Consider the following 139995-nt stretch of genomic DNA (forward strand, 5'->3'; position numbering starts at 1 on the left):
TTGACGCCATGCCTTTGGAGGGCTTGAAGGACTTTCCTCAATCCTTCCACATGTTCCTCAAAGGTTCGGGCATAGCAGAGGACATCGTCCAAGTATGGCACACAACATTCATCCCTCAGGGAGTCCAGCATTTCCTCCATACTTCGTTGAAATGCGGCTGGGGCGTTGGTCAGGCCGAAGGGTATCCTCACCCACTCGTAGAGCCCCCAAGGTGTGATAAATGCTGTCACGTGACGTGAGCCTTCCGCCATGAAGCCTTGATGGTATGCCTTCCCCTGATCGAGAATTGAGAACCAGCCATAGCCACCAAGTTTGTCCATGAGGTCCTGAATTCTAGGCAGGGGATGCCTGTCAGAGACAGTCTTCTGATTGAGAAGTCTATAGTCTATACACAGCCTCAGTGTGCCATCCTTCTTTCGGACGCACACCACTGGAGCTGAGTACGGGGATTTGGATTTAACAATCCAGCCTTTTGCCAGGAGATCTTGGATGTATTCCTTGACCTCCTGATACAGAGGTTTTGGCACTGAGGTGTACGACTTCTGAACTGGTATGTCATCCTTGAGCGTTATAGACATCTGTAGGCTCGGGATGGATCCCATGTCGTTGTCACTGCGAGCAAAAGCCAATGATTCCTCAAACAGCATCTTCCTCACAATGCTCTGCTGCACCTCCTCAAGGTGAGCTAGAACAACTGGGGGATCCCACTTTTCAACTGTCTCACTCTGGCTGGTTCTTGGGTGAATCTGGGTGTTAATGTTGTTAACCTCTGTGTGATTTGTCACTTCAGATTGGTCTGTCTTCATTATTTTCTTAACAGATTGAATATTCCCCAGCACAGTCTTCCGACGCAGGACCACATCCAACCATCCGTCATAAGGTACAGGTGTTCCAGTCACAGCCAAGACATTGAGAGGCTTGGTTCCCAGGAGCTCATCCAGAGGTCGGACTTGGTGTCCAGGTAAGTATGTTTTCCTCCAATTGTGGTCAACAATACTCACTTGTGAGCCTGTGTCAAAGAGTGCAGTGGTAGCATGTCCATTCAGGTAGCACTTCAGCAAGCATTTCTTCCCCACCATTTCAGCTACGCGGGCCTGTGCAGGTTGAGTCACTTGATTTGGGGTGGCACAGGTCGCATTCACGTTACTGACCTCGGTTTGTTTTGTCTTGGTCTCGTCTTTGGATTGCATGTGCGTGTTAGCACTTGGTGATCTCAATGCCGAGGACCGGGGACCGTCTCCTTGCGTTCGTCCCCTCAGACAACCCACGGCCCTGTGTCCAGCTTCTCCGCATTTAAAACAATGTGGGCAGTCGGTGTGCTGTACTGTGTGCTGCACTAGCAGGTTGGTATGTGTGGGTGTGCTGTGTGGGTGTCATGTAACGCGGCTCTGTGGAGGACGGTTGATTATGTGTGGTAGAAGCGGGTGAAGTCTGACATGCTGCTAACTTCCTACCCAACTCTTCATAACCCGACCGTAACTTTTGATACTCGGTTAGTGTTTCAGCCCGTAACTCTGTACTAGTTGTGTCACTGTGTGTTACACCTGGGTGAGTACCGCTTAAAACAGAATGCATTGACCTGTTAGTTTCAACCTGGGACTCTACAGGCAAGTTCTCAGCATCAGCAATCACAGGTGAATATTCAACATCATCATTCACAGACAACTTCTTTTTAGCAATTTCTTTAACAGCTCTGAGATCAAAAACCACATCTCTCAACTCTAGCAACTGAACGAATCCCTCGTCTTCTTCGCCCAACAAGGTTTCACTTTGCATATATGAACAGATGTAGTTAAAACAACTTTCTTCATCACTTTCATTTACTGTAGATGAGTCAAGACCTGGTAACTCCATATGCCGTGTCAGTTCAAACAGTTTGCGTGCTGTTAAAGCGTGTAGCTCCTTCTTTATTTCCCATACAAGCTTCTTCCTCTCGACCGACATGTTGAGTGTTTCACCGTACCTTCACTTGTTGTTCCACTTGAAGAACCCTCAAAAACATACGGGGACTGCAGAGATCCCGCCGTCGTACCAATGAAGCATTCGCTGCAGCTGTAGGCTACTGGAACGGTTGCTGAGGCTGTAGAAACAACCCCTCGTAGCACACTCGTCTCCTCCCTGCTCCTCACAGTTCACACGATTCCTCCTGGTTCCCACGGCTCCTCCGGTCTCACGCTGCTCCTCGTGGATCCTCACTGCTGGAACGTCTCCTCAGGGTTCCACGCCCACCGGCTGGCTGGTGGCGTCAATCCTGGGCTGGTGATTTTTCTTTTGGGATTGGCATCACTTGACTCTGAAGACACCAATCCCAGCGGGGCCTCCAAAATCTGTTACGGGTCCCGTGAACCGGGCCGCGTAGCAGGGTGTAAATGGTGCTCTTTCAGTGTTGTACCGTCCTGAAATACATATAACAAACAGAGACACGGGCACATCACTTCCTTCCTCTCCGATAGCACGTGGAAAGAGTAGATTTATTGTGCAGTTCACACTTGAACACAATTTGAGATCTACTCAATCTTCATTAATCCACTATACATATTCTCATATATGCACTCTTCACATAACACAATATTATTTAGTATTTTCTTAGGTTTAAACCTTGCCACAAAACAGTTTACTAACTGTGTTTCCTCATCCCTGCAAACCCGGAGCAAACAGACACACAAATCACAACTCTCAACAATGATAAAAACATGAACTTTAACCAAATGTACAGGAAGCCACACATTCGCACTGACGCAACAAACACACACGCATTCGTACCGACGCTACCAACACACACTCGCATTCAGACACGGACGAGGACATGAGCACGCGCCGCTACCGCGCCGCTGCCGGGCCACTGCCGTTAGCAGCCAACGTCGGCACACACACAGGTCCCGACACGCACACACAAACTCTCTCAACACCAACACACACTCGAGGACACCACCACACCAACACATCAACACACGAAACTCAAAAGCACCGATACCGACCTGAAATACATATAACAAACAGAGACACGGGCACATCATTTCCTTCCTCTCCGATAGCACGTGGAAAGAGGACGACCGCAACGCAACCCACTCCGTCGCAAACTTTCGGTCGGCCACCGGCGCCCCGCCTCATACTGCCCCCTACTGCTCGTAACGCTAAATTACTACTGTGCTCGCAACACCATGAACCGGTTTTCCAACCTCAATTCATTCAAATATATTTGAAATCAATGTGATCTCTCATGGGCATCACACAGACATGGATATTAAAGTCACCAAGTATGAGCAGACGATCGTACAATGACACAAAATGGGACAGAAAGTCAGAGAATTCTGTTATAAAGTCTTTGTCAGGCTTAGGGGGTCTATAGATCAGAACACAAGCCAGTGGGGACGTGGCAGATTCTACAATTATGCATTGCAGTTCGAAAGTGGAAAAACTGCCTACAGAGAGTGTCCGTACTTTAAAATCATTCTTGAAAACGAGAGCTACTCCGCCTCCTCTTCCAACGCACCTTGGCGTGCTAATAAACGAGCAGTTGGTGGGGCAAAGTTCGCTGAAAACAGAAGACTGACCAACTCCAGCGCCTATCCAAGTCTCGGTTAAAAATAGGAAGTCCAGATTGTGACGAGAGAAAAAGTCATTTAAAACGAAAGTTTTGTTCGACACAGACCTGCTGTTGACCAGGGCGGCACCCCACCGCTACGGATCCGCAATCTCGGACGAGCAGAGCTGACAGGTGTTTGGGGTCGGTGCGGGGTGATGGATAGGCCTACATGGCAGGGAAACCTCGGATCCCACGAACAACGAGCCAGGGAGAGATCATTCCGGCCTGTGAAGTGTTGATGGAGGACTTCCTTGCGGGTTGCAGAGTTGCCTACAGGAGAGGATCGTCCAGGAGAGCCGCGCCGAGACTGGATAGTCGGTATGGCATCCTCCGTTGCTCGATTGTAGACCTTGAAGGAGCGACGAGACCCTCTGTGTATGTAGCGCTTCCTCCGACGGATCCCCGTAACCTGGCAAAGCTGGAGTACATCTTCATCGATGGAACTGATGGCATAGGAGGCAAGCTGTTGGAGCTGCTCCGCGGTGTAGATATATCCCATGTTTAGTAGGCTACAGCAGCTCAGGCAAAGCACAGCGCAAAGCCTCAATCTCTCTGGGAGGGCTAGTTATTAGTCAACCGACTAACCTAGCTGCTGGTCAGCGTCAAATCCGCCGACAGGATGAAGGAGAGGGAGAGAGACATCGAGTAGCCCAAAAACAGCAGCGGTGGAGCACAGGCAACCAGCTTCAGATCGACCGAGGCGTTGGATATCCAAAATCAAGCTCAGGATGGGGTAAAGTGCAAGAAAAAATTGTGACAAAAGAAGGCCAAAACGAAGTTAAAACGTATGACAAACTTTGTCATAAAAATAAAATAGATTAAATTGCGAAAACTTGAAAAAACTTAAATAAAAACAAGGCAGACGGAGCGGCGTCAGTGTCGCCAGCGTCCCCGTAACCTAGCAACCTCAATAATTTAGATTCATTTCTGGCAACGGCTTGGTACCAATGCGTTTCAATAGAGCATTTGATGATGCTATGTGAGCCTTTCATGTAGGGCTGGAGCCCCCCAGATGATAATCATATGGGTCCTATGAGGCCCTCTTTGATATAAAAGAGATCCCAGGTCTATAGCTTACTTGTTAATGTCCTCGACTCAGTCACCTATTGCATCACTTCCTTTAGGGCTTCGGCCTCCTAATTGATCATTGTAGTATATATGACACCACCGCCACTGGGACGTGGCGGTGGTGTCATATATATACATTCTCCATATCCATATGGTGAGGGGAGGGGGTGCTTGTGGACACTAGGGGTACACTAGACATAAATAGGAAGCACACTCAGGAGGAGGAATGACCTCTCACACATGATAATTGGGTAACCCTTCCTTTAACATTCCCCTAATTACTAGGTATTTACCTGGTAAATATATACAGCACGGTATATATTTACGATACGGTACAGGCACTTCGGTGCGGTTACAGAGGTGTACCGCGGTTCGTAAATGTGGCGTTCATAGTGTTAATATGGCGAATGTAAAGATATTGGATGCGCACGTAAGCTACAGAGAGGGCCTCCGACAGGCCCTCCGGCTATGGAGAGGGCTCTCCATGTCTACGTACAGCACTTTAGCTGTGCAAACCCAGCCCACAACACTATTTCAACAACCCCTGTCTGGGAATTCAGAAATGCAAATGCCATAGTTTATTGGTGTTTTCGTTCATTCATCTATGGGTTGAGAAACTAGCAGTTTTTTTTAATTTTCCCCTTAACTATTAACAGTACCGTACTGTACCGTGACTTCAAAACCGAGGTACATACCAAACCGTGACTTTTGTGTACCGTTACACCCCTAGTAATTACCACTGGTAATAAGAAGGTAAATACTGAGGAATTACCCGGTAAATATATGGTAAATCATAGTGTATTTCTGGGTACTTACCACTGGTAATAAGAAGGTAAATACAGAGGAATTACAGCTGAAGTACTAAGTAAAACCTCCACTATTACCCATCAACTCAACTAAGTACTGTGTAGTTGTAACTGTATTAGAGTGGTAATAACTGTACTTCCTAGGAAATTAGGCAAACAATTCTTAGAAACACCTATTAATTCAAGTTACAATTGAAGTTATCAGCAGTTTTCCTCTAATGTCATGGTACATCTTCTTAAATACTGGGTACGAAGCTGTTTGTTTCCATGGTGTTACCACGTTATTACCATATTTGTAATAGATACATTCCATTGTCCATGACGTAAACTGGAACTTGTACCATGTACGCTCTGCAACGTCTTAGCTCAGGAGTTAGAGCAGTTGCCTTGTAACCGGAAGGTTGCTAGTTCGATCCCAAGCTCCTCCTAGCTGATTGTTGATGTGTCCCTGAACATGGTAGACTCTGCTGGCGATGTGTCAATGTGTGTATTAACCGATGTAAGTCGCTTTGGATAAAAGCGTCTGCTAAATCCCCCAATTGTAAGTAAAACATGACAATTTATAATTGGTAATAGATTATTCCCCTTTCCATGCAATCACAAACTTGTACCATGTGTGTTGTCCTCACTGCAGTGTAGCAACTGCAGCTATACAACTAGTTAAACTCTTCCTTAGAAATGAAGATAAATATAATTTGTACAAGGTTAGAGTGTAAACTGTAGCAAGACAAATACGAAAATTCCCATTTAGCTCTGTAACAGGTGCTTTCCACATGTAAATAAAACGTTTTTAGCCACAAATATATCGCATGCATTTTTCATGTAAATAGTACTTTCTAACATTATCACTTGTCTTGTTTAGGGTGTTGGTCTGTCTGTCTTGTTTAGGGTGTTGGTCTGTCTTCCTTGTTTAGGGTGTTGGTCTGTCTGTCTGTCTGTCTGTCTGTCTTGTTGAGGGTGTTGGTCTGTCTGTCTGTCTTGTTGAGGGTGTTGGTCTGTCCGTCTGTCTTGTTGAGGGTGTTGGTCTGTCTGTCTGTCTTGTTGAGGGTGTGGGTCAGTCTGTCCGTCTGTCTTGTTGAGGGTGTTGGTCTGTCTGTCTGTCTTGTTGAGGGTGTTGGTCTGTCTTGTTTAGGTGCTCAGCTGCTGTAGCCTGACTGCTGTGTCACCCTGAAGGTTTCACTCTGTCGAGAAAACACAGAGGGAGAGAGATAGAGAGAGAGAGAGAGAGAGAGAGAGAGAGAGAGAGAGAGAGAGAGAGAGAGAGAGAGAGAGAGAGAGCGAGAGAGAGAGAGCAAGAGCGAGGAAGAACAAGTAAAGGATTGGAAGAAGGAGGGTTGTATGAGGAGGAGGGGAGAGGAAGAAAAATAAAGTTTGAATACAAACCTTCATCCTTGCCTCTCCTCCCCTTCGCCCTCTCTCTCTCCCTCCCTCTCTCTCCCTCCTTCACTCTCTCCCACCCTCACCCCCTCCCTCCTTAGCTCTCTCTCTCCCTCACTATATATACATTGGTGTCTCAGTCTCTCTCTCTTTCCCCGCATCCCGTTCAGCTTTGAGGATGCAGACCAGAGTATTTCCTTGTTGGTGGGGTAGAGAGGTGTAGAGGAACAGGAGGACAGCGTACGTTCTGTTGGAGGAACAGGGGGACAATGTACGTTCTGTTAGAGGAACAGGAGGACAGCATACGTTCTGTTAGAGGAACAGGAGGACAGCATACGTTCTGTTAGAGGAACAGGAGGACAGCGTACGTTCTGTTAGAGGAACAGGGGGACAGCGTACGTTCTGTGACTCTGAAAACACTGTCGGCCATGGAGTGGAGTGAGCTTGACTTGGTGCAGGAGTTCTCCCTGGAAGGACAATGCAGCAAAATTAAGGTCCGCTCCTGCAGGATCACATGGGACAGCCCGCAGGTAATGGAGGGGGAGGGGGGGAGAGGGTGTGTGTGTGTGTGTGGGAGGGTCATAATAGAGGTGCCGATGCTCTATGTAGCATGCCCCTGTCGTTCTGATCGGCGGAAGCCCGTCCCGATCTGGTGGTGCGGAGCTGTCTCTGTAACGGATAGACACAAACACACTAGCAGTGTGTGTATGTGTGTGTCAGTGTGTGTACGCTGCTGTGCACGTTGTGTGCTGTGTTAAGTGTCAGCAGGGTACGGCACTGCAGAGTTCCCGCGCACCGCGGGTCAGCAGCTGACCAGCCTCGGTCTCTGACACCTCATCCTAACCTGCAGAACATCATATCTCCAACGCCAGGGCAGCGTCCTGATGCGCCCAACATCAGGACACTGCCTTCTGTGTCACGCGCTGCCTGACTAGGTGCTGATGTTCAGGACGCTCATAAAGTCATCGTTGTTACCTCATGTGTTCAGTGTGTGCCCAGTGGAGGCCAGCTGGCCCAGGTCCTCATGTTGCACTGATCTCTTTATGTCCACTCTGCTACACATCAGTAGGGGGTCTATTGTGTATCCCTGTGTTCTGATATGGCTTCTGAAATAATATTTATATGAGACTGAGGTCAATGATATTCAGAGTATCAAGGGAATATCATATTGTAGAAAAAAAAGGGTATGTATGATATAAATAACTATATATATATATATATATATATATATATATAGAGAGAGAGAGAGAGAGAGAGAGAGAGAGAGAGAGAGAGAGAGAGAGAGAGAGAGAGAGAGAGAGAGAGTACATCATCCCGACATTACTTTTAGCAATCCAGTCGATGGAATGGCAAGTGTTTAAATAGCTGTGTGTTGTATTCACAGTGCCATTCTTACTATAATTGTATGTTATGCTCCTTGGCTTTGCTCTCTTATGGTGACTCGTCTCAAACGTCTCAAACCACACCTCTGAAAGTAGCCCAGAGGATGATGCTGATCAGGTAATCATATGGTTTATCAGGTAATTGGTGTTTCCTACAGTCTGAAATGAGTGCCAGGTAATCTCAAGTTCCTTAGTTTGTAAGGTTATTGCCTCCCCATAAGGGGCTTAAGGTTTGAGAGTTGTAAAGAGAGAGAGAGATTCCCTCCTTGTGTTGGGGGAATGTCTGCAGTGTCTTACCTACAGCACCTTTAACTCATCTAAAAGCATTCACAATATGAAATATTTGTTGTTGGATTTTACTGAACATATTTAAAAAATTAGAATCAAAAGGTATTTCATAAGCTATGATTGAAAGTATAAGGGGATATGGCTCATTTATCTCACAGCACTCAGCAGTCACCAGCCTCCAGAGCAGCTCTGTTCTGGCATCAGGCCTTCACTCTAACCCTAAACGCCCACTGCATCCTGATGCAACAGTAGCCTTCATTCGTGTTGACACAGCAGATCAGAATCATTGGAACGGCATGGAAGCCGAATGAGCCGCATTGAGTTGAGTTGTGTGAAATGATATGTGCAATTTATATTGTGTGGGAAATCCAAACTTTGTGTGATAATTGTTAATGAGCACCAGCTTAAATACTCTTAAATATAAATAAATCAAATAAAACTGACCACTCAGGATTGGAGAGGAAGGAAGGGTGTGTGTGTGTCTCTTTGTTTGATTAAGGAAATGCATCAAGTAGTCTCTAAAGGACATCCTGCCATTTAGCATGTCTGGTCAGTAACACAAATGTACCCAAACCCGAACCCACACACCCACCTACCCACCCACCCACCCACCCACCCACACACACACACACACACACACACACACACACACACACACACACACACACACACACACACACACACACACACACACACACACATGGATAGGTTGTCTGTTTGTGTAATACGTAGACAGACACAATTATACTAATAATTATCATAATAATGATAATACTAAGAAGAGTAGAGAGCTGCCCTCTTTCTGACGTCTAGTTGAATGAATATGCCTCAGGTACACAGGACCCTTTTCTATTGGTTTTAAGATTTTATGTGAAATGCTCTAATTGTGGCTGGCTAGACTCAAAATACGATTCCACTCAGAGAAAGATCAGGTTTTAGGTCTCAAGTATTATCATAATAATTACAATAATAATGATTAAAAGTGCAAGCAGTATTTTATAGGTGCCAAGCCTAAAGCCGGCCAATAAGAACCAGTCAGACCATTAAGACCCTGACCGGCCATTAAAACCCTGACGCAGACCATGAAGACCCTGTCAGACCATTAAGACCCTGACAGACCATTAAGACCTTGACGCAGACACGTAAGACCGTTTTTGTTTGCATACGGTTGACAACGCTGGAATAGCCTCAGCTTGGATCTGTTGATGGCCGAAAAAAATTCATGACCATACGTCGTAAGGCTGACGAGTAATGATTCTATAAAGTTTTCAATTGATCACTTTAGCGCCCCCTATAGTCCTATTTTGATGAACTTTAGCCTGGTTAACCTTGACCTATGCTTCTTAAATACACCAAGTTTGGTGATTATTGACTCAAGTTAACCCCGCCTTTAGTCACCTATCATTGATTGGGCTAATTTGAACGTCAAGCCGCCATTTTGCTACAAGTTCTGGGTCTCCTTCCAACATTTGCTGAACAAGAGGAAATACAAATGTCTACCGGATTTCATGACTGTAGAAGAAGAAATTCAGAAAATATGTCCGGCCAAAGTCTGCATTTTCAGTTAATTGATACACCCAGATCGCCTGATCTGGGAACAATTTGGAGAGGTTGCATTTTCAGTCAATTGTTTTACCGCTCCCTATAGCCCGATATGGATACGTTTGATGAGGATTGGTTGAAGTTAACCTTGCCTTTTAGCATTAAGTTAATTTTGGACGATTTTGAGCCTCTGGTGGCCATATTGTTTTGTCAATCAACTTCATTTTACTTGAGCAGGAACTTTGGTCCCCAACCGCCACTAAGTTGGTCCCGCTCAAATCAAACATTCCGTCTATGAACTGTGGTGATTTTAGTCACAGACCGCGCCCTTTTCGATGCCACGCCCAAATTGGAAATATGTTGACTCTATCTTGTTTAGAATTAGATTCTGAACAAATTTTGCATTGGACTCAAGATCAGAGGAGTCTCTACGCGTTTTAAACCACACCCTTTTTAGAAGTCAATGGCTCCTGGGTAGAGATGTCCGATATTATCGGCCCACCGATATTATCGGCCCGATATTAGCATAAAAATGTGTCTCTGTCAATATCGGTATCGGATTTTTTTTGCATTAAAACCGATTTTTTTTTATTTATTTTTTTATAGCTCAAATAAATGTTTTCAAAATTGTGCAGTACAGTGCACATTGTAATTGACTCATATTTGTGCATTTATTCAATTAAGGTTATTGAGTTTTAGTTAAAGAATCATACTGCTATGTTGCACATAGTTGTTCAGGTACAATGTTTTATCATTTGTGAAGTCAAGTTTGCCCTATTTGTTGTGGGCATTGTCAAGATTATCTCAAGGAGAGTGTAATCCAAACTGTTGTCTGAGACCATTAAAAAAATAAAAATAAACATGGCACTTTTCCCTTAAATTAAGTTGAAGTATTTTTCTTATTTTGCACAGACAAAGTTAACATTTGGAAAGCCTTGTTGCATTCAAGAATGCATCCAGTGGGGCATCACAATAACATTAAGCATGTTGTGTTAATTCCACAACAGGAGATATGTAATGTTACCTAAATTAGGTTTGAGGAAAAATAACCCAAATATCGACATCGGTATCGGCTGATATCGGAATCGAAAATTTAGAGTTGGACAATATCGCATATTGGATATCGGCAAAAAAGCCAATATCGGACATCCCTACTCCTGGGCGCTTTAGTTTTTAATGTACAGACTTCGCTTTATGTCAGATTGAGGACATTGGTCTAAAGATGATAGATGCTAAAGTATTTTTGTGCAAAAACCTATGGATCCTTAAGGAATCAAGTGTTTGTAACAAAGTTCGACATAGTCGTGAATCTATCCAAATAAAGTCATAGGTTTTTGAAGCATCTTTGTTCACCATGAGGATATGCATGTATTGACGAAGTGTCATGACTCTAAGTGAAAGCGGTTATGAGATATGTTTGTTCAAATTTAGCATTTTTGCAAAATGTTTAGTTAAAGCGCCACCTTTGGGCCAATCAGTGTAATATTTGCTCTCTGTTAAAGGTCCCATGACATGCTATTTTATGTATTCTTTAACATAGGTATCAGTGGGAAAATAACACAGTATTCAAAGACGTTCCCGAAATTCAGCCGTGGTGCAGAGTTACAGCCACTCTGAGCCAGTCGCACATTGAGCTTCCCCCAAATGTGCTGTTTTGGCGTCTGTAGCTATAATGCAAATGAGGGGACTGAGGCGGGTCAAGGAGGAGGGTGGGGGTGTGGCCCTGAGCTGCTTGCAGCCACGGTACCATGCGCTCTGTTTACAGTGGATGTATCGCAATGGCGAGGTGCTCACAGCCTTTAGCCGTGTTCTGTAAATATTCTAGAACACACGGGAGTCCTCGAGCTCTATATCTAAATATTATCATATGGCCTACATAGATATCTATATCATATAATATATATTATCATGGCCAAAAGCTGTGTGAGCCAATATTATGAATCTCAAATGACCGCGTTGGGTTCTCCGACGTTCCTGGTTCTTCCACGTCCACATCAATGTGAAGTAGACTGAACCACGACAAGGAGGAGAAAGGGATTGTTGCCAGGCAGCGCTTAGGCACGCTGAGGGTGGTCCCTCAGCGGGGCTCAAGCGGAAGACATTCGCCGCCAACAATCCCTTTCTCCTCCATGTCGTGGTTCATGTTCTTGAGGGAGTCAAAGCCAAAGTTCCTTCCCCCCAATTCATTCTCAACCTTGGCTGAGATAACCCCCACTACGACTCTCATTGTAGAAATACCAGAGACGAGAGTCCGACGTGTTATGCGCCATAACACCAAAAGCAGAACGGTTATCCAAATAACAAGGAAGTGTACAACACTTGCGTTACAGTCCTAGAGCTCTATATCTAAATAATATCATATAATACATAGATATCTATATCATATAATACATATTATCACGGCCAAAAGCTGTGTTGGCCTCCAGACGATATTATGAATCACAAACAACTTTGTCGGGTTCTGCGACGTCTCTGGTTCTTCCACTTTCACATCAATGTGAAGTAGACTGAACCGCGCGCTGCCTGCTGCCGGCTGCCCGCTTCCGGGCGATGGTGCCTCGCTGCAACCGGCGGCATGTCGCATTTCATGTACTTCAGCGAGTCAAAGCCAAAGTTCCTTTCCCCCAATTCCTTCTCAACCATGGCTCAGATAACCCTCACCACAGTCTCGTTGTGTAAATACAAGAGACGTCAAACAACCGACAAGAAACACTTGCGTTACAGTGTGTGTATTCACACACACACATGTGGCGCTCGCACGGTCGTGTCTCATTGGCGGGCCAACGTCTCTGGGTAAAGGCCTCCACACACCGGCGCGGCAGCGCAGCGTCGCGTATTTTACGCGCGTCAAAAGCACGCCCCTAGCACCAACAGGAGGCGGCGCGACGGCCGCGCTGGAGTATAAAATCAGGAAGTCACCTGTCAATCAACCGCAGCAAAGACACGAAACGCAATGGGTGAGTAGCCTATTGTAGCCTAGTTTATTTATTTTCCATCTTTTTGGCTGAATAATTGGAAAAATGTAGGCTAATCTGCGCAGTGAAAGTATGTTTTCAAGCATCAGATCAACTTAGTTTGTAGGGCACTTTATCGTTTTATTTACTGTCATTTCTTATTTATTTTATATTTTGCAATTATTCATCTACTGCGTCAACAATCTCAATAACTGCAGGACCTTCTATTAAGCCTTTTTAGTATATAGTGCAGTCACCTTTTAAGGCCAATTGTTATTGTGTGTATTTATTGTATTGAGCTCCTGGATGGCTTTATTGATCCCCATTGGGACCAATACAGTATATATCTATCTATCCATCTATATAGCCTTAACATAGCCACACATTTACATGTATGCAGCCAGTAGTTATCCATTTTAATTGAGAAAGCTCTTTTACATTTTATTGAGTTTTTTTTATTTCAACAGAACAAATAACTGTTGCCAGACAGAGGGGGGCTGCCCTTCTTCTCCTGCAAGGAGCAAGGAGAAGACGAAGGGTTTGGGTGCACCCCATCAATGAACGGAAACAAGAACAGGGGGTATGCCACAATCTGGTCCAGGAGCTCCGTGCAGATCCTGAGAGGCACGCCAATATTTCAATTCGCTACTAAGTGTGCAATGGCAGAACCATATGGTGCAGCCTATATGATGACCTATAATCTAGTTATTATCCCTCTCTGGTATACTCTTTTGCATAGATATACTTTTTTTTATCCCTCGGGATAAACACAGTGATGTTATTGCTGTGCTGGATTCAGTAGCCAGTGTATTTTATTTGAGTGCTCGAGACACTTGATGTTATTTTTCCTTAAATCCAGAGAGACAGTAAATACATGATCTGATACCAGAGAGACAGTTAATACATGACAATGCATTTTTGAGCTTTGCCTGTGTTTTCTTTTACTTATCTATTTTATTGTATGAGAATGTTTCTATGTGAAGCACTTTGAGTCTGCTTCATGGTGCTATATGAATGAAGTTGCCTTGCCTTAAATAAAAAAATATATATTACAAGTAATCTGGTTTCTACCTACATGGTGTGATTATATGTGACTTGATTTCGTCTATTTCCCATTATGGTTAATGGTTTGGGTACTTACTCCACCATTGTTGATTTCTCACCTGAAGATCCAATCTCCAGAGCTATGGCTCGCCAGGCAATTACCTTTTTGGAGTTGTCTTTGTAATGACGGGTACTTTGGTCATACAATTCGACGTATTTTTCCACCTCGACGACCAGTCTCTCATCGTCCATTCTCGTAATTGTTTATCGCAAACGAAAGAGGGCGACATCCAGTGGTGAGGGGTAGATATGGAGGTGCCTACGGGACCCGGGATGTACAAACCAGCTTTTACAAAGCGCTTTTTCAGGGGCGGCGACGCTCGGGAATAGAACATTGTCTCGAAGAGTAGTTGGGCGGCGCGGCGCGGAACGCTGCCGCGCGGCTAGTCGGCGCCGTTGTGTGCTGGTACACCCGGAATAATGGGGGCAGACTTTTTGACGCGACGCTGCGGCGCCGGTGTGTGGAGGCCTTAAGGGGAGTAAGGGGAGGAGCTTAGATGCTCTATGACGACATAAATAAAGACATTCCAAATCAGCGCCATTGAGCCTCAGTTTTTTCAAATGCGAGCAGAACAGCTGGTGCTCGTTTTACACCAAACGCAAGTTTTAGCCACTGGGGGACCATAGGCAGGCTAGGGGAACTCATATTTATGTTAGAAAACCTCATAAAGTGAGATTTTCATGTCATGGGACCTTTAATGTTGTGTGCGGTTCAGGGTGTGTAAGTCAAACTTGGTGGAATAATAATAATAATAATAATAATAACAATAATAATAATAATAATAATAATGATAAAACTAACAATTACAATAGGTTACCTTCGCACTTTGTGCTTGGCACCCTAATGATAATACTAAGAGATGAGTGGAAGAGCAGAGAGCTGCTGTCTTGCTGATGTGCAGTCTGCAAAATCTCTAATTTGATTTTAATGTCTCTAGTATGGGGTCAGAACAGTCTCATTAATAATGTATGCACAGAGAAGGATTCACAAATGTATTCTGGGATTTATATATAAATGACACCTCTCACAAATACATTTCAATGCACAAACAAATGGATATCGGTATGTATAAATGTAAAATAAATCCACAAACAAAAATAAGTTTCACAAAGACATTTCTGATCCACACAAAAATATGTCTTGTTTTAAATAAATGTAATATAAACCCATACATATATGAATTAAAAAAAAAATTGCAATTTTCATAAAAAAAGTATTTGGATGTTTATATACAAACTTTTAAACTTGAATCTACAAGACGCTTTCATTTGTGAACTTGTCTGCATTTGTGTGGGCTGGATTCACAAAAGCATTTTTTTCAACAAGGAACTCTCTGTAGGCAATCAGATGCCTCCCTCGTATTTTATATATTTAACATTTATACATACCGATATCCAATTTGTTTGTGCATTGAAATGTATTTGTGAGAAGAGAGTAATTATAAATCACAAAATACATTTATGTATCCTTCTCTGTACATACATTATTAATGACCCCATACTCAATTAACAGAATATAGAGACGAGATCAGAGGAGGACACAATAGGCCTAATTTTGCTAGCGGTAATCTTGGCTCCCTCTTGGCAGCTCGGTGAGTAAAGCTTGGTGAGTAAAGTAGTCCAAAGCCTTGAGAACCCCTGACAACATACAATTGTGTGGCTGTAGATGCTCCTCTCAACGAGCACGTCAGTAGGGTTCAAGGAAAGGTTGTCCTCCCTCCCGGAGTGGAACAGTCAGAACTCACCATTCTAGTTTGCAAGGAGAGATTCTCCTGTCGTCATTGTGAAAAACAGAACTAAATGAAGAGGCTGTGAACTTCATGACAAGGTTCAAACGATGGATCTGTCTGCATGAATGTCCAAGGTGAACATAGCATTATTAGTAGAGGTTAAGTAAAGATACATATCATGTTTAACTGGTAGTTTTAGTTTAAAAGTAAGTGAACGACTTTAGAATTATAATGCATGCGTAATGCGCGTGTGTTTCTGTCTGTGGGTGTGTGTGTCCGTGCGCGCGTGCGTGTGTGTGTGTACGTGCTTGTGTCTGTGTGTGGTTGTGTGTTTTTGCGTGGGGGGGTTGTGGCGTGTAGGTTCCCCGTGTAGAGCTGACCCTTTCTGAGCTCCAGGAAATGGCCGTGAGACAACAGCAACAAATAGAGGCTCAACAACAGAGGTTGGTTGCTAAGGTAACACAAACCAGAACGCCAGGAGTGCGTGTAGAAGCATGCTAAACATCACTGTTGACTAAGTGTGTGTTTGTGTGTGTGTATATGTTTATTTCCTTTTATCTTTTCTCTTACTTAGCCCACACAATGCACATACAAAAACAGTCAAGTAAAGTCTCACTATCACAACACAAAACATGCCAAAATCATTGCACACAGAGAACAGACACGAACTAAATGTAGTCTTAGTCAACGGTGCCTGTCAGTGTTTACACCAGTAACACCATTAAGAGGAAGGAGAATTTACCATTTCAAATTGTGTTTTATTTGTAAAAAAAGTTACTTGTGATTCAACCTAATTTCATAGATTTCATGAAACGTAAGAGACTTCAGAGAGCATGGCTTAGCATGGAGCTGTGCATGGGAAACGTGGTTTAGGTAATAAACACTGAGCCCTGGGACCAAGGCTGTGATACCGCTGCATCTGTTTTATAAACCCCCTTCCTTTGCACACGTATCAGGGTGGAAATGGGTTTGTATGAAAGAATGGGCAGCTGCTACAGTCAGCCGGTTGTCCGATCAGAAAACAGGAAGGGCCTCTGAGTACTGTGAACACAAGGTGTTGTAAGGCAGCTGATAACGCAGAGGGCCTTGTGGTTTGGAATCAGGGAGAGAAATTCTGAGCATCCTGCCTCTCTTTCTATTTCGTTACTTTACTACTCTCTTTGATGTCTTTCAGTGCTTTTTGAACACTTCTCTTTTGTTTTATTTGTTCTTTCTTTCTTTCTTTCTTTCTTTCTTTCTTTCTTTCTTTCTTTCTTTCTTTCTTTCTTTCTTTCTTTCTTTCTTTCTTTCTTTCTTTCTTTCTTTCTTTCTTTCTTCTTTCTTTATCCTCAAAGAAGCACAAATGACCACAGGTGACCCTGATCTTAATTCCCATGCTTCGTTGTACAGACACAGATATAGTTGCAAGCAACCATGACAGGGTCCTACTGAATGACCGTATGACTGAGTATGGAGGTGGCCTGATGAATACATGATGGTCAACTTTATTTGATGTGATGCCATGTTTCACAGAATGATTAGTTGAAGTTAGTCCTGAACCACCAATGGTCATGAATCCGACGTAGTTCCACTACACTATATGGGCATGTTCACTACCAGGGGCAGATCTGATTATATTTTGAGAAATGGAAATCTTCCGCACATGGAGGTATGGTGAGCTTGGTCGGTATGGTAATATGGCATTGGTATGCCTTAAAAACTGGTTTTCCGGAAGTTTACATATCAAAACAATCACCAACCATGTTTCTAAAGCATATTGTGTCAAATTCCATGTTTGCTAAACTACATATGTACCAGATATTTTCAGATATAGACTTGAAATTTGGCATGGATATATTGTTGAATCTCCTCTTAGTAGCCGTATTTGACAAGCGAGCCTAAGTGTTTCTGACGCAATGTTAGAGCTGTTAAAACATCTGAAATATTCATATATTTCTGATGTTTTAAATGTATATCTCTGCCGTCGTTAGCCTTATTGCTATGAATTTCACACCATAGAGTACCACAGTCACCTGGTACATGTGTGATGAGTATACATTTTTTACCACTTTCGGCAAAAAGCAGTTTATATGTGGGTGTTTGGTCGAGTTATGGCCATTGCATTAAGACTAAATTATCAGACCATATGGGTCAGACTCTGAAAGTTGTTCATCATGATGAATGGTGCAAGTATAACAAGTTTGAAGCATATTGCACTTTCCCAGTTGAAATGGCAGACAGTTTAGTATTTTTCACTTAAGTATGCATATTATAGCGCAACCTATAGTTAATTATGGCCTATCCTTGATATCCCTAACTCACTTTACGAATTCTACAAGCCTGCCAAATTATACAACTTTTGAAAATGTTGTTTTGGAGATATGGCCAAATGTACCAGGAAAAAAATAATTAATGTAGCTGCAAGCAACCATGACAGGTCCTACTGTATGACCGTATGACTGACCGTATGACTGTATCACGGACAGTATGACAGTATGACAGTATGACGGACAGTATGACCGTATGACGGACAGTATGACGGACAGTATGACCGTATGACAGTATGACAGTATGACCGTATGACAGTATGACAGTATGACAGTATGAAGGACAGTATGACGGACAGTATGACAGTATCACGACAGTATGACAGTATGACGGACAGTATGACGGACAGTATGACTTTATGACAGTATGACAGTATGATGACGGACAGTATGATGGACAGTATGACTGTATGACAGTATGAAAGTATGACGGACAGTATGACAGTATGACGGACAGTATGACGGACAGTATGACCGTATGACCGTATGACAGTATGACGGACAGTATGACGGACAGTATGACTGTATGACAGTATGACAGTATGATGGACAGCATGACAGTATGACGGACAGTATTACAGTATGACGAACAGTATGACGAACAGTATGATGGACAGTATGACCGTATGACAGTATGACGGACATTATGGTGGACAGCATGATGGACAGTATGACAGTATGACAGACGACGGACAGTATGACAGTATGACAGTATGTTGGACAGTATGACAGACAGTATGACAGTATGACGGACAGTATGACCGTATGACAGTATGACGGACAGTATGACGGACAGTATGACAGTAGGACAGTATGACGGATAGTATGACGGACAGTATGACGGACAGTATGACAGTATGACGGATAGTATGACAGACAGTATGACAGTATGACGGACAGTACGACAGTATAACAGTATGACGGACAGTATGACAGTAGGACAGTACGACAGTATGACAGTATTACAGTATGACAGTATGACGGATAGTATGACAGACAGTATGACAGTATGACGGACAGTACGACAGTATGACAGTATGACAGTATGACGGACAGTATGACAGACAGTATGACAGTATGACGGACAGTATGACGGACAGTATAGTATGAGAGTAAATCACCCTCACTAAATCACAACACACCCCAGCTCCACTCATAATTATCGATGGATTCCCAGTACCCTTCTCCTCCAAAGTCAAGAGCCTCGGCGTCATCCTGGACAACACCCTCTCATTCGCACCCCATATTCACAACATCACCCGGACTGCATTCTTCCACCTCCGCAACATCGCCAGACTCCGCCCATCACTGACCCAATCCAGCGCTGAAATCCTAGTTCACTCATTTGTCACATCACGCATAGACTACTGCAACGCCCTCCTCACCGGACTCCCCACCGAACGTATCAACAGACTGCAGATCATTCAGAACTCAGCCGCCCGGATCATCACCCGCACCAAATCATCTGACCACATTACCCCTGTCCTCATTCAACTTCACTGGCTCCCAGTACACTACCGCATCCAATACAAAACCCTACTCCTCACCTACAAAGCTCTCCACAACCTAGCCCCCAGTTATCTCTGCGACCTCCTCCAAGAATACACTCCCTCCCGCTCCCTCCGCTCAACCTCTGCTGGACTACTATGTATCCCCACATCACGACTCACTTCAATGGGTGCCCGGTCATTCAGCTGTTCAGCACCCAGGCTCTGGAACTCCCTCCCCCCACACATAAAACAGTCAGACACCATTTCAACCTTCAAGTCACAACTCAAAACTCACTTGTTCAAACTCGCACACAACGTCTAACTGATCACTGTTTTGATTGTTTTTTTTTTTATTTATTTCTTATTGCTTATGTTTATTTATTTATTTATTTATTTATTTTTTCCACAATGTCTTGCTTTTTAAAAAATGTATGATGACTATATGCTCTGTAAGGTGACCTTGGGTGTCTTGAAAGGCGCCTCTAAATTAAATGTATTATTATTATTATTATTAGTATGACAGTTTGACAGTATGACTGACATTATGACAGTATGACGGACAGTATGACAGAAGGTATGACAGTATGACGGACAGTATGACGGAGAGTATGACAGTATGACGGACAGTATGACAGACAGTATGACAGTATGACGACAGTATATGACAGTATGACGGACAGTATGACGGACAGTATGACTGTATGACAGTATGAAAGAATGACGGACAGTATGACAGTATGACAGTATGACGGAGAGTATGACAGTATGACGGACAGTATGACGGACAGTATGACTGTATGACAGCATGACAGTATGACGGACAGTATGACGAACAGTATGATGGACAGTATGACCGTATGACAGTATGACGGACAGTATGGCGGACAGCATGACGGACAGTATGACAGTATGACAGTATGACGGACAGTATGATAGACAGTATGACAGTATGACGGACAGTATGACCGTATGACAGTATGACGGACAGTATGACCGTATGACAGTATGACGGACAGTATAGAGGACAGCATGACGGACAGTATGACAGTATGACGGACAGTATGACAGTATGGCAGTATGACGGACAGTATGACAGACAGTATGACGGACAGTATGACGGACAGTACGACAGTAGGACAGTATGACGGATAGTATGACGGACAGTATTACGGATAGTATAACAGTATGACAGTATGACAGTATGACGGACAGTATGACAGTATGACGGATAGTATGACAGACAGTATGACAGTATGACGGACAGTACGACAGTATGACAGTATATACTGTCATACTGTCTGTCATTCTGTCATACTGTCTGTCATACTATCCGTCATACTGTCATACTCTCCGTCATACTCTCATACTGTCTGTCATACTGTCCGTCATACTGTCCGTCATACTGTATGACAGTATGAAGGATAGTATGATAGACAGTATGACAGACAGTATGACAGTATGACAGTATGGCAGACAGTATGACAGTATGACAGACTGACGGACAGTATGACAGACAGTACGACAGTATGACAGTATGACAGTATGACAGTATGACGGATAGTATGACAGACAGTATGACAGTATGACGGACAGTACGACAGTATGACAGTATGACAGTATGACGGACAGTATGACAGACAGTATGACAGTATGACGGACAGTATGACGGACAGTATGACAGTTTGACAGTATGACTGACATTATGACAGTATGACGGACAGTATGACGGAAGGTATGACAGTATGACGGACAGTATGACGGAGAGTATGACAGTATGACGGACAGTATGACAGACAGTATGACAGTATGACGACAGTATATGACAGTATGACGGACAGTATGACGGACAGTATGACTGTATGACAGTATGAAAGTATGACGGACAGTATGACAGTATGACAGTATGACAGTATGACGGAGAGTATGACAGTATGACGGACAGTATGACAGACAGTATGACAGTATGACGACAGTATATGACAGTATGACGGACAGTATGACGGACAGTATGACTGTATGACAGCATGACAGTATGACGGACAGTATGACGAACAGTATGATGGACAGTATGACCGTATGACAGTATGACGGACAGTATGGCGGACAGCATGACGGACAGTATGACAGTATGACAGTATGACGGACAGTATGACAGACAGTATGACAGTATGACGGACAGTGTGACCGTATGACAGTATAACGGACAGTATGACCGTATGACAGTATGACGGACAGTATAGCGGACAGCATGACGGACAGTATGACAGTATGACAGTATGACGGACAGTATGACAGTATGGCAGTATGACGGACAGTATGACAGACAGTATGACGGACAGTATGACGGACAGTACGACAGTAGGACAGTATGACGGATAGTATGACGGACAGTATGACGGACAGTATGACAGTACGACAGTATGACGGACAGTATGACAGTATGACGGATAGTATGACAGACAGTATGACAGTATGACGGACAGTACGACAGTATGACAGTATATACTGTCATACTGTCTGTCATACTGTCATACCCTCCGTCATACTCTCATACTGTCCGTCATACTGTCCGTCATACTGTATGACAGTATGACAGACAGTATGACAGCATGACAGTATGGCAGACAGTATGACAGTATGACAGACAGTATGAAAGTATGACAGTATGACGGACAGTATGACAGTATGACGGACAGTATGTCGGACAGTATGACGGACAGTATGACGGACAGTATGATGGACAGTATGGCGGATAAAATGAACGACACTATGAGCGACACTATGACCGTATGACCCACAGTATGACCGTAGACTGCCGCGGTTCAGAAGGCAACTTCAAACAAATGCATACTTTTTTATTTGAAATCGTTTTGAAAATTGGCATGGGTATACTATGGAATCTACCCTTTGTAACTGACAGCCAAGCCTAGCTGTTTTTTAAATGTATATATATTCCATCTTAAGCCTTATTGATATGAATTTCACACCATATAGTACATCTAATTTTTTTAAATTAGATAATTTTTTTTAAGCTTTTACCACCCTGGCACCAAAGCAGTTAATGTTTGGTCAAGTTGTAGCCAATGCATTACAGTTTTTCGCTTTGGTAGATTTCTCGAATCATCCTCGAAATTTGCAAAACAGTAAGGGCATTTCTCAAAACAGTTCGTACAAATAGCAAAACACCATGCATTTCATGCAAAAGCCAGTCCCTTACTCAAAATCCTTAGTTCGTTTCTCAAAATTAAATATTTGTGTCAATGAACATGTCAGTGTCATCAAAATGGCAAGTCCTTGTTTTATGTGTGCGGATAAGACAGTCAAATTACTTAGTCATGTTGTAAATATAACAGTGTTCTCTGGAGGGATGTTCTTATTTAAACTATGGCTAAAGTTTTGAAGACAATTATTGCAAGTAACACCTTTGTGTACGTGGGAGATTGATTGCAAGAGCCTGTATAAGACTCACATTTAAGCTTTGACTGTTTGCAATGTAATTTATTGACCGACCATGTCATTGTGAAACAGAAAGGAAAAGATAACACTGCAAAATAAAAAAACAATATTAGAAATGTGAACATAGGACAATCTACTCATTGGAAACTGTACATGCAGTGCTGTAGGAATTACAGTGCAGTCTTCCTACACCTCCTGACGTTCCTGTCTGTTGGGACACAAATTCTCATCCACATCAGAACGAATATCTAGTCTTGCGATGCAGCGTGGAAAGAATCTTTTAGAGTTTCTTATCCAGCCCCTGCAGGCATCTTCTGTGATGTCATCACACTCTGCATCCTTAGCAGCCAGAAGGGTCTTCTGTGTATGTGGCTGGCGATCATATACTTTCCATCGCCATGCTGAGAAAAATTCCTCAATGGGGTTAAGGAATGGAGAGTAGGCTGTGAGAAACTCCATCAGCATCCTGTTGTGGGTCAAACCATTGCCTGATGATGTTGGAGCGATGGAAACTGACACTGTCCCAAACTATCACGTACTTTGGCAAGTCATCTCCAATCTGACTCCTCTCTTGTTCAGGGATGAGATCCCTGTAGAGAGTGTCTAAAAAGGTGACAAGACGCTCTGTATTGTATGGCCCGGGAATATGCGTGAGCACACCATTCTCAGAGATAGCAGCACCTATAGTTATGTTCCCACCCGTTGGCCTGGCACATCAACTGTAGCTCTGTAGCCGATGATATTTCGACCACGCCTGCTGTGTTTCGTTAGGTTGAATCCAGCCTCATCTAAGTAGATGAAGTTGTGCGTTGGTTCACTTGCTTCAAGTTCCATTATGCGCTATATCCAGAAGACACAAAATGAATTTTATGAATTACATGCATTTTAGTTTTGGACAAGATACAGTTACATCAAATGTATATAGCACATTTTGCGTCTTTTTTTCTTCAGCCATAGCTGTACTGTATATCACTATACAATGTTGTACTGTTTACTGTGAGGTAAAGTTACTGCATGCTCATACATGCTTTACCTGTTCATACTGGTGGCGCAGCTCCTTCACTCTTTCACCATTTCTTTCAAATGTACAACTGCTTCATATTCATTTGGTGTCTCTTCAGCACCCTGTCAGTGGTTGAGATGCTGACTGTTTGGATGTTTTCAAAGATGTTGTTGTCCTCTATAATGGCACTCTTTAGCTCCCTTAGTCTTATGGCATTGTTTTCTACGACCATGGTGCAAATAGCCTGCTCCTGTTCAGGTGCGAAAAGGGGCCCTCTGCCAGCCCTGTGAGGTTGTCTTGCAATCCTATGTGGAAGAAATACAGTACAGTAAAAGTATACTTACCGTACATTGTAAAATGCAAGTGGAATACTGTAATATTGATTGAAGCATTACAGAAAGTATACAGTACATTGCGTTAGATTACATTCCTGTTCTGTCGACGAAAAGTCTGAATGTTTGAGGACACAGTTGTTCTCCCAACATTTGGCTGCACCCTTCGACCAGCCTCTGCCATTGTAAGCCCCTGATTGAGAACATGGTCTACAAGTGTGGCTCTTATCTCATCAGGAACGTGCATTCTGCCTCTTCCTCTGTTGTGCCTCCCATCTCCTCCGCCACGCAGCCTCAATCCTCTTCCTCTTCTCTCTGGCTGTAGTTAACTCATGATTAATCACGATTAATCGCAAATGTTTTTTCTATGCTAAATATCCCTTGATTTATTTGTCCCATTAATTTTTCTAATTTTAATGCTCTAATCAACATGGAGAAGTGCATCGGATTGCCTTGTGCAAATGCTTTTTTATTGAAAACAACATTGGCATATACTGATCAAAACAGGACAATGCAAAAAAAAAGCCTATAGTGCAATTAAACAATGAATATACAAACATACTGCCTTGAACATAACAGTCAGGCTACTGCTTCTTTGTTTTGGCCAAAGAAAAAAGAAAAAAGAAATCATTTTTTTTTAAAATAAGAATTGCGTTAATCGCGCGATAAAAAAATTAACGCCGTTAAAATTTTTAGTTACACCCTAGTATAGGTGGGAGATTGATTGAAAGAGACTGGACAAGATGCACATTTACCCTTTTACTGTTTGTACTGTAATTTGTCGAAAGACCATGTCATTGCGATATAGAAAAGAAAAGACAGCACAGCACAAAGAAAAAAACAATATAGAAATGTGAACATAGTAAAATGTCCTTTGGGAAAACTGTACATGCAGTGCTGTAGGAATTACAGTGCAGTCTTCCTAAACCTCCAGACGTTCCTGTCTGGTGGGCCACACATTCTCATTCTCATGCAGCCTCACTCCTCTTCCTCTTCTTCTCTCTGGCTTTTGACCCCGGCCAATTCCTTGTCCTTCCATTGTCAAACATTGTAACATTGTGTTGTGCTCCAGCTATATATATACTTGTCAGTGATGGTTCATGAGATGCACCATTGAGCTATTTCAGTAAACTGGTTGATCGTTGGTTGATCTAACACTTCACACATTTCCCTTCATTAGAGAAAGTCAAGATTCATCTGGGAATAATTTACCAATTCAGGACAGATTTAGAAAAAAAAATCTAATGGAAATGTGTAGAAATATGCTTCACATATTATGACAACTTGTTGAACCATTTTGTATGTACAGACCTATGCAATGAACCAATGCCCAAATGTTGTTGGGATGGGACTATTCAATAGACCCAATACAATACATTTGGATCAACATGACATAAGCAATTGATAATGTAGGAAAGAGCAGAGAATTGTACATAATCATATGCATGGCTGTACCAAAGCATTTGCAACTTGTTAAAAGCAATGAGAAACTGCTTTTTTGATGTGCCCAAGTGACAAAAATTGAACTGGTTGTTTTGAGAATTTCGATTCTGATCTAAGAAATGTACCAAAAAAAAAAAAAAAAACTGTATAACAGCTGAGCCTAAAAACAGCTGAGGTTTTTGGATGCAATGTTAGAGCTGTTTTAACCTGTTGTAGAGCTGTTTACGTGTGCATGTATTTCACTTTAAAATGTATATCTATGCCGTCTTTCGCCTTATTGCCATGAATTTTAGTCACCTGGTACATGTTTGCCGAGTTTGCAACTTTTACCATCTCTGGCACCAAATCTTTTGGACTGTGGGTGTTTGGTTCCTACGTTTTTCGTAGGACCTCTAATAATAATAATACTAACAATTACAATAGGGTTCCTACTGTTTCGTAGGACCCCTTATTATTAACTCTTAGGGCCCTATTTTAACGGTCTGAAACGCAAGTGGGAAAGCGCAAAGCGCAAGTAGCTTTGTGGGCGGTTCTACGGCTATCGCTATTTTACAGGCGGATAAATGACGCTTGCGCCGCGGCGCAAGTGTCAAAGGGGTTGGTCTGAAGCAGCCTAATTACCCGTAGGTGTGGTTTGGGCGTAACGTGCAACAAACCAATGAGAGTGCCAGCTCCCATCCCCTTTAAGAGCCATGAGCGCATTTGAATCGGACGAGTTGATATTTTGACAGCGCGTCTGCAGTCTCCGAGAATTTCAAACTGCAAATGGCTTAGTTTATTGCCAAATAATATGGCCTAATTCACACATGGAATATACTGAGTCCTCAAATAAATTTCGGCAAAGAAAACGTATGATAGGCTATAACATATGATATGCGGCAACTGTGGTTCTATTTAATGATATACGCAATACATTATAAACATTGTTTCTTATCAGTATTGTATGCTATCCTATGCATGTGTCCCCGCGGTAATAGACATTGCCATTGATTGTATTATGCGTTACGTGTTTAGTTTGCCCAAGTGAAGGAGTTCAAGTACCTCGGGGTCTTGTTCGCGAGTGAGGGAACTATGGAGCGTGAGATTGGCCGGAGAATCGGAGCAGCGGGGGCGGTATTGCGTTCGCTTTACCGCACCGTTGTTACGAAAAGAGAGCTGAGCCGCAAGGCAAAGCTCTCGATCTACCGGTCGATCTTCGTTCCTATCCTCACCTATGGTCATGAGGGTTGGGTGATGACCGATAGGACGAGATCGCGGGTACAAGCGGCCGAGATGAGTTTTCTCAGAAGGGTGGCTGGCGTCTCCCTTAGGGATAGGGTGAGAAGCTCAGCCATCCGTGAGGAACTCGGATTAGAGCCGCTGCTCCTTTACTTAGAAAGGAGTCAGCTGAGGTGGTTCGGGCATCTGGTAAGGATAACAAATACGATGCAAATTAAATTTAAATGAAGTGAAATTTCGAGGTTGGAAACTGGGCGCCTTACAGAGCACACACGCGCGCCCGCATTCATTCATTCTTTTGAACACTCACTCGCGGTAAAACAATGCTTTTCACGATCAAATAGGCCTACTCATCAATCCTAAAAGTTATGGGCATGTAGGCCTACACGATGTCTCTGTCAAGAAAATATGTGTTTGCTGTACGGTGTTTGCAGATGCATTGACTTAAAAGTAGCCTACAACTTATCACCGCTGCATCAGCTGTTCTTTCCCAAATAATTTACCAAGAATGTGCGGCTAGGTAGATGAGAGAAGCAAAGTGTATGCGCGAGGTGCACAAGCAATCCGTATGCATCGCATGCGCATGTATGCATGCGCCCTTAAAATAGCGTCTGAACAACGCGCCACTGACTTTAAACCAGGTATTTCCTGGTCAGTAGCGCAATGGTTTTCAGAAACGTCAAAATACCGTTTGCGCCAGAACACGCCTCCTCCTTCCGCCGAACCGCCCCTTGGGGCGCAAGATCATTCCCTAATTTACCGGCGAGTGGCGCAGGTGGCAAAAGAGCGCTCTGCGCCAGTTGTAAACTAGCAACGACACATGCGCCAGTGACTAAGTCACTTGCGCCGGATGCAAGATAGGGCCCTTAATGTTATGCTGTTCACCTGTAGGACCTCTAATAATAATACCAACGATTACAATAAGGCTCCTACTTTTTCTTAGGACCCCTAATTATTACCTCATAGTGCTCTGTTCACCTGCATGTCTTCTGTGTGCATGGAGATGTGGGCGTAGTAACTTGTAAAAGCATGTAGTTACCAGTTACTATTAACTGGTAACGTTCATGTAGTACAAGTTAACCCAGAGTCAATTCATCTGTTGCATGTTTTCTCTTGAATATTTCTAACGTCCTCTGCCTCCCAGGAACAGAGACTCAGGTATCTTCAACAGCGAGGCAGATCAAGCCAAGCACAGACTCAGGTGAGCTGAACCAGATATTAATCCAGAAGTCTCACTCAGCTCCCATTCTTCAGCGGTCTGTTGTCTCTGTCTGTTCAGGCCTCCGGCTTAGTGGAGAAACAAACAACGGGTGTAAGAACCACTTGATAATTACCTCACTCTCTTAAACAGATATCTGCGCAGGGAAGAGGTGCCAATTCCAAAAATGCAAACACTGACATTTGATAAAAAGTGTCAGAAACTAGTTTGAATGAACTTGATGTGTCTGAAGATCGAAAGCTCTGAAGGGATCCGTTTAAAATATTTATTATTTTACGATCTTCATGGAAATGAGTCCTTAGCCCAAGTGAAGGAGTTCAAGTACCTCGGGGTCTTGTTCGCGAGTGAGGGTACTATGGAGCGTGAGATTGGCCGGAGAATCGGAGCAGCGGGGGCGGTATTGCGTTCGCTTTACCGCACCGTTGTTAAGAAAAGAGAGCTGAGCCGCAAGGCAAAGCTCTCGATCTACCGGTCGATCTTCGTTCCTATCCTCACCTATGGTCATGAGGGTTGGGTGATGACCGAAAGGACGAGATCGCGGGTACAAGCGGCCGAGATGAGTTTTCTCAGAAGGGTGGCTGGCGTCTCCCTTAGGGATAGGGTGAGAAGCTCAGGCTTCCGTGAGGAACTCGGATTGGAGCCGCTGCTCCTTTACTTAGAAAGGAGTCAGCTGAGGTGGTTCGGGCATCTGGTAACGATGCCCACTGGGCGTCTCCCTTGGGAGGTGTTTCAGGCACGTCCAGTGGGGAGGAGACCTCGGGGAAGACCCAGGACTAGGTGGAGAGATATATCTCAACACTGGCCTGGGAACGCCTCGGGATCCCCCCGTCAGAGCTGGTCAATGTGGCCCGGGAAAGGGAAGTCTGGGGCCCCCTGCTTGAGCTGCTCCCCCCGCGACCCGACCCCGGATAAGCGGATGGCGATGAGGATGAGGATGAGGATCTTCATGGACGACCTTTGCGCTGTCCCTCACTCCACCCACCCCCCCCGACAAAATCACACACACACCCACAAACACACCCACAAAATCACAACCACACAAACACAAACCCTTGTTTCCAGTCAGAGGCAGAGAAGCTGCGATGGCTGAAGGAGCGGGTGGACAGCCAGGAGGCCAAGCTGAAGGCCGTCCGCCTGGTCAGGGGCCAGATGGACTACAGCCGGCTGATCAACGGGAACCTCTGTGAGCACAGACGTGCACAGACACAAACACACACGCAAGCACACACGCAAGCGCGCACGCACACACACACACACACACACACACGTAGGATGCAATCACACAAACACACACATCCACACAAAGACACACACACACCTGCACTTTTACAAATGTACACACGCACGCAAGCACTCACGCATACACTCTCTAACACACACACATACACACACACACACACACACAGCTGCATGTAGCTTTCAAACCTTTAGTTTCCGTCCAACCAGACGTTGCATTTTTGTAAACCATTTGAAGGAAGCGATGGCTGTTGTGATTTTCTGTTATCTCACTGGCGGTATGTGGCTCATGAGGTACAGCGGGTTGACCGTTAACTGGAAGGTTGCTAGTTCAATCCCCGGCTCCTCCTAGCTGTAGAGGTGTCCCTGAGCAAGGCACCTCACCCTAACTGTTCCCGACGAGCTGTTACCTTGCATGGGGGACCCTGCTGTCGGTGCGTGAATGCGTGATGTTAACTGATATTGTATAGTGCTTTGAGTGGCCACTAAATGAGCGCAATATGAATGCAGTCTAATACTAATAACTCTCTATCTGTCTCTCTGTAGTTGCAGAGATAGATCATGTCAGCAGCCTGTTCCAGGAGAAGCAGGCGGAGTTGCAGTCGGCCGTTGTTAGAGTAGACCAGGTAGTCTAAACGTTTAGGATTAATGTCCAATGATCTGGATTGTCAACTCCTACTACTACCACTTGTTAAACCTGCACTATCTACGTTCCCTGTAGCAGCCTCTATTGGCTTAGGATGTAGCTACAATTATAACTATATCATTTTCTACACCACAATTGTTTTTTACACCACAATTTTCAACCGGAGAATTTACAAATTGTGGGTGGGGGATTAAAGTTGACCACAATAAAACAACCGTATATGGAATGAAGCCGTGGATAGGAGTGTTTTATCTTGTAAAACGTTGTGGCTCGGAAATCTTTTAATGGAGTAAATGGCTGCAAATATTTGAATGATAGTTTACCTGGTTTGAAACACAAAATAATTAAGTAAAAATATACATAGGTCTGTGAAATAACGCTTTTATATTTTGTATTTTTATTTTATTGTTTGATTTGTCTCAGTTGACCCAGCAGTTGGAAGACCTCAGAAGAGGGCGTCTTCAACTGCAACCCACCATGCCACAGCAAGGACCGCCCCCCAGCTCACAGGCGCCACCCATTGGCTCAGATAGAATGCCCTCTTCCATGGAGGGCCCGCTCACAGTTGGTCCTGCTGCTCTGGAACTACGAAAACTGTACCAAGAGCTACAGGTGAACAGCGCAGAACCCTCTCTGGGACCTCAACTGTTAATTTAACCACAATAATAATTTTATATCAAATAACTGTATAATTTTCATATATTATTATTATTATATATATATACATATATATTAGGGCTGGGCAAGTTAACGTGCTAATTACGCGCTAACGCAATCTTGTTTTTACGCGATTAATACAACACACATAGAATTTATTATTTTTTTACTTTGATATTGTTTTTTCCCACAGAATGACAACATTCATATCAGAAATCTTTTTTGTTTCTAGTTCCACTTACTTTACATTAAATTACACTGATTACATTTGCAGAAAGTGACAGCCTGTTTACAATTCCCAAATCTGTGGCGCTACTTATTTGAATTTAACTACACTTGTGGTAGCTGTTGGTTTATAATTGTACTAACGATCTGCCTTTTTACAATTCCTAAAGACCACTTGGCCTAGTTTTTGCTTATTAAGTGCATTTGGTATGGATGATAATGTATAATTCGATTTGATAATCTCATGCAATTTCAATTGGAGTGGATTTAAAATAGAAGTTTAAAAGTGTGATTAATCGCAACTTAACTCACCATACTGATTGTGATTAATCGATATTAAAACTTTTAATCGTTGCCCAGCCCTGATATATATATATATATGAATACAAATATATAATCATTAAATCAAAATTATATCAATGCATCTATGACATAGGTCTGCGAAAATATGACTTCTCAGACAAAAGTGTTGTTGTGGCTCCACTAACCCTCCACTTAGCAAAGCCAAAAGTTATTTGCACAGACCTTATTCGTTTTTGAAATATAAACTCATAGCAAAACACAGAAACCACCTGGCTGCATCGATCAAAAGGAGTATGGTCAGAGATTCATTCAGATCAGGAGACACCTTATGATCCACCCTTGGGATGAACACGGCCAAAGGAGGATCAGTATGAAACAACAGGATTTAAAGGGTCGGTTAACCCACTGTTTGGCTCTTTAAAGAGCCGGTTGGCCCACTGTTTGGCTCTTTAAATAGCCGGTTAGTCCACTGTTTGGCTCTTTAAAGAGCTGGTAAACTCACTGTTTGGCTCTTTAAGGAGCCGGTTAGCCCGCTCTTTCAGATGGCTCTTTAAAGAGCTGGTTACACTACAGGTGTCAGGGAAGCTTAATCCTCTCTCGGACACAGACATTAAATTAACCGCTGCTCAGACGGAGCTTCACCATCCATACACACTGTAACGTTACACTATAAGGGTCCGGAAAGCTCAGCTTCCTCTCGGATGCCGCAGTTAGCTGCTGGCCAGACTGAGCTCCACACGTCACCACACGCTACCAGTCAGAGCTCCACGCGTCATCACACGCTACCAGACAGAGCTCCACACAACGTCATCACACGCTACCAGATAGAGCTCCACGCGTCATCACACGCTACCAGACAGAGCTCCAGACGTCATCACACGGTACCAGACAGAGCTCAACACGCTACCAGACAGAGCTCCAGGTGTCATCACAAGCTACCAGACAGAGCTCCACGCGTCATCACACGCTACCAGACAGAGCTCAACACGCTACCAGACAGAGCTCCCCATGTCATTACACGCTACCAGACAGAGCTCCACACGCGTCATCACACGCTACCAGACAGAGCTCAACAAGCTACCAGACAGAGCTCCACACGCATCATCACACGCTACCAGACAGAGCTCCCCATGTCATCACACGCTACCAGACAGAGCTCCACACGCGTCATCACACGCTACCAGACAGAGCTCCACACGCATCATCACACGGTACCAGACAGAGCTCCACGCGTCATCACACGCTACCAGACAGAGCTCCACACGCGTCATCACACAGTACCAGACAGAGCTCCACACGCATCATCACGCGCTACCAGACAGAGCTCCACGCGTCATCACACGCTACCAGACAGAGCTCAACACGCTACCAGACAGAGCTCCACGCGTCATCACACGCTACCAGACAGAGCTCAACACGCTACCAGACAGAGCTCCACGCGTCATCACACGCTACCAGACAGAGCTCAACACGCTACCAGACAGAGCTCCACGCGTCATCACACGCTACCAGACAGAGCTCAACATGCTACCAGACAGAGCTCCACGCGTCATCACACGCTACCAGACAGAGCTCAACACGCTACCAGACAGAGCTCCACGCGTCATCACACGCTACCAGACAGAGCTCGACGCAGTACCGGACAGAGCTACACAAGTCCGCCGTTGCGCCTTGGTTGTAACGTCAGACGACCTCGGAAAGACCCGACGTGACGTAGCCCAGATGTAATAATTGACCCACTGACCCTCCCTGCTGTGTCTTCAGGCCCGCAACCGTCTCAATTTGGAGCAGAGCAGCAGCCTGGAGCACAGCCAGGAGCTGCTGAACCAGAGGAACACCCAGGTCAGCCTCATGGACCGACGCATCGGAGACCTGAGGGAGAGGCTGGGCCAGAAGAGGGCAGAGGCATGATGGACACCTGGACACACACACACACACACACACACACACACACACACACACACACACACACACACACACACACACACACACACACACACACACACACACACACACACACACACACACAAAAATGCATACATTACACATAACTACACCACACACCATACACACCACCACAGACCATACACACCACACACACATACATCCCTAAGGACATAAACATACACACACAAACAGACAAACACACAAATGCATACACCACACACACAAACATACAAATTAAATAGGAGGAGTTAATGGATTTTATTTGTGTTGCTTCCCCTCTAGTTGAGTCTTATGAGTGGCGCCGGTCCCCCTACCCCTCCCCCCCGCCCAAGAGGGGGTACAGACAGTGTGTCAGGGCGTGTGGCTGCGGTCTGCCCCTACATTCAGGTGCCTGCAGGTGGCAGAGCTGAGGCCGACCTCTCCCCGAAACACACGCCCTTCGGACAGGTCCGCTCCCACTCAGGTTGGTACAAACCCACTATTAGTATTAGTATTAGTGGAGGTTCAATGTCAGGAGTGGTGAAGATGGCGGAGGGGAGTGTTATATAGTGTTATATATACCATTTTTTGGCTAATGAGAGATGTGTTGGAAGACAAAAATATCTGGCTAATTTAAGAAAATAAATATTTAGGGCCACAAGGGATTTATTTTGGAGTTCTGAGTTTAAAGTCAGAATTCTGAGATTAAAGCCAGAATGACTTTAAACTCAGAACTCAATTCACCTGGCCCTAATCCCTTCGAAAATGCATAAACCTGCTTTTATCAGATTTCTTTGATCAGCATGGGGTTCCTGTCCTGTATGTCGTAAAGTGACTCTCCCAGAACTTGGTTCCTTACAGGTAGCCTGTAAGGAACTACCCTTATTTAGCCTATGAGATTTAACCAGTGAGATTAAACTAAGAATTCTGACTTTAATCTCAGAATTCTGACTTTAAATTCAGAACTAAAAAAAAAATACTGTGGCAAGAACTGGATCAAAGTTACTTCCTATGACTGCTTCAAATCTCAAAGCCAATTTGCCAATTTCATAGGTATTTGTCAAATATCAAATCCAATGTTTTTTAGGCAACTGCATTCACTATTGTCAGCCTCAAAGCTGCTTTTGTAGTCCTTTTACCTTCTTCTTTTTTGCTTTTCTCTACACAGCTAACGACGCCTCCTGGCTGACCGATAGTAAGAGTATGTCTGACTGGAGGGCCGGGAGTCAGGAGCAGGTACTTGATCATACAACACTCATCTTTAACGGCTTTTTCATTTTATTTTAGGTATATTTCATTCTCCATTTGCAGACCTAAATAGATATTGATGCAAAAAAAATATTGATGAGTTTATTAAAATATTTAAAATGATCTAAAATATAAAATATAACCAGATAACGTTAAACAACCGGAATAACAGGGATGTATCCAGTGTCAAATAGTATGTTTAAATGCATCTCAAAGTTAGCTAATAAACTCAGTTTTGTACATATTCTGCATCTGATGCATAATAAACATCTTGGAACCTCTCTGACTTTGTCTCTCCCACTCTCTCCCCCTCCCTTTCTCTCTACCTCTCTCCATCTCTCCCTTCCTTTCTGTCCCTCCCTTCTTCCCCTCTCCCTCTCTTTCTCTCCCTCTGTCTCTGCCTCCCCCTTCCTCTCTCTGTCTCTCTCTCTCTCTCTCTCTCTGTCTCTCTCTCTCTCTCTCTCTCTCTCTCTCTCTCTCTCTCTCTCTCTCTCTCTCTCTCTCAATTTTCAATAAAATTCAAAAAAGCTTTATTGGCATGAGAAAAATACATTTGCATTGCCAAAGCAGGTGAACAATAAGCATTATAAAATAAAAAGTAAAAAGGTCAGGTATATAGTATAATATATAATATAATAAGTATAAAATGTTAAATACAAAATATCTATGCATATCAAATGTCATACTATAAAAGTACTATAAAAAGTAAAATGTGCAATATTATAAAAATTACAAAAATTAAATCTCTCTCTCTCTCTTTTTCTTTCTCTCTCCCTCTCTCTCCCTCTCGCTCTCCTTCTCTCGCTCTCTCTCTCTGTCTCTCTCTGTCTGTCTGTCTCTCTCTCTCTCTCTCTCTCTCTCTCTCTCTCTCTCTCTCTCTCTCTCTCTCTCTCTCTCTCTCTCTCTCTCTCTCTCTCTCTCTCTCTCTCTCCCTCCCTCTCTCTCTCTCCCTCCTGCTCCAGCACCCCCCTGGGTACGGTACTTACCCCAGTGCGACCCACCAGGCCGCAGGGACCCCCAGCGCCACTAGCTCCTTGCCCCGTTCCGCCCCCGGCACCCTGGGCTGGTGTCGTTCGGAGGCGTCCAAGCCCTCGTCGTCTAGGTCACTGACGTCCTCCTCCTCCTTCTCCTCCTCACACCAAGAAGCACGGCCCACCGCCGCCACCGCGTCCACTCAGAGGAACGGAGGTGATGCAGGAGTCATAGAGTTGCTGTTACCATGCTCCATGCACCATGTGGTGATGGTGTAACTATCCACCTTGGATTTCTTTGTAGCTGTAGGTCGTATCCAGAGTGGGAAAGAGAGCCATAGTCAATCACACACTCAAGCACACAAGATTGACAGGCAATATTGACTCCCTGAACCAATCAGGGAAGAGATACCCTGATGGTTCAGAAAACGATCCGGTAGCTAAAATCCGAGGCGCAGTGAACTACAAGCAGATGTCCTCACAGATGTTTAAACCCTTTCTAAAGAGTTACACTCAAATGTAAGCTGTTAAATGGTACCTACCTTTACCAGTAAGCTGTGTTGTGTTTGTTTACTGTCTGTCTGTCCCGTTGGTCCAAGGCTCCAGCAGTCCAGTGCAGACCTGCCCGCTGCCTCCCCAGTCCGACAGGCCCCCCCCTGCTGTGGCCGTGCGCCCCTACGTCCCGGACCCGCCCTCCAGGCCCCAGTCCCCGAGGAAGGGCCCGGCCACCATGATCAGCAGCTCCATCTACAACATGTATCTGCAGGGACCCCAGACCAAGAACCAGGGCCCCCAGACCAAGAACTACGGCTCCCTCAACAACAGGACTGTCAGATCAGGTACACACAGAAGGCTCAAACAGACTCCCTCTCTGTCCCTATCACACACACACACACACGCACGCACGCACGCACGCACGCACGCACGCACGCACGCACGCACGCACGCACGCACGCACGCACGCACGCACGCACGCACGCACACACACACGCACGCACGCACGCACGCACGCACACACACACACAGGTAGCTAGGCACTCAAGCACCCATGCACACACACACGCACGCACTTACCCACACACACATAAACACACACACTCATGATGAATGCGCCTTCAGTGACCTCTACGTACTGTAATGCAGTTTGTAGTTGCAGGTACACAACTAAAGGTATGTAGCCACTACTACTATACAGTATGTAGTGACTACATATGTATATAGTATATACAGCATATAAAGTAAATAAATATAGTAACCAGCAGGTCTGCAATACTCAAGTGTTTCCGGCTCGTCTTGGACGAGTTGGTATTTGCACTCAGACTGTCTCGTTGCGGCCAATATTTGTCTCACCAATATTCTAGTGGGTCTCGACCGAATCCAGCTGCCTTGGGGAAAAAAAAGTATGCATAATTATTTTTATATTTTTCTAAGTAACTCCTCCTTCAAAACCAAATCATTGATTAAGCGAGCTTGCTCCGAAAATTGGGCATTGGTTTAATTAATTCAAAATAGAATGGGCATTGACGTTGTTGCCTGGTAACCAATCGTAGGCCACAAGACATCTCCACTTTCACGCACTCTGTGCGCGATGCATGATCCATGCTGCTCATCAGTTTCAATTGCTTCAGCTTTATGTGACTTTTAGCTGAAGAAGCTATACTCAAAGTAAACAATATTACCTAATTTGATCCTACAGTGTGGTGCACTGCATATTACAATTAACAGTAAAAAATTATAATTTAAGATAGAGGATATGTCTCAAACGTCACGTAAAAATTATAAACAGGTAAGTAAGTGGTCTCTCTTTTTTTTTCTCGGCCCTGTCTCTCTCATTTGGAATTTACTTGGACTCAAACCTCTTGGACCTGATTTTGAATCGAATCAAACCTCTTTGGACTTGGTCTAACCTCTTTGGACTCGGTCTTGACTGGGACTCTAACCTCTTTGGACTCGGCCTTGACTGGGACTCTAACCTCTTTGGACTCGGTCTTGACTGGGACTCTAACCTCTTTGGACTCTGTCTTGACTGGGACTCTAACCTCTTTGGACTCGGTCTTGTCTTGGACTTGACAAAAGTGGTCTTGACTGCAGCTCTGGTAACCAGTTATCACTACTGGGGTTACTATATTTAATAACAGGAAGGGAGAAGCTTTAAGAAAGCACATTCAGAATTTGAAATAATATTTGGAAGATTACAGACCACATGCATAAGTCCCTCTCTCTCTTGAAGATAAGAGACCATCCATTAATGAGAATGAATGTGGGGACTTGTACGAATCAGGATCAGTCATACAAGTCCCCGTCCCTCTCTTTCTTGCCTTTCTTTTCATTCTTACCGTCGTTCTGTCCATCTCTTCCTCTCTCTGTCTTATAACTCTCTGTCCGTCCCTCTGTCTGTCTTATAACTATCTCCCTGTCTGTTTCTCTACCTCTTTCTCTCTGTATGTGTCTCTGTCTGTCTTTTAACTCTCTGTCTCTCTGTCTGTCGTTCTCTCTCAGTCTGTCTTATAACTCTCTCTCTCTGTCTCTCTGTCTGTCCATTGCCTCCTGGCCTCCCAGTCTACGGTAAACCCCTCCTCCCCCCGTCCTCGGCCCCGCCCTCTCCAGTACCTTTGCAGCAGTCGGGTGGAGGAGGTTGCACGGGTGGGAATGCAGACAGAGAGATGCTGGGAGGTGGTGTAGAGGGACGGCTACACCTGCCCCCGAACGTGGACAGCATCCCCCGACCTCTCAGCCCCTCCAAGCTCACACCAGTAGGTAAGCTGCTCACACCAGTAAGTAAGCTGCTCACACCAGTAGGTAAGCTGCTCACACCAGTAGGTAAGCTGCTCACACCAGTAGGGAAGCTGCTCACATCAGTAGGGAAGCTGCTCACACCAGTAGGTAAGCTGCTCACACCAGTAGGGAAGCTGCTCACACCAGTAGGGAAGCTAATCACACCAGTAGGGAAGCTGCTGACATCAGTAGGTAAGCTGCTCACACCAGTAGGGAAGCTGCTCACACCAGTAGGGAAGCTGCTCACCCCAGTAGGTAAGGTCTGCAAAACTGTTCAGGAGTGGATCCAAGACTCTGATGATGATCACATATACTGGCATGAATCTAAATAAACAATAAAAGTGCCCAGTGAAAAGTTTAGGACAGTAGACAGAATTGAAATAAATAAAGGTATATTATTCCACCGTTAGTTAGTGCAGTAATAAGCATTAATTTGCATTTAATTAACTGAACTAATGTGTCTAGTAATCATTTACTCATGGTGTTTATGTTAACCTACGGTAATGGGGTTGAATGCCATATACTAATGCTCATTAGGCCATTAACCAAGGTTATGATTAATAAACCCTGAATGTAAGGTGCTTCAGAGCAGTGGAGGGACTCACGCTGGTCTTCTCCTCACCAGCCCACGCCCCACTGCGCTACCAGAACGATGTTGACCTGGAGGTGCTGCGCCGTCGCCTTAGCAACGCCCCTCGGCCCCTGAAGAAGCGCAGCTCCATCACAGAGCCCGAGGGCCCCCAGGGGCCACACATCCAGAAGCTGCTGTACCAGAGGTCAGGTGTTCATGTTGACCATTGAACCGAGGATGGTGAAGGCCACCATGTGAATATATATATTAGATTATATATATTATTGATAGTATTATTATGAGGCTCTTAAGCCTTTTCTCATGGCTGACTGGATTGTGAAGATCCTACGTTAGTGTCAATAAAGTTTTGTCGTTTAGGTTCAACACTCTGGCCGGGGGCATCGACGGAGGGCCAGGTGAGGCACAAACAGTAATAATGATTATTATAATTATGTCACTGATTAAACATAATGAGTGTTGGCTTCATGGTCAGGCACTAAGCCCCTTAACTTATTGTTGTTGAAACAGTATTTCATTTTAGTATATATTGGGGAGTTATTAAACTGACTGCACCAATGTGGTGTATGGTATGGTATCATGGTTCATGCTTTGTCTTTTACAGGCAACCCATTCTACCAACCTGGCAGCCCCTTGCCAGAGACAGACAGCATCCCCTCTGAGGATGGACACACTGCTGTGGACGAGACGAGGCTCACCGTCCCTCTGGAGGGCGGGAGCCCTCACCTGTACCCAGGTGAGGGAGTTAGCCATGACCTGAACCCAGGTGAGGGAGTGAGCCATGACTTGAACCCAGTTGAGGGAGTTAGCCATGACCTGAACCCAGGTGAGGGAGTGAGCCATGACCTGAACCCAGGTGAGGGAGTTAGCCATGACCTGAACTCAGACATCCTTTGTACATCCCCTCCTTCCGACGCTGTAGAAACAGCCGGTGAGATAGTGGCCTCGTCTATGCCTCCAGGCGGCGTGGCCACGCCCCCGCAGACCAACCCCTCTCCGTCACCTCAAAGGCTAGAGGACAAGAGCAATAACAAGAGACAGAGAGGTCCATGCTCCAACCACAGCCCTGGAGGCCTAACGCCGTCCACCCCTCCGCCCCCATCGCCCCGGACCACCGCCCCACCCAAGGTATGTGGAGACCCCACCCCATCTCCATCTCTTTGAAAACCACTCCCCAACAAAACCTACGCCTTTCACAAGAGGCAGGAATCAATTTCACCAAACACATTGCTCATAAAACATATCAAACATATCAAACAACATATCAAAGTCCCAGCTCCAGCGTCCTGGTCGTCCGCCCAGCCGATGGTAGCTTTTATACGGATTACCTTCTAAAAATATTCAGAATATATTATCCAATAATTTTCACCACAGTGTTTCCATAATATTTTCCTATCTCTGCCTTATTAGAAGTTGTACTGGCACTATGTTATTTTCTACGGAAGCTTTTTATTCCTTAGAAAATAATCAAACTAGAAAGATTCCCAAGAATAAATCTGATCCACGAGTCAATCCATCCAGGGAATATTTCTCTATCAATGAATTGTCTGGTCCAACTACAGCCACTAGTGTCCGCTAATGAAAACGTACATAGTGCACGTTTAATTGAACTATTAAGTAATTTTCCTGATCTTTGGCTCTACCACCTTCCAATGCACATTCATTCTCTCTCACACACACACACACACACACACACACACACACACACACACACACACACACACACACACACACACACACACACACACACACACACACACACACACACACACACACACACACACATCTTACCAGGTTAAACGCACCAACTTGAAGAAGTCCACGTCGGAGCGTACAGGCCACAGTCTGAGGGTGAAGTTCAACCCCCTGGCGCTTCTATTGGATGCATCATTGGAGGGAGAGTTCGACCTGGTCCAGAGAATCATATATGAGGCAAGTGATGGATCCTCCTGTCAGGAACTGTAACAAAATGTGGTCTTAAGTCACCACGCACATAAGATTTGTTTTAGTCTAGTCGTTTAGTGGGATATTGTGAAAAGGTTCTGTTCCAACATACTCATTTGTCTACTCTTTGTTCTGACCTCTCTTCACTGGCCTCTCAGGTGGAGAACCCAAGCATGCCCAATGACGAGGGGATAACACCGCTTCATAACGCTGTCTGTGCTGGCCACCATCACATTGTCAAGTTCCTCCTGGATTTTGGTGTAAACGTCAATGCCGCTGACTCAGATGGATGGTTAGTTTAACTAGGCTATAGCTAAACTATGCTTCGGCAAATTTTGCTGTGGCTAACTGTATTAATGCCAATTGTGCTACCGACAAATATACTATGGCTAACTGTTCAGTGGCCAGGTCAAATGTTCCTGTTGATGTCTATAATCTCTTTCTCCCTCCTATCCTCTAGGACACCGTTGCACTGCGCAGCCTCTTGTAACAGCGTACAGCTCTGTAAGATGCTGGTGGAATCTGGGGCAGCCATCTTTGCTACCACCATCAGTGATGTCGAAACAGCAGCGGACAAATGTGAAGAGATGGAGGAGGGCTACACCCAGTGCTCCCAGTTCCTCTATGGTGGGTGGAAACCGCAGATGGGTGAAGGAATCGCTAGATGGATGAATAGATGAGCGGGATGGATAGTTGTATGGATGGCTAGGAATGGATTGATGCTTAGGTGGAAGGAAGCATTTTAAGTTGGATGGATCATATTTAACGTTTCTCACATTTGCAAACACTTCATATTTCTAGATGAGGTCAAAAGATAATGGCAATCACACACATGGACACACTGACACATGGACACACACACACACACACACACACACACACACACACACACACACACACACACACACACACACATACACACACACACACACACACACACACACACACACGCACACACACACACACACACACACACACACACACACCCACACCCACACCCACACACACACACACACACACACAAACACACACATTTACATTTTGGGCATTTAGCAGAGATTTACAAGAGGATTTGTCTGAAGATCGTGAAACAATATAAAAGACAAAGCTAGATACGATAAGATGCTACACAACAAAGTACTATGCCAGGACTTACGATACACAATAAGTGTGTACATTAAGTGCCAGGGCATACAACATACAATAAGTGTGTACATTAAGTGCAATGACGTATAACTAAAAATAAGTGGGTACATTAAGTTCCAGGACGTAGAACATGCAATAAGTGCGTACATTAAATGGCACACAACGCGCAGGAGGGAGGGGGTGGCAAGTAAGTCTTTAGTCTTCCCGGAAGCTGGTGAGCGACTCTCTCTTCAGCCAGGATTGAGTTGCAGCAGTGGAGGCGGGATATGACAAGCGCTTGGACCAGGAGCTGAGCTGCTTCCCTCGTGAGGAAGGGCCGGATCCTGCAGATGTTGTTGGGCAAAACTGCATGATCAAGCAACCATAGTGATGTTCGCAACATCAAGGGTCAAGGGGGCAGTTGGTTGCGTGGTTAGACTTTACTAATCTGTTGACATCTTTGGAGGAGAGAGTAATAAAGTGGATAAAAACAGAGGTGAGGAAAGGGTGTTGGAGAATGGTGGCAGGGGTAAATGAGGAGCTGATGTCCTTCACCTTCTGGGTAAAGTATTCGACAAAGTAATCAGTAGTGAGGGAGGAAGGGAGGGGAGGGGGAGGGGTGAGGAGGAAAGAGAACATGGAAAACTGTTTCCTGGGGATCGAGGAGTTGATTTTGGTCTGGGAGAAGGCAGATTTGGCTGTTCACAGGTGAAGTCTGAGAAGAGGTGAAGGTAGTGAGATAGATCATTAGGACAGTCTGATCTCTTCCATTTCCTTTCAGCTGCCCGTAACTCTGCTCTACAAGCCCGAAGAGATTAGGACAGCCAAAGGGGGGGGGGGGGGGGGGGACTGGAAGCAGAGCCGGCGCTGGCCGTTTTAGCGCCCTAGACAACTCGACATCAACTTGTGCCCTGGACAGGTCTCCCGAGCGGGTGGGGGGGGGGGGGGGGGGGGGGGGGGGGGGGGTTGCATTGTCCTGCGTACTACGGTGACGGTTTCGGGCGCCCTGACGATTGCTCCCGTGCCCCCTAATTTCTCTGTTTGTTTCGTATATTTTAATTGACTAATTAAGGGCGCCACCAGAGGGCGCCCCCAACGCATTTTCCGCCCTAGGTCGCTCGGCATAGGCAACTTAGGCGGTCGCCTAGTTTGCCTATGCCTATGCCTGACTGGAAGGGACAGAGGGAGTCCAAAGAGGCGAAGAGGGAGGATAGCAGAGTGTTGGAAGCTTCTTCGGTGGACAGTTGGGAGATTCGTTTGAGAGATGGTGGTGTAAAGGGTTGGTGACAGTGTGAGGAGTACAGAGGAGGGGGGGAGAGGACTTCCAGGGGAGAGAAAAAGCAACAAAGAGATGGTAAGACTCGGGGAGCGGGGTAACAGAAAGAGCAGAGGTGCCGCAGGACCTTGTGAATATCAGGTCAAGTTGGTTCCCGGCCCTGTTTGTGGGAGGAGTAGGGCAGGCCTATTCAACTAGCGGCCCGTGGGCCAAATGCGGCCCCTCTTAATTTTTTTCTGGCCCGCAAGAGGTTGCATGCAAAAAATAAATAAAATAAAGGAGAAACATAGTTGCATGCAAATCAGGTTTCTGTGTGTAGCCGGTGATACTAGCCAGTATCAGTACCCGACAATCAGGAACTGGCATCACTTATTCTGACAATGTTTGGCTCAACCGATACGTGTGAGTCTAGCTTTTCTCATATGAATGCCATCAGAACAAGGGCACGTTGCTCCATGACCTATGAGAAGCTGCATGAGTGTCTCAGGATGAGCCAAAATAGGCAAACAAGGCAGTGCAATCTTTCTCACTGACTCACTGGCTCAAAATGTCTCATATGCACAGAAGTTCTGTTTTGTGATGATTCAAACAACATTGTTTAATTCTAAACATGTGTCCAAAATATGTGAGAACAAAATCTTTTATAATGATACGATTAAAAATGAAGAAGAAGAAGAATGCGTCCGACAAGTTTATTCCATGTAGTAGTACTATATATATTAAGTTAACACTACTTTAAGTACGATTTATTTGTAGCGATTCATTCACGTAGTTTTACTCTGTGTGGCCCATGAACCCCCATTGGTTTTCCTTTTCGGCCCACTTGTTAAGGAGGTTGAATAGCCCTGGAGTAGGGGATAGTGTTAAGTCAAAGGTGGCGAAAAAGTTGGTGGATTCAGGTATGTGCAACTACTCTGGCAGGATGTTGAAGTCGCCAAAGATAACGAGTGGTGTGCCATTTTCAGGAAAGCAGCTGAGAAGGGCATCCATCTCGTCGTAGAAGTCACGAAGGGGACCTGGAGGACGGTACATCAGCACAATGTAGAGCTTGATAGGAAGGGTGACAGTGACAGCGTGGGGTTCAAATGCTGATCTGGCCAAGTGTTCAAGTGGAAGGACCTGGTAGGACAACATCGGCGAGAAGAGGAGTCCAGTCCCTCCTCCTCGCCCGATGGCCTTGGGGTGTGCAGTGGCGGTTTTAGGCACGGGCGAAGCGGGCAGCCGCCAGGGGCGCCATTATTTCATGACTCAAGGGGGGCGGCACAAGCAGTCAAAAAATATTTATCTTCGCCGCAAAGCGGTTTTCTATTATCTATCATATCACTTTGTGGGGAATTGGCACCCCCTCCGGCTGCAGGCGCCCCTGCAGGGACAGTTCATTTCTGAGTCTTCCCAAATCGAACGGACAAGGGAGGGAACGGGGGATCCACTGTTAGCGTGGATTGAAATCCTTTTTGAAGCCTGCAGGGTTAAGCGATAAACATAGGGACGAATGCGATCGCTGAGCTGCCCTGCCCCAACATTGCATGAGACGTTAAACTCAGCTAGAATCGCTGAGGTCAACAGACTAAAAATTGTCGGAGAGCCTATAAGGCGTCCGTACCAATAAAGAGCCATTAACTATAGATAGTTAATGTGACAATAACATTATTAAAAATAGACTCGGGGCAACGTTTTACAAAGAAAAAAATTGTGAGCGTGCTTTTTTTTACTCTATTGGAATTAATGGGCTAAAGTCAGTCACACCTCAAATTTCTTGTAATTGAGAAACATAAGTTTTGTTAGGATATTGTTAGGATAAAAAATGTCAACAAAAAAATTAAGTTTCTTTTCCAGCGGGGGGCGGGGGTGTTGGGGGGGCATAGAGGGTTAGGGCGCTTGGATTGGGTCTCGCCCAGGGTGTGATTCAATGCAGAACCGCCACTGGGGGTTTGAGGATGAGTAAGCGTTGGAGAGGGCAGCAGGAGTGGCTGCCCTCTCCAAATCACTTTTGGATAGAATTTTTTCCACGTCTTTCTCCCAGCTCTATATGAGGCCGTATGGAGTGGGTCATCTGTTCTAAGAGATGTAGGTTATTAACAATATAAACAAAGAGGCCAGCAATCTGGCAGTTTTTTTGAAGCTAGTATTTTGTATGGCCTTTTTGCTTGCTGCCAACAAGATCTTTAGGAGGTAAGGATCTTCTTTACTTATCCCGTCAGTTATATGTCCAAGATATAGGGATATGAATTTGGTACGGATGCCTTGTCACTACATCCTTCAAGAAAGTCTGAATCTGAAAAACATGAGCATGATCAACCATAATTTCCCCACATTCCCTCCAGCAACTTTCTGAGTTCCATTCTATCCAAATCAATTTTGGATAGAATTTTTTCCACGTCTTTCTCCCAGCTCTTTATGAGGCCGTATGGAGTGGGTCATCTGTTCTCAGAGGTTATTAACAATATAAACAAAGAGACCAGCAATCTGGCAGTTTTTCTGAAGCTAGTATTTTGTATGGCCTTTTTGCTTGCTGCCAACAAGATCTTTAGGAGGTAAGGATCTTCTTTACTTATCCCGTCAGTTATATGTCCAAGATATAGGGATGTGAATTTGGTACGGACGCCTTGTCCCTACTTCCTTCAAGAAAGTCTGAATCTGAAAAACATGAGCATGATCAACCATCATTTCCCCACATTCCCTCCAGCAACTTTCTGAGTTCCATTCTATCCAAATCAATTTTGGATAGAATTTTTTCCACGTCTTTCTCCCAGCTCTTTATGAGGCCGTATGGAGTGGGTCATCTGTTCTCAGAGGTTATTAACAATATAAACAAAGAGACCAGCAATCTGGCAGTTTTTCTGAAGCTAGTATTTTGTATGGCCTTTTTGCTTGCTGCCAACAAGATCTTTAGGAGGTAAGGATCTTCTTTACTTATCCCGTCAGTTATATGTCCAAGATATAGGGATGTGAATTTGGTACGGACGCCTTGTCCCTACTTCCTTCAAGAAAGTCTGAATCTGAAAAACATGAGCATGATCAACCATCATTTCCCCACATTCCCTCCAGCAACATAGCTGAGTTCCAATTTGTTTCGATTTCTGCTATAGAGTAATAAAAAAGCGAATCAGGTTTTTGCCTCTCAGGTCAGGGAGTTGGTGGAGGATCACCATGCATTCAGCTGCACATCTTCAGTTATTTCAATGTCCAAATCCCTTTTCCATCGTTCCCTCACATAGTCTGTGGTGTCCGTATTCAGCGATGTGATGCCATACAACTTGCTTATAAGACCTTTTGCACTGATAATTGGTGGCTGTCTTGGATTAGAACCTTTTACCTCTTTACCCAAATGATCACGAAGCTGTAACTATCTGTGAGTCCTGCCAACCCAATCCATATGTCTGGCACGGATCATCGAAACTATTAATCTCCCAGTTTTTAACTATCTTGCGTATGGAAGTGATGCCAGAATAAACCCATTAACTAAACCTAAAATCTTGTACTGCTGGTGTAAAGTCAGGGTCGTATGCCGGCCATCTAAGCAGTTTGATTTCTCTTTGGAGTTGAAAACTTTTAACCACTACTGCCCATACTTTTAGTGAGAAGTGTGCATCAAATTATGTGCATCATATTCCATTCTCTAAATAGTTTTGGAGGGAGTACTGGGAGTGATAGGAAAATGTATCATAACCTTGGGAGGATGTACATTTGAACTGTTCTGATTCTGCTACCAAAATTGAGAGGGAGCAAGACCCACCCATCCAGGTCATCATATATATATTTTTTTATGTGATACATCTTTGGGTAGATTTAATCCTAGATATTTAATATGGGGTGAGTACCATTTGAAATTATACTTTGAAGTGCGTTCTTGCGTGGGGGTGTAGTTGAATAGCATAACCTGAGTTTATACTCCACACCACCTATAGATACACCCTTCAGATCTGACTCCTGTCGTATTGCTTGGGCCATTGGTTTGATGAATAAATTGGGCAGACTGGGACTAGTGGGACAGCCCTGCCTGCATCCATGCTGCAGAGTTATGGAGGTCAAAGAACTACCATTCACCCTTCATTCTTGCAGTGGGAGAGGAGTAAAGTGCCCAGATACAGCATTTCATCTGCAGCTTTGAAAAATGTTTGGCTTCTTTCCTTTTCAATACCCTGTCCTGTGCTTGTTGATTACCGAGTAGTTTGGTGTGAGTATCCTTGACTCCGATGTCTCATTGTTCCATATCGGCCATGCTTTCCTCCATTTCCCCTACTCGCTTCTCTGTCCTTTTTATCCGACCTGCTGCGTCTCTTATTTTCCGGTTTATTTCAAACTTGATTTGATCCATTTGTTTTAAAATATACTCTCGGAAGCACGTGCGGAATTCGAAGAGATCTCTTTTCAGTTTGGCCTGAAGTGCTGCCATCCCCGCCGTCATGACTTCGCTCATCACCTCACGTATCCAAAGTTGCCATCTCTCCGAGGCCTCCATCTTGTTCTGTTGGGATCTCGCTAGCTGCAACCTCTTCCTTGATTTCGCATACATTCTTTTTGCCCAAAAAGGCAGATGATCTAGGGTGGTGTCTGCCTTTTGGGGGGGTCCTGACACTACAGCTGACGCTACAGCTTATGCTAACAATGACAACAGCAGGATAACCTGCAGCAATGTTCCTAAAGACAAATGTAAAATGTAACACAAACACAGACACACACAAACACTCACACACACACACACTCAACCCAGTGGAATAATGACCAGATAACCAGAGAGGTGTTCCTCTGACTGCAGGTGTGCAGGAGAAGCTCGGCGTGATGAACAAGGGCTGTGCCTTCGCCCTCTGGGACGACAACGCCCAGCAGACCGATGAGCTGGCCTTCAGCGAGGGGGAGGCCCTCACCGTCCTCCGGCGCTCTGACGACCTGGAGACCGAGTGGTGGTGGGCGCGGCTCAGCGACCGCCAGGGATACGTGCCAAGGAATCTCCTTGGGGTAATGACACTTTTGTAACGTTACAGATAACACACACATATACACACACACACACACACACCGGACTGAACCCAATAGAGCAATGTCATCTGACTAAATACTTGCCAGTTTAACGCCAGTGCAGGCATGCGCCATAACTACGTAATATAGAATTATTCCAGAAGCACAAACACAAATATATGAATCATTCATACATTGAAGATATTTTTCTCTATACGTTATGTGGGCACTTAAACAGATGGTTGTCTCCAAACAACATGGGAAACAATTTGACTCTCATTTAACCTGAAAGGAAGACTTGTGTCTGCAAGGTGGAATTATTCTCTGCCTCCCTGTATATTTATTCATGCACCTTAAAAACAATTGTATCTAGAATAACATCCACAGTAATTTTTGCGCTATCAATTTCGCTATCAAAAGGCTTCCAAAATGTCCTCAGTTAGATTATTTCTGGGAATATAGGAACTTTGAATATAGGAATTAAGAGAATGATTTAGAAAAAAAAGAATGTATGTCCACGCAATGGCTTATTGTGTGGATATTTTTCTAACAACGCAGAAAAAAGATTTGATTCGAAGAGAGGCGTAAACCTGCGCTGTGTGCATGTTTAATTAGCAGCCTCTAGCGGCAGTTACAGTACGTTCACACCAAAAGCTGTAAGATGCAAAATCGCTGAAGAGCTCAAAACGCAACGCTGTCCAAAATATTTACAGCTCATATCGCTCTTGCGATTTTGCTTTTCCATTTAAAGGAGCAGCGCCTTTTGCCTGCTTTGCTCCTAGTTGAGGCAAGGGCTGCTGCTGATGCCGAGCCACAAAAACACAAGATAGTCATAAGTTTGGTCAATAGAAAAAGAATAATAAGCATAAATGCATGAAACACTGAATAACTAATTAATGGAGTAATTGCTTGCATGCTAGATTATAGCTTAGTTGATTGTGCATGTGTGTGTGTGTGTGTGTGTGTGTGTGTGTGTGTGTGTGTGTGTGTGTGTGTGTGTGTGTGCGCGTGTGTGTGTGTGTGTGTGTGTGTGTGTGTGTGTGTGTGTACTGTTTATTATGGAAATTATCCGCTCAACGGGAGCATTAGTGCCAGGCAGACACACGGCAAACTGACAAATTAGAAATATTATTTTCTGCGGTATCCCCCTGCTTCTGAAATGCACACACATCTCCACCCACCACTCATCCGATGATGAAGGAACAAATGTGTGGTAGGAACTAGGAACTAAAGTCCACCCTGGCGAGAGACATCTACATTCCGATTGGCTGGCGGCCATTTACAGCCGAAACGCTACAAGCTCATTTGCATAGTTTAGCTGTTTTCAATTCTCATTTACAGCTTTACAGCTTTAAAATTATCGCTCAAGCGTTTTATCATTCCGATCGCTTTATCGCTCATGTCTAATAGAAAGTGAATTGGCGTTTATCGCTCAAAACGCTTTACAGCTTTTGGTGTGCCGCACAGTAAGGTAACATTAGCTGCATTTGGGAACCACATGGTTCGGACATAATGTCTGTAGAATCATGCATCTATTTCCTGTGTCTCTCATCCCCTACAACTCTCTTTTCCTATCTCTTGCTCCAGCTCTATCCGAGGATCAAGCCCAGACAGCGGTCCCTGGCGTAGCTCCTGGACCCCCTGCACTTTGAATGAATCTAGCACAGCAGGAGAGGCTTGGACCCTGGCATGTTGGAGAGGGCCTCAAGTAGACAGTGTAGAATGCTAAAACAGAAAGTCAATGCCATGATGAAAAAAATAAGTAAGGACAGAATGAGATGGAGGTAGGACATTGTGAAATTTTATTTTGATAACAGCTCGTGCTGTTTTCTGATTGAGAACACTGACAGTCAGATGCAATGCCTATAATCTTGTCTAGTTGCACAGTTTCTTGCTCGATGGCTCAATCTGTTAATTCAGTAACTTTCAACTTTCATCCAAAGAAGCCCTGCATGGCTTTTCAAGAAAACCACTTCTCCCGGTACTTAAGCTCCATTTTAATACCTAAAAATGGAAGAAAAGTGAAAAAGCCTTTTATTGTGGAGGGCAGTGGACTGGATCATGGTGATATTATATTGTCCACCCACTTCAAGTTCTAATAGTTCAAAAGAATGTGACTTGTCACTGTGATACTGAAGATTGACAGAGAAAAGAGATGAGGGAGAGTGATGAATGTTCATCACTCACATTGATTGTAATTTCGGGTCTTTCCACTAGAGTTGAATAAACCCTTTGGGGAGGAGTCATAGAGCCAGGTAACGGTCATAACATTAACAGCTCCTTTTATGTATCACGTGTAGTAGACCAAACCAGACTAGATCAATCGTCTACCTGTGCCCTGGTACATGTAGGACGGAAGACGCTCTGTGACCTCTGGGTCTCCTCTGACAGGAAGGATTGACTTTGTCTTGGTATTCTTTGGCATCATCGGAATACTGACAGTTTCCGATGCGGTAGAAAGCAGAGAAAGAAGAAAAGGAAAGGAATAAAACGGCCTGAATGCAAACCATTTTATGATATTTTTCCTTGAACATTTTTGTAAATGAAAGCCCTGCAGCTTTTACAGCAACAATGTGTTGCTTGCACAGTTCTAAGCCCAATCTATTTGTATATGCTATGCATGTGTGTGGTGCATCTTATAGAGGTTTTTAGGCTCATGTTCTTCCAGCTAGCGTGAGCGCTTTTTGGACAAACATTGTGGCATGTGCCAACAAATCAATCCTTTTCTCATCTTTACTCAGAAGCAAGAAAGAGCACAGCTGTATTATCTAAGAGACTTTATGGGCCCTCTGGAGATGTTAAACTGAACCCCGCCACAATGACCACCTTCCGTCAGCGGGACAACTAAACAGCCTACCTGCTGGGGTCCACGCAATGAAAAGCCTATGTTGATAATTATATGACTATTTTATATCAAACTTCAAAAAATAATTAGAATACTGTAGTAAGCACAGGGTCTAGACTCTAGAGTAAGGCCTACAGTATACGCACTATCCTGTAAGTACCAATAAAACCCATGTCAACTTTCACCATTTTTAAGTGTGTTTGTGTGAGACAGAGAGAGCGAGAGAGCGAAAGAGAGAGAGAGAGAGAGAGAGAGAGAGAGAGAGAGAGAGAGAGAGAGAGAGAGAGAGAGAGAGAGAGAGAGAGAGAGAGAGAGAGAGAGAGAGAGAGAGAGAGAGAGAGAGAGAGAGCGAGAGAGAGAGAGAGAGAGAGAGAGAGAGAGAGAGAGAGAGAGAGAGAGAGAGAGAGAGTGAGTGAGTTCAGGGTTTATGACCCGTAGCAGTAAGTAGTAACCAGCAGGGGGAGCCTAGGCCTAATGAGCACTGAGCCGGTTGACAGTGGACCAATAAACACCAACCGACCTTCGAGCAGGCAGCTCCGTGTTCTACTAGAGGTCTGAAGGACTGCTGAAGTCTACTGCCCGGAAGTCTGTTGAGGTCTACTGCCCGGAGGTCTGCTGAAGTCTACTGCCCACAAGTCTACTGCCCGGACGTCTGCTGAAGTCTACTGCCTGGACGCCGGACGTCTGGTCTACTGCCCGAAGGTCTGCCGCTCGGAGGTCCACCGCCCGAAGGTTAACGCTTGCTTTTAGATTATTATTTTTAGATTATTGAAATTTCTGAAGACAATTAAAGGCTAATGACTAAGGCAAACGGGTAAACTTTGATCGTTCGCATTAAACGGTTTAATAAAGCGTTGATATTTTAACATTCTTATTGATTTGTTATGGCGATGTGATGATGTGCAGTGCACGACATGGGAGTCTGTGTTATGCTGGTTTCTGGTGTTGTTCATCATGTCGTTTGGGTCGATCTTATGTCCCAAAAACAATAAAGAGCCGACGATTAATCCAGGGTGAACACTATTTTATCACATCACACTGGACAACACCCACACTTGACCGATTTCTTACCAGGAATTCAAACAAAACACTGAGGGACAAACCATACACATAACCCAAACTTAAAGGGATACTTCACCGGTGGAGATTTGAAGGTTAATGAAGTAAATAATCATATGTATTATAAATGTTCAAAAACAATTTGAAATCGTTTCATCCTAGCCTGAGAAAAGGCAGAAAGTGTCTCTCTTGATCAAAAGTAAGAAATCCTCCAACCACCACAGTGCATTGCGCTCGCTGCACCTCCTGCCTGTTTCCGTTTGGAAGGCCTAGCGCAAGTGGTAGCCCGAGCAAACTTTGTGTAAACATATCCCCGTGATACGTTGACTAGTTTAGACTTCTGCCCCTCGTTTTTCCAAACGCATCTTTTGTATCTTACTGTACAGCATAAAACATTTGATAATTACAGTAGCAAGTATTCAATCCTTTTCTCCACAGTTGAAATAAATGTTTGTCTTATACAGTAGGCCTACTTTAGTATAACAGCACTTGGGTTAGTAAACAAATCACAACAACCAACATGAATTCGAAGTTTTATTCATGAAAACATATGAACTATTTACAAAAATAAAACATGTAGTGTGCGTTTGCTAGAGTCAAAATAGTGACAGCTCATCTTGGGCATCTACTGTCTCCTGGTAGCCACGGTACTGCCCATCTTGTGCTGGGTAATTAGCTCTGATGGCCTGGACAACACAGGAAGCCGATACTGTCTAAGAAAGAAAGAGAACAACATTAGCAAAGCAAGATAAATTATGCCCTGAGTAGCATTACACAGACTTCAAGGTAACGTAAGAGGTGGGGGTAAGTCATTCATGTGCAAGTCACAAGCAAGTCTCAAGTCATAACCTTCAAGTCTCAAGCAAGTCCCAAGTCACTGTGGTGAGAATCAAGCCAAGTCAAGTCATTGCTCAGGTCAAGCAAGTCACAAGTCAAGTCATACAAAAATCTGATGATCTAACCCAGTTTCCACATTTAAAAATCGGTAAAGAGAGTGGTTCATTTTATTTCAACATTAACAATAACAATGTCTTAACAATAACAATACCTCAAACTATTCAAAACATTCCAAAACCATTATGTGTATAGTTTGAAAATGTTTTTTATGATCATTACCTCCAACCTATGAACAGAATCAAATAGAACCTCTAGGTAGCTGTATACGACAACAGTTCAAGTCAATCACTCAATCTCCCTACATGTTGTAGAATATTATTTGCAACACATGGCATCAGACATGAAAAAAATGAATATTTCAAAAGTAATATCACATACACATACTGTAGGAAGGGGAAATAGTAATACACAAGCCTGAAAGCTGGTAGCAATCTTGCTGCCTCGCAACATACATCGACTTACAATGCATTGCATTTGCAAAAAAAATAATTTGACAGTACTTTGTCACTGAGTTCTGAATGATGCGGTCACATTATCACCCCACCATGGCTGAACACACGTTCAACAGGTGCACTTGATGCAGGGACTGCTATAACTCGTACCTCCACCTTGAACAAAAAGACACTTAAAACCACTGAGTTAGAAGTAGCCTACTGACATGAAAATTAAACAAGTTAATCATCTGTGGAACGGGCAGGGCTCGAAAAACTCCAGCCAATGATTTTCAGAAACACAGAGTGGCATCGGACAGTAAGTACGTCAATTAAACGGTCGTACTGCACTCCCCCTCCCCCCGCGCGTGACCTCTTCGTGCACGTACTCAAAGCTCGTGACCCAGAGCAAGCTTCTGTTTGTTGTTATCCTGCGGTAGCTACTGGAGCTAGTTTACTAGCTAAACCACATTTGGACCTAGCGCTAGAATACAACCCTAAACTCCAACCTAGCTAGCCTGCCCTGGCCCACTCTCGCGCATCTGTGTTCGCGCTCTTGTGTGATTGCGCGTCCATGTACTTGGAATGGGTGGAGTTAGAGTCAGCGTTGAAGGAGGGGGTAGGACCATTTGAGTTGCGTCTTTTCAAAATCTGCTGGCGTATCGCAAATCACATATCCAACCTATAATCTAACTTTAGAAAAGTCATTTCGAGTCATCTGTCTCAAGTCTAAGTCAAGTCTCAAGTCATGAAGACCAAGTCAAAGTCAAGTCGAGTCTTTTATCAGTGTTAGTCAAGCAAGTCTCAAGTCCTCAAATTTGCGACTCGAGTCTGACTCGAGTCAAGTCATGTGACTCGAGTCCCCCATGTCTGCGTAACGTAGCCTATGATCTGCCAATAAGATCGGCTACTTTCGGTTATACATTGTCACGTTCCCCAGGACTCAAAACTATTGTTGCCAATGTGTTAGTAAAAAAACAAACACTTACTCTATGCTCAGACGTCTGTTTCTCCCGGCGGGCTTTGGCTGGCGTTTCTCAAACCTGCCTGTCAACAGACGATGGCGTTGAACGTTGCCTGGCAACAGACGATGGCGTTGAACGTTGCCTGGCAACGGACGATGGCGTCGAACATTGCCTGGCAATGGCCGATCGCGTCGAACGATGACGTTGGAAGGTTCATGAACATTCGCGATCATACGCCCTCATTCATTGAGCGTCACAAGACGAAATAACATTAAACAGATTTATTTTACAAATGACATTTATTAGCGTTGCTAACTTTATATTTGTATTGTATTTATTGTTTAATCGCATTTAGCCAGTAAACTGAGTATATTAACACAAGCTAGCTAGACTATGATACACTTTAAACACTCAGTTTACTAGCTAAATTCAATACAATACAAAATATAAAGTAAAAACAAGTGTTATCTGTATTATGTTCTTTCATTTTTGGCAACATGAACGCAAATGTTTTTTGAAACCTGCCTGGCAACGGACAATCGCGTCGAACGATGACATTATGTTTCGAAATAGGGGTTTAACGGTACACAAAAATCTCGGTTCGGTACGTACCTCGGTTTTGAGGTCACGGTTCGGTTCATTTTCGGTACAGTAAGAAATCAAAATGCTAAATATAAATGTGCTTCATAACATGTGCTTCAAGTTGTTCATAACACACTTTTAGGAACATTAGACAATACAAAGCTAGAATTCTGCTCAAAAATATAAAGATTCTGAAATGTAGAAATAAAAATAAATAACATTGGCTCAGACTGTCCTTTTTTTTTAAAATGTATTATCTAATGTGCAACAATGAACAATTGCAACACTAAACAGTTTCAAGTTGTTGCTCAGATTAATTTTTACTCCCCCCCCCCCCCCCCCCCCCCCCCCCCCAATCTTTAGCCCTGATGACTTTCATTCAATCTTTATGCTAATCCACATTATTTGCAGGATAATAATACCCAAAATTTGAGTGTACATACGTTGTACCCTACATGTTACTCCCGTATACCACAATGCAATGCGGTCGTGTTTTTCCGGAGGAGAAGAAGAAGCTGAATAACCGCGAAAAACGAATACATTTAATGGAGACTCCGGCTTTCGTTTAGAAATGTCAACAATTCATTTGGGATTTAACATAGAATTTTTAACATTAAAATGAATTAAAAAAAAACTTGAACAAGGAAATGTGACATTCAACATCAATACAACCTCCAGCTTTCCTCTTGAGTGCCCGGAATGTTTACATGATGTGGTTGCATCCGTCTGCGTCACAGAAGTACCCGGCGCATTTACTGACGCAAATGACGTTTATAAATGTTCAGCGTAGTGTCCGAATTCTCGTTTGTTCGTTCCCTAAATAGTGCACTATATCATGAACACTATATAGGGAATAGTGAGTGAGTGAATAGGGAACGATTTCGGACACAGCTACAGTGTGCGCAACTGTGCATGTGCGGCCGCAGCATGTTCCACACATGCGATCCTCTACTTAATATGTCCGTATGGAAAGTCGTTCGGTACGCCTCCGTACCGAACCGTGCCCCCCGTACCGAAACGGTTCAATACAAATACATACCGTTACACCCCTATTTCGAACGTGGATACGTAGGCGGTACAATTTTCGCTCCCGGTACAATTTTGGTGTGACAGCACCACCAATCCGCCCCAGCTCGAGCCATTTGCGCGCTCCTCGTCTGCGGCAGACAGGTGGCTTTTTTTGTATTGTGTCTCATAAAGGTTGCCACGAACATCCGTTTCTACAATTACAATTACAATTAGGGCATTTAGCAGACGCTTTTATCCAAAGCGACTTAAACACATTGACACACCGACGGCAGAGTCAACCATGCAAGGCGTCAGCCAGCTCGTCAGGAGCAGTTAGGGTTAAGTCTCTTGCTCAGGGACACATCAACACTCAGCTAGGAGGAGCTGAGAGCTGAGTGTTTCTACCATAACTGCTTCAAAATCCCAATCCTCCATAATGTGTCCGTCTGCGTATTCAGTACTTCGGCCATGTTTTCTGAAGGTGAAGTCTAACGCACTGGCACTGATCTGTGAAAGGTCTGTTAGCGCATTAGGTCCCACCCCCTATGGGCGGGTCTGAAAGGGTGGGACTAGTGTTTTTAGTCTCAATAGAAATACCCCCTCTTGTATTTCCTTCTGGCAATGACGCAAATTGACGATTTTTGTGTCATTGCCAGAAGGAAGTGTAAGAGGTAAATACAGATTTCTCCCGTCCCAGGGTAAAATGAGATAGTGTTGCATGACCATTTAAAAGTATGACTGGGTTTCTAACAATGCAAAGCTTGATGCAAATGGGTGGAGTGTTCCTTTAAATACACTAGATCAGAGGTCTTCAACAGTGGGGTTGCGACACCAAGTGGGGTCGCAGAGGTACTACAGTGAAATTATTCCTCGAAGAGGATTCTTTGCATGAATCCAAAATATTATTTTCCAAAGATGCATTCAATAACATATTTTATGTATATACAACATTGATGATAAGCTACCCATGAATCATTGCGGTAAGATCAGTATCAGTCACCATCAATATCACCTAGTCATACCAGCAATCGAGTAGGGACCTTTTATTAAAACAAATTGTCAGTTGGGTATTAGTATTAGTATAATTATTTCATGATTATTTCCCTTGATTCAGTTCGCGTCAGTCAGTTCGCCAAAAGGAATCGTTCAGAATCGTTCGTTCGTTCGTTCATTCAGTCGAGTTTCCGGTAGCGGTGAATCAAATCATGGAATGCATGGTTTCAGTGGGGTAAATCAGACTCAGCTCCTCCCTCTTTCTCATTCTCAAACGATCGTTGAAGTTGGTCATTAATCAACACAACATTAAAACTTTAACCAAACGTAGCGGGATGGGGTGTAGTTGATTAATGGATGTTTAACATATCAGCAAGATAATAGACTTGATTTAGCAATGATGGTGGGGGTTCCGGGTGGAGAACGAACAATGAAAGAACGAGACGGATTGACGAGACATTCAAATATTTGATTAATCTGGCTTGACACAGAAAATACGAAGACATGCATTTAACATTTCACTGATATTGAATCGTATTATCGTACGCTCGCTCACTAAGCCTCTTCCCTCCTCACCACTCAGTCAGTGAACGAACCGCCAGTCAGCGAACGACCGAACGACTCATCACCATTGGGTATTTATTAAACATGTTGCTCCTCTTGTGAGCCACAATGGATCGTTTCGTAACGTTTTGGGCAAAGGACTCAGACAAACCCTCCACCCCAAACCTGCGAAAGTGCAGAGGATGGGGCTATCGCACCTAGCACTAGCCGTGCTACAACTGCTCAACAGGGTCCAACAGCAGCCACATCTAGATCTAAACTCAAACGCAAACGAAAGTATTCTTAGAATTATCTCAAAATTGGATTTCACGTTCAGACTGAGGGCGCTGAATTGCCAATGTGCATCATCTGCTCTGTAGTGCTATCAAATGATTTTATGAATCCATCAAAGATGCATCGCACTTGGAGACCTAAATAAATAAATAATTTGAAGAGCTTTGTTACTAAGCCTTAATATTATATGCCCAATAACAAGGTTTATACATGAGACTATAGGCTGTCCTACATGTTATTGGAGGGTATGGGTCAGATATGGAGTTCTTGGTATAAAAACTTTGACGACCACTGCACTAGATGAATAGTCATTTGGTCTTTATTTGGTAGATAGTAGTGTGCATCGAACATGATTGTCTATTTCTTTTCTGTCAATGATTGGAATAAGGCTGCTTATCAACATTGTTGGCCTTTATTCCAGACTCAGTGTCTGCCATGCCGGGGCCCTTTCACATCAACACCCCACTGGTGGAGAGCGTGGGCATGTCCAGACGGCTGGGGACCACTGTCTACCTGAAGATGGAGAGCTCACAGCCCTCTGGCTCCTTCAAGATCCGTGGCATCGGTCACCTCTGCCAGCAGGTAGGGTTTACCCTAACCAACCCTGACAGTTGGTCATTAGGATATCTGTCTAATCAAAGTGATTGAATAGAAAAATAAACAACAAACCCAATTTTTCACACCTTTGAAAGGATAAAACTCCTAATACGTAGATTCACAAGGTTATCTAGGCCTAGCACTCATACCAATAACATATACACCGATTTAATATCTGATTCATATCGCCTATCGAACAAATATATTACCTTATTATCATTACATTTACATTTAGGGCATTTAGCAGACACTTTTATCCAAAGCGACTTACAATAAGTACATTTGTCATAAGAAGTGCATCAATATATCGCTGTCGGTACAGAAAGGATGTTCATAGAACCAAGTGCAAGTACCACAATCGTTAGGCTAATCAATTCCCCGTGTTACAGCCATGATAGCAGCTACTGCAGTTGCTACACAGTACTATAATACAATACAATACAATACAATACAATACAATACAATACAATACAATACAATACAGTGTACAATGGTGGCCAGAAGGGGGAGGGTGGCTATGCAGTGTTGAGGTGGACTCTGAACAGGTGAGTCTTGAGTCTTTTTCGAAAGATAGTGAGCGACTCTGCGGTCCTGAGAGCGGCAGGGAGCTCGTTCCACCACTGAGGTCCCAAAACCGAGAAAAGTTGTGACTTTGTTGAACGGGCTTTGCTTGCTCTTAGCGATGGCGGTTCCAAATCCAGCTGAGGTAGTAGAGCGGAGGGATCGAGCTGGGGTGTGTGGCTTTAGCAATGCTTGGAGGTAGGCAGGGGCAGTTCCATCGACTGCCTTGTATGCCAGTACCATCGTCTTAAATTTGATGCGAGTTACTACAGGGAGCCAGTGGAGGTCCCGGAAGAGGGGGGTCACATGGGAGAACTTCGGTAGGTTGAACACGAGGCGCGCTGCCGCATTCTGGATGCGCTGCAAAGGTTTAATCGCAGAGGCAGGAAGTCCAGCCAGGAGTGAGTTGCAGTAGTCGAGGCGGGAGATGACCAGTGATTGGACTAGAAGCTGAGCTGCTTCCCTTGTGAGGAAGGGCCGGATTCTGCGGATGTTGTAAAGTGCAAATCTGCAGGATCGGGCGACCGCAGTGATGTTTGCAGTGCAGGATAACTGATTGTCCAATACCACACCGAGGTTTCTGGCAGTTGGAGAGGGAGATACAGTGATGTTCTCGACGGTGACCAGTAAGTCCATGTGTGGGCAATCTTTCCCTGGGATTAGGAGGAGCTCGGTTTTGTTGAGGTTAAGCCTCAGGTGATGGGCAGTTGTCCAGGTGCTGACGTCCGCCAGACATTCCGATATGCGTGTTGCAATCAGGGTTTTATCAGATGAGGGGAAAGAGAGAAATAGCTGAGTGTCGTCAGCATAGCAGTGATAGGAAAAGCTGTATGATGCAATTACCGAGCCCAGAGATCTGGTATAGAGGGAGAACAGAAGAGGCCCCAGTACAGAGCCTTAAGGGACACCAGTTTCAAGCATGCAAGGTTTGGACAAGGAGCCATTCCATGTCACTTGATAGGTGCGGTTCGTCAGGTAGGATGTGAACCAGGAAAGAGCAGATTCAGCGATGCCAAGTTCGGCAAGAGTGGCAAGAAGGATCTGGTGGTTCACCGTGTCAAATGCTGCGGACAGGTCGAGGAGAATGAGAACCGATGAAAGGGCCGAGGCTCTGGCAGCACGGAGGGACTCAGTCACAGTGAGGAGAGCCGTCTCGGTGGAGTGTGCCTTCTTGAAACCTGACTGGTGAGGGTCAGGGAGGTTGTTAGATGAGAGATAGGAGGACAGTTGGTTAGCAACGGCACGTTCCAGTGTTTTAGACAGGAATGAAAGAAGAGATACCGGTCTGTAGTTCTGGATGTCGGTGGTATTAAGAGGTTTTTTTTTTGAGGAGAGGCTTTATTCTGGCAGTCTTGAAAGACGCAGGAACAATACCTGAAGTGAGGGAGGAGTTGATAATTGAGGTGAAAAATGAAAGGATCTCGCTTGAGATATCCTGGAGAAGAGAGGAGGGGATAGCGTCAAGGGGACAGGTGGTGGCTTGGTTAGATGTTATTATTCTGTTGACCTCGTCAGAGGTGAGAGTGCTAAATTGGGTAAAGACAGAGGAGGGGACGGGAGGAGGGAGAATGGAGGCAGGGATAAAAGAGGAGCTAATGTCCTTCACTTTCTGGGTAAAGTAGGTAACAAAGTCATCAGCAGTGTGGCAGGAAGGTGGTGGGGGTGAGGGAGGGTTGAGGAGGGACGAGAACAGGGAAAACTGTTTCCTGGGGTTTGAGGCAGAGGAGTTGATTTTGTTCCGGTAGAAGGCAGATTTGGTTGTTGACACACAAGAGGTGAAATCTGAAAGAAGGAAAAGATAGTGAGATAGATCATTAGGACAGTCTGATCTCTTCCATTTCCTCTCAGCTGCTCGCAATTTTGTTCTACAAGTCCGCAGAGGATGTGACAGCCAAGGCGGGGGCGGTGAAGATCGCGCTGGTCTGGAGTGGAAGGGACGGAGGGAATCCAAGGAGGAGGAGAGGGAGGATAACAGAGTGTCTGAAGATTCATCTGTAGGTAGTTGAGAGAATTGTTCGATAGAAGGAAGTGAAGACAGAACAGTAGAGGCAAACGTAGAGGGAGAGAGGGATTTGAGGTTACGGCGAGTGGTGGCAATGTGGGAACTGGAGAGGAGGGAGGGAGAGGATTTCAAGGGGAGAAAAAAATAAACAAAGCGATGGTCAGACACAGGGAGCAGGGTAACGGAGAGAGCAGAGGTGCCGCAGGACCTGGTGAATATTAGGTCAAGCTGGTTCCCGGCCCTGTGTGTGGGAGGAGAAGGGGTTAGTGTTAAGTCAAAGGTGGCGAAAAAGTTGGTTAGTTCAGGTGAGTGCAACTTCTCTGGCAGGATGTTGAAGTCGCCGAGGATAACGAGTGGGGTGCCATCCTCAGGAAAGCAGCTTAGGAGGGCATCCATCTCGTCGTAGAAGTCACAGAGGGGTCCTGGAGGACGGTAGATCACCACAATGGAGAGCTTGATAGGAATGGTGACCGTGACAGCGTGGAGTTCAAACGCAGATCTGGCCAAGTGTTCTAGTGGAAGGACCTGGTAGGACCACATGGGCGAGATGAGGAGTCCGGTCCCCCCTCCTCGCCCGGATGGTCTAGGGATGTGCGAGAATGGGTAAACGGTGGAGAGGGCAGCAGGAGTAGCAGAGTTCTCTGGAGTGATCCAGGTCTCTGTCAGGGCCAGGAAGTGAAGGGTCATGAGGGACGCGTAGGTTGAAATCGAGTCCGCCTTCTTGACCGCCGACTGGCAGTTCCAGAGTCCTCCCATGACCTCAAGGTCAGTGCAAGCACGGGTAGGTGGATGGCAAAGATTAGACGGGTTACTGCGCCGAGCAGAGGAGCCATGGTAACGCCGTCTACGGGTAGAAATCCTGACAATGATTGAAGTACGACACATAGCTGCAATAGTAATAGGTGGCCTCCCCGGGGCTTCCTTGAGGGACTCCCGCAGAGAGACTCCCTTAGTCTTTGTTTCCCGGGTCTTCGTTTGCTGGGTCCTGACGCTAACAGTAGCTAGCCCTTAAAAGGGCATGGTAGCTGAGGCAGACTTAGCTCCGCCCAGCTATCAAGCCTTTTGTTTCCCCTTAAGTGACAGAAACTAGACAGAGTCGTCTACTAACCGATTACTCTTCTCAAATCAAATCATTAAATGATCACATTTGGGTCTACACCTGCCCAATTACCTGTGTCTCTGTCGAGTTGCTTCTGATAATGGTGTCTAAATGTAAGTTCTAAATGTAAGTATCATGTCTGAGAAGCTTACTTGACGTTTCTATACTCTCTGCTATTTATTTGTTGGTTTCTACCTCTCCTCTACAGATGGCAATGCAATCCAATGGAATCGTGTGTTCTTCAGGTTATATAGCACCTTGTATCCACAATACAATACTACACGATACATCAAGACACATTCCTCAAGCCTGCTCAAATTTGTCCATACAATATATAAATGTTGTCGTGGTAATAATGTTTTCTTCTCTATACAGCGAACCAATTAATGATACTGTTTTCAGGTGGCAATGCAGGTATGGCTGCAGCTCATGTTGCCAGAAAAATGGGTCTGCCGGCCACCATCGTAGTTCCCTCTTCTTCCCCACCCCTTGTTGTCCAGAAGCTACAGGATCTGGGAGCCACTGTGAAGATAACAGGAGAGGTGCAGGACTTTGTACTTTGTTTTTGGTCAATTCTCTGCTAATGTTATAGTGGATTTGTTTTCTCGGTTTTGTAAACACAAAGCAGGCCTTGTACAATTTTATCAAAAGTGATTTATTGAAAACATCCAAAATGTATGCATCTTATAATGGCTGCTTGGAATGTGGAAAACAAAATGTAATCATGTATTTCAAAACGCTGGTGAAGAGGCTCGTATGGGCTGAGAGTGTAGTGTGGAATTATTCTACTTCTTTGTCCAATAGCGACCAGAGGTACGGCTCATTGTATTGGGTTAGGGTTAGAACCGACTCAGATGGAGATGTCGACTTATGGCGGCACACTGTTGGCTTGGCTAGTGAGGACCTGTGGTAGACTAAAGGTATAATTCAACCTATAGTAACAGAGCAAGTGTTATTTGTGTAGATGTGTGTGATATGAAAACATTAGACTCATGCTTTGGAGGCGGTGCTAAAGTAATGCAGATTGAAAATGCAGATGAGTGTGGACGAATGCCTAGGATGTGTATTTATATGAAATGCCGATCTCATCCTTGTGGCATAATTCAAATGTAGCAGATCTTTATAGATTCTTTATCTCCAGGTTTGGGATGAGGCCAACACTGAGGCACTCAGACTAACGGAGACGGAAGGACTGACCTATGTCCCTCCCTTTGACCACCCGCTGCTATGGTACACACACACACACACACACACACACACACACACACACACACACACACACACACACACACACACACACACACACACACACACACACACACACACACCAAGGGTCATACATGTCATATATGAGTAGAGTTACCATAAAACTTCTGGTCTATAAAAATACATTTTGTATATATTATGGCCCCAGGGAGGGCCATTCCACTGTGATTACAGAGATTGCGGCCTCCATGGGACGGAAGCAGAAGCCTGGGGCTGTGGTTGTGTCTGTTGGGGGAGGAGGCCTCCTCTGTGGGGTCGCCCAGGGCCTCAGAGGCTTGGGCTGGGAGGATGTACCTATCGTTACTATGGAGACGGTGGGAGCAGACTGTTTCAATGCTGCAGTGAAGGCCGGGACCATCGTCACGCTGGAGGCCATCACAAGGTGGAAACATGTGAATGTTTTAGGATTATCCAAGTGGGATTAGGACTTTGAACTTTATTTGAGATATTGCTGCTGTCTTGCAAATGTTACATGTAAGGAATTACTGTTTAAAGATTTACATTTGTATTTAACATGGTTTATTACTCGACTGGAATGGGATAAACCAATCTGATACTGGGTACCAGTACGGGGCTGATAGTGGCCTGAGATACGGCCTCGGTACCCGTTGCTGGAGTGGATCTAGCTCTGATACTCTTTTTTTTGTCTCTACATACTTCATAATCCCATTTTTTCAAGTTAAAGGTCCCATGACATGAAAATCTCACTTTGGGAGGTTTTCTAACATAAATATGAGTTCCCCTAGCCTGCCTATGGTCCCCCAGTGGCTAAAACTTGCGTTTGGTGTAAAACTAGGACTAGCTGTTCTGCTCGCCTTTGAAAAAACGGAGGCTCAAGCGCGCTGATTTGGAATGTCTGTGCTCATGACGTCATCAGGAATCTCAGCTCCTCCCCTTACTCTGCCTGGCCCTCCCAGAGACGTTGGCCCGCCAATGAGACTCGACCGTGCGAGCGCCACATGTGTGTGTGTGAATACACACACTGTAACGCAAGTGTTTCTTGTCGGTTCTTTGACGTGTCTTGTATTTCCACAACGAGACTGCCGTGGGGGTTATCTGAGCCATGGTTGAGAAGGAATTGGGGGAAAGGAACTTTGGTTTGACTCGCTGAAGTACATGAACTGCGACATGCCGCCGGTTGCCGCGAGGCACCATCGCCCGGCAGCGGGCAGCCGGCAGCAGGCAGCGCGCGGTTCAGTCGACTTCAAGTTGATGTGAAAGTGGAAGAACCAGAGACGTCGCAGAACCCGACAAAGTCGTTTGTGATTCATAATATCGTCTGGAGGCGCACACAATATGTTATATGATATAGATATCTATGCATTATATGATATTATTTAGATATAGAGCTCCAGGACTGTAACGCAAGTGTTGTACACTTCCTTGTTATTTGGATAACCGTTCTGCTGTTGGTGTGATGGCGCATAACACGTCGGACTCTCGTCTCTGGTATTTCTACAACGAGACTCGTATTGGGGGTTATCTCAGCCAAGGTTGAGAATGAATTGGGGGGAAGGAACTTTGGCTTTGACTCCCTCAAGAACATGAACCACGACAAGGAGGAGAAAGGGATCTTTGCCGGGCAGCGCTTATGCACCTCCGCCTCCGGCGGTGGTCCCTCAGCGGGGCTCAAGCGGGAGACATTCGCCGCCAACAATCCCTTTCTCCTCCATGTCGTGGTTCATGTTCTTGAGGGAGTCAAAGCCAAAGTTCCTTCCCCCCAATTCATTCTCAACCTTGGCTGAGATAACCCCCAATACGAGTCTCGTTGTAGAAATACCAGATACGAGAGTCCGACGTGTTAGGCGCCATCACACAAACAGCAGAACGGTTATCCAAATAACAAGGAAGTGAACAACACTTGCGTTACAGTCCTGGAGCTCTATATCTAAATAATATCATATAATACATAGATATCTATATCATATAACATATTGTGTGCGCCTCCAGACGATATTATGAATCACAAACTACTTTGTCGGGTTCTGCGACGTCTCTGGTTCTTCCACTTTCACATCAACCTGAAGTCGACTGAACCGCGCGCTGCCTGCTGCCCGCTGCACGGCGATGGTGCCTCGCGGCAACCGGCGGCATGTCGCAGTTCATGTACTTCAGCGAGTCAAACCAAAGTTCCTTTCCCCCAATTCCTTCTCAACCATGGCTCAGATAACCCCCACGACAGTCTCGTTGTGGAAATACAAGACACGTCAAAGAACTGACAAGAAACACTTGCGTTACAGTGTGCGTATTCACATTGATGTGGACGTTGAAGAACCAGGAACGTCGGAGAACCCAACGTGGTCGTTTGAGATTCATAATATCGGCTCACACAGCTTTTGGCCGTGATAATATATCTTATATGATATAGATATCTGTGTGGGCTATATGATAATATTTAGATATAGAGCTCCAGGACTCCCGTGTGTTCTAGAATATTTACAGAACACGGCTAAAGGCTGTGTGCGCCTCGCCATTGCGATACATCCACTGTAAACAGAGCGCATGGTGGCTGCAAGCTGCTCAGGGCCACACCCCCACCCTCCTCCTTGACACGCCCACCGAAACAGCGCATTTGGCGGAAGCTCAATGTGCGACTGGCTCGGAGTGGCTGTAACTCTGCACCACGGCTGAATTTAGGGAACGTCTTTGAATACTGTGTTAGTTGCCCACTAATACCTATATTAAAGAATACATAAAATAGCATGTCATGGGACCTTTAATACTCAATTCCAAACTGACCTTTGCAATGGATGAATATTCCAGAAAAGCAACATAAAAATTTGTTGCTGCAGTGATGTGTGAATATGTAAATACATGTTTTATAAAGTTCATAAATCGGCTAGCCTATTGTAAAACATTTTAATGAAAGAAAAAAAAAACATTGGTATATCTGATCGGTATTGGAATAGACCGATACTTCAGATGGCAGTATTGGTATATGTGATCGGTATTGGAATAAGCCAATACTTCAGATTGCAGTATTGGTATTTGATCATTAATGGAAAGTGGTATCCTGCCATCCCTATAAAGCTACGACTTTAAGGCGCAATTTTTTCCACCTTCTCTCACGTGTTTTTCACTTTTCGGTAAAACAGAATATGACTAGTGAATTTTCTGATGATAAGTATCACCACTACAATGGACATCACCCCATTACCTCTCTGTTGTTTCATCATTCTTCACCTTCTCTTTAATCCGAACCTTGAATACAGTGAGGCTAAATGTCTCGGAGCAAAGACGGTTTGCAGAAAGGCGTTCCAGTACAGCCAGTCCACTGAGCAGGCCATCATATCTGAACTGGTGACAGACCAGCAAGCTCTCCATGCGGTTGAAACATTCCTTGGTAAGTCAAGTGTGTGTTGGCTTCTGTTACATGAGGGGAGGTTAGGGTTAGGGTTGCCTAGAGGTATAAAAAAAGCTGAACTAGGGAAATAGTTCACCGAGCTACCCCGACAAACCAAATGGTCTGGAAATACATTTAAATTCGACTGTGGGCCAATGTGTCTAACAGATGCAAAGTTTTACACGCAATGACATTTTGCAGGTCAATTAGTGTCTCGTGAAGGGTGCCAAATGAGATGGGTCGGGTCTTCCCCTCACAGAACTACCCTTCCCTACACATCCTCATTCCTCATGTTGTCAACAACTTGAGGAACTTTGGGTCATAAGAGCTAGACGACTCCAGCTCCCAAAATGCATTCCTCTGTGTGTGTTCATTGTAAACAATGGAAAAGCATTTGTTTCTGTTGGCTTTCTTCATGACATCTCTTTCTGCTATTAATGTGTGTGTGTGTGTGCGTGTGTGTGCTCAGATGAGGAGCGTGTGTTGGTGGAGCTAGCATGTGGAGCGGCATTAGCAGCGGTCTACAGCGGAGTCATTCAGCGCCTGCAGGATGAAGGTATTCCTTATGGATATAGCTGCTTTATTTTTTATTGCATAGATCTAATATTTTAGACACATCATCGTGTTTTCCCTACAAGTAAACATGGTATATGAGTTCCAGAAAACATGTTTTTGAAGCGGTTTGCTGGAAATAGCTTAATTTAATATATAATAATAATAATATAATGTATAGGTATCTATATAATATAATATCTAATATCACGGCCAAAAGCTATGTGCGCCTCGGATGATATTATGAATCATAAAGACTGCATCTGACGTCTCTGGTACTTCGTAGTGGGGGTCATCTCGGCTATGGTTGAGAAGAATTGGGAAGGAACTTTGGCTTTGACTCTCTGAAGTCCGTATCTAACCGCGACATGAGAAGAAAGGGATTGTACTCCGGAGCTGAGCTGCCGCCGGAGCTCGCCAGACTCCCTGCCAGGCAGTCACACGGCAAACTGACAAATTAGACATCAATCTCCCTGCTTCTGGAATGAGCGAACATCTCCGCCCAGCGCTCGTCCGCTGGTCCACAAAATCTTATCGATGCTCTGATTGGAGGGGGGTGGGGAAGTGGGAGGTAATATTCAAATGTGCCCCCTTCCTACGTAGGAGGGGGCGCCGAAACTGACTCACTCATTTGGTACTTTCAGAAATGCATATCTCACTCAAAAAAGTATGCACAGACTTATTTCAAAGTTTGAATAAGTGTGGGAGCACCAGAGACCCAAAACAACACCCCAAATCCCAGGAAAAGTGTTGTTTTCATAATATGTCCCCTTTAAAAAATATATTATATTTATTTATTTGTAACGTTTGTTCCCATAGAAAAAGTGAAATATTGTATATATCTGAAAGTTCCTAGCAAAGCTATCTTACAACATCATTACTTTAAAGGTAATCATCCAGTAGGATTAACAGGATAACCTCAACAATGCAAAAATGTATGAGCACATTGTGTTTCCAGGTCGTCTGCCCAGGCCTCTGGGTTATCTGGTGGTGATCGTGTGCGGTGGCAGCAGCATCAACAGGGAGCAACTGGCCAACCTCCAAAAGAAGATCCCTCGGCCGACCTGAAGGCTTGTGTTGTAGTGGCCAAGATTATTCTTGGGTGTGTTGTCATCATAATTTTAGTTTTGTGTCCAAATCATCACCCGAAAATAATAAACAGTCTCATTTCCTAACGGTAATGGCTCTCGGAAATAGCAATATGAAAATGAAGTTGAGGGACCAAACCGGTTCATTAAAGGCGACCAGCCCCCAGACCATCTGACCCTGTAGCAGGCGTAGGGTGGAGGGTTAGACCCCCAGTAGACCCCAGACCCTCACACCAGTAGACCCTCAGACCAGACCCTCAGACCAGTACACCCTCAGACCAGTAGACCCACAGACCAGTACACCCTCAGACCCCCAGACCCTCAGACCAGTAGACCCTCAGACCAGTAGACCCTCAGACCAGTAGACCCTCAGACCCTCAGACCAGTAGACCCTCAGACCAGTACACCCTCAGACCCCCAGACCCTCAGACCAGTAGACCCTCAGACCAGTAGACCCTCAGACCCCCAGACCCTCAGACCAGTAGACCCTCAGACCAGTAGACCCTCAGATGTCGTTGATGTCAGGTCACAGCTGACGGGGTCGGTTCAGCCAGGTCCTGGGGTCACAGGTCACAGCTGATGGGGTCGTTCAGCCAGGTCCTGGGGTCATAGGTCACAGCTGATGGGGTCGGTTCAGCCAGGTCCTGGGGTCACAGGTCACAGCTGATGGGGTCGGTTCAGCCAGGTCCTGGGGTCACAGCTGATGGGGTCGGTTCAGCCAGGTCCTGGGGTCACAGGTCACAGCTGATGGGGTCGGTTCAGCCAGGTCCTGGGGTCACAGGTCACAGCTGACGGAGTCGGTTCAGCCAGGTCCTGGGGTCCCAGGTCACAGCTGATGGGGTCTTTCAGCCAGGTCCTGGGGTCATAGGTCACAGCTGATGGGATCGGTTCAGCCAGGTCCTGGGGTCACAGGTCACAGCTGATGGGGTCGGTTCAGCCAGGTCCTGGGGTCACAGCTGATGGGGTCGGTTCAGCCAGGTCCTGGGGTCACAGCTGATGGGGTCGGTTCAGCCAGGTCCTGGGGTCACAGCTGATGGGGTCGGTTCAGCCAGGTCCTGGGGTCACAGCTGATGGGGTCGGTTCAGCCAGGTCCTGGGGTCACAGGTCACAGCTGATGGGGTCGGTTCAGCCAGGTCCTGGGGTCACAGGTCACAGCTGACGGAGTCGGTTCAGCCAGGTCCTGGGGTCCCAGGTCACAGCTGATGGGGTCTTTCAGCCAGGTCCTGGGGTCATAGGTCACAGCTGATGGGATCGGTTCAGCCAGGTCCTGGGGTCACAGGTCACAGCTGATGGGGTCGGTTCAGCCAGGTCCTGGGGTCACAGGTCACAGCTGACGGAGTCGGTTCAGCCAGGTCCTGGGGTCCCAGGTCACAGCTGATGGGGTCTTTCAGCCAGGTCCTGGGGTCATAGGTCACAGCTGATGGGATCGGTTCAGCCAGGTCCTGGGGTCACAGGTCACAGCTGATGGGGTCGGTTCAGCCAGGTCCTGGGGTCACAGCTGATGGGGTCGGTTCAGCCAGGTCCTGGGGTCACAGCTGATGGGGTCGGTTCAGCCAGGTCCTGGGGTCACAGCTGATGGGGTCGGTTCAGCCAGGTCCAGCTCCATGCTTTCATAAGTGATTTGCACCTCCGCTGCTCCACTCGTAGTTGAGTCTTCCAGGTTAGCGAGGTTAGGGCAGTTGCACGGATGGTTGACGGATCAGCGCCCCACCTTGAGTTTACCAGTTTGCGCAGGATGTTGTTGCGTGTGTTGACCGTGGCTTTGGTGTTCTGGAGGTAGGTTTTGAAAGAGAGCGTCCTGTCGAGTGTGACTCCGAGGTACACGGGGTGTAGTTCACCCCTTCTGAAGCTTCTCTCTCTCTCTCTCTCTCTCTCTCTCTCTCTCTCTCTCTTGCTCTCTCTTTCATTCTCTCTCTTGTTTCATTTTGTGGAGCTCGGTAATTGTCTGAGGAGCACATTCGTTTCAGTTTATTTTTTTTTGAGGAGGTCTGCTTAAAAAAAACACTCTCTCTCGCCTGAAAAAAATGCTCCCATTCAAAATGCATTGGTTTACATTTCCTTATGTGTAGCACGATAAAAGTCTGACAATCGTGCTCTGGGACACGGTTCAATAGATTAACATTCGTGCGCATGAGCATGAAATCGTAAGAAACCGGGTTGGACTTCTTTAGGTCAGGCTTTAAATCCAACAGCAGGAAGCACAACAAAAAGAGTGGAACGAGTGATTCCTAAATAATTATGTTTGATAGAAAACCAACTGTTTGTCTTATGATAAGACACATAAATGATGTGATAAAGGACACATAAAACAATTATTTACATTAAAATGTACAGATGTATGAATATAGAAATCATCAAGGTGAAAGCTCTTAATTACTGCAAGACAAAACTAAAAACAGAAAATGAACTTACTTAGCATTATTTCTTTTTCCATTTCATGGTAGGCATACTATTTATTAAAATAAATATTTTGTTTGTATTAGAGTAAGAATTTAAAACTATCCGTTGAACATCTGTTTTGATAGGATTACGTTTTACAACTCGTTGACGACCCTTCCCCATGCACTTCTACGCTAGCCATGTGCATTTGTTTTCAAAATTGCCGGCGAATGCGTGGAGCCATGTCCGAAGTAGATGTTCATAAAGTGTAGACAAGGTTATACATTTTTTAAATTGTGTATTTGTATTGCAATAAACATAGATCCATCCTTTCTTATAGTTGACGGGGAGAATTTATATCCTAGATTATAATTGTTTTATCTTTGGTTGAACAGAACAATCAGTGTAAGAGTGTTGGCCAACATAATACATAACGATAGCACCGACAGTCGCCTCTTGGGTCCCTTATCAGTCGATTGATCCATGATGAATGCAACAATTGCCGCAAGTGGCTGTTTATATCTAGCCGGTGCCATGTTTGGGGGTGTGTCTGTGCCGTAAAGCATTTTCGAAACTTCAATCTGACTACATTTTCGAGGCGCGATTGGATACTTCCGCTGCGTCACATCCGGATTGTGTCGGTCCGAACAGAGCAAGTGGCATATTCGCTTTTTCCTAGGAGAAGCGACAAGGGGCAATGAAACACCCACCAAACGACCCAGAAATGGTTGTAGAACCATCAGAATGCATAGTGGGCCTTTGAATTATATTCTAGTTCAGCCAAGTAAGTTTCTGAATCAATCTTGCTTTTAAAAAACAATGACGAAATACTAAACTCTTTTTAAACAAGCAAAATAATGACAGCTCCTGAGCATTCTGGGACAGAAAATACAAACGTTTTTTACTGTAATTGCATTTGAAGGAAAAGGTTAAAGAAATGAATAAGGACATCGTCAAATAACAAAACAACACTTTCCACAAAGTGATCTGCTACAACACTTTGTTATGATGTTACTGGGTTAAGCCTTTACTAGAAACTTAAAATCTAAAAGACAGTAAGCAGTGCGAAAACCCCATAAAGCAGAGCACAAGGGTAAGCTACCAGTAGCTGTTGATCTTCCATGGCCAGCGTTGAGATAAAGATCTTGGAAGCAGACATACTGCACCATCCAACAACCAACAACGCTAAAAGAGTCCCCAGGTAGCCTCTGGAAGAAAGGTAAAGACAACAGGAAGGAAATTCATTCAATAAAAAGTATTTAATAAATACTCGAGGAAATGTCAGCCTTAAAAAATACACACCTTACGGAAGTGATTTTGAATTCTTGAGAATAAAGTTGTCTTTATAAGCATGGGGCATTGTCAATGCTAAGAAATACACTGATCCTGATCTTTTATTCTGTGTTTCATTATGGTTACAACCTGTTTGAAATGTGTGACTCCGTTCACAATTGTCCTGTCAGATGCAGACCACACATCATCTATACCTTTAAACATGAATGTGCTTCCATTATGCTATACTGCCACAAGTAGGATAATCACTACTAATAAAGCTACGTTAAACCAGCAATAGGCAAGTTTTGCTTGCCCCACATGTTTGATTCAATTTAGTTTTAATTGAGTCCCGTGGTTCTCATTTTCTCATATCTTTTCAACTACTGGCCATTGCTATAGATTTGATTGCATGACAACTATGAGACTCAATCGAAAACAAAGTGGGATGAGCCTGATAAAATTCTGAGAAAGTAGAATGAATAAACTGAGACAACTCACTATTTGAATGTCGTGTGCACAAGATGTTTATACTCACTGTAAAGAGACAAAGACTGCAAATGCGGAGAGGACCACCATGGGCAGCAGACAGTAGCCCAGTATGCTGGCCACACAGCCACAGGACACGGCCAGGGAGCTCATCATGTTGAGCAGCAGGTACACCCCCAGACAGGACATGGCACTGATTCCATAGATGTAGCCAAAGTGAACTTTGCCTGCCTGAGCATTGGTAGAAATGTTGTTTGTGGCATGTTTTCCTAGCAGGTTCAATTTGTGCTTCACAAGAACAACATTTAAAAAGAAAACAATTGTAGAACACAAGAAGACAAGATCATTATGTCTCTTTTTAAACAAAGAAATGACAACCTAAACGACAGAATAGGTTGTTTGAATAGGTTGTCCAAAACGACACATATGAATGTTTTAGACCCCTACCAACTGTTCTAGAAACAAATATACTTCACGTAAAGCAAGGCTCTGTCTGCTAAAACAGCGGGAAAAAACAATATTTAAAAAAATATATCTAGAGATAACTGCATTTTATTTTCGTAATCTTCAGTAATCAGTGAATGTAGATCGGTTCAGCCAGGTCCTGGGGTCACAGCTGATGGGGTCGGTTCAGCCAGGTCCAGCTCCATGCTCGTGAATGTAGATATTACATTGTATAGGATAGATTACATTGTATAGGATATAGTTTGTCAGTTTATGCAATGTTTTCTATCACTGCCATGGCGATTCATATAGACGCTGCTATCCCTGAAACCACACAGCTTGCATGTTGTTCGAATCATTGTCTTTGCAATATGTAACACTACGGCCTTACAAATTCTTTTTTTTTGCTTGGGAAATTTCCTTTCCCAATGAGGTGACCCAGAAATAATTGGAGGAAAGGTGGTTTCGAATTCAGAAAATGCTTAGGAAAGGTGCTTTGATGCAAACTTTAACCCACTTTTAGCATAGGTTACTCCTGAGCATTCTTTATGAAAGGAAAGGAGGTATTTGTCACCGATATGCTTTAAGGTGGCAATATTTAAAGCAACAGGCCACCAACCACGTTTACTATGGGAGATCCCAATTCACCCCAATTCCCAATTCACATTAACAGCCCCCGGGGGCTGTTAATGTGAATTGGGATTCAAGTGGCCAAAAATATTCCCGTTGGCCTAGTTCGACCTAAGTGATTCTCACTGTTGGCGACAACTTGATTGAAATCAAAATTGTAGTTTCACGCTACAGACCTACATCAGCAATTCTCACCAGAACCCACGATTTGTAGGGTATTTTAACAGACAAATTGGTGTCGAACCCTGTTAGAAATGTAGTGCAATGGCTTATCTTGCGTTATTGGAGGACTTGGCACACTCTGATCTACTTGGTGAATGGCCAAGTTTATGGCGTTAAGTTTAACCGCAACCATTTTCTTTTTACTTCAGATAGTGTTTTCTCTTCAGACCCAACTGGGATAACTGCATCAGTCACTTTTTTCCATGCAGCAAGTTTTCTTTTATTAAGTTTTGAGCCTTTTCTTCGCACGGTTGACAAATAAGGCACCTTAACACCATGATCACCGACTAATTACAACACTTCCTGTAGGGCTAGATGTATATTATATTATCTACTAATTAAACCCTGAAGGCCAAGGTTTACTACTCCGACTCCGTAATCTATTCTCCAACTCCTTAACTACGGAGACCCCTTGAGTCTTCGCAGCTCTCTGTCGGGAGGTCCGATACGCAATGCATTTGCCGCCCGATCGATTCTTATATGCTGACTACTAACCATGTAAATAGTGCTGTTAATAAACTTCCAAAGCTTTTCAAATCTTATTTGTTGTTTTATTGGTAGGCTACCTTAATGTGAAAAGTAAACAAGGTAAATAAGGTGCGAAGTCAAACCGGTAAAAGTGATTCTGGAAATGATGTTGTTAGTGGATCAATCACAACCCTTGCCGTCTCCATCCGTCTCCGTTGCCTCGACGGATAGTTACAAAATATTGGATGCGCACGTAGAGCTACGGAGAGGGTCTCCGCCAGCGACTCCGTGTACAGCCCTTTACGGAGTAGCCTGGTATAAACCAGCCTTCATGCCTGATTCATATAACAGAGGGCAGACATTTGAGTTTTTTCCACCTACTGGGATGGGTTTACGCCTCATGCCCACTGCACCGTCAGTCAAAGGACTGGGAAGGCGTGGCTGACGGTTGGGGGAGGTTTCCAGGGTCGTCAGAGCCCGAGTAGTGTCACAGTGCTTAAATTTGCATACATGATCTGATTGGATGACGGATCCGTCGCTGCCGAAAAAGTTGAACATTTTTCAACTTTTTGACGGAGCCTTCAGCGGACGGATCCACAATGCAGTGCGCGTCCGTCCCCATTCAAAGTCAATAGGGATCAGTCAACAGACGGAGGTAGTGGGCACGAGGCGTAACGCCCCGTGCCCACTTGCCCCCCGTGCCCCCCTTCAGTCAACGGACGTGGGAAGGCGTGGCTGACTGATGGGGGAGTAGTCTTTGCAGAGGCATCCGTTAGCTAATCAAATCGCTTCGCCGGGTTCCTCCCGCTACTTCCTGCTTGTTGTGATGCAAGATGACCCGCTTTCCCGCTTTCCAGTATCGTCAGAGCCCGAGTCGCGTCACAGTGCTTAAATTTGCAGACGCGATCTGATTGGATGACGGATCCGTCGCTGCCGAAAAAGTTGAACATTTTTCAACTTCTTGACTGAGCCGAAGGCTCCAACGGAACGGACGGATTCACAATGCATTGCGCGTCCGTCCCCATTCAAAGTCAATGGGGATCACGCAACGGACGGAGGTAGTGGGCACGGGGCGTAAAGGCCCATTCACACCCTACGGTAAATACGGATACGGACCGTTTCGTCCGGGCCCGGAGGCGTTTCGTCCGTAAATGGGTCCGTCGCCTCTGAGCTTACGAATCCGGAGTGCTCCGGGAGAACCAGAGCAATACCATCGGAAATCGAGGCGGCAGTATAGAGTCAAAAGTCAGACCATTCGCGAAAATATAGAGTAGTATAATATCTCATATATATATATATATATATATATATAGTATTTTACGTTTTGTACTTATATTATACTATATACCTGACATTTTTATTTTATTGTTTTGGCAATGAGTTTTAACTGGTCATTTAACAACATTTTGAGGAGATAATCTGCGGGTTGGTGAGGGGTGTCACATGCCACCGCACACTTTTTGCACTTTCTTTTGCCGATTTCGGATGACGCAAAGCAAAATCATCTCTACAGATGCATGTTTGCGATTGTCAATGCCGTTAATTTGTGAAACGACAGTCACTGCCTTCCAGAGGATTTATTGCGTACCATCCATAACAACGCTAAAACCAGATGGAGGTATGAAGGGTAGTTCCGGGGGCAACGTTTGGGGCGACGGACGAATTTCGTCCGGATCCGGAGGTATGGATCGGCCTTTAGGGTTAAGCAGGGTTGCCAACTTTGGATCTTTGGCTGGAGAGAGACTCTGTAAATAATTGCATCTAAAAAAATAATTTCGCCAAACCTATGCTCTGACGTTTCAGGTGAAAGGTTTTCAGCGAATCAGCGGACTCCCGGAGCACTATATCTATCTAATTTTATAGTATTATTATTATATAATAATAATATATAATATTAGATAATATATAGGTATCTATAGAGTATAATATCTAATATCACGGCCATGGTAGGTTGAGTAAAGAAAAGATATGCATGAAAAGCTATTAAAAGTCAAGTTAGCATTGTTTTGTACAAGTTAGCTATCTCTAGACGTTTTTTTAATATATATGGCATCATACAAATCACATTCTGGTGATATTGCGCACAGTATTGTTTCTTTTATTCGATTTTCAATTTTCGCTTGCACGTTTGCATGGTTGCCGTGCAATTCGTTATAAGGTATTTATTTTGTCTAGGCGGACCAGACTCATGCTTATAACCTGTCTCTGTATATTTTATGATCCATTGTGCAGGTAACCAATTAGTTGTTTCAGTTGAATATCTTTGCCAGGGCTGCGCCTTGTCACCAATCCTGTTTGTGATATACATGGTCAGGATATCGAGGCGTAGTCGTGCTGGGGCGGGGTTGCAGTTCGGTGGTCTGAGGATCTCGTCACTGCTTTTTGCAGATGATGTGGTCCTCATTGGATCATCGGCCTGTGACCTTCAGCACTCACTGGATCGGCTGGCGGCCGAGTGTGAAGCGGCTGGGATGAGGATCAGCACCGCTAAATCTGAGGCCATGACTCTTAGCAGGAAACCGGTGGATTGCTTACTCCGGGTAGGAAATGAGCCTTAGCCCAAGTGAAGGAGTTCAAGTACCTCGGGGTCTTGTTCGCGAGTGAGGGTACTATGGAGCGTGAGATTGGCCGGAGAATCGGAGCAGCGGGGGCGGTATTGCGTTCGCTCTACCGCACCGTTGTTGCGAAAAGAGAGCTGAGCCGCAAGGCAAAGCTCTCGATCTACTGGTCGATCTTCGTTCCTACCCTCACCTATGGTCATGAGGGTTGGGTGATGACCGAAAGGACGAGATCGCGGGTACAAGCGGCCGAGATGAGTTTTCTCAGAAGGGTGGCTGGCGTCTCCCTTAGGGATAGGGTGAGAAGCTCAGCCATCCGTGAGGAACTCGGATTAGAGCCGCTGCTCCTTTACTTAGAAAGGAGTCAGCTGAGGTGGTTCGGGCATCTGGCAAGGATGCCCACTGGGCGCCTCCCTTGGGAGGTGTTTCAGGCACGTCCAGTGGGGAGGAGACCTCGGGGAAGACCCAGGACTAGGTGGAGAGATTATATCTCAACACTGGCCTGGGAACGCCTCGGGATCCCCCCGTCAGAGCTGGTCAATGTGGCCCGGGAAAGGGAAGTCTGGGGCCCCCTGCTTGAGCTGCTCCCCCCGCGACCCGACCCCGGATAAGCGGATGACGATGAGATGAGATGAGATGAGTTGAATATCTCGTTTACGTTTATAAATTACACGCCTGGCGCTGCTAGCATTAAGGCTCAATCCTGATTCAGCCCTTAACCCAAAATCTAAACCCTACGCTACGCTGTTGAGCGTTCATGAGCATAGAGTTGTCCCATTAGTCGTTTTATTGAGGGCTAAGGGGGAGGGCTAACCTCCCCTTGAAGTAACGATTTTCGCAATGCTTGCAATGCTACAGTTGTGAATAAAATGGAAAATCAAGAAAAACCTAGGCAAGATGGTGTGCGAAAAAGATGCAACAGGATCGAAAACAACAAATGTAAGTTTTTTCTATGTTGCGATTTCTACATATTCCCATATCCCATTTCCCACCTTTGATGGCATTATCATTATTCTGTTAAATGTAGACATTTTCGTTATAACATGGATAGCAAGTATAACCACAAAATCGCTAATATGCGCTAATTGCTAGTTAGCGAACATGCTATAGCGATCTTTACAACATGGATGATGGTGTATGCCAGTAGGCTACTGGACATATTCCCATTTCCCAACAACAATGATATCCATATGTTCCATGTTCTAGGGACTCCAGGTTGAAGATAATTCCTTACCAAGTAATGCAATAGTTGGTTTTAAAAATGCATATTAGCCTCGAGAATGGTGGATCAATGTGAAGTCGATTTTTACAAACCAGTGTTTTATTTAATTTATTTTGGTAGAAATGTCTGTCTGTCTGTCTGTCTGTCTGTCTGTCTGTCTGTCTGTCTGTCTGTCTGTCTGTCTGTCTGTCTGTCTGTCTGTCTGCCTGTCTGTTTGTTTATTATACATAACATGTGGCCATATCACCCAGTTCTGCGATATAATTCCTTCTCATTTGTTATTTTTTCTTTCAGAAGATCATTGAGGCCGCTGTCACCACAGAGCCCATCCCTCCATCTCAAGCACCTCCTCTGCATTGGTTGCCCTAACCTTTCATTCCAAGACATTCAAACTAAACAGACAAATTCCAGAGACAGATATTGTATCAAAAGATCAAAAAAATATTATAAAAATAAAGATCAAAACCCCCTCAACGACTACTAATGATGTGCTGTAACTGGGTCTTGAAGGGTTGTCATTCCATTGCGTAGTGTTGAGGGGTAGGGTTAAGGTGTAGGGAAGGGATAGGTTTAAGGGTTTGGGTTAAGGGCAGTATTGAGACCAAGGCCCTGTCAACAAGAGCGAAAACTATCTTTTCCCCAATGTTTTCCTTGGCTGCGTTTCTGGAATATCTCCTTAAAGACGGACTCATTGTGTAAACAAATCGAGCTGTAGCAACACTGTAATACATATTCAAGGCCTCTGTGTGGCACTGGTTCTCCACAAAAAAAAGAAGAAGACGTCGGCGCATCAAGCCTGCGCGCTCTATACAAATATACAGTCGAGGAGGAGAAAGCAGTTGATAAACCTTGTAGATTGAGCAGATTTTTTATGTGGGTTCATAATTAAATTTACCAAGGGGCCGTATTTAAAGCTACAAAAAAAAATTACGTTTGCGTATCAGTGGGGTATTCCACAAAGCCGGTTTTATCACATAACCGGGGAAGTTGACCCAGGGTTTGCGGTAACCCTAGGTTTTCCGTTCCAAAAGGATCACGGTATGTTAGTTGCTATAGAAACATATGCTCTGAATCAAACCTGGTTGGAGCAGGTTTTGCGCAGGTTAAGTTTGGAACATAACCCGGTTTTGGGTATTTAAACCCGCGTTCACTGCAGATTTCATGTGTTCACATTAATGGCATGCCCTTTTGATGAGAGGCCTGTTGATATCGGAGCGCAAATTATACGTGCATCTTGGCATATCGGATGACTTTTTGCTGGAGAGATATAGATTCTCGCGCAAATCTTTAATCTTTTTAAATAGCCTTTTCCAACCTTACATAGCCAACACTACCAATCGAGGACCTGGGGCCTCATGTACTAAGGTTGCGTACGCACAAAAACGTGGCGTACGTCCTTTTCCACGCTCACGTTCAGATGTACAAAACGTGAAATGACCGTAAAAATGTGCGGTCCCCACGCCAGCTCCAGAGCTGTCGTACGCACGTTTCTACAGCTATTGTTCCTTTGGCGACCCTTAGGGGTGACGCTGGGAAACTGGGAAAAAAGGTGAAAACAATGACTCAGAGTGATTTGCACATCAGAGACACACTAATGAACAATTAACACACCTTGCAATTATATGGGTGGCTATAAAAGCATGCGCAATGGATGAAGAAAATTGTTTTAAAAATGGCTGCGTTAGCGTTGTTAGAGGACATCGCAAATGGTCAAATCTGAAGGGCGCTGGAGACGCCGGGGCCGACGGAGGAGACGCCGGGGCCGACGGAGGAGACGCCGGGGCCGACGGAGGAGACGCCGGGGCCGACGGAGCAATCCGTGCCCTCTCCTTGCTTGTCTATTCAAAAATAAAAAATTTAAGTTAATAAACACGAGTCAAAGTCTTAAATATCCTGGCATCTTTACGCACGACTTATGTGTATTGCAAGCAGCCAATTGTATGACCAGTATAATTACAGCATTTATGACTTCAGCATATTTACCTTGGGGATGATCGGTGTCCCCTTCATGGGCTCCCACCACTCCGGTGAGAGCTGTGTCACCGATCAAAGCGGCCGCTCTCAAATCGAAGGGGGAGAGTTCCCCCACTCCCGTCCCCCCACCTGTTGCGGTCACGCTTCGGCGGTGGGCAGAAACCCTCCGCTTCACCTCCACCTTGAGGTCTGACCACTTTTTTTTAATTTCAGAGTGTGTGCGCTGCTGAGACCCCACTGCATTGACGGCCTCGCAAACACACTCCCACTCACTTCTCTTTTGTTTTGCATTTATCCCTGTTGACAGGGTTCCAATAGCATATGCTTACGCATTTCTACCTCGTGGAGCAAAATCTCGAGCTCAGACTCCGTGAAGTTTCGTTTTTTGCCTCTGTCCATGGTGCCAGGTGATCGGATTAAGAGGTGAATCTCAGGTCCAGAGGCCTATTTAAATGAAATTGCATATTTAAATGAGGGCATGGACAGGGAGGAGTTTGGCACCTCGGCATGTGCGCTCAATTCCACGTTGATCGAGATGTACAAAAGAAACGTGCTTGGATCCATGCGTTCGCACACTTTGATACATCTGAATTTATTTGTGCGTAAGACAGTTTCTGGGTTTTGGCGTACGCCAAGTTTCAGTATGAAATCCACGCAAGTCTTAGTACATGAGGCCCCTGGCCTCAGTTCACTCCAGACTATTTGCGTAGCCCTCCGTTTTTTGCAAATGGTAGTTTTATCTATAATGTTGGAGATGCTGAGCACATCTCAGTCCTTTCAGATGACCCATCCACATCCGGACCAAGATTTTCATCAGCCTCCTATCATACAAAGAGCAATATTGGGTGAGAACTATGCCGAGAGGCGCATACAACAGAAAGTATAAATAGTCCTAACGGACTTGCATCCACTGCAGAATGTTCGATCGTAGCCGGCGGCTTCATTACAAGCACTAATCCATCTTGATCTGTGAAGTTGATGAATTGTCACTTTTAGGTTTTCTACCCAGTTACCAAAAAAACAACATTTGGAACATATGCGCTGTGGCACGCACACGGTTTGCATGTGTTACTTCGAAGGCAACCAAAATCTAAAATACAAGAAAAACACAAAAACCTACATTCAACCAGTACCCTCACATGGCCCCTGACTCTCTGAGGAGGTACCTCCAGGTACCCCCTCCATGCCAGGGCGCCCTGAATTTATGTCTATTAACAGCTCCTCCACCGGGGTCAAGACAATTTGGGGGCCAGATCCAGTCTGCCGGCTGTCGGCCTTTTCACGATTGGCTTAAAAAAAGGGCATATTTAAATTTATACCAATACGATGGTGGGCAAAGCTTACCAGTTTGTATGTTTTTATACTTAATTTTTACTTGATCCGCTGACCGCTTGGGAGCCATCGGGGTACATATTTTTTTAGAAGAAAAGAGTTTTGTGGTAGGAACGTTAAGAATGCTTGACTGGGATATTTATAGATTCATGGCTCAAATATTAAGGATCATGCTTTTGACGTGTAACACACATTTACGCGGTCAGCGATCCGCTGCCAGGCTTTGGTTCTCCGGGTTGCAGAGGCTTTAGCGTTCCCTTTTCATGTGATAATGTCCTTCTCCTAGTCATAGCTCTCCAGGAGAACCTGGAGTTCCATTTCATTGAAATAAGCGGCCTGTTTCGCCATTTCGATCAGGGTTTCCATGATCCATACATCACGTCTTTATAGGTTTGGCGTGGACACGCACAACCCTGTGTTAACCAACCCCGAGTTGATTGAACTAATGCATAACCTGTGCGGTGGAACTGACAGCTCTGGTTTAGTTGGCACAGGGTCAATCAACCTAGAGTTCAGCGTTAACTCTGTGTTTGTTAAACCTCCGTTCGTGGAATACCCCAAAGGCGTCCACACGAATCCTAACACGAAAACGCATAGGGACGTTTTTATCTTATCCACCCTGCAACCTGGTTTAAAAAAAGTGTGTTTTCGGGCACCAAAAACGCCAAATCCCTCTGTACAGTCGGCCCAAACACACAAGACGTATTGAGTTTTTCCCCAAAAATCGTTTCCATGTGGACGGGGCCTGAGCCTTCAGGGCGCATTCACACTATGCTCCGTCCGTCCGTCGATGGATCTCATTGACTTTGCATAGAACGCTCTCGAAATGCAGGTGGACCCTGCATTTTCATTTTGGGTCCGTCCGTTCTGTGGGCTCTCGCATCAAAAAGTTGAGCAGAGACGTATCAGTCTGCCAATCAGATCACGGTTTGGCAAATACAATTCACGGGACTACTGGATCCATTTTGCAATAACAAGCAGGAAAGAGCAGGAAGATTCTGGCCGTTGTATTTTTTTCAAGAAATGTTGAATCAATAGGATTGTTTTCAGTCATCTGTTGTTTGTCATCTTTTGTATTTATATCCACACATCAGTTTTGTAGCGGGAAGTGATTTGATTGGCAGCAGGCTGCGTGTACAGTCCCCTATACGTCAGACACGCCCTCGGCCATCCGTGGACGGATGCATGTAGTGTGACGCCGCATTCACACTACATGCGTCCATCAACGGATCGGGGCTTTCATGTTTTCCCGGGTTGTATTACAAAGGCAATTTCATTGGACAGGGTACTTGAGAATATTTCTCAACTTTTGATGCAGAACACAGAGCCGAAAGGACGAACGGACCCACAATGCATTTCGCGAGTGCCCCATGCAAAGTCATGGCCGATTGACTTTGTCAGAAATGATGGGGATAACTTCCCTATGCAACATGTCACATGACTTTAAAACTTGCGGGCGCTCCCTCCGTCTGCATTTCTGTGCATATGGTCTCAAATAAATGTGGACATAAGACACTCCCCTCAACATATCTAAACGTTGCCCTAGTTGGTTGGAATTATCACGTGGAATTTCCCACGTGAGGAATTACATATTTCCTTTAAAAGAGACATGCTCCCTCTCCCAAACTATGCTTGTTCAAACCACGAGAAGTGCACCTGATTCTGACATCACGTGGTGGGAACTTTACGTGTTTTTGACTAGTTCCGGCGGATTCTCAAGTCTCGTGCATGCATGCGCGCAAATGCAGACGATCTGAAACACGCCTACTGAGATCCGTCGACGGATGCAGTTAGTGTGAGGGCACATTCACACTACCTCCGTCCATCGACGGATGGGGGCTTTTTGACGCATGTGTTTTTTCCCGGGTATTATTGCAAAGGCGATTTCATAGGACAATGTATTTGCGTACATTTGCAAAGCGCGATGTGATTGGCCGACGTATCCATCGCTGTCTGAAAAGCTGAACATTTCTCAACCTTTGACGCACGGAGCCGAAAGGACGGACGGACCCACAATGCACTTTGCGAGCGCTGTATACTGTCCAATGAAATCGCCTTTGTAATGCAACCCGGGAAAACACATGGATACTTCAAAAAGCCCTCATCCGTCGATGGCCCAAGTAGTGTGAACGAGGCAGGAATGCGCCCTCAATGCGGTGTCACTGTCTAGCCAGCAATGTCATTTTAGAGCTCGTAAGTCCACCCCTTCCGGTAGAGCCCATTTTTATATGCCTTGGTCCCAGTTTTTATATGCCTTGGTTTACACATATGTTGTTTGTGGATTTAAATGACAATTTTTCATGTCAAGAGTTTGACCGTTTAATGTGCAATTGTTCAGTTAAAGGCTGTAGAGAAAACACAATGAGAAAGACTGCACGTCTCGTATGTGACGACACACTCCCTGCGAATGGCGTGGACTAGACCGACAATCTTCCCATCGGCATAACAGAAAATCTACACATGCCCCGACTTATAATGGTTTTCACCTCTTTCGATGCTGTTATCCTCCCCTTGGAAAAAAGCGGTGAAGTGGAGCAGAGAGATTGCCATGTCTGTACCAGAGTGGTGGGGACGTATATCATTCGCGTCGAGAGCAGCGAGAAGCTGTATTTCACAAAGCGGCCTCACACAAAAGCTAACATTATCAAACTTATTCAATTTTTTTTTTGTTTTCTTTGCATGAAAAATTATAATTTAAATCCACAGACAACATATGTGTAATCCAGGGTATATAAAGACTGGGAACAGAAAATAATGACTTTCTCTCCATTGAAACTCAATAATTTTTTACGATCTCATAGCTCCCATGGGGGTCTACCGCAAGGGGCGGACTTACGAGCTCTATAGAGCTTGTAAGTATGCCCCTTCCGGTAGACCCCTCATGGGACCTCTAGGCGAGGAAATTAGAATCGGAGTCAATGGAAAGAAATGTATTATTTTCTGATCCCAGTCATTAAATGCCTTGGATTACACATATGTTTTGTCTGGGTCCAAATAATATTTTTTTATGTAAAAAGTTTGACAGTTTATTGTGCAAATGTTCAGTTAAAGGCGATGGAGAAAACATAATGAGAAAGACTACACGTCTCGTATGTGACGTCACGCTTCCTGCGACTGGTGTGGACAAGACCGACAATCTCCCCATCGGCATAACAGAAAATCTCCACATGCCCCGACTTATAATGGTTTTCACCTCTTTCAATGATGTTATCCTCCCCGTGGAAAAAAGCGGTGAAGTGGAGCAGAGAGATTGCCATGCCTGTACTAGAGTGGTGGGGACGTATATCATTTGAGTCGAGAGCAGCGAGGAGCTGTAGTTCACAAAGCGGCCTCACACAAACCCTAACATTTTCAAACTTCCTCGCGAATTAATTTTGTTTTCTTTGCATGAAAAATTATAATTTAAATCCACAATCATATGTGTTATCCAGGGAATCTAGAGACTGGGACCAGAAAAGAATGACTTTCTCTCCATTGAACCCCATTCTAATTTTCCTTCTCCCGGAAGAGGCGGACTTACGAGCTCTATTGCATTCGGCGTGCAATACCGTTGGTCACCACAGGAGTCGAGAGTTTAGCTGTTTATGAGCGCTGTTCAGCACGATTCCATTTGGACGATTAATACTTAAAGGGATACTTCACCAATTTAGAACCGGCGTTCTATCATTATAAAATCGCTATTGTAATATAAATAAATATATAAATAAATATCAGTCTAAACCAGTCTCCCCTTGGCCCATTTTTTCTCATCTAATTTTCTCCCGAAATGACGTCAAATGACGCGTTTGACGTCATTTCGGGAGAAACCTCTTGTCCCGCTAGAAGGGCCGAGGACTACAACACACTTTTGGTGGCAAATTTTTCCACCAATAAGGAATGAGAGGGGGCGGGAGCTCGCGTACTGAGGGGGAATGAGGGGGATGGGAGACCGACAGGTGGGCGGGGCAGCGATCGCTATGCACTGTGGTAGTTGGAGGTTTTCTTACTTTGAGCCAGAGAGACAATGAAAACACTCTTTCTGCCTTTTTTCAGGCTAGGATGAACCGATTTCAATTTTTTTTTCACATTTATAATACATTGAATCATTTAATTCATAAAACCTTCATATTCCCACCGGTGAAGTATCTCTTTAAATGGATGTAGTATTTGCTATATGTCAGATTGACAAAGTAATTGTATATATTGTTTGTTAGGGCTTATTATTTATAAAACACACTTTAGTATCATGAAGCAGGAAAGCCAATATCTGCTGCAGGTGGACCAGAGCTTTATACCCTGTCTCTGTTTATTTGATGACCCATTGTACAGGCAGTAAAACCCTCTGCCTCCATTACTGAGAGTGTCCCAGTCCATACCGCACAAGACAAACACAACGCAGGTTACAGTGGCATTATTTTGTCCTGATTATTATAAGAAAAAAAAAGAAGAAATGTATATTTATGTTATGCATTCGAATGCGGAAACTAACCTTAAATGTCAGATTTGCATTGAGAATAAAACAAATGCCATCCATTTTGTCTTGGCAAAACAGAACCTTGATATACAGTATGTTACGCATTGCTGTTCATTGATATGGGGGCTAAAATGAAAATTATCTCTGCACCGCTCCCCGGGGGAGAAAAACAGCTAGTCGAGAGCATTACCCCATTGCTCTGTCCAACAAACTGTTCCGTCATTAGCACCCCGAGATGCGTTGGAAGAGGTGGCGGAGTAGCTTTGGTATTTAAAAATCGTTTAAAGATTCGGACACTGTCTACTGGGAATTACTCTAGCTTTGAGCTACAGTGCGTAAAAATAGAATCCACTACAACTCCGTTGGTCTGCGCATTGGTTTACAGGCCTCCCAAGCCAGATAAAGACTTTATTAGCGATTTTTCTGACTTTCTGTCGCAATTTGTACCATTACATGACCGTCTGCTGATATTGGGTGATTTCAATATCCATGTCTGTTGTCCAGGCAGACCCATGGTCAGCGAATTCTGCCACGTCCTGGATTCCTTCAGTCTTCTCCAGCACATAGACAAGGCTACTCATGTACTCGGACATAGTCTTGATCTTATTCTCTCCTATGGGATTTTTATTGACAAATTAAACATCGAGGACGCATCGTTCTCTGATCACATGCCTATTGTGTTTGATATCACACTATCTAACCCCATGTGTACAGTTAAAACCCCAGGCCTTTTTTCCCGTTATATTAACTCCCACACTGCAATCCAGTTCTCTGAAATGTTCAAAAAAACTGCATTCTCAACTGCTGATCGGCTTCCCTCCAACCCAGATGAATTGATTTCCCTCTTTCATTCCTCTTGCTCAGACATCTTAAACTCTGTAGCCCCCCTTAAATACAGGCGGCCCAAATTGACATCCCAACAGTGGTTGGATGAACCCACCCGCTCTTTTAGACAGGCCTGTCGGAAAGCTGAACGAAGATGGAAGAAAGACCATCTTACTGTTTCTTTTGACATTTTTAAAAATGCACTGTTGACTTATCAGGCAGCAGCCAAAAAAGCCAGAACCAAACATTTCTCTGATATTATAAATAAAAATTCCCATAGACCCCAAATTCTGTTTGGTACCATAAACTCCATTATCAACCCCCATGTATCCCCAGATGCTGACGCATCCACTGACATCTGTGAAAAATTCTTAAAATTTTTCACTGAGAAAATTGAAAACATCAGATTCCAGTTTAACCCCTCCCCATCTGACATTACGCCTGGCTGTTCAGGTGCTACAGTCATTTTTAACACATTCAAACAAGTTTCTTTAGAGGAGCTTAGGGAGATAGTCTCACATATGAAACCCACATCTTCCCCTCATGATGTTGTCCCATCCCATATCATTAAGGACACTTTTGATACAGTTGGCCCAAGTATTCAAAACATCATTAACTCCTGCCTAGCTTCTGGCACAGTCCCTTCATGTTTTAAGCATGCGGTCGTCCAGCCTCTGCTTAAAAAACACAACCTGGATGCTAAGTGTCTAAAAAATTATCGCCCAATTTCTAAGCTTCCTTTTATTTCTAAAGTGATGGAAAAAGTTGTCCTGTCACAACTGCAACCTTTTTTAGATTTAAATGAAATATCAGAACCTCTTCAGTCAGGCTTTAAAACTCTCCATAGCACTGAAACGGCTTTGTTAAAGGTGACAAATGATCTGTTACTCACATTAGATTCTGGTGAAAATGCTATCCTGGTTTTATTAGACCTTAGCGCTGCCTTTGATACTGTGGATCATAACACTCTTCTGACCCGCCTTGAACAGTGGGTTGGTATTAAAGGCACAGCCCTCGATTGGTTCAGCTCCTATCTGAAACATAGGACTTTCTCAGTATCCATCAGTCAGTTCTTTTCATCCACTGCTCCTGTCTCCTATGGGGTCCCACAAGGGTCCATCCTTGGACCAGTCCTTTTTGGCCTGTACATGCTCCCGCTAGGGAACATTATCAGGAAACATAACATCTCATTCCACCTCTACGCAGACGACTCTCAGCTGTATCTTCCACTGAAGTCTAAGGACTCTTTACAACCTCTCCTGGACTGTCTGGATGATATTAAAGGCTGGATGGCAACTAACTTCCTTCAGTTAAACAGCAATAAGACAGAAGTCATGATCTTTGGCCCTCCTAAATCAAAACACACTCTTGTCAGCAACCTAGATAACCTTGAACCTTTTGTCAAGTCCCATGCTAGAAACCTTGGTGTCATCCTTGATTCAGAGCTTTGTCTTGACAAACAAATTTGTGCTGCTGTCAAAAACTGTTTTTACCAGTTACGCGTAATTGCCAAAATCAAACCTTTCCTGTCTCCTAAAGACCTTGAAAAAATCATCCATGCCTTCATTACATCACGGCTGGACTATTGTAATTCCTTATACATAGGCCTACCCCAGTCCCTACTAAACCGCCTTCAGATGGCCCAAAATGCAGCTGCAAGACTGCTGACGGGCACTAAAAAACATGACCACATCACACCAGTTCTTGCCTCCTTGCATTGGCTTCCTGTTAATTTTAGAATTCAGTTCAAGGTTTTACTGATTGTTTTTAAAGCTCTTAATGGACAGGCCCCTAGTTACATTTCTGACCTTATCCATCCACACCAAGCCCCCAGGTCCCTCAGATCATCTGGCAATGCTCTCCTCCATGTGCCTCGGTCAAGGCTCAAGCGAAAAGGTGACAGAGCCTTTGCAGTTGCAGCGCCACGGCTGTGGAACCAATTGCCCCTGGACATTAAAAAAGCTCCGTCCATCCTTGTTTTTAAGTCTAGGCTCAAAACTCACCTTTTCACTCTATCCTTCCCAGCTTCCTAACCCTCCGGCTGTTGCTCCATCTGTAACTCTGTATATGTCTCTTGTTGTCATTGCCGTCTCTGTTCCTGTTGTCATTGTTTCTGTTGATCTGTCTGCCTACTGTTGCTCGTCTCATATTGTAATTATTTGTTTACTTATTTTTATTTTATTTTATTTTATTTATATCACTATTATGTACAGCACTTTGGTCAGTGAAAGCTGTGTGAAATGTGCTTTATAAATAAATTTTACTTACTTACTTACTATTGCAAGCGAGGTGGAAAAAACTTTGGTCGTACAAAACAGCCTCTCGCACCTAACAGCCTCTCGCGAATTATGTTCTGCTCTCCCGCTCAAATTAAATGTAGGCACTATGGGGGAGGGAACCAAGGCAGGGCGGGCACTCCTGTGATTGGCCGTTTCTGAAGAGCTACGGTTAACGTTATGGACTATACAAAGACTAATATTGATGTTTAGCTACACTAACATATTTCTCAGAAAAATACTTGGATGAAATTTGACACAAGCCATAGTTTTCGTTCATCACAAATGCCCGAATTCAGCCAAGGGTTTCTTATCTGAAGGGACCTCTCCCCAGACGCCGTTGTCTTCTTTGTTTCAGCCATTGACTGTATAGTTCAGCAGACTTCCATGACTAAGGAGGGCTGTCAATCAAATCTCGCTTTTTTAGAAACAGCCAATCACAGGAGAGCCCGCCCTGCGTTGGTTCCCTCCCCAGCAGTGCAAAATTTAAATTTGAGCGAGAGAGCAGTTTTTCCCCCCTCTCGCCTGCAACGTCGTAATGCTCTCTTTAGATGTGCTCCTTGCTCAGGGAGCAGTGCTCTGATGGGCCTTTCACACCAAAAAGAACCAAGAGCCAGTTCCGGCCTGGTGCTAGGGCTAGTTCAAAACAGGTTCCAGCCTTATCCCAGTTATGAACCAGTTGGTTTCACACTGGCCAGAGTCAGCCATGGAGCCGGCGAGAGCAACGTCATGACGTCACTGCAAACGTCTCCGCTTTCCCAGCAACCCTCGCGCCTTGCCGGAACTGTACAATAAGAAGAAGAAGAACCCTCGCGCCAGTTTCAAACACAACAACAGCAATTTCGTCTTCTTCACGTCAATCCGTGCATAATAATCCGTGCATGGTTCGTTCTTTGAATATTCTGATTTAAAACAAAATCAGAAAAAACAATTAACAGAGTAGTTTTTTGGTTTTTCTGATTTGGTTTTGAAGCCGAAAAAGGGCAAAAGGAATTTAAAAATAAACGGTATTTTTCTGTTTTTTTTTAAAAAAATTATGTCCCCTTTAACAAACCGTCGGGGCACCAGATTGCTTTAGAGCGGTACTGATCGCGTCGTGTGTCTTTCCAGTGTCAAATAGTTCACGAATAAAATCACCATAAGGTTCAAGTGCGGCCATAACTAAGGCTAAATATAATTAGTCTATTGCTGGTTTAGGTGGTTGGCTCTTTTTTCTTTGCTGTGTTCTGCCTTTTGGTGTAGCCTATAACTATAAATGTATCTATTTTTGTTTTTCTGTTTCGGGTTTAAAAAACCAACACACAAAACACACAAACACAAATAAAATGCCGTTTATTTGTTTATTCCTTTTGCTCTTTTTCTAGAACCAATTAATTGTTTTTTCTGAATATGTTTTAGATCGGAATAATCAAAGAACGAACCATACACAGATTTATTTGAATCCGTGGATGGTTCGTTCTTTGAATATTCAGGATAATGCAAAATCAGAAAAAAACATTAACAGTCATTTTTTGGTTTTTCTGATTTGGTTTTGAAACCGAAAAAGGGCTAAAGGAATAAACAAATAAACCGCATTTTATTTGTGTTTGTGTGTTTTGTGTGTTGGTTTTTTAAACCCGAAACAGAAAAACAAAAATAGATTCATTTATAGTTATAGGCTACACCAGAAGGCAGAACGCAGCGAAGAAAAAAGAGCCAACCACCTAAACCAACAATAGACTGTGAACTATTTGACACTGGAAAGACATACGACGCGATCAGCACCGCTCTAAAGCAATCTGGTGCCCCGAAGTGCTCCGTTATGACGGTGAGGAGGTTCTGTGTAGAGCACAACCTTCGAAGAAGAAATCTAGTTTCCGATTTAGTTTCAGATCGTCCACTCACAGACTAAGTCGCCGGCTCCCACGGAAAACAACAAAGCTGGCCATTGTAGAATGCGAGAGACTCGATGGAACGTTTGAAACGTTTTTATATGTATTTTTTTTTAATCTGCGTGCCCTTTTCCCGGCATTCATTGCGGTTTTATCTAAATATCACGCAAACAAAACAAGCAACTGGATTATTCAGTTTTCCCGTTTTGATAAAAAAAACAGAAAAATACTGTTTATTTGTATATTCCTTTCGTCCTTTTTCGGCTTCAAAACCAAATCAGAAAAACCAAAAAATGACTCTGTTAATTGTTTTTTCTGATTTTGTTTTAAATTGGAATATTCAAAGAACGAACCATACACAGATTCAAATAAACAGTTTTCTGTTTTTTAAATCAAAACGGGAAAACTGAATAATCCAGTTGCTTGTTTTATTTGCGTGATATTTAGATAAAACCGCATGATGAATGCCGGGAAAAGGGCAGGCGGATTAAAAAAAAATACATATAAAATACATATAAAGAGTGTTCGAGCGTGCAGAGATAATTTGCGCACTCGCAGTTAACATCTACGCTTGTGAAATAATATAATACGCCCGAATGCATGTTTTATCACAATAGTGCTTTATGGCACTATAGTGTCGCCATAGCTTTGGGAGACCTAACGAACAAACTATTCTGTGGTTTAGGTTGGAGAACAGGCTGCGAAATAATAAAGGACGAGATCTGGGCCCAGTTTCCCGAAAGCATCGTTAGCCTAAGTGGATTGTGAAGTGCGTCGTACGAGCATCGTACAGTTTTCACATCGTTTCCCGAAAGCATCGTTGGTAACGAACGTTGTAAAATCGCTTGTAGCTAGCGAGGACTCCATAACCATGTTCCAATATCCATACTATCCGTACTTACTAGCCTAAGTTTGAGTACGTAGGGCCTTCCGATTCAGATCGGGCGAAAATAAGTGTACTGAAAGGACCCGGATGGTGTACTCAAACGGTCAAATCGCGAAGTACACTTTTCGATGTACACTTTTCGTACTCAACGGCAGCCATCTTAGCTACGTAGCGGAAGAGGGCGGAGCCAGGCTGAGCCAAAGTCGCCGCAGTTTCCACATAGCCATTAATAGTCATTTTGTAGTTTTATTAGCTTTTATAGCTTTTTATAGCTGCTAGGCGTAAAGAGTTCACCATTCAAAGCGGGATGTTTATTGCGAGGGAGGAGCCGCGGCGGCAGTCGTGATCGTAATTTCCGGTTAGTGCACCACGGAGTATTCGATTTGGAACAACACTGACATGAAAATGAGCGCACTTAGTGAGTGTGGATAGTGTACTTCGTTTAAGTGTACTCATGGAAGTATGGATATCGGAACACGGCACGTACTCGTAGGACGCTAAGAGCAACGTTAGCCTACTATAGCCTCAGTGGCGTCACCAGCGGACATTCCTAGTATTGGATGCGTTTTATTACAACACATCCAATACCAAGGAATGCCCAGCTTGAGCCATTTCGCAAGCAAAAACAGTGGTTACCGCCGATATATTAATCATAAACTACTGTTAGATTTAAACAGCAAAGATAGACATGTTAGAAGTCAACAACAACATAATTTATGACAGCAATTAAAACTTCCAAAAACACATGTGCAGCCAAAATGTCCCGATCAAACGTCACGTCACAAGACATATAATAAAATAAAATGATTCCATTGCTCTCCATTTTAATTCAACCATCGTGGTTAAAATGTCCTCATATTGATCAATGACAGAAGACTAGAGATGTATCATGCTGAGACAAGCGGGTGTCGGAGAATTTCTGCAGGCGACTTTGTTGCAATTGTTTGCATTAAGCACTGTAGGCGCTGGCGTGTGAACGGAGCGTTCCCCCGGGTCAAAGTTCAGCGAAAGGCCGATCCCCCCCCCCGTCAACAACTTTAAGAGACCCCCACTGAGATGGATTCATAAATCGAACCCTGCCTATAGCCTACTTCATCCTGCCCAACAATATGGGCAGAATCTAGACCAAGCTCTCCTAATCGGGTCACCAGTAGCCGTGTGTCAATGCCTAGCCTCTGCGTTTGAATGATAATGAATGAATGCAACGTTGCATTTTTAATGTCTACAAATATTCTAGACTAGAGAGCCAATCAATGAAACTTTATGCAGAATCAGATGAAGTCGATTCTTTGCTGCCCTAAGTATGTTTCACAAATCAGCACATTAAGATAAATGTAGTTGTCACACAAGCTATTTTGGATTTTTGTAATATGGAATTATTTCAGGGGGGGAAATGCAGTAAAAAAATGTATGCACAGTGCGTTCAGGATTAGGACTGATATATATGTCAGTTCCTCTCCTGGAACCGTCACCTTATCGTGGTGGAGAGGTTTGCGTGTCCCTGTGAACCTGAGGGCTGTGTTGTCTGGAGCCTTGTGCTCCTGGTAGGGTCTCTCATGGCAGAGTGGTCTCAGGTGAGAGGCCAGACTAAGAATGGTTCAAAAATCCTCAATGAATATCGAAAAAAGAGGAGATGTGACCCGGCCCGGAGGAAGCCCGGGGCCCCCGTCTGGAGCCAGGCCCAGACGGAGGGCTCGATGGCGAGCGCCTGGTGGCCGGGTTTGCCACGGAGCCCGGTCGGGCACAGCCCGAACAAACTACGTGGCACCCCCCCTCTCTTCATCTCATGGGCCCACCACCTGTGGGAAGACCCGTTGGGGTCGGGTGCGCAGCCACATGGGTGGCAGCGAAGGTCATGGGTCTCGACGAACCAGACCCGGGCGGCAGAAGCTGCAGAAGCTGTTTTGGACACTCGGGTAAAGAGAGGGGCGGAACTGTCAACCGACCACCATCTGGTTGTGAGTTGGATCAGGGAATGGGGGAAATTTCCGGATAGACCTGGTAAGCCCAAACGAGTAGTGCGGGTGAACTGGGAACATGCAGAATCGTTTCACTTACGAATTGACACTATCGGCAATTCTTTGTCAGCACTCCCTAGCCTTATTATGCGCAACTTTGTCCTAGCTGTTATCTGATTATTGAACTCCTCAAAGGAGTTCATTATGAATATCTGTTTCTCTTGAGTAAAATATACTGCTCTTGATCCATCAATTTTGTAAAGGTGAGTAAAATAACACAAATAACACACCCCTTTCACGGGTTGACAAATTCAAATCCTAAATGAGCTTCGTAGTACCATTTTACTCTGATCGCGAGTTGTGTCTCTGTCGATCAAGGATTTCCCAAGAAAGCCTGGGTATGTTCAGCGAGGTTGGTAGTACAGGGCACAGGAGTCCACAAACTGCAAGAATCCCTCTATTTTATAGAGGCGCTGTCACACTAAATTTGTACCGGCTGCCAAATTTGTACCGGGCGCGTCATCCATACGTAATCCATTCCAAACCTGCCTGTCAGCAGATGATCGCGTCGTCCTTTGCCGGGCAGGTTTCAAAAAACATTCGCGCTCATGTTGCCAAAGACGAAATAACATAATACAGTTAACGGATCGCTAGATAATGTAATGTTTTGTTGGGTTCCTTAATAAACACACGATGTATCTTGGAACAGACATCAATATGCAGCGCGCCAATCCAACTGCGCATGCTCCGTGTGACGGTCTAATAACTGATGTTGATATCATTACAGATAACACTTGTTTTTACTTTATATTTGTATTGTATTTAATTGTTTAATCAAATTTAGCAAGTAAACTGAGTGTTTAAAGCAGGTCAAGGACGAAATAGCACAATACAGATAACGGATCGCTAGATAGAAGGTTCGCGAATGTTCACGTCATTCGACGCGATCGTCCGTTGCCAGGCAACGAACGAAGCGATCATCTGTTGCCAGGCAGATTTGGAGTGGATTACGTATGGATGACGCGCCCGGTACAAATTTGGCAGCCGGTACAAATTTAGTGTGACAGCGCCAAAAGCTTTGGCGCCTCCGGATGATATTATGAATCCTAAACGACAGCGTCGGTTCCTCTGATGTCTCACAATGTTTCTCTTTGAGCAACCATTATTTATTTTCATATGCTCGAGAGAAAGTTATGTTGTACGTTTTCCCCCTATCCTCTGTTTGTTGGATAATGTTTTTGTCCCTTGTTCTATAACGTCTCTTCCAATTCCTTCCTGCCGACGATCAGCAGTCGGAATGGTGTGTCATGGCAATTATGCAACCTAAGCGTATTGACCAAGTCTATGGACAAGATTGCTTTTTAATGATGCTATGTAGCCTGACAAATATTTTCTTTTGAAGGATTTAAACCAAGAGTCATTTAAATTTAAAGAATTTGAAAAATGTTCACCTTTTTCGGCAGCGACGGATCCGTCATCCAATCAGATCTCGTATGCAAATGTAAGCACTGTGACGCGACTCGGGCTCTGACGATACTGGAAAGCGGGAAAGCGGGTCATCTTGCCTCGCAACAAGCAGGAAGAAGCGGGAAGAACCCGGCGAACCTATTTGATTGGCTGACGGATGCATCTGCAAAGACTACTCCCTCATCAGTTAGCCACGCCTTCCCACGTCCGTCGATTGACGGAGGTAGTGGGCATGTAGGGTTACGCGCCCGGTAGGAATGGACGTAGGGCAGAGGACGCAGCCGTTCCGTGGCGCAGCCGTTCCGCGGCGCGTACGCGTCCGGTGGAATCCCGGTGTAACGCCCCGTGCCCACTACATGCGTCCGTTGCGTGATCCCCATTGACTTTAATGGGGACGGACGCGCAATGCATTGTGGATCCGTCCGTTCCGTTGGAGCCTTCGGCTCCGTCAGAAAGTTGAAAAATGTTCAACTTTTTGGCAGCGACGGATCCGTCATCCAATCAGATCGCTGTACGGTTGCTGATTGACACCCCGCCCTCATGGGTAAAATCCTCAGTTTGTCGATGCTCATGCTAATGATCATGTGTTTTTCCCCGCGTGTGATTTGTTGACCATTATGTTAATTTTGATGTGCCTGTCCCCGGACGTGATTGGCTGCTGCATCGGAGGGCCGAGGATCCGGGAGGATAAAGCACGGGCGAGCTCAACATCCACGGCAGCTGGCCTTGGATATGAAGCTTGCCATATTGGGTCTTCGAATGGTTATTTGTTGGTTGATCGAGGTTCTTGTTAATTGCTACACGGGAACTTATCCCATGCTCTGGGCTAAATAAACAAATAAACAACTTCCAGTTAACCAAAGACATCTGGTTTTATGTTGCCACCCCTTCCCCTAGCGGGGGACGTAACAATCGCGTATGCAAATTTAAGCACTGTGACGCGACTCGGCCTCTGACGATACTGCATGGAAAGCGGGTCATCTTGCATCGCAACAAGCAGGAAGTAGCGGGAAGAACCCGGCGAAGCGATTTGATTGGCTGACGGATGCATCTGCATAGACTACTCCCCCATCAGTCAGCCACGCCTTCCCACATCAGTCAACGGACGCATGTAGTGGGCACGGGGCGTAAAGGACTTCACACACCGGCGCCGCAGCGGCGCGGCGCGCATTTTACGTGCGTCAAAAGCACGCCCCTAGCACCAACAGGAGGCGGCGCGACGGCCGCGCTGCAGTATAAAATCAGGAAGTCACCTGTCAATCCATCCATCCATCCATCCATCCATCCATCCATCCATCCATCCATCCATCCATCCATCCATCCATCTATCCATCTATCCATCTATCCATCTATCCATCTATCTATCTATCTATCTATCTATCTATCTATCTATCTATCTATCTATCTATCTATCTATCTATCTATCTATCTATCTATCCATCTATATAGCCTTAACATAGCTACACATTTACATGTATGCAGCCAGTAGATATCCATTTTAATTGAGCAAGCTCTTTTACATTTTATTGAGGTTTTTTTATTTCAACAGACCAAATAACTGTTGCCAGACAGAGGAGGGCTGCCCTTCTTCTCCTGCGCTGTAGCGGGCAAGGAGAAGACGAAGGGTTTGGGTGCACCCCATCAATGAACGGAGACAAGAACAGGGGGTATGCCACAATCTGGTCCAGGAGCTCCGTGCAGATCCTGAGAGGCACGCCAATATTTCAATTCGCCACTAAGTGTGCAATGGCAGAACCATATGGTGCAGCCTATATGATGACTTATAATCTAGTTATTATCCCTCTCTGGTATACTCTTTTGCATATATATAAATATACTTTTTTTTTATCCCTTGGGATAAATACAGTGATGTTATTGCTGTGCTGGATTCAGTAGCCAGTGTATTTTATTTGAGTGCTCGAGACACTTAATGTTATTAAATTTCCAATTGATATCGTCCTCTAGAAATTTGGAGTCTCGCTTGGCGGCTTCCCTTAGAAGCCCACAGACGTCCTTTAGCAGGCTCACTTTCTGCCTCTCCAACTCCACCAGGTCTTTGCTGCATTGGCAGCTGTTAAATGTGCTGATTGAGGCGGTGGCAGTTGAGGCGGTGGAAGGAGTTGAGTAGGTAGTAGCAGCCGAGGTAGAAAGTGCGGTGATCATGGGTGTCATGACGGGTAGGGAGGTAGGAGCAGCCGAGGTGGACTGGAGGGGGACCTGGGTTCCTCATCCTCCTGCCATTGCTCCCTTGAAGGGTCTCCCTCTTCCGTGATACCCGCATGGATATCCACTCTCCCGGGGATGCCTTGAGACGCTGAGAAGCCTATGATGGCCATGGCTTGCTCTTCCTCATCGTTGAGGGAGTGTGCCATGTTCAACCCTGCAAGAGTCAGCGTCGAAGTTCCAATGCTTTTCTTTTGGTCAGACCTGCCATTTTTTTTCTGACCTCCACATTGGACCTATTGGTACCAGTGACCCCAGTCATTCTCTCTGCTATTTCCCCCCACTTCTTAGATTGTTGCTCGTTCGTGTGGGCACCTTTGAACCGGTCGAATAACAGGCCTTTGTTGGCCTCTACCACCTCAAGGAGAATGTGAAGTTCTTCTGCTTTAAAAGTTTCTCTCCTCTTTCGAGCCTTGTCCGCCATTTTGCAAAAGGCCTTCTCTGTTTGCTGAGGGTGTTACATAGGTGTCATTTCACGTGAGCAATTAATTAATTGAACAATTACGCCATAGGCTGTTTAGCAATATAGCATATGTCAGCCTAAGCCTAATCAATTGTGTTCTAATATTTCATTTTATTGTATTCTATTCTTTTTACGTTCGAAAGATCATTCGTGAGAATGTTGGTACGATTATTGATCCATTGTTATCGGAAAAACTGAGCCCTGTAAGATATTCTAGAAACCCGAAGAGAAGAAAGGGATTGTTGACGTTTGCGGACTCCCGGACACCCCGCCGGAGCTCTCGCCATACTCCCGGAGGGGCGGGCGGAGCGGGAGACAATCCCTTTCTCCTCCGTGTCGCAGTTCAGTCTAGACTTCAGGGAGTAAAAGCCAAAGTTCCTTTCCCCCAATTCCTTCTCAACCATGGCCGAGATAACCCCCACTACGAGTAGTACCAGAGATGTCGGAGAACCCAACGCAGTCTAGTCTTTTCACCAAATGGGAGCTCAACGCAATTTTTATGCTTTGTTGTGTTATTATGTTGCATGTTATGTGCTATAAAACACCTACAGCAAAACAGTTATCCAAATAACAAAGAAGAGTACAACACTCACGTAACAGTGTGTGTATTCACACACATACCTGATGTGCCGCTCGCAGGTATAAGCTCATTGTCTCATTGGCGGGCCATATTCTCGGGGCGGGCAAAGCAGAGAAAGGTTATATAACCTTTCCCCTTAGGACGACATACGGGGAAATTTCCAAATCTGTCCATCTGAGCTTTCATTTTCTCGAAGGCGGAGCAGGATACCAAGGGCCTGCTTTACACATATCGTCATTTCTAGCCACTGGGGGATCTTAGGCAGGCTAGGGGAACTCGGATGAATGTTAGAAAACCACTTAAAGTGAAATTCTCATGCACTTCAAAGCAGCTTCTACAGATGTGTTGCAGGTGTCTAAAACACACATCAGCAGGGACTCACCATCAACAGGTTGACCCCTAGTGTGATGCAGAAGAGGATAGGGCCCGTCAGGTCGGTCTCGTTCATAATACTGCCGTCGGCCGGTTTGAACGGGTTCAAGACGGTCATGGTCTTCTGCCAGATGTGGTCAAAATTAATGCCAAGCTCTTCAGAGAGAAAGATATGGAAATGATACAAGTCAAATGATTAATTTTCCTTTATTGATGGGTATATTTTCATCATTAATGAGTGTACACAAATGTAATGTGTCAGGGAACAAAGAAAACCCCAAAACCTTGGGTCAGAATATTCTATGCACTCCAAATCTGGTATTTACTATTGAGCAGACACTGTTGTAAAAATTCTACGATATGATGATTTACATATCATTAGTAGGGGTAGGGATCACAGGGTGCCTCACAATACATAATGATACGCGATAAATGGCCCAAAATACAGATTGTATTGAGACACAGCAATCCGGCAATAATCCTGTTGATTAAGATTGATTGATATTGTGAGGCAATCCTATAACGGTATCTAAAGATATATGTCTAACTATGATACAAAATGACCGGGAAAAGTACTGGATTTCTGTGTTTATTCATGATCCAAACTAAGTTTTTCATTTTCTCTCTTTGGCTAGTTAATTTCCATTTAAGTTTAGAGATGCTGGGACGATGGAAATCTGTTTAGTGTGCCTATTTTATTAATTAAAATATTTGGTGCCAGCAATATTTGGTGATTCTCGTATCGCACGAAGAAGGGCATATTGATATTTTGTCACACCACTAATCATAAATGAGCAAAAAGGCTAGGGCCTCTCGCTGAAAGAATGAAGGAAAGAAAGAAAGAAAGAGAGAAAGAGAAAAATATGGAGAGAATGAAAGAAAGAAGAAAGAAAGACAAGCAATAGTTGTTCTAGAATGTACCTCTGCATTGCGTCATAACAGTTTGGATAAAATGTGTGTATTAACCGATGTAAGTCGCTTTGGACAAAAGCATATGCTAAATGCCCTCATTGTAATTGTAATTTGATTATACAGGCTTCAGGCTGATACGGATGATGGATGATGTTTTACCCTCAAGTAGGGGAGGCTCTTCTTCATAATAATCTGCATCTGTGCCTCCTAGTGTCCCAGCTTCTCCCCTTTGTGGCTGGAAGACATGTCCTGTGTAGCTTTGCTCTATAGATTGATCTAAAATGCCCGGCATCATGGCCTCTGTCCCACTATAGGAAGCATGAGTAAATAACAGGGTTAGGGATATAGCAGTTACAGTAGAAACTGTGGAATACTCCATAAGTAATCTGAAGTTTGGTGTTTTACTTACTCGTAACAATTTGTTAAATGTAAGACTCACAATATTGATTCCTATGCTGGATATAAACCTCAATGTTTTAAAGCAACATACTTTTGAGGGTATTCAGGATGGCGGCCACCCCAGTCGTCGTAGGTCGAGGCTACAGCCTCGGCCTGGTCGTCCACATAATACCCAGAGCTGTAGAAGTCCTGATCAAACTGTTCCATGTCCCCCATTGCTATGGAGTGGGAGAACATTGACAATGCAGCATACATAGATTGAAAGTTATTATCACGATGGGTCCATTGTGTTATAAATCTGAAATAGGATTTAATTTCCTTTACCACTCAGAGCTCAGAGTGTTCTTTCTGTGGGAGGACAGCGGAGCTAAGAATAGGTGTCTATATTTGTCCTTGTTATGGGGGTGTTACTCTATTTGCTGGACAGAGCTTTTAGCTTTAAGATTTGGATGACATCGTGCAGTGGATTTGTAAACAGAATTTATTCAGACTGCGGAAAATGAAATAGAATTGTGAAGTGAATAAAGTGTGGATTGTAAAAATATAAAATAAATTGTTTGTATTCTTTGACTTCATGTAAAACCAAAATTATTTCTAAAAGTATCTTTTTTATAAACCAATGCGTTATTTGAAAGTTACATTGATAACAACTCAATTTATATGATGAACCCCTGTTTATTTGGTCGCAGCCGACTGCTAGCCGACATAAACGAAACTCCCCTTTTCCCCGCAATGATTGAATCATTAATATGTTTTTTGCATAGTTTGTTGTTTTGTTTTTGTTAAGTCGTGTTTAGCAGACATTTCTTCTTCTGTTGTTGTGCTTTTGGTGTTTTATTTTTAAATAAAATATTGAAGGATTAAATGAAATGTAGACTCCGTGTTAGGGAAGTGATGTTTGACCTATGCTTTCCCTATCACGGATATAGTGCACTATATAGGGTGCTCGCCGTTTTGCAGTGGTGTGCGAATTCTCAGTGGTTAATTTCATGCACTATATAGTGGATTTAAAATACCCAAAATGTGAGTGTACATACGATGTTCCCTACACGTTTTTTTCTCTTTCTTTTGTTGAGCACTCTTAATTCTAAGCAGAATCTCAGAGTGCTACAGGACAAAAGGACAGTTTAAGAAAATGTATACATTTTTTAAAAAGTAGGAAACGCCTTTATGAATAAAAAGGTTTTTAGGCCAGTCTTAAAACAGTCTAGTGTCTGTGTTGCCCTTAAGTGGTCCGGGAGGCGCTGTTCCACAGTCGAGGGGCTGCAGCGGCGAAGGCCCGGTCGCCCATGGTGCGTAGCCTGGTGTTTGGGATCTGCAGGGACAGACTGTTATTGGATCTGAGCGGGCGGGTTGATGTTTGGGGAGTGATGAGTTCTTGCAGGTAAGGGGGGGCGTGACCGTTTATGCATTGGTGGGTGAGTAGGAGGACTTTGTAGTCAACGCGGGATGAGACAGGGAGCCAGTGCAGTGAGTGTAAAATGGGGGTTATGTGGTTGTATTTCCTGACTCTCATCAGGATCCTGGCAGCGCTGTTCTGGATGTACTGCAGCTTTTGGATGTTCCTGCCAGTGATCAGTGAATTGCAGTAGTCCAGTCTTGAGGAGATGAAGGCGTGGACGAGCTTCTCAGCATCTGGCAGGGTTAAAGTGGGGCGGAGCTTGGCGATGTTTTTGAGATGGTAGGAGATTTTGCACAGATGCTTTATGATCGTTGAAGGTGAGGTGAGGGTCAAACCTAACTCCTAGATTTGTGACTGTGGTTGAGAGGGGTATGACCTGAATGTCGAAGGTAAGATGAGTTATGGAGGATGACTGAACCTGGTGTGGAATGCCAACAAGAAGGGCCACGTTACTCCCGTATACCACAATGCAATGGGGTCGTGTTTTTCCGGAGGAGAAGAAGAAGCTGGATAACCGCGAAAACGAATACATTTAGTATTCTCCGGCTTTTGTTTAGAAATGTCAACAATTTATTGGGGATTTAACATAGAACATGTAACATCCAAAATGAATAAAGAAAACCCTTGATCAAGGAAATGCAACATTCAACATCATTACACAATCTCCAGCTTTCCTCGTGAGTGCCCGGTTTGTTTACATGATGTGGGCGCATCTGTCAGCGTCAGACAAATACCCGGCGCATTTACTGACGCAAATGACGTTTAGAAATGTTCAGCGTAGTGTCCGAATTCTCGTTTGTTCGTTCATTATATAGTGCACTATATCATGAACACTATATAGGGAATAGTGAGTGAGTGAATAGGGAAAGATTTGGAACACAGCTCTAGTGTTTGACCCTTTTTTTTTTTAATAGGTCCATGCAGAGTGGTAGATATAACATATCTCTCTATAGCTCTGGGTCCATGGTTTCTGCTCGTCACGTGACGTCTGCTCAATGTACACAGGTTATGTATCGTGACTTTATGAGTAATTCAGGGAACATATCGGTGATTCAAGACCGCTAATAAACTCTTTCTACGAAATGTACAGGATATGTACAGATATTATTACTGAACAGAGAAGGATCTGTAATTATGTTTTGGTTTTCGCGGCGCAGATAAGAGAAGGAAGATTCTACGCATGCGCCCAGACATGGCGGTGTTGTGTGATAGTGTATCACAGCACCATCTAGCCGCCTGACATACATATACCCAATCGAATTCCACACTTTTCCGTCAGATTTACGCAGATTTCTTCCCGAAAACGCTCGTCTAAACGCGGAATAAAAAGTGAAGACGCGACGCCACTATTGCGTCTTCTGTTCAGACAATCATGTAAACAAAGATCAGGAACATTTAACACAATACTAAACGAAACATTTAAAGGAAGAATTAACCAACCCGTCCTCCGTCGCTAAACGCTCTCATAGGTATGTTTTTAGATATTTTTTAAAGATATCCACTGAGCTTGCCTGATTGATGTACAGATAGCTTTTGTGCATATTGGATAAAGGCAGCTTCTCTGCTTTGCTTATGGATCACTTTCGGTACAGCTAAAAGATTGGCGTTGGAAGATCTAAGGTTCCTTTGCGGTTGATAGGATTTAAAAAAGCTCAGATGATATATGAAGATGCTATGCCATTTAGAGCCTTATAAGTAATTAACATAACCTTAAAATCAATTCTATAGGAGACGGGGAGCCAGTGCAGTTTAGCCAACACAGGGGTGATGTGCTCTCGCTTCTTGGTCTCTGTTAAAAGTCTAGCAGCAGAGTTCTGTATGAGTTCTAATTTCTTTATATTTTTTGGAAGACCAGTAAATAGTGCATTGCAGTGCAGTGCATTGTCTAACCTACTGGTGATAAATGCAAGGACTAGTTTTTCTGCGTCTTGTTGCGTTAAAAAGGGGCGCACTTTGGCAATGTTTCTTAGGAGAAAATAAGCTGTCTGGATAACTTTACTAATGTGGGGCTTAAAGCTTAGCTCTGTATCTAAGATGACGCCTAAGCTTGTTGCTTTTGGTTTGACCTGGTGTGTCAGGTTCCCAAGATTAAGAACGGTGTCTCGCTATGATTTTGATCCAACCAAAAGTACCTCTGTTTGGTCATCCTTTAGCTTTAAGAGGTTTTTGCTCATCCACTGATTAACGGAGGTTAGGCAAGCCATAAGGGAGGACAGGCCATCTAGGTTGGTTGGTTCCACAGAAATATATAGTTGGGTGTCATCTGCATAGCTGTTGAAGTTTACATTATGCTAACTTATGATCTTTCCTAACGGAAGCATATATAGAGAAAAGAGGAGAGGACCAAGACAGCTCCACTGGGCCACACCAAAAGGCAAGTCATGTTTTACAGATACATGATCTCCTAGACTAACATAAAAATCTCTGCAGTAATGTAGGTTTGAAATCAATTTAAACCTTTCCAGAGACCAACCCACTTTGCAAGTCGGTGAATTAGAATGTCATGTTCAATGGTGTCGAATGTTGCACTCAAATCAAAGAGAATGGATCTCAAGGATTGAGACTTTGTTTAAGTCATTGGCAAGTCTGAGATCATTGACTATTTTTACAAGGGCCGTTTCTGTGCTGTGATTTGATCTGAAACCTGATTTGAACTTTTCCAAAATACTATTTTCGTTGAGGAAGGTATTTAGCTGATAACAGACAACTTTTTCAAGTACTTTGCTCATGCCAGGTAGGTTTGATATAGGCCTGTAGTTACTCAGGATGGTATGGTCAAGATTTGACTTTTTAAGTAAAGGTTTCACAATAGCGGTTTTAAAAGCAGTCGGAAATATACCTGTTTCTAATGAGGTATTTGTTATCTTGAGAATGAGATTCATGATACTCTATCGGCATTATACACCATGGTCCTGGTCCTCATAATTGGATGATGTTCTCATGTTTAATAATGTGTTATCTTGCAGGATATAAGACGATATCTGTACGAACAGCTTCCAAGTTTGGTATGATCAGTGGGTTATTCTAGATATTGCATGTAAACAACCATTCCACTATCACTTGAACACTTTACACTTACACTTTGCTACAGCTCATTACTTATTATCATCGTCTTAGTTTATTATGTTGCTTACTTTATTTTTATTATTATTAATTATTGTGATCTATCGCTACTTATTTTGACATATTTTTACTTCTTTAGTTTATCTTGTATTGTTGCTGCAATCTGGCTGTTGAGGAACCCAGCATTAGAATTCCTACCCTCATTTGTTTAAAAAAAATTGTTCATAAGATGTAACAAATTCTGAACCTTGTGGTTCTTCTCCTCCAGTGTGGAGGGCCCTTCACCCTAACCCTGTGGTTCTCCTCCAGTGTTGAGGGCCCTTCACCCTAACCCTGTGGTTCTCCTCCAGTGTTGAGGGCCCTTCACCCTAACCCTGTGGTTCTCCTCCAGTGTTGAGGGCCCTTCAACCTAACCCTGTGGTTCTCCTCCAGTGTTGAGGGCCCTTCACCCTAACCCTGTGGTTCTCCTCCAGTGTTGAGGGCCCTTCACCCTAACCCTGTGGTTCTCCTCCAGTGTTGAGGGCCCTTCACACTAACCCTGTGGTTCTCCTCCAGTGTTGAGGGCCCTTCACACTAACCCTGTGGTTCTCCTCCAGTGTTGAGGGCCCTTCACACTAACCCTGTGGTTCTCCTCCAGTGTTGAGGGCCCTTCACACTAACCCTGTGGTTCTCCTCCAGTGTTGAGGGCCCTTCACCCTAACCCTGTGATTCTCCTCCAGTGTTGAGGGCCCTTCACACTTACCCTGTGGTTCTCCTCCAGTGTTGAGGGCCCTTCACACTAACCCTGTGGTTCTCCTCCAGTGTTGAGGGCCCTTCACACTTACCCTGTGGTTCTCCTCCAGTGTTGAGGGCCCTTGACACTAACCCTGTGGTTCTCCAGTGTTGAGGGCCCTTCACCCTAACCCTGTGGTTCTCCTCCAGTGTTGAGGGCCCTTCACACTTACCCTGTGGTTCTCCTCCAGTGTTGAGGGCCCTTCACACTAGCCCTGTGGTTCTCCTCCAGTGTTGAGGGCCCTTCACACTAGCCCTGTGGTTCTTCTCCTCCAGTGTGGAGGGCCCTTCACACTAGCCCTGTGGTTCTTCTCCTCCAGTGTTGCGGGTCTTCATGCATCGTGGGGACCGTGGTGACGTGACGGTGTACCGGTTATTAAAGGTATAATGCCACATACAATAGATTCAGTGAAATGTTTCAGATGATTGTACAAAGTACACAACCCCATTTCTTGACTTAAAGTGTTCTTCTAGTGAACTCAGTTATAGTACTTATGCCGCGTTTCTACTGCAGGGTGCGGAACGGATCAGATCGCAAAGGTGCGGTAGGGAGGGGGCGGTATAGCCCAGCTTAGTTCCGAGGTCGCGTTTCCACTGCCGACAGTACCCTTTGTGGTAGGCCGGATGTCGATCGCCGCGGCAACTACGTAAACATCGTAAACAATGTCTTCCTCCCCAAGAATGCAGACGAACGTCTCCACCTCCTTGTTCGCCCAAGCAAGCGTTTTACGCGACATGTTAATTGTAAAGAATAATGCCTCGAGGGTACTGTTTGTTTGTTTTTATCCCCGGGTCACCCGGAAGTGATGATTCTGTCAACCAATCAAAGGAGGGGGTGTGTAGCTAGAATTTCCCGGGACCCTTTCAGGCGTCTCGTCTCGTTTTCAGTACCCCAACGGAGGAGTCCTGAAAACGAGGCCCAGACGGGTACGGCTAAGTCCGGGTCACGACCACTTTTGGCGATGGAAACGCGACCCGATCCGCACCTTTGCGATCCGATCCGTTCCGCACCCTGCAGTGGAAACGTGCCATTAGTGCTGTCTAAATAGTAGAACCACCCTTCCCTGAATCCATTTGCTTTCTGATGTACATCTAGACTGTCTGTTTTTACCTGGTGTAATTGAGCTGCATATAGCTGTGTGTATATATAGGTACACATAGGTCTACACTCAAAACAGTGACACCCTTACAGTCGAGTTATAGTCAACAGCTATATGTTTCATGCCCATAGTCCCCACTTGATAAATTCAGGAACACCCTGTGGGTAAAAATTAAAATAAAGATTTATGGCTGGGATGACTAGTAGGGACAACATGTAATTGATGATAGTTAAATGCTGCACCTATTGGAAGATTTAGGTCTATCCTTTAAAGGTCCCATGACATGCTATTTTATGTATTCTTTAATATAGGTATTAGTGGGCAACTAAAACGGTATTCAAAGACGTTCCCGAAATTCAGCCGTGGTGCAGAGTTACAGCCACTCCGAGCCAGTCGCACATTGAGCTTCCCCCAAATGAGCTGTTTTGGTGTCTGTAGCTATAATGCAAATGAGGAAGAGCGAGGCGGGTCAAGGAGGAGGGTGGGGGTGTGGCCCTGAGCAGCTTGCAGCCACGGTACCATGCGCTCTGTTTACAGTGGATGTATCGCAATGGCGAGGCGCACACAGCCATTAGCCGTGTTCTGTAAATATTCTAGAACACACGGGAGTCCTGGAGCTCTATATCTAAATATTATCATATAGCCAACATAGATATCTATATCATATAATATATATTATCACGGCCAAAAGCTGTGTGAGCCGATATTATGAATCTCAAACGACCGCGTTGGGTTCTCTGACGTTCCTGGTTTTTCCACGTCCACATCAATGTGAAGTAGACTGAACCGTGACAAGGAGGAGAAAGGGATTGCTGCCGGGCAGCGCTTAGGCACCTCCGCCTCCGGCAGTGGTCCCTCAGCGGGGCTCAAGCGGGAGACATTCGCCGCCAACAATCCCTTTCTCCTCCATGTCGTGGTTCATATTCTTGAGGGAGTCAAAGCCAAAGTTCCTTTCCCCCATTCCTTCTCAACCATGGCTCAGATAACCCCCACGACATACTCGTTGTAGAAATACAAGAGACATTAAAGAACCGACAAGAAACACTTGCGTTACAGTGTGTGTATTCACACACACACATGTGGCACTCGCACGGCCGTGTCTCATTGGCGGGCCAATGTCTCTGGGCGGGCCAGGCAGAGTAAGGGGAGGAGCTTAGATGCTTTATGACGACATAAATAAAGACATTCCAAATCAGCGCGCTTGAGCCTCCGTTTTTTCAAAGGCGAGCAAAACAGCTAGTGCTCGTTTTTACACCATACTCAAGTTTTAGCCACTGGGGGACCATAGGCAGGCTAGGGGAACTCATATTTATGTTTTGATTTTCATGTCATGGGACCTTTAATAAAATGTGTTTCCTATGCAGTGGCCAATGAGAGTGCTCCAGAGTACGCCCAGCGGCCCGGGTTCCTGTCAACGTTGGCTCTGGCCACGGACCAGGGCAGTAAGCTGGGTCTCTCCCAGAACAAGAGCATCACCTGCTACTGTAGCACGTACCAGGTTGGTCAAGATGCCACATTCTGGGTTTATCTTCTATCATTGAGTAAAGATTATTTTTTAGAGTTTGAACTCTAGACAGGCGAGACTGTTATTGGGTCTCTTATGGGTATTATGTCTTTGTAAATGGAAACGTGATGTTAAAAAACTAGGATTATGCTTGTGTGCTTCTAATCTACAATTTGTTTGTATATGATGACATTAGTAATTTTTGGGAAAAAATTATTAACAATTGAACTATTAGCTTTTTGAACCCCAGTTATTGTTTTGAGTGGCATGTCCCTTTACTGGAGGTTTGTTTTTTGTCTCCTTCTGCAACAGATTGTGCAGTTAAATTGGCTACCACTAGTAATAAGCTTCATCGCCTTTAGCAGTGCCAACACGGGTACAAATTTAATCAGTTTCACTTCTTTATTTCTGTAGATTGTATATCAAATAAGAACCTTTTCTTTTTCATATTATAGGGCAGTTTCGCCCGAAGGGTTTTTTGACTGCACACTACTTTCAGCAGAAAACCACTTCAAAGAACTTATTGAATTGCTCAAATCCAAACTCCAAACTATTTTTCCGGCCCTCTGCCATTCCAGGTCTGATCATCAGTCTGGAGAAGGAGCTGATCCCATTCCTCGAAGAACTTCGACAAGTAGTGGAGACGGCTCAGAGCTTCTGGTCCTGGGCTTGGAACCATTGTCCTCCCCACACTTTCTCTTAACATGTTCCCCACTCCTCTTTAAATAAATCTTTCCTCTGTCATATTGCTGATTGTTTATTAATTTAAAGTTCCCCACATACCACATTAATCCCTTACATTTTTTATGTTTAAATAATGATATCATTTTCTTCCACTTCAGAGTCGGTGTCGTAGCATTAATGTGTTGAAGTTGGTTGTTGTACATGGATGGAAACACACATAACCATAATCAACCACCACACTTGGGCCCACCTGTCAACACGCTGTCATTTTCCTTTTCTATTCTGGGCCTGAAAAGCAGAAGCAAGTCAAAACCACTTAGTCCCAGCTGTCCTGTAGTTTAATGTTTTTTGGTGTGCGGTTTGTATTAATACATTGCAGTTTTTCCTAGTTTTACATATTTTGTGAGGTTGAAACATTTCCTTTTGTGTAAGGAATATCTCACCAGTTTCCACCTCAGAAACTTGATCCACTCGTCTGCTTCCACACCTGTCTTGGCACACAGATAAAATGTCCTATCTGGAAACACCAGGCTGCAACAAAGGCAGGGGAAAAAACATCTGATATGGTAAGGTATAATATAAATGCATTGGAGTTTATTCATGTTCACATCCTAGTGAATGGGTGGTGGCAACCATTTCTTTTCTCTTGGAACTTCCTTTAATTCTTACCAGGTAAAAATGTCTTGCCATGCGGGAAGCACACAGAAAGAAAAAAATAACTTCAGGAAGTTAGTTTGACCTAAATGCCATGTTGTAAAGGCCATGCTGGCCTTTACAACATCCTTTTCTTCTGTTCTCATTTCCAGTTCAGAGGCTTCTTATAACATTTTGAAGCCAATCAGGGTAGAACATAATATATAATGTATAATATATAATGTGCAACAATTGTATGTATGTATATATATATATATATATATATATATATATATATATATATATATATATATATATATATATATATATTTATATATATATATATATATATAACATGGCTTACCAGAAACAGTTGACTCTGTCCTGAGAGTAATCAAACTGAACAGCAGAACAATCTCTGAGGTCCAGTATACGAATAGGCTCCTCAAACTAGGAACATAAAAATACATACATTATTTTTTATGACCTTGTTACAGAGATGTCAAGTTAAATGATATAGTTCTACTCTTAGCTGCTATTGTTCTGGACATCGGCCTGATACACTTCTGAATTATTTAACATAAGGATGGCATGGTAACATTGGTAGGCCTGTAACTCTGGTCATCTAAACATTTCAGCAATAACAATACATGAATTCAGAGATACTAATCGTAACAATGGAACAAGCTCTTGTGTCAAAACTTCATGTGGAAATTGCAGAGGCTACATCTCGTAACGAAAACACAACACCATACCTGATTATACAAATAAACTTACCATTTTGTCTTTGAAGTATTTGAGTTCATGCCTTTGGAGTGTAAACCATCTTTGTTTCCAATTCTATTGAAAATAAATCGAATTCAGACCTTATACCTACATTCAGAAAAGGTGTTCTTCTAATTGATTTAAACATTAATTGTAATTAATAGTCTTATTAAGAAGAGTGACTCATAGAATCTGCGTGTTTAACTTAGTGTTTACCTCATTGACATATGGGTTAGGGTTGATAATTAATATCTTACAAAAGGAGTTTATGTCCAAAGATCATTGAAAATACTGTATCAAATGGTCAAACCAAAATAATCCATACCTTAACAACTGCCCCTTGCTTCACTAAATAGCCTTCCTTGGTGCCCAACTATAAAACAACACAAAGAAAACTGCATAAATGGTACAAATAATGTCATTTAAAATGTAAGTGAAGCATTTGTGAAAAAACATCTATGATCCACACGACCACCGACCAAAGGTTACTAATGCCCTTCTGCCTCACCAAGCCACTGTGGGTCTCTACACCACTGCTTAAATGTATGGCTCTGTCCTGGAGGGGAGTTAAATCTCTGGAGAGTTGTCCGTGAGCTACGGTGTTGGCCACTTTTGGCTACATGGTTAAACGTAGAGAGTCCCCCGGTCTCACCACGGTGGCTAGTCGACACACTATAAATGACTATCTTGTCAATCAAAAACATAGAAAAAAACATGCAACAAAGAACCTAGATAACTGAGCTTTTGTGAAGAGACAACTAAAAGGAGTTATACTTCAGCTGCAGCTTAGAACTCTGACCTCTTACAGCCCCATCCCAGGTATTGAACCTGGGCCGTGTAGCACAGGTACACCTTGTTTCTCTAACTGCAGAACACCAATGAATCTAGAAGAAATTAACTCAAAATATCCAACTGACCAGTGCCCACTTTGGCCATCCTGGCACCTTAGGCCAGATCTCAGCCGCCCCCAGCCCCACACCATCTTCAGAGGAATAACATTTCTATTCTACTATTAGAAACACCACACAAAATAATTGAAAGTGCATTCTAAACTGTGCTCCCAATGTTATTTTGATTTAGTAGGCTTGGTCAGATTGGCAGTGACAATGCCAACTGGTGCACTGACCTTCCATGCCTGGCCCTTCCCACAACAAGTCTCTTATTCAACTCAGGGCTAACCAAAAATAAGTCAGGATCTGTCAATCAATCACATTATTAATGGGCGCAGAAAACATATCTGCAGGTGCTGCCCTAGGAGACCTCCTTGGTTAGGGCGCCGTCTGCACCCGACTTCAACACATCCAGTGTTTCTTTGAGAAATTATCTAGTTTGTAGAGGCTAGCTTACCGACGGTGCGTCTGCCACGAGGTCACTCTCTGTCCGACCCGTCTGGATGGCGGTGTGAACTCTCACAGACTCGTAGATGGACGGCTCCTCCACACGCCAGGGGTACGGGGCTTTGAGCGCAATGAGGGTCCCTGGTGAAAGGGGGCAAGCAGGGTGGGATTGAAGGTTATTCATCACATGTGCATTAGAGCAAGGAAGAAGTCATCCATGGCTGTGAAATCAAATATCTAAGATAAGTAATAAGAGTGCAAACTGCTCGTGGCTTAGATTGCAGCTTGCTTGTAAGAGTGTTATTACACAATATAATAATAATTTGAAGAATCTAACAGGAAGTTTTACATATGTGTTAACTTAATGGAACAGTCTTATGCTTGACAAAATTAAAAATTGTTATGTCCATGACATTTGAATCGTACCCGTGTCACTTCCTACCAACGGTTGGTTGGCGAAATGGTTGACAAATTCTTGGAGCGATGGGAACTGGTTGAAACCAAACACATAGGCCTGGTCCACGCGCCTGACATGGAAATGCTTCACTGAATCCTTAGCCCTGAACAACACAATCACATCAAATCAGTTTTAAGCAACCCTCAATACAAACCTCAGCTCCCAGCCGAGAGGAGGTGGTTAACCCGTTAGGCTCGCCCCCTGTAGCCTTAGAGCTGGACCCAATACAGCTGGGGGCTCTGGGGCCCCCCTGGATAGGGCTCTGTGGCCCCCCTGGATAGGGCTCTGTGGCCCCCCCTGGAGAGGACTCTGTGGCCCCCCCTGGAGAGGACTCTGTGGCCCCCCCTGGAGAGGACTCTGTGGCCCCCCTAGAGAGGGCTCTGTGGCCTGTGGCCTCCCTGGATAGGACTCTGGGGCCCCCCTAGAGAGGACTCTGTGGCCTGGGCCCCCCTAGAGAGGGCTCTGTGGCCCCCCGGGAGAGGGCTCTGTGGCCCCCCCTGGAGAGGGCTCTGTGGCCTGGGCCCCCCCTAGAGAGGGCTCTGTAGCCAGGGGCCTCCCTGGAGAGGGCTCTGTGGCCCCCCCTGGAGTGGGCTCTGTGGCCTCCCTGGAGTGGGCTCTGTGGCCCCCCCTAGAGAGGGCTCTGTAGCCAGGAGCCTCCCTGGAGTGGGTTCTGTAGCCAGGGCCCCCCCTGGAGTGGGCTCTGTAGCCAGGGGCCTCCCTGGAGGGTTATGTACCCCAGACTGGCCCCAGGAGGAGCTGGAAGAGGGTCAGGAACAGGGAAGGCTCCCCTGGATGCTACTGCCCCCTAAATTGGGAGACGCGGAAAGCGAATGGATCGAGAAATAATACAAATCTTGACAAAGTTCCTGGAACATTAATCCTGTTTAAACCATAAGCCAAAGAAAAGCAATCATAACTTTCAAAGAAAAACAATGCCTCTGACGTTTGATTTGAATTTTTTGGTTACTCTGGTTGCTGTATGGGAGATTCCAGAGTTGTAGGCTGGCGAGCACTAAAGATATAGACACTAATCAACCAACAGATACCGTCCCTCTCTGTTCCTGCCCTTCCTACGTTTCTCCCTTATTGAGAATTGTTGCATTTTAAGCATCTGTGATACACAGGCAAAATGGATTCCCAAAACCAATCAGGGGATGTCCTGATTGGTTCCACTTGAATACCCGCTCTTGAATCTTCCATCCAGCCCCCCGGCAGCAGCAGACTGACCTGACAGACAAGGCGAAGCAGCTCGGGCCTTCATTACTGTTTCGGAGGAGATAACTTCCGTCACTCCCATTGGACAGGAGCAGGGCCTCGGCAGCGTGGCGGGAAAGCTCATGGTGGTACCACCTGAAGGCATGAACGATTAGATACAACCACTCCAACACTAAAGCTCATGGTGGTACCACCTGGAGGCATGAACGATTAGATACAACCACTCCAAGACTAAAGCTCATGGTGGTACCACCTGGAGGCATGAACGATTAGACAAAACCACTCCAAGACTAAACGTACACTGCCAACAAAAATATAGATTGCGATGATAAATAATACGATAAAATTGCACATTGTGTATTGGATTCCCTAAATATATGAGCTAATACTTTATAACTCAATGAGTGAGAAGATAATTTTAAGTTCACAGTATATAGGCCTCAATATATTCTGCCAAATATCATTTTCTACACTTCTTATACTGTAGCCCACAGGGAAACGAAAAGGATTTGTTTTTCATAGATAATATGTATATATACACATTACATATATATAATAAATATATATATGATTACACATATATTATAAATAATATTAGATTATATATATATATATATATATATATATATATATATATATATATATATATATATATATATATATATATATATATATATTTATACCACGGTCTGCGGGAATACTCGATTCTGATTGGATGCAGGGTGTGCATTAACTCCTGATATACGGACGCCTGGACAAGTAGTTCCGTCAAATTGTCTGTTTACCGTTCTCAATTAATGCGCTAGCTGGCGTATCGTCTCTAAAATAGTAGTAACCATAGCAACGGGAAACAAAACAAAGCTCAGCGGACTATAATACCTCCCGCTACCTCCCGTTCTAAAGTCGTAGCTATGGTCCGTCCTAATTACTGGAGGAGTGAACAACGTTTCCGTTGCATGAGAACCCAACGGGCGTGTAATGGTGGTTCCGGGTATTAGTCGGACCCTCAGGCGTAACCAGGGGAACAAATGTATGTTTTGTGGAAAACTTTATATTCAGATTGTAAAACGCATGAAAATATAAATTAATGGTCTTAATTTGGTCACCGTTGGTAAGTGACCGTGGTATAAGCGGGATAATGCCCTTCGAGGTGTCCATTATCAGGAATTAATGGACTTCGCGGAGGCAACCGTCCTCCGCTTCGCGTCGGACGGTTCACGCCTCCACGTCGTCCATTAATTCCTGATAATGGACACCTCGTCGGGCATTATCCCTTACATATATATATATATTTATACCACGGCCTGCGGGAATACTCGATTCTGATTGGATGCAGGGTGTGCATTAACTCCTGATATACGGACACCTGGACAAGTAGTTCCGTCAAATTGTCTGTTTACCGTTCTCAATTAATGCGCTAGCTGGCGTATCGTCTCTAAAATAGTAGTAACCATAGCAACGGGAAACAAAACAAAGCTCAGCAGACTATAATACCTCCCGCTACCTCCCGTTCTAAAGGTGCGGCCACACCAGACGCGTATCTCGCGTACTTCGCGTATGAAATCGCCATTTTCTCCATAGGGAACCATTGGTTTACGCGCGTATTACGCGTATTACGCGTATTAAAGGGACTCTTACCTTTGTTGCATTTTTACACTTTTTTTGGATAAGGTTAAATTGGTATTAATAAGGTAATAACACTCTAATATGCAAGACAGACCCACCAGGAGTAAAAACAAACAATTATTTTACTCTCATAATATTTAGTTAAAACTTCAACCAATAAAATTCTTCGGACCGAATGACCTTATTGGCCGACAGACCTGTCTGTTTGCTGCATGGATATATAACGTTTTCCGTCTGCTTCTTGTGGCGCATTCGGGCCCGCGTCATCAAGGCGCGTCCTCAACTAGAGGGTTTGTTTTGATTCCACGGCAGACAGTAGCGAGTAGCGACTGACGATGGCAGACCAAAGTGGTCCACGGCGTACTGAAACTGCACCATTCAGTCCGATTAGGGGACTCATCTCGGACTCAGACTCACAGAGTTACCCTCCTCTGGAGCCTCAGGAAGACCTCCAGACTGTTGGCCACCAACTGCACCATTCAGTCCGACAAGGGGACCCGATTCGGCCTCAGAAGCCAAGTGGTCCCGCTCCCCTGGATGATTCTCAGGACCTCCAGACCGTTGGCAACCAACCGCACCACTTAGTCCGATTAGGGGACCCGTTTCGGACTCAGACGCGAAGTTGTCCCGTTACTCTGGAGCTCCGGGAAGACCTCCAGACCGTTGGCACCCAACCGCACCACTCAGTCCGATTACGTGACCCATTTCGGACTCAGACGCGACGTTGTCCCGCTACTCTGGAGCTACAGGAAGACCTCCAGACCGTTGGCACCCAACCGCACCACTCAGCCCGATTACGGGACCCATTTCGGACTCAGACGCGACGTTGTCCCGCTACTCTGGAGCTACAGGAAGACCTCCAGACCGTTGGCACCCAACCGCACCACTCAGTCCGATTACGGGACCCATTTCGGACTCAGACGCGACGTTGTCCCGCTACTCTGGAGCTACAGGAAGACCTCCAGACCGTTGGCACCCAACCGCACCATTCAGTCCGATTAGGGGACCCATTTCGGCCTCAGACGCTACGTTGTCCCGCTACTCTGTTTGTAATGCTCATACACCTTTCTTATACTCAGTGGGACCACTGTCCTTCAACATGGGGCCTCAAAACGGTATCACACGAAGCCCATAAAATTACAGTGAGCCACCTGCTAAATTTCTTGTTTACTAGACCCCTGGTAGATATTATGACCCCTGGGAGTCTAAACATAACCGATGGGAGTCTAAACATAACCCATTGGAGTCTAGAACTTTTGTACTGTAGCGACCCTGGGACAGTTAAATAGTTTGTGTGTTATGTGTTACATTATATTTCGTTGTCCGCTATGCCAGTTGTTCTATGTGCATGTATTGTAATGTTCTTCTTGTCAATCAGCGTGGGGGCGAATCATTAGGTCAGCTGGGGGAGGGCCTTGGAAGAACAGGAGGGTGGGGGCCTGCACGCGAGTGAGACCGTGTTGGGGGTTGCCGGGGTAACCGGGGTTTGTTTTGTGTCGGTTTTCTGCCGTTGGTTACAATGTTACGGGTTTCAGTGACCTGGTTTTGGTTCATTAAAACTACCTTCAACTACTAATGACTCGACATCATTATGTCACCGGCGAGGTCGTTACAGTACTCTAAAAAATAACGCTTAGGGGGTGGAGCATTGGAGGAAGGCGGGATGATTTGAATGTGCTGTAATTCTCAAATGCAACAAAGGTATGAAGGTGCGGCCACACCAGACGCGTATCTCGCGTACTTCGCGTATGAAATCGCCATTTTCTCCATAGGGAACCATTGGTTTACGCGCGTATTACGCGTATTACGCGTATTTCGCGTATTAAGCAACATTTTACGCGCGTATAGCGCGTATGTGGCGCGTATATTTACGCGCAATACGCGCTATACGCGCTATACGCGCGTATATCGCGTATATCGCGTACATTTCAAAAGAGTTCAAAAAATTGAACTTTTTACGCGAAGTACGCGAGATACGCGTCTGACGAGACACGCATTGCCCAATCAGCGTTGAGCTTGACCCGACGTCACTGGCAGAGAGTAGTGAGCTTGGACAGAAGCATACGGCCGACATCTTACTTTTTTCTGTGTGGAAATAGTAACATAGTTACGCCATTAAATGCTTTTATGGAAACATTTCTAGCGAGAAATGTGCATTTTACTTTCATAATGTTCACTCGGTGAATGTGAAGGATGTTTGGTTTGATAGTTATGACGAAGAGGGAACGCTCCGTTCACTTGCATGGACAGAGTCTCTGGTTACTAAGCAACCTCAACGTCTTGGCGGACTATTTCTCTGCTGGGAAACACACCAGACACACCATGTGAAGTTATTTAACCCGATTATTGTTATTTATATCCGAGATTATTTAATCTAACCCGATCTAAACTCTATCACCCAAACACGGCGGCGTTGGGGTTTCCTACCTCGGACCCCAGCGCAGCCACGGCCGACAACTTTCTTTATTCTGGGTGGAAATAGTAACATAGTTACGCCATTAAATGCGTTTATGGAAACATTTTTAGCGAGAAATGTGCATTTTACTTTCGTAATGTTCGCTCGGTGAATGTGAAGGATGTTTGGTTTGATAGTTATGACGAATAGGGAACGCTCCGTTCACTTGCATGGACATGGACTCATCTAGGCGAGTGACGTAGGCGCGTATAGCGCGTATTGCGCGTATGCGACCATTTTTGACACAAAATGGTCAAGCAACATTTTACTCGCGTATCTCGCGTAAAAAGTACGCGAGATACGCGTCTGGTGTGGCCGCACCATGAGTCCCTTTAAGCAACATTTTACGCGCGTATAGCGCGTATGTGGCGCGTATATTTACGCGCAATACGCGCTATACGCGCGTATATCGCGTATATCGCGTACATTTCAAAAGAGTTAAAAAAATTGAACTTTTTACGCGAAGTACGCGAGATACGCGTCTGACGAGACACGCATTGCCCAATCAGCGTTGAGCTTGACCCGACGTCACTGGCAGAGAGTAGTGAGCTTGGACAGAAGCATACGGCCGACATCTTCCTTTTTTCTGTGTGGAAATACTAACATAGTTACGCCATTAAATGCTTTTATGGAAACATTTCTAGCGAGAAATGTGCATTTTACTTTCATAATGTTCACTCGGTGAATGTGAAGGATGTTTGGTTTGATAGTTATGACGAAGAGGGAACGCTCCGTTCACTTGCATGGACAGAGTCTCTGGTTACTAAGCAACCTCAACGTCTTGGCGGACTATTTCTCTGCTGGGAAACACACCAGACACACCATGTGAAGTTATTTAACCCGATTATTGTTATTTATATCCGAGATTATTTAATCTAACCCGATCTAAACTCTATCACCCAAACACGGCGGCGTTGGGGTTTCCTACCTCGGACTCCAGCGCAGCCACGGCCGACAACTTTCTTTATTCTGGGTGGAAATAGTAACATAGTTACGCCATTAAATGCGTTTATGGAAACATTTTTAGCGAGAAATGTGCATTTTACTTTCGTAATGTTCGCTCGGTGAATGTGAAGGATGTTTGGTTTGATAGTTATGAGGAAGAGGGAACGCTCCGTTCACTTGCATGGACATGGACTCATCTAGGCGAGTGACGTAGGCGCGTATAGCGCGTATGCGACCATTTTCGACACAAAATGGTCAAGCAACATTTTACGCGCGTATCTCGCGTAAAAAGTACGCGAGATACGCGTCTGGTGTGGCCGCACCATAAAGTCGTAGCTATGGCCCATCCTAATTACTGGAGGAGTGAACAACGTTTCCGTTGCATGAGAACCCAACGGGCGTGTAATGGTGGTTCCGGGTATTAGTCAGACCCTCAGGCGTAACCAGGCAAACAAATGTATGTTTTGTGGAAAAGTTTATATTCGGATTGTAAAACGCATGAAAATATAAATTAATGGTCTTAATTTGGTCACCGTTGGTAAGTGACCGTGGTATAAGCGGGATAATGCCCTTCGAGGTGTCCATTATCAGGAATTAATGGACTTCGCGGAGGCAACCGTCCTCCGCTTCGCGTCGGACGGTTCACGCCTCCACGTCGTCCATTAATTCCTGATAATGGACACCTCGTCGGGCATTATCCCTTACATATATAATAGTTCCGTCAGAGAAAAGGGGAAAGCACCAACAGAAACAGTGAGGGGGATGTGAACTTTACAATCGGTGTTGCAGAAAGAGGAAGCATGAGAAAAACATGAAGAAAATGTGGATTATATTTATGAAGTTTTTGATACTTATTAGTGTACTTATTAGTATTGAGTTCTGTCGGTGTGTATGAATATCCCGGATCATTTGGATATTGTCATTATAATGAGCAGCATTTGATCGATATAACAGCGAGTAGTTTGCAGATCATGTAAGCCTACTGCTTTTATTTTATCATGCTGCTTTCAAAGCAATTAGACGGTATTCTTACCTCAGTGACTCCAGCTCATCCTTCAGGTCTTTAGATAGTTCGCTATGGAAACTCATTATGGCCTACTTCATTGGTTCAGTTATTCCCCCTTAAACCACTTTGAGAAGATCCAGAAGAAGTTGTGATAAATTATGTTGTAATAAGAGCTGTGTTAGACCCACCCTTGAGGAAGTAACTTCTGTGCCTGTTTCCAAAAATAACCAATCAGTTCTCCTCCCGGTTCTATATGCCTACATGATTTACATGACTAACACGACTCCTAAAAAACTTGCTTCACTTGTTCCAGATTTAGGGAACACCCCTCCAAACTGCACTGCCACTTTCATGTCACTTTTTCACCATAAAACATTTTAATCTTAAATCTTAAATCAAAATGTTTATCCTAATCGAAATCGTATATCTTATTCTACATTTTAATCTGAAGCTAAATCATTACTATAAATCCAAATCTTTATGTATACATCTGAATGCTAAATCTAAACACTAAATCTTAAGGCTAAATCAAAATGCTAAATGTTCTGCCAAATCTTCATCCCGAAATCTAGATCCTTATTGTAAATAAGTCCAAATCCTAAATACGTACAACAGATATGCTAATGCATATACATATATTAATTGGTTGACTACTTACCAGTCATGTTTTGGGGGAGGCATTACGTGTTCACTGTTGCAGCTCGGGTAACAGCTCTACAGAGAAAGAGGGGTAACAGCAACTCTCAAGAGACAAGAGGGGTAACAGCAGGTCTACAGAGACAGAGGGGTAACAGCAGCTCTACAGAGAAAGCGGGGGACAGCTCTACAGAGACGGAGGGGTAACAGCAGCTCTACAGAGACAGAGGGGTAACAGCAGCTCTGCAGAGACAGAGGGGTAACGGTGGGCAAGGCAGAGAAAGGGGAGGAGCTTAGATCTTTTATGGCGACATATGGGACCACATTCTAAATAAGCGTGCTTGAGCCTCCGTTTTCTTCAAAGGCGAGCAGAACACCTAGTGCTCGTTTTAAAACAAACACATGTTTTAGCCACTGGGGGACCATAGGCAGGCTAGGGGAACTCATATTTATGTTAGAAAACCTCATAAAGTGAGATTTTCATGCCATGGGACCTTTAAAAACGTTATCAAATCCTTTTAACCTAATACAAATGACTGACTAATATACTGTTATATTATCTGTGCATAGAGATTTGAATAGCTTGATGCTCTTAAATATTTTGTTGCACTGTAAAAAGTTTCGGTGCATAGGACGGACCTATCCGCGATCGCTCCTTACGCCTTTTTACAGTACTGCCAAGCCGGTGTGGGTACCAGATTGACTCGACTGCCGGATCGAATCGGGGTCCTGCGCTTACAGATGACGTATCGACACTTGACGTATCGACACAAGCCAACGGACAAAACCCGGAAGGGTTGTTTGTAAAAGGGGCTCAATCATCCCCTCATCATCCTCATCGTCATCCGCTTATCCGGGGTCGGGTCGCGGGGGGAGCAGCTCAAGCAGGGGGCCCCAGACTTCCCTTTCCCGGGCCACATTGACCAGCTCTGACGGGGGGATCCCGAGGCGTTCCCAGGCCAGTGTTGAGATATAATCTCTCCACCTAGTCCTGGGTCTTCCCCGAGGTCTCCTCCCCACTGGACGTGCCTGAAACACCTCCCAAGGAAGGCGCCCAGTGGGCATCCTTACCAGATGCCCGAACCACCTCAACTGACTCCTTTCTAGTAGTAAAGGAGTAAAGGAGCAGCGGCTCTAATCCGAGTTCCTCACGGATGGCTGAGCTTCTCACCCTATCCCTAAGGGAGACGCCAGCCACCCTTCTGAGAAAACTCATCTCGGCCGCTTGTACCCGCAATCTCGTCCTTTCGGTCATCACGGCTATGTCATTGATTGAGACCATAGGGCTCAATCAATGTGTGGTGACGTATATCCTTCACGTCGAGAGCAGCGAAGAGTACACAAACATTATCAAACTTCTTCGCGAATTCTTTTGAGTTTTCTTTGCATGAAAAATTATTATTTAAATCTACAAACAACATATGTGTAATCCAGGGCATATAAAGACTGGGACCAGAAAATAATTACTTCCTCTTCATTGTAACCCATTCATATTTTTCCATCTCATAGGTCCCATGGGCTCTACCGGAAGAGGCGTGACTTCGCCACTCTATAGTGCTATATCCCTATTCTCGCACACCCATCTTGAATTTAATAGACCATTCTCGTTGCTTCGAGGAAGTCTGGTGGTCTCCGTATATAATAAAAAAATAAATAATAATATATAAATATATTTATTAATTACACAGCTCTTTTCAATGCTGTTGAACGCTCCGTTCACTTGGATGGGCCTTCCCGACTTCCGGCGGTGAATTATTTTTTCCTTTAGGGCTTAAAGTTTTTTTTTAAGTTTTTTTTTTTTCTTTTTTCTAAATAAAATAACATCATTACACATAAAATAACATAATCAGCAAAGAAAATGGTTTTATAGCCATGAACGGCATGCAAGCTGCTGGTTTCAGCGTCCAAAGCAACCATCATAGCAACCATGTTATTATGGGTGTATTAACACCAGGAAAGTCCTTAGTTCGATCTCTATGGTCCGGACCAAAACGCAATGTTTATTTGTTTGGTTTGGTGCGGTTCCTTTGCACATTGCAATTTTTCGCAACAGTCCGAGAATCTTTCAACAAAGCACGTGTGTGCATAGATCGTTCAATCATTGGACAAGACGGCCCGGGCGGGGTAACGCAGGGTAACGCATAAAAATAAGTAAACAAGTAAAACAAACTATTGAGATTCAGCGTGCTGCCCTCGTTGTGCTTATATTGATTAGTTTCATACAGGTACAAACATTTGCAGTACTTTTGGAGCATCACAGGCGTTTGGCACAACGTAGATTTTAGGATGTTATGCTATCCGCGGACCGCTCGAACGCCTTCTCCCCCATCCTTGTACTGAATGTATTAAATGCATCGGTATGTTCTCAATCTCCAACATACTGTGGTGAATATCAAAAGCAGAGGGGTGCTATATTCGCTCAGTGATTTTATTGAATCCCCCAGTACACCGTCACCACAACAAAGCTCAACGAGCACCCCGTAACCACAGCAAAGCTCAACCGTCTTTTTAACTCCTCCCCTAACTTCAGCACCGCAAAGCATGATGGGGACACATCAACCAATAGCAGTCGTATAACAACGCAACAAATATAACCCCGGCGCTACATTGCCCCCCACCAGAATGTCGCCTGTCCTCAGCCGACAACAAAGTCCTGATAGCGACGGGGAGGCCGCCACCGCCTGTGAGCCCATGGGGTCGCATGCCCCAACCCCCCACTGTCTGTTCGAGTCAGAGAACTTGTCGGTGTGAGTGGAGCCGTGGTGGGTGAGCTGGGTGTGTCAGGTAGTCCGGCCGCCAGGGGGCAGTAGGGTTCCAAGTGGTCTCTGTGTAGCACCACCACCCGCCCATGGGCACACATCTTCACCCAAAACACAACATCAGAAAGTTGTTCCAGCACCTCACAGGGCCCCACCCAATGGCTGGTCAGTTTGGGGGAGACCCCCTTTTTCCGGGTTTGGTTGTAGACCCACACCCTCTCCCCAGGCATGAAGGAGCGGCCCTGGCAACGGAGGTCATACCCCCGCTTTTGTTGTGCCCCCGCCTGTTCCTGACGCTGCCTGGCAAACTCGTGAGCCTCTGCCAGACGCTGCTGGATATCCCGCAGGTACTCGAAGCGGTATCTTGGGGAGATCAGTGTCGGGGGCGGCGCCAAAGGCTAGGTCCACAGGCGTCCGCAGCTCTCTGCCGAACATAAGTGTGGCTGCCGTGCACCCCATGCTCTCTTGTACCGCTGAGCGATAAGCCCACAGGACAAGGGGTAGGTGACGGTCCCACCTGATATTGCTGCAAAGGGGCATGGGAATGTCCAGTCGGCCCCTTCATAGCAGTGCAGGAGTCACAGCAGTGAACGAAAAGCTCTGTGTCCTTCCTGCAACCAGGCCAGTAAAAACGCTGGCGCAGCTTGTTGAGGGTCTTGGCCACCCAGTAGTGTCCTGCCCCCACCGAACCGTGGACCGCATGTAGCACCCGTTGGTGCCAGTCCTTGGGCACCAGTAACTGCCACACATCTCTCCCCCAACCTGGTGCACGCCAGACCCTGTAAAGCAGTCCATCACGCCGTGCAAGGGTGGCCCACTCTGAGTAGTAGGTCTTGGTTTCCACGGACAAGGCAGAGACAGCCTGGTTGTCAACCCACTGTCCCACCCTGGCCAGTGTGGGGTCACTGTCCTGTGCCGCCTGCCACTCCTGGTCTTCCATTGCAGTCAGTCAACCTTCACCTGGCCCGACCTGTCCCGTGACAGCTACCTGGAGAGTAGCTCCATCTCGCTCCTCCTGGTGTTCACAGTGTCTGCAGTCCTCACAGGGGCGTCGGGACAGGGCATCTGCATTGCTGTGTAGACGCCCAGCTCGATGTTGGACTTCAAAATCGTAGTCCTGTAGGGCCTCGATCCACCGGGCCACCTGACCCTCAGGCTCCTTGAAGCTGAGCAACCAGGTCAGGGATGTGTGGTCCGTCCGGAGAAGGAACCGCTGGCCGTAGAGGTAGGGGCGAAAGTGTTTGAACGCCTCAACCACCGCCAGGACTCATGTCGGTTGACTCAGTAGTTGTGCTCGGGGCGAGACAAGGAGCGAATGTAGTAAGCCACCACCCTCTCGCCACCTGCTCCCCCTTGTGACAGGACTGCCCCCAGTCCCACGTCACTGCAATCCGTGTCCACTATGAAGCTGCGGCCAGGGTCAGGAAGGGCCAGGATGGGTGCGGTTGTCAGAGCAGCACGGAGCTTGGCGAAGGCGTCTGCACAGTTGTCCTCCCAGCTGAACTCCCTCCCCTTGTCCGTGAGACGGTGCAGGGGGGCGGCAATTGATGCAAAACAACGGACGAACCGTCGATAGTATGAGGCGAGCCCCAGGAAGCTGCGCACCTCGCCGACATTTCGGGGGATGGCCCAATTTCTCACCGCCTCCACCTTGGCAGGATCCGTAGCCATGCCTTCTGGCCTCACCACATGGCCCAGGAACCTGGTCTCGCGCTGCAGTAGGTTGCACTTTTTGGGGTGTAGGCGCAGGCATGCACTCCGAATGGCCTGGAAGACCTGGCGGGGGCTCTCCAGGGCCAGCTCGAAGTCCCTGGCGTGGACCAGAAGGTCATCAAGGTAGACCACGCACTGTTTTCCATGGATGTGAGCCAGAACCCTCTCCATAAGTCTCTCGAACGTGGCGGGAGCCTTGCAGAGACCAAAGGGCATCACCCTGAACTGCCAGAGCCCTTGGCCGATGCTGAAAGCCGTCTTGGGTCTTGCATCTGGTGCCAGCTCCACCTGCCAGTAGCAGATCTAGTGAGCTGAACCACTGAGACCCTGCGACTTTGTCCAAGGCGTCATCTATGTGGGGCAAGGAATAAGAGTCCTTTCTGGTTACATCGTTCAAGTGACGATAGTCCACACAGAACCTCCAGGTGTCGTCCTTCTTTTTGACCAGGAGGGCAGGGGCAGCCCAGGGGCTGTTGGATGGCTCTATCACCCCTGCCTCAGCCATCTCCTGGATCATCTGCTCTGCTGCTTCTTGTTTGGCAAACCCTAGTCGGCGGGCTCGCAGTCTAATGGGCAGGGCCGTGCCAGTGTCAATTGAGTGCTGCACCAGGTTAGTTTGGGTGCAGTCCTGATTTCGTGCAGCAAAAATGTCTGATAACTGTTGGAGCAGGTCTCGCAGCTGTTGACTCTGCTGAGCATCGAGTCCTTCACTGCTCTGCTGGTACAGTTCCTGGATCGCGTTGTCAACATCTGACGATGGGGGCTGAGGAGTCTTAGCCTCCACGGAGGTCGCTGTTGTCGTCTCAGGGGCTGTGGAGGCGGCGATGGTGCGGCGCCTGGTGAACACAGCTGGGCTTCTGTATACCCTATCTTCCCCCCATGACGGCGCCGGAGGGTCAGCGTCTCCGTGCCGAAGTGAATGGTGTTCCTTGACACATCCACCCTAGCCCCCCAACGAGTCAGTAGATCCAGCCCGATGATGCAGGGGTCTAGAATTTCGGCCACCCAAAACTTGTGGGTGGTTTCGGTGTTCCCCACCTTCACTGGCAGCGGGATTTTCCCTAGCATCCCAGCTAGTTCTCCGGTCACTGTTCGGATCTTACAGTCGGTGGGCGTCCATCCTGTCTCTGGAAGCACCCCTGGGCGCACAATGGAGGATGGTGGAGCCCGTGTCCACGTGGGCCCAGCAGGGGTGTCCCTTGATGGAACAGAGGAGGTAGAGGCCGTGTGCGTGGCCCACTCTAATAATCTTGTCGTTGTTCTCAATGGGGTCCATGGTCGGTTGGACGGGTGGCAGTCCCCCAGGGTGCCTACCCCCATTGGTTTCCCGACTGTGGGGCTCTGTGGTGTTTTGGTGCGGGGGCGAAGCAGTCCGGGGCCCAGTGCCCCACCTCTCCACAGCGCTAGCACGGGTCGTTGAAAAGGCGTTCCCGGGACCCGTGGGTTGGTCGACGTCTGGTCGAACTGGCGATGGACGAGCCTGGAAGACGACCCTTCCCTCGACGTTCCCTTCTTCATCGGCCTGGCACACCTGGCGGCCTGGCACACCTCTCCTCGGCGGTGTAGGTCAGTGGTGGCAGTCTCTCTGCGCTGGTCGCTCATTGGCGGTCAGCGTGCTCAACTTCGGCTGACACCCGTCTTGCATGGCGGCGGGGAGCACTGGCACAGTCGGGTCGATCACTCATCTCCGCAGGAATATCTTCGCCGAGACGCTGAAGAATAACTTCAATCTCGTGGATTTTCTTCACTAAATAGCTTCTTGACATCGCCATCTTCGTAGGGGTATTCGTTTTATAAAATCCCACTTCTGACACCAATGTGGCGAATATCAAAAGCAGAGGCGTGCTATATTCTTTCGGTGACTTTATTGAATCCCCCAGTACACCGTCACCACAACAAAGCTCAACCGTCATTTTAACTCCTCCCCTAACTTCCGCACCGCAAAGCATGATGGGAACACATCAACCAATAGCAGTCGTATAACAACACAACAAACATAACCCCGGCGCTACAATACTTTATATGTTGGCGTCTACCCAAATATCCAAAAGACATTTCGTATCCACTTCGCTACATGTTGAGCCACGGCTCATTTTCAACGGGATTGATAACGTGATGCAGGTCTGATAACGTGATGTTGATCTTTGAATTTACCGCCCTAATCAAACAATATAAAAAAACAAGCAGCAATGGGAGCCTGTTGTGTCCAAAAAGGCTTATTATTTTTAGAGTTGGGTCGGACTAAGCGCGGTCACTTTCACATCTCAAGTGAACCGCACCAGGGTTCGTTTGGAAGCGAACCGAGATCACCTCTCCGGCTGGGTCTCGGACCGGCTGTTTGGTCCGCACCAGAGTTCGATGGTTTGTATTCACACCAGCCCAAAACGTCTGCACCAGCGATTTTTTTGGTTTGGTTCGAACCAAACAAGGCAGGTGTGAATACGCCCTATATTTCTGTCGAGACCTGAAATATTCTTCGTCATTACTATCATACCAAACATCCTTCACATTCACCAAGCGAAGATTATGAAAGTAAAATGCACATTTCTCGCTAAAAATGTTTACATAAACACTTTTAATGACGAAACTATACTAAAATATCATATTTTCCACCTAGAATAAAAAGTATGTCTGCCATTTTCACAGAATAATATCCTAAAAAGTATCCAACAGGAAAGATGCTCACAGCGTCTATTAGAGCCGTAGTCAGGTTAATAGAGGAGTGAATGGGCTGCTGGAGCACCCGCCCTGAACTTCGAACATCGCCAGGGATCCGAAGGGTACCTTTCCCGTCGGTAACCGACGCTAAAGTGCCTTTGCCAACAGTCGGTATTTAACCTTCTCGGAGTGAGATTGTGTTGGATTAGCCTGATAAACGACCTGCTTGGTTCCAGGCTTAAAACTCTTCAGATTGATCATTCTATGAAAAGTCAATGGGGAAATTAATGGGAAATTTTACTCCTGAACTAGAGCCGTTCTAAAAGGGGGCGGCCCCTGATGCGATAGAATTGCGCGCATGGACAGCGGACCGATTGAACAGAGTGTGAGGTCGCTGTCTCTGCAGACCTGCTGTTACCCCTCTGTCTCTGTAGAGCTGTGACCCCTCTGTCTCTGTAGAGCTGTTACCAGTGCCGGTGGCAAGGTGGGGCATTTGTGGGCCGTGCCCCCCCTAGCGGCCATTGGTGCCCTCCCTAGCACAGTCAGGCACACAAAAAAAAATCCCTTTTAGTTATAATTATTACTATTATAATAAATGTGCAAACTGTAACTTCAATGAAATAAAAGAAATACAAGGGGAAATTGCATAATTTTGGTTGTACATGCCAGGTTCGGTCAATGCTCATTGGTTGCTGAGTAAATTTGTTACATTTGCGCGCAAAATCCAAATAGCCGCTAGCAGCTAGTTTGAATGGAAAATAGTGTTGCTGCATTTTATCTCATCACGATTTTATCAGTTTACATTATAGGCATGTTAAACAATGGATTTACGAAAATGGCTTAGACCTCTTCCTCGTAATCTAACAGCAGACACTGACACTCCGGTCACCACCACTACAGCGACTGCGGCGGTATCAGAGAGCCGAGATGGGCCTTCTGCTAATGCTTGCTCCGGACGGCCGCCTACGGACCCCGTCAGTGCAGCACTAGAGCAACCAGAGCAACGATCAACAACCCCAAGTCAGCGGACAGTGGTGGTCGATGATCTCGGGACTGACAGGCCTGTCCAAACTGTGTTAAAAGTTCCACCCAGAGAATTTGGCCCGCCAATGAGACACGATCGTGCAAGCGCCACATGTGTGTGTGTGTGTGATTACACACACTGTAACGCAAGTGTTTGCTGTCGGTTCTTTGACATCTCTTTTATTTCCACAACGAGACTGTAGTGGGGGTTATCTCAGCCATGGTTGAGAAGGAATTGGGGGAAAGGAACTTTGGCTTTGACTCCCTGAAGTACATGACATGCCGCCGGTTGCCGCGAGGCATCACCGCCACGAAGCACCACCGCCCGGCAGCGGCCAGCCGGTAGCAGGCAGTGCGCGGTTCAGTCTACTTCAGATTGATGTGGAAGTGGAAGAACCAGAGACGTCGGAGAACCCGACGAAGTCGTTTGTGATTCATAATATCGTCTGGAGGCGCACACAGCTTTTGGCCGTGATAATATTTTTTATGATATAGATATCTATACATAATATGATATTATTTAGTGTGGCATCCCGCCCCGTAAACCTCGGCCCGGACCAGCCCGAGGGTTGGTCCTGGATGGCCTTTACCACCGTCGCCCAACAGCCGGCGACGGAGAGCACCGACCGAACCCCAATCAGCTAGATTGGGTGACACCTGGCCGAAAGCCGAGGAGCCACTATAAGAGGACTGACATTTGGGCAGACCAGAGAGGGGAGCGAGGAAGGAGGAAGCGCTCGTGTCCGCGAGAGGCTAGAGGCCCACGAGGCCCTAGAGACCGCGTTTACTTTGTTTGATTTAAGTTGTCTTCAATAAATGCCTTTAATGGCTTAACCCACACTGCCAAGCGTGATTTATACCTGGAACCCGGCTCACTCGAGGAGCGGGTTGCCACATATGGTGGAGAACGCAGGCATGAAGATCCCACTACGACCCCCCGGTAAAGTACCCCACCCCATTCAGAATGCATAACCCGGACGGGACAGACGAGACGCCGCCGCGAGAGACGCCGCCGCGAGAGACGCCACCGCGAGAGACGCCGCCGCCGCCGCGAGAGACGCCGCCGCCGCCGCAAGGGACGCCGCCGCAAGGGACGCCGCCGCCGCCGCAAGAGACGCCGCCGCCGCCGCAAGGGACGCCGCCGCCGCCGCAAGGGACGCCGCAGCGCGAGACGAGGCCGCAGTGCGAGACCGGGACGGGCCGGCCCTGCATGCTGGCGACCTGTTGGGCAAAGTAAGCGTCCGGGTGCCCAACCGTCCCTGCGAGGGTGATGCCCAAACAGACGCAGGCCATAGTGGACACTGGCAGCATGGTCACCCTCCTCCGGCCCGACCTGGCGGGGGGAAGGGAAGGGTCACCCATGGAGTTGACATGCGTACACGGGGACACACGAACATACGAGACCTGCCACGTGGTCGTCCGGACACCACAGGGGGTGTTCACGGCTAGGGCAGGGGTCGTGCCACACCTCCCGGTGCCGTTCCTAATCGGGAGGGATTGCCCGATATTTCGCCGGTTTTGGGACCTGGCACGAGAGTCCCGGGGCAGGAGAGATGCCGCCACCGACGCAGCCGCCACCGACGCAGCCGCCGCCGACGCAGCCGGAGACGACGCAGCGGGAGACGAAGCAGCGGGAGACGACGCAGCCGGAGACGACGCAGCCGGAGACGACGCAGCCGGAGACGACGCAGCCGGAGACGACGCAGCCGGAGACGACGCAGCCGAGGCCTTGCCATGCCAACGAGATACCGGCCTGGGCGGGTCCCCTGTCTAACCCGGGACTTGGACAAAGGGTGGAGGAGTGTGGCATCCCGCCCATGTAAACCTCGGCCCGGACCAGCCCGAGGGTTGGTCCTGGATGGCCGTTACCACCGTCGCCCACCAGCCGGCGACGGAGAGCACCGACCGAAACCCAATCAGCTAGATTGGGTGACACCTGGCCGAAAGCCGAGGAGCCACTATAAGAGGACTGACATTTGGGCAGACCAGAGAGGGGAGCGAGGAAGGAGGAAGCGCTCGTGTCCGCGAGAGGCTAGAGGCCCACGGAGGCCCTAGAGACCGCGTTTACTTTGTTTGATTTAAGTTGTCTTCAATTAATGGCTTAACCCACACTGCCAAGCGTGATTTATACCTGGAACCCGGCTTACTCGAGGAGCGGATTGCCACATATGGTGGAGAACGCAGGCATGAAGATCCCACTACGACCCCCCGGTAAAGTACCCCACCCATTCAGAATGCAGAACCCAGACGGGAAAGACGCCGCCGCCGCGAGAGACGCCGCCGCCGCCGCCGCGACGAGAGACGCCACCGCGAGAGACACCGCCGCAGCCGGCGACGGAGAGCACCGACCGAACCTCAATCAGCTAGATTGGGGGACACCTGGCCGAAAGCCGAGGAGCCACTATAAGAGGACTGACATTTAGGCAGACCAGAGAGGGGAGTGAGGAAGGAGGAAGCGCTCCTGTCCGCGAGAGGCTAGAGGCCCACGGAGGCCCTAGAGACCGCGTTTACTTTGTTTGATTTTAGTTGTCTGCAATAAATGCCTTTAATGGCTTAACCCACACTGCCAAGCGTGATTTATACCTGGAACCCGGCTCACTCAAGGAGCGGGTTGCCACATTAGATACAGAGCTCCAGGACTCCCGTCTGTTCTAGAATATTTACAGAACACGGCTAAAGGCTGTGTGATACATCCACTGTAAACAGAGTGCATGGTATCGTGGATGCAGGTTGCTCAGGGCCACACCCCGACCCTCCTCCTTGACCCGCCTCGCTCCTCCTCATTTGCATTAGAGCTACAGACACCAAAACAGCGCATTTGGGGGAAGCTCAATGTGCGACTGGCTCGGAGTAGCTGTAACTTTGCACCACGGCAGAATTTCGGGAACGTCTTTGAATACTGTGTTAGTTGCCCAGTGCCCACTAATACCTAGGGTGATATCAGGTAAAATGGGCCATCAGGTAAAATGGGCCATTTAAGGTTTGGGGGTCCCAGCCCCTCTGGAATTTAGGGCCAATGACTGCAAAGGATTTCAAACTGTTGCCATAACTGTGCTTGACAAGTAATAGGTGATTTGATTGGTTTATGGTTGCTATGGTGGGCAGGGCAATACATCAAATCTAGACTGCACCAGAAAGCTGCATGGTAAGTAGCCTGGCATCCCAAATCTAACTCAACTATTATAAGGATGATACATCTAATAAAAACAAACATACACATAAAAAAACTATGCATAATATGTGTCTTGATGGCATCCATCAGAAATAATGCTGTTAGTTTGGTATATGAACATATTTTTGGGAAAAGTGATGTTTATCTTGGCGGCCCAATTTACCTTTACCCACTGAGGTAAAATGGGCCACTTGGTTTCAGCTAAAATGGGCCATCCTCTGTTTCACTCACATACACACATGTGTATGACATTTGGTTCAACTAAAACCTGTATGTTGATTGTCATGTGAAATTAGCGCAACTCAAAGTAGGCTAGCTTCCTATGTAGTGAACTACTTTTGCTGTGTTTGTGTAACTTAGCTTGTTACATTTGACTGGGTGGTAGCTTTTGTGTAGTGATGCTTTATTTTTGGAAGAGTAGGCTAACTGATATCTTAGCTCATGTATGTATACAAATGTGTGTGTGTGTGTGTGTGTGTGTGTGTGTGTGTGTGTGTGTATGTGTGTACTGTGGCATTCCCCCGGTGCCACGCCCCCTGTTCGGGAGAGTCGAGGCCGGGATATACCGCCGGTGGCCAACAGCCGGCGACAAACCCCGACCTCCCGAGAGCCGCAATCGGGGAAACGAGGAACACCTGGGCGGGAGTCACCCAGGTGTTAAAAGGAGGCCACTGGTCGACAGGAAGGGGAGAGTCGAGTGGAAGAGAGGACGACGCAGAGGACCGAGACCCCGCACAGTGAGCCGCACGGCGGACACGTGGACCACGACTCGAGCAACCCCCCGACTTTGATGTGCAGCGTGCGCTTGTGTAACTATTGAAACCGAGTGTAATAAACCGCCGTTTGAGGCTTTGGACCCTCACACCCTGCCTGGTCCTTACTTCGAGCCCCTCTCCCGAACCGAGTTGCCACATATGGTGGAGAATGCAGGCCTCTTGGTCCACGTACGGCTCCCGGTAAGGACCCCCCTTCCCCCGGGTTTTGGCAGTGGTTCTTCATTTTTTTGTTTTTTTTGTTTTTTCCTGTGCGGTTCCTCCGTTCGCGGAGGTGAATACCCGCGGACGTCGATGCAGAACCCCGGGACCGCCGCAGGACCAGCCGGCCCGAGAGAACCGGACCCCGGCCTGGCCCTGCTGACGGAGGCGGTGCTCCGCCTGACCCAGCAGGCCACCCGCGACCCGCCGACCACCGCCCCGACGAGCCGGCTCACAAAACTAGGACCTGACGACGACGTCGAGGCCTACCTAGAGACATTTGAGCAGGTGGCAACCCGGGAGAGGTGGCCAGAGGCCCAGTGGGCCTATATAGTGGCCCCGTTTTTAACCGGTCCCGCCCAGCAGGCGAGTCAAGACCTCAACCCCGGGGACGCGGGCCGGTACTCCGCACTGAAGGCGGCCGTCTTGGCCTACTATGGACACAGCCTTGCTGCGAAGGCCCTCAATTTCCATGAGTGGACGTTCGACGTCCGAGGACCCGTACGGACCCAGGTGGCCCACCAATGCCGGCTAGCCCGGAGTTGGATGGTAAACGGAGCGGGACCCAGCCCCGTGGATCGGGTCGTGGTGGACAACACCGTGCGACAGCTGCCCCCCGACGCCCGGAGGGTGCTGGCCCACCACCACCCTGAGACCGTGGACGACCTCGTGCGCCAGCTGGAGAACTGGCAGGTGGCACAACGGCTGGCGGCGGGCCCGAAACCCAACCCCCGGGCCGTCCGGAGAGAGACCCCAACCCCGCCGGCGAGGACCCGGCCGTCCACCCCGCCCCGAGAACGAGGGGAACCCGAGACCCGGCACTGTTACCACTGCGGGCAACGGGGGCACCTAGTCCGGGACTGTCCCGACCGACAGGACGTCCCCATGCCCTCCGCATGCACCGTCCCGAGAGACCGCCCCACCTGCATGCTGGCGACCTGCTGGACACAGGGCGCCAAGGACTCCCCCACCGTCCCCATCAAGGTGATGCACCAGGACACCCATGCCCTGGTGGACACGGGGAGTGCCGTGACCCTGGTGAGGGCCGACCTCGCCGGGGGCAGACCGGGAACCCCGATGCAGGTTTCCTGCGTACACGGCGACACCCGGACGTACGAAACCTGCCACGTGGTAGTGCGCACACCACAGGGGGTCTTCGTCGCCCGGGCCGGGATAGTACCGACCCTTCCAGTCCCGTTCCTGATCGGCCGGGACTGCCCCATCTTCGCTCGCTTTTGGAGCCCCACGAGGGGGAGCCGAGGGGGACGGGAGCTACACCGTCCGACCGGCCGAAGCGGACGACCGGCCCTGCGAGAGGCAAGGCGCCCGCCGGTGCGAGGGCCCGGGTCGGAGTCAGGACCCGCCCCGTCGACCGCCGACGACCACGGACCAGCCCTGGGAGCGACCCGCCGACCGACCGCCGCGCGGACCGAGACGGACGACGAGCCGGGTTCCGGAGGAGAGGGACCGTCAGCACCGGGAAGCCCGCCCCGATCTACCGGGGACCAGGTACGACCGGGACCGGGAGACGGAGCGGGGCCCAGCTCCGACACCGTCACCGCCTCCGAGAGGGGGAACACACCCGAGGTGCCCGAGAGCTCCCCCCTAACTGAGCTATCGGACTTCGCCCAGGCCGGGGGGGAGAACTCGGCCTGACCGGGGCAGTTCGCCACGGCCCAGCACCGGGACGATGCCCTGCGGCACGCGTGGGGACATGTGGTCGCCCACGACGGTCAGGTGAGGGACTCAGTGAGCCACCTGACCCACCCCCACTTCTGCACTCAGCGGGGGTTGCTGTATCGGGTCGACGTACGCGAGGGGGAGGTAGTACAACAACTGGTGGTACCTCGACCGTACGTGACTAAGGTTTTGTTCATGGCCCACACACATTTGCTCTGCGCACATCTGGGCATGGACAAAACGCGAGAGCGGGTGGTAGCGCGGTTCTATTGGCCCGGGGTGCGTAGAGATGTAGCGCGTTACTGCCAGCGCGTGCCCCGACTGCCAGCGCGTAGCCCCGCGGGCAGTGGAGCGGAGTCCGCTCATACCGATGCCCATTATTGAGACCCCCTTTGAGAGAATAGCGTTGGACATTGTGGGACCCCTACCCAGGACGAGCCGGGGACATCGGTACCTCCTCGTCATATTAGATTATGCGACCCGATACCCCGAGGCCCTCCCACTGCGTGCGGCGACTAGCAAGGCGGTAGCTCGAGAGCTAGTGCTACTCTTTAGCCGGGTGGGGCTCCCAAAGGAGATCCTCACCGTTCAAGGCTCGTGTTTCATGTCCCGCGTGCTTAAGGAGCTACTAAAACTGTTGCAGGTCTCCCAGCTCCGGACCTCGGTGTATCAACCGCAGACGGACGGGCTAGTGGAGCGGTTCAACCAGACCATCAAACGAATGCTCAAAAAGAGCATCGAGGCGGACGGGAAGAACTGGGACCAGTTACTCCCCCACGTCCTCTTCGCCATTCGTGAGGTGCCCCAGGCTTCCACGGGGTTCTCTCCCTTCGAACTCCTTTACGGGAGGAGACCCCGTGGAATACTGGACCTGGCGAAGGAGGCGTGGGCGAGTCATCCCTCTCCACATAGGACCACCATCGAACATGTGGAGCTCGTCAGGGACCGAATGGCCAAGGTCTGGCCCATAGTCCGAGACCACCTCGCCCGTGCTCAACAGGCCCAAGCGCGCGTGTATAACAGGGGGGCGCGCGTGCGGAACTTCCAACCGGGCGACCGGGTCTTAGTGCTGGTTCCAAGTTTCTCGCGAAGTGGCAGGGCCCGTACGAGGTGGTAGAGGCCGTGGGGCCCGTCAATTACAAAGTGAGGCAACCCGGGAGACGCAAGCCCACCCAGGTTTATCATGTGAATTTGTTAAAACAGTGGCGGGGTGAGGACGACCCTCCCCTACGGGCCCCCATAGCCTTGATGGCTCGGCCCGCGGTCCCTGACGTCCCGATGGGGACCGACCTCAGCCCCGCCCAGAGACAAGAACTAGGGGAGCTGGTGCTGCAGAATCGGGACGTGTTCTCGGACGTACCGGGGCGGACCTCGGTGATCTCCCATGAAATCCGGACCGCTCCGGGGGTGACGGTCCGGATCCCGCCCTACCGGGTGCCCGAGTCCCGGCGCAAGGCCAAATTCTCCCAAATGGGATTGTTTTGTTATTTGTACCTATATTGCTGCCAGAGTGCCAATTGCGTCGAAAAAAAAATCGTTGTTACTAATCTTTTTTTTTTTTATTTACCCAGGCTGCAATGACTTCCGCCGGCTGAATGCAGTGTCTGACTTTGACTCCTACCCCATGCCTAGAGTTGACGAGCTGATCAAGCGGCTGGGACCGGCCCGGTACCTGTCCACGCTGGATCTAACCAAGGGGTACTGGCAGGTCCCCCTGGCACCGTCGTCCCGGGAGAAGACGGCCTTCGCGACGCCGGGGGGCCTGTTCCAGTACACCGTCCTGCCCTTTGGTGTCCACGGGGCCCCCGCTACGTTCCAGCGGATGATGGACCAGGTCCTAAGGCCTCACAGCAGTTACGCAGCGGCGTATATCGATGACATAATCATCCATAGTGCCGGTTGGGACGACCACGTCAAGCACGTGCGGGCCGTGCTCAACGGCCTACGAGCGGCCGGGCTCACCGCCAACCCTGCAAAGTGCAGGTTGGGGCGGGAGGAGACGGCCTATTTGGGGTACCGGGTGGGGAGGGGGAACGTGCGGCCCCAGGAGGACAAGGTGGCAGCTATCCGGGAGTGGCCTCAACCCCGGACCAAGAAGCAGGTGAGATCGTTCCTGGGGCTGGTGGGGTATTATCAACGCTTTATCCCGGGGTATGCCACCCTAGCCTGCCCCTTGAACGATCTCACCCGGAAGGCCCTCCCGGATAGGGTCCAGTGGACGGAGGCCGCGACGAGGGCCTTCGAGGACCTACGGGGGGCCTTATGTAGTGAGCCGCTACTGGTCACCTCTGATTTTAACCTCCCCTTTACCCTTCAAACAGACGCGTCCGAGGTGGGACTAGGTGGGGTCCTGTCCCAGGCCCGGAACGGAGAGGAGCACCCGGTGACCTATCTCAGCCGGAAGCTCCTCCCCCACGAGCGGAACTACAGCACGGTGGAGAAGGAAGCGCTGGCCATTAAGTGGGCCGTCAATAAACTAACCTACTATCTCCTAGGACACCAGTTCGTCCTGGTGACGGACCACGCCCCACTGAAGTGGATGGCCACCGCCAAGGACACGAACGCACGGATAACGAGGTGATTCCTGTCCCTCCAGCCCTTCTCCTTCACCGTGGAGCATAGGCCGGGGCGGGAACACACCAACGCCGACGCTCTTTCCCGCCAAGATGCGTGCGGGGGCTGGGCCCCACGCACGGAGGGGCATAAGCAAAGGGGGGGAGTGTGTGGCATTCCCCCGGTGCCACGCCCCCTGTTCGGGAGAGTCGAGGCCGGGATATACCGCCGGTGGCCAACAGCCGGCGACAAACCCCGACCTCCCGAGAGCCGCAATCGGGGAAACGAGGAACACCTGGGCGGGAGTCACCCAGGTGTTAAAAGGAGGCCACCGGTCGACAGGAAGGGGAGAGTCGAGTGGAAGAGAGGACGACACAGAGGACCGAGACCCCGCACAGTGAGCCGCACGGCGGACACGTGGACCACGACTCGAGCAACCCCCCGACTTTGATGTGCAGCGTGCGCTTGTGTAACTATTGAAACCGAGTGTAATAAACCGCCGTTTGAGGCTTTGGACCCTCACACCCTGCCTGGTCCTTACTTCGAGCCCCTCTCCCGAACCGAGTTGCCACAGTACTTACGTGCATACACACACACCCATGCACAGACACGCACCCACACACTCGCACACCGACCAACACACGCACAGGTTGCACACACACGCACCCACACACCAACCCAGTCGCCAAGAAAAAACGTTGACGTGTACGTTTCCATGAACACTGGATACGTAGCATTTCAACGTAAAAAATAGCTTGTTATACCTACAGTATCCACGCATGCCGCTGTGGAGGCGGGTTTCGGGGTTTGGGTTTCACGGCTTTCGCGGCAAATTGTGGACACGATTGTTTAGGGGGGGGGGGGGGGGGGGTAGACTGTTGTTTACCGGGGGGGGGGGGAGACACGTTTGTAGGGGGGGGGGCACGCTCGACAACGAGAGTTGGTTTTTATTGAATGCTCGACAACGAGAGTTGGTTTTTATTGAACGAGACTTCAACACGGAACAGCTGCACGAAACGATGGTCACGTCACTCTCGGTGACGGTGTCGACAACAATGAACACACGAACAATGTTAATAGAACAACACACAACCACATAACATCCCGAACCCATTAACCCCACTTAATCCTAACAACAAAACAAGTTAACAAAAGCCCCATTTGTCAACTGACAACCCCAATTCCCAGAATCCCCCGCGGCTCCGGAACACGGCGTAGCTTATATTAATCTTTATTATCTGAATGGGAAATGCAATATTTTAGGACAGATACACCATTAAACGCGTTTTTAATGAAATTTCTAGCGAGAAATGTAAATTTTCCTTACATAATCTTCAGTCAGTGAATGTGTATGACCTTTATTAATCTTTATTATCTGAATGGGAAATGCAATATTTTAGGACCGATTCACCGTTAAACGTGTTTCTAATAACATTTCTAGCGAGAAATATACTTTTTACTTGCATAATCTTCAGTCAGTGATTGTGTCTGATCTTTAGTTTTATAGTTATTAGGATTTGATCGGCTCGCTCGCATGTCGCTCGCATTCAACATAAAATAGCGTGTTATACACACACACGCACGCACACACACACAAGCACACACACGCACGCACAGACACACACAGACACAGACACACACACACACACACACACACACACACACACACACACACACACACGCACACGGTGCATTTCGCTGCTAAAACAACAACAAAAAAATATTCCCTCAAATATTATTACTAAAGAACCGTTTTCCAAAGAACGAAATGAAAACCAATGCATTCTGAATGGGAGTGTTTCTCCGATTTTTCCATGCTACACAGAACGAAATGTAAACCCATGCAAATAAAGACTTCATGGTCATAATAATTTAAATATCATTAATCTCCTGAGTGTGTTGGGTGGTATTCTATTTTTTTCAACGGGGCTGGTGCCGTCTCCTTTTGACCTTTTGACCCCAGACTTCTGGGGGAATAGCTGAATCAATTCATTAGTCAATCAGAAGCATGTAAATATCTTCCCGGTGGCGTAGGAGGACGAACAAGGTGTCCTTCAACATCTACGCTTCCAGGCGATTGCAACGGTGCCTGAGCATATTCGAACATGTTTAATGGTAGTAATTAGCTGTCGAAATTGGAGGCCTTAATCAATAATGAGCAGCTAAAAATTTGTGACAAATGACATGTTATTTAGCATCTACACGTTGAGCTGAGTCCAATGACACCAAGCATGACACTCTAGCTAATGGTAACATGTATTTTACATGGTACACCTAGGTCTAGGACATGATCTCGGTGTAGCAAGAGGGCGAGCTTGATCTCATTGGACTCAGCTTAACGTGTAGATGCTAATTAACATGTAATTTGTCAAAAATCTCCATCGGGAAGCAAATCTATAGCTGGTCATTATTGATAAAGGCCTCCAAAATCGGCGAATGATCATGTGTGGCACTGTTGCAATCGTCTCAAAACGTAGATGTCAAAGGACACCTTGTTTGCCCTGTTGCACGACCGGGAAGATATTTTCATACTTCTAATGGATTGATTCATATTTTAAGGTTCTCGGAGTGAGACTTTAAACGGCTGCAGCAGAAGTGTTGAGACGAAAGATGATATCAAGACATTAATAGAATATTCCCATTCACATTATGATTCTTCGTCATAACATCCGACCAAACATCCTTTACATTCACCGAGCGAAGATTATGTAAGTCCAGGCCCCCCCTTCCTGCACTCGGGGTCCGACCGGGCCAAGTTTCGGTGCGGGGGTCCCAGTAAGGCCCTAGAATATGGTATTCAAATTTCAGGGCGGTAGGACCTTCCTATCTCAAAAACTGTTTTCCACCACATTCTGAACCATTAGGTCTCGCAGGCAACACTTCTGAAGGGGCTTTGTCCAAATGACAGTCCATTTGGGAAAACTTTTTTTCTCTATGGGCTAGAACTACAAATCTTGGATATGTCGTTCTCGGGGCCCCGGGAAATGTGTGTAAACATTTTAGCATCCCTAGCTATCTCGAAAAGGCCGGAAAAGGGGCGTGACCTCCAACAGTACAGTCACTGTACATAAGACAGAGGTTAGTTTCTAGGCCCCATTTTTGGCGGGATGGAGGTGTACATTTGTGGCTTAATGTGTGTAGACACAGCTGGCCTGTGGCCACGTCTTTGAAGTCTGGGGTCAAAAGGTCAAAAGGAGCCGGCACCACGCCGCTTATGAGATAACAAAAAGTGAATCTGTATTTCTCTCATAACATTTTGTCATTATTGAAGAGAGGCCTGATTCTCAGATATGCATGTTGGACAGTTAGGGTATAGGTCTGGGAAGAACTTCAGGCCAAAATCTTGCAAGCGAGCCGCTGGGTGCAGGTGCAACGAGATGGAGCACTTGCTGAGTCATTTCCTGTAGGGCTGGAGCCACAGGTTGAAGCGTATATGCGTCCTTTGAAACCCCCATTGATATATAAGAGACCCCAAGGTACAGTTTACTTAAATGTTCTCGCCTCAGTCACCTATTGCATCACTTCCTTTAGGGCTTCGGCCTCCTAATTGATCATTGTAGTATAATTGAATGCCCTCTTTCATATTATATGATACTTCCACCACTGGGACGTGGCAACAACTCTCCAAATCCATATGGGGGGGGGGGGGGGATGCTTCTGGACAGTAGGGGTGTACACTAGACATAAATAGGAAGCAAACTCAGGAGAAGGAATGACCTCTCACAAATATTTATTGAATAAATTGTTTCAAATAACCCTGCCTCGTTAAATCAATGAACTTGGTGTTTTGCTTTCAAAAATAGGTTATAGAAGAAGTCTAAACTGCAGAAAATAAAAACATCCAAGCTGCCTTTTAAGGATACCTCGGAATATCTGTCTA

The 139995-nt window shown here is 45.9% G+C and overlaps 5 protein-coding genes and 1 long non-coding RNA gene across 13 annotated transcripts; 3 read left to right on the top strand and 3 right to left on the bottom strand.

The window, feature by feature from the left end:
* The first annotated feature begins 6471 nt into the window (after positions 1-6471).
* On the top strand, positions 6472-51213 carry LOC115543554 (apoptosis-stimulating of p53 protein 1). 2 transcript variants are annotated; one of them, XM_030355942.1, is made up of 21 exons: positions 6472-7367; positions 28230-28286; positions 29367-29487; positions 30087-30166; positions 30610-30798; positions 33136-33276; positions 33601-33781; positions 34466-34533; positions 35074-35115; positions 35508-35733; positions 36116-36355; positions 38076-38273; positions 38917-39067; positions 39241-39278; positions 39485-39616; positions 39803-40008; positions 40675-40812; positions 40983-41116; positions 41285-41451; positions 47985-48184; positions 49772-51213. In XM_030355942.1, the coding sequence occupies exons 1-21, from the start codon at positions 7266-7268 to the stop codon at positions 49811-49813; spliced, it is 2853 nt and encodes a 950-aa protein (XP_030211802.1). In that variant the 5' UTR covers positions 6472-7265; the 3' UTR covers positions 49814-51213. The 2 variants fall into 2 exon arrangements, with proteins under 2 accessions (XP_030211802.1, XP_030211803.1); XM_030355943.1 differs by lacking the exon at positions 6472-7367 and adding an exon at positions 15856-16293.
* A 280-nt stretch (positions 51214-51493) lies between these two features.
* Positions 51494-68402, top strand: sdsl (serine dehydratase-like). 4 transcript variants are annotated; one of them, XM_030355957.1, is made up of 10 exons: positions 51494-51720; positions 52176-52192; positions 58223-58383; positions 62269-62305; positions 62463-62602; positions 63187-63290; positions 63475-63708; positions 66539-66669; positions 67139-67225; positions 68180-68402. In XM_030355957.1, the coding sequence occupies exons 3-10, from the start codon at positions 58237-58239 to the stop codon at positions 68287-68289; spliced, it is 990 nt and encodes a 329-aa protein (XP_030211817.1). In that variant the 5' UTR covers positions 51494-51720; positions 52176-52192; positions 58223-58236; the 3' UTR covers positions 68290-68402. The 4 variants fall into 4 exon arrangements, with proteins under 4 accessions (XP_030211817.1, XP_030211816.1, XP_030211815.1 ...); XM_030355956.1 differs by having other exon boundaries at positions 52176-52183; XM_030355955.1 differs by lacking the exon at positions 52176-52192 and having other exon boundaries at positions 51496-51761.
* On the bottom strand, positions 52610-54487 carry LOC115543572 (uncharacterized). The gene is made up of 2 exons (XR_003976728.1): positions 54406-54487; positions 52610-52801 (listed from the first exon to the last, which is right to left on the bottom strand). It is a non-coding gene; the product is annotated as an uncharacterized LOC115543572 (long non-coding RNA).
* A 2824-nt stretch (positions 68403-71226) lies between the features above and the next one.
* zgc:123321 (Protein YIPF5-like) lies at positions 71227-100354 on the bottom strand. Of its 2 annotated transcripts, XM_030355964.1 has the most exons (6): positions 100309-100354; positions 100076-100202; positions 99745-99893; positions 98684-98829; positions 72499-72680; positions 71227-71896 (listed from the first exon to the last, which is right to left on the bottom strand). In XM_030355964.1, the coding sequence occupies exons 2-6, from the start codon at positions 100198-100200 to the stop codon at positions 71734-71736; spliced, it is 765 nt and encodes a 254-aa protein (XP_030211824.1). In that variant the 5' UTR covers positions 100201-100202; positions 100309-100354; the 3' UTR covers positions 71227-71733. The 2 variants fall into 2 exon arrangements, with proteins under 2 accessions (XP_030211824.1, XP_030211825.1); XM_030355965.1 differs by lacking the exon at positions 100309-100354 and having other exon boundaries at positions 99995-100202.
* Positions 100355-105583: 5229 nt separating this feature from the next.
* On the top strand, positions 105584-108699 carry lamtor3 (late endosomal/lysosomal adaptor, MAPK and MTOR activator 3; the record flags this gene model as incomplete). Its single annotated transcript, XM_030355971.1, has 4 exons — positions 105584-105602; positions 107685-107818; positions 108137-108200; positions 108403-108699. Coding segments are annotated over 4 exons (342 nt in total), but the record flags the coding sequence as incomplete, so codon positions are not given.
* dapp1 (dual adaptor of phosphotyrosine and 3-phosphoinositides) lies at positions 108566-119217 on the bottom strand. Of its 3 annotated transcripts, XM_030355961.1 has the most exons (9): positions 118975-119217; positions 112928-113050; positions 111670-111803; positions 111254-111384; positions 110232-110279; positions 109919-109981; positions 109506-109591; positions 108952-109039; positions 108566-108796 (listed from the first exon to the last, which is right to left on the bottom strand). In XM_030355961.1, exons 1-9 carry the CDS (start codon positions 119028-119030, stop codon positions 108773-108775), a joined length of 753 nt encoding a protein of 250 aa, XP_030211821.1. In that variant the 5' UTR covers positions 119031-119217; the 3' UTR covers positions 108566-108772. The 3 variants fall into 3 exon arrangements, with proteins under 3 accessions (XP_030211821.1, XP_030211820.1, XP_030211822.1); XM_030355960.1 differs by lacking the exon at positions 108566-108796 and having other exon boundaries at positions 108829-109039; XM_030355962.1 differs by lacking the exons at positions 108566-108796; positions 112928-113050 and having other exon boundaries at positions 108829-109039; positions 118975-119196.
* Between the last annotated feature and the right edge of the window lie 20778 nt (positions 119218-139995).

This window comes from Gadus morhua, chromosome 5 (assembly GCF_902167405.1).
Source record: "Gadus morhua chromosome 5, gadMor3.0, whole genome shotgun sequence".
Lineage (NCBI taxonomy): Eukaryota > Metazoa > Chordata > Actinopteri > Gadiformes > Gadidae > Gadus > Gadus morhua.

Coding starts and splice junctions, on each gene's coding strand:
- LOC115543554 (XM_030355942.1), top strand. CDS start 7,266: ATGGAGTGGAGTGAGCTTGACTTGGTGCAGGAGTTCTCCCTGGAAGGA. Junction 33,277..33,600: donor TGGGCCAGAAGAGGGCAGAG/GCATGATGGACA, acceptor CTTCCCCTCTAG/TTGAGTCTTATGAGTGGCGC. Junction 40,813..40,982: donor TCCAGAGAATCATATATGAG/GCAAGTGATGGA, acceptor CTGGCCTCTCAG/GTGGAGAACCCAAGCATGCC.
- dapp1 (XM_030355960.1), bottom strand. CDS start 119,030: ATGAGTTTCCATAGCGAACTATCTAAAGACCTGAAGGATGAGCTGGAG. Junction 111,804..112,927: donor TGCTTCGCCTTGTCTGTCAG/GTCAGTCTGCTG, acceptor TGTGTTGTTCAG/GGCTAAGGATTCAGTGAAGC. Junction 109,040..109,505: donor GACAGAGTCAACTGTTTCTG/GTAAGCCATGTT, acceptor CCTTTGTTGCAG/CCTGGTGTTTCCAGATAGGA.
- zgc:123321 (XM_030355964.1), bottom strand. CDS start 100,200: ATGGGGGACATGGAACAGTTTGATCAGGACTTCTACAGCTCTGGGTAT. Junction 99,894..100,075: donor CATCCTGAATACCCTCAAAA/GTATGTTGCTTT, acceptor TGCTTCCTATAG/TGGGACAGAGGCCATGATGC. Junction 71,897..72,498: donor GCAGTCTTTGTCTCTTTACA/GTGAGTATAAAC, acceptor CCTTTCTTCCAG/AGGCTACCTGGGGACTCTTT.
- sdsl (XM_030355957.1), top strand. CDS start 58,237: ATGCCGGGGCCCTTTCACATCAACACCCCACTGGTGGAGAGCGTGGGC. Junction 63,709..66,538: donor ACGCTGGAGGCCATCACAAG/GTGGAAACATGT, acceptor CCTTGAATACAG/TGAGGCTAAATGTCTCGGAG. Junction 67,226..68,179: donor TCAGCGCCTGCAGGATGAAG/GTATTCCTTATG, acceptor TTGTGTTTCCAG/GTCGTCTGCCCAGGCCTCTG.